The 144179-nt window shown below is 44.3% G+C and overlaps 2 protein-coding genes and 1 long non-coding RNA gene across 3 annotated transcripts; 1 reads left to right on the top strand and 2 right to left on the bottom strand.

Annotated features, from left to right (window-relative positions):
• Positions 1-44431: 44431 nt before the first annotated feature.
• Positions 44432-69908, bottom strand: LOC140460459 (uncharacterized). Its single transcript, XM_072554997.1, has 2 exons — positions 69564-69908; positions 44432-45636 (listed from the first exon to the last, which is right to left on the bottom strand). The coding sequence occupies exon 2, from the start codon at positions 45321-45323 to the stop codon at positions 44559-44561; it is 765 nt and encodes a 254-aa protein (XP_072411098.1). The 5' UTR covers positions 45324-45636; positions 69564-69908; the 3' UTR covers positions 44432-44558.
• Positions 69909-75875: 5967 nt separating this feature from the next.
• Positions 75876-91919, top strand: LOC140460461 (uncharacterized). Its single transcript, XR_011954106.1, has 3 exons — positions 75876-77267; positions 78469-78544; positions 89987-91919. It is a non-coding gene; the product is annotated as an uncharacterized lncRNA (long non-coding RNA).
• Positions 91920-97821: 5902 nt separating this feature from the next.
• Positions 97822-131972, bottom strand: LOC140460460 (uncharacterized). Its single transcript, XM_072554998.1, has 5 exons — positions 131862-131972; positions 128120-131540; positions 122400-122511; positions 108734-109660; positions 97822-98645 (listed from the first exon to the last, which is right to left on the bottom strand). Exons 4-5 carry the CDS (start codon positions 109588-109590, stop codon positions 97946-97948), a joined length of 1557 nt encoding a protein of 518 aa, XP_072411099.1. The 5' UTR covers positions 109591-109660; positions 122400-122511; positions 128120-131540; positions 131862-131972; the 3' UTR covers positions 97822-97945.
• Between the last annotated feature and the right edge of the window lie 12207 nt (positions 131973-144179).

Below are 144179 nucleotides of genomic sequence, written 5' to 3'. Positions count from 1 at the left end.
CTCCTTCAGTTCTGATTGGCATGGACCAGACCCCTCAAAACATTTCAAAATGCTAGCCTAGACCCTAACTTTCCTCGTTGCTTTAACCGGGTGTAAAGTGAACACTCCAGGAGAGATGCTGCTGGTCAAACCCTAACAAAATACAATTTATTTACAAGATTTCAACTACCAAATGAAGCACAAACAAAAGAGAACTGAATACAGAATAACTTAACATTTGTGAACATCCAACCGATTATCTCAACTTAATGGTGCTATTCCAATACTTGCAACAATTCCGTTAAAACCCCCTTGGCTCAAAAGAAAAAAAACACAAACACAAGGTCTTACATGAGGGAAGTTTGGGAAAGAGGAGGATCAGCTTATTTCTTTGGAGTTCAGCAGCTTTTTCAACACTACTACTAACAACCAAATCAAACCAGAGAAAAGAGGAGCTGGGGAAACCGGGCACTCCCCTTTGATTATACATTTTCTAAAATAAACTTGAAAGCCTTTTTGTTGGGACAGTATTTGTTAGCTATATTCAAATTGACCCTGAAACCATTTAACCCCAGACATTTCAGAGTCTGTGTCTTTTACGACCTCTCTGTGAAAAAAACGCCAAAGACAGGGCAGCACGGTAGCTCAATGTTTAGCACCGTTGCCTCACAGCACAAGGGAACCGGCTTCAATTCAAGCCTCGGGCAACTGTCTGTGTGGAGTGTGCCTGGATTTGCTGCGGTTTCCTCCCACAGTCCATGCTAAATTGTCCATAGTGTTTAGGGATGTGTCACCAGGTGCTTTAGTCAAGGGAACTGTAAAGTAATGGGCTAAGTGCAATGGTCTGGTTGTAATACTCTTCGGTGGGCTGGTTTGCACTTGTTGGGCCAAATGGCCTGTTTCCGCACTGTGCAGATTCTATGAAATGACCTTGTTAAAGGAGCACTATTGTCACGGATCCCCCATTAAAGATGAACCAGCGATATACAAAGATGGCTTTATTTTAAAACCGCTTAATCCTAAATTGTTAGTACTCTACACCACATATATGCATTGCATTAACAATAAACATGCAAACATGCACTGCTAAATTCTGTTTTACTCCAACCACCGAATACCTCAATTTCTCATTCAAGTCTTGACAAAACGTTAGTAATTATGTGTTCTTGTGCTGCCATACACACAATTTTCAAATTGAATGGTTGCAACTAGCTGCACCTAAACAGTCTGACATTTTTGTCCACACATTTCTCGATAAACTGCAGTGAGCTATGATCAGTGCATATGATTGTCTCAGATAATCTATTGGTAACATAAGCATAGAAATGTAACGCCAACACCAAGCGTAATGTCTCTTTCTCAGCCGTTGAATATTTATGCTGATGAATGTTCAAATTCCAGGAGAAATACTCGATAGGTCTTTCCATTTTCTCGTCATCTTCTTGCAAGAGGATAGCACCAACACACACATCATTTGCATCAACAGCCCACATCTTTTGTATCGATCACCACCCTGAATGGCTCTGTGTAATTAGGTGTGGGCAATACTGGGGCTATGGTTATTATATCTTTCAGGTTGTCAAATAATTTCTGACATCCCGCTGTTCATTGAAACTTTTTGCCTTTCGTGAGCAATTTAGTGACTGGAGCAACCACACTGCCAAACTTTGGGGCACATTTTCGAAGAAATCCACTCAATCCCAGGAATCATTGGACTGCTCTTTTTGTCCATGGTATGTGAAACTCCCCAATTACCTCTTTTTAGCATCCCATGAGGCGATTTGTCCATGCTCAATATAGTGATCAAGGAAAGTGACATCGGCATTGGTAAATTCACTATTAACCAGATTTATCACCAAGCCTGCCTTCTGAAGTTAATTGAACAAGTTTGATAAATGTTGCAAAGTTCCTTCCATGTGTGACCAAAAGTCACCAAGTCATCAATATATACATTACAGTTGGATAGTCCAGCAATTACCTTCTTGGTTAGTCTCTAAAATGTGACTGGCGCATTTCTCATACCAATGGCATGACTTCAAATTGTTATTGTCCATTCTGTGTTAGAAAAGCCAAAACTGCTTTCGTTCTTTATGACAGAGGTACCTACCAGCATCGTCTGAGCAAGTCCAACTTAGAAATATAAGTTGCTTGTCCCACCTTATCAACACAGTCTTCCAAATACGGAATCGTACGTACATCCGTCTTTGTAACTGCATTGACTTTGCAATAGTCCATACATAATCGTTTGATACCATCTGGCTTTGGCACCATTACTATTGGTGTCAACCAGTCACTGTAATTCACTTCGATTATGTCTTCTTGGAGCATGCGCCCAATGTCCCTGTGAACTTGTGCCAACTTTAGAGGGTTATATCAGAAGGATGTTGCTTAATAAGATCATTTTCTCCCGGATCTGGACTATGCAATATGAGGTTAGTACCTCCCAGACTATTCCCACATATGCCCCCATGTGATAGTTATACTCTTTTAGGGTATTTTTCTCTGGAAGGCAACTCAATAATTCAGCCCAAGTTTTGACACATTTCATATTGTCCAATTTCACTTGAGTAATGTCCAATTCAGAATCCTCTGCACTTGCTTTTTGTTGTGTTGTAAGCAATAACACAGACTCCTTCGGCTTTCCTTCCCTGTCAAAATACTATTTGAGCATATTCACCTGAGATTTGTTCTGGCTGGAGTCCTTATCAAATAGTTCACCTCACTCAATTTCCTTTCGAGTTGATAAGGTCCACTAAAACTTGCTTTTAAAGTTTAACCTTTTACTGGAAGTAACACTAACATCTTGTCCCCAATAGGAAAATTGCGACTTGTTGATTTCCTGTCTGCTTCCTGACTCATAATATGCTGTGAAACGTTTTAAAGCTGTCTAGCCAACTCTCCCATTCTATTTAATCGTTTCCTAATATTTGACACCTAGTCCAAATGTGTGATCTCTGAATTATAACTTACCAATTTCTTCTTTTTCCGTTTTAGCGCTCCTTTCACTTTATATCCTAAATCTAATTGAAATGGATTGAATTTGATCGAGTCATTTCGTGCATCTGTGATCAGAAAAAGCACAAACGGAATTCCCTTATCCCAGTCGTCTGGATAGACTTGACTATAAACCCTCAACATGGTTTTTAATGTCTGTTGTAACGGTTCTAGCACTCCCTGTTACTCGGAATAGTTTATTCCAAAGCTGTCTATAACTTCCGTGAATAATCTTGATGTGAAGTTTGACCATTGATCTGACTGTATCTCTGTCAGTGGTCCATATCTACTGAAAATTTTGAGACATCCTGTACAATTGTTTTAGCTGTGATATTGCGCCTCTGGAAATCTAGCGCACACGTCTATTATTATTAACAAATGGTGATTCCCACATTTTGGTTGAGGTATGCGCGCTCCAAATCAATTAACACTCTTGTAAAATGTTCCTCAAAAGCAGGAATAGATATTAAAAGTACGGGGTTTATTACTGCCCGTGATTTTCCATGTTTGACATGTCAGGCAAAATTCAATTCTATGATTGTGCTGTCCAGGACAGTAAAAATGTTTTTTTTTTGTATTTTAGCATGAGTTTTTCTCACTCCTAAATAAACCGCTAGTGGTAGCTCATGCACTACTCGCAACACCTACTTCCCAAAACCCACTTGGAAAAAGACTTGATGAACGTCGGCCAATTTCTCGGATGCCTGAATATGTGATGGTCTCCATTTCCTCATTAAGATATCATTTTTATGATAATAAATTTCAGGAATACGTTCGGATTATTTTTCTGTGCGTGCCTTTTGATGCAATGGCTTTAAATGTTCATCTTTCTCCTGTACGTCATTTAATTTATCCGAGCTAAAAATGTCTGCATTGCCATCTATCCGCTCCTGGCTTGTCTCAACTTTCTGATCAAATAAGGTCTCTGCTAATTCCACTCCAACTTCCTTATCTGTACGCTTTAATCTCTCCTGTTTCAACTGGCGACTTTCTGGCCTTGTTACCACACAGTCAGGAAAAGTCCCAGGATATGAGTCCTGCAATATTTCAGTTGCTTGAGTTTCGACTGGCATTTCATCCACTGTAGGCAGCACTCCTACTGGTGAATCAGCTAGATCATTAGCAAAGACAATTTGTATTCCTGGAACTGAGAATTTGCCTAGCACTCCTAGTATGACTTCACTACTCTTCATTGGACACTCTGTCCTCACTTTACATAATTGAGCACTCCTTGTCTTGCCGTGAATTCTTGTGGTGCGGCGTCGCCACATAACCCTTCCCTATGTCACAGATAAGTCAACCCACCATTAGTGGAGTGCTGTCAGCTGCCGAGGCCATGAGCTCTGGATTCCCTCCGTAAATCCCCTCTCTAAGATCCTCCTTCAAATCGAGCTCTTCGAATGCAGTTTCTGATTAACTGTGAAACAACTATCGAGGCTTTACTACGTCAAAGTTTCAATATAAATGCAAGTTATTTTTTGTTGTTGCCTTACATTATGGGAACAGGAATTTCACATGAGCATTTTGATTTCTCAGACTATAATGTCCACAGTCATCATCGGACTGTAAACTTGAACATGCCGTTCCACATTCAATCAATAATAGATCCAAGCATGACGTCAATCTCAGATTTGGCAGCACGATTCCAGCATTCCCCATTCTTCTTGATATGGAGAAACCCATTTGTAGAGGATCTGGTGTTCCGTGTTTCTGTAGTGGCCTGTGACTTTAGTTGGCAAACTGACTGCCTGGAGTTTTTAGCAGATTCAAAATGTCTGCAGATGCTTAACAGTTACATATGGCAGATGTTCACAGCCAGATTTGTGACCTCCAGACGGATCACCGGATAAGAAAATAAGAGAGAGAAGACAGGGTTGTGTAGCCTGGCATTCTTCATAAGGGAGGCACAGATGAAAACCATTTCAGCAAATAAATGTAAAAGTTCCATTTAATAGAGAGCAGAAGGGGAAACTGGACCCATTTAACTAAAATGATTTCAGGAAATTGTACATGATAAATAAGTACACACACACGCATTATATACATTCGTACAGTTATAGTGGTGATTTCAGTTTCAGTCTATTAGACATTGGGGAATATAGTTACATTTCTGTACACAGGCAGTTTTAAGCACACAAGTGTTTCTGATAGCAAGTATCCTATATGATGTGTGGTGCCATCTTTGGCAGTGCTGCTTTACAGCACCAGGGTATAGGTTCGATTCAACACTTACGTGACTGTCTATATGGAGTTTGTATATTCCTTTTAGTGCCTGCACGGATTTGTTCTGATTACTTCCCAAAATCCAAGAATATGCAAATTAGATGACTTGGCCATGCTCAATTGCCCATTGTAAGCAGGGATGTGTAGGTTAATTACGATAGTATTGGGAATTGCAGAGATACATGGATTGAGTCTGAGTGGGATTCTCTTCAGTGGCGCCATGTGGACTTAACTGGCCAAATGGCCTGCTTCCATACTGCTTCTATGATGAAATGTCTAGGAAAAACACGCCTAAATTTTATAGTTTAGCAAGAATTAAAATAATTGTTTGATCCCACAATAAACAAGATTCATTGGTTAATTGTGATTGCATACTTTAAAAGCCGACATGAACATTGTAAAATGCAACTTATAAGCATCTAGGAAGGGATTTAATTGAGCTTTTATGAATAGCCAACTGTACACCGAAAAAAGGCCTCCTCGCAGGAAAACGAAGCGACAAATGGGGTCAACAGCCAATCTCTTAGAGAACAGAAGAGATTTTAAAGCATGGAAAATAATGAATTGCAGCTCAAGTGCAGATCACTGAATCCAATGATCAAGGGAAAGATGGCAGAAACTGAATTTCACCCTCATCGATGAAATTCGAATCGTTGTAATCTTATTTAGTAAGAAGTTCTAGTCTAGGATGGAGACAATAAAGTTTATAGACAAATAAATTTTTGCTTCAAAACTAATTTGCAGCATGCAAACAGCAGGGGTCGTAAACTGTAGTTGTAAAACAGAGACTGTGTTTGATCTCCCAGGATTGAGCGAAAGAGAAGCTGTCCTCTATTTGTCAGGCTTGTTAAAGAACAAAAACTCAAAATTATATTACTTTATATTTGAACTGAAATTACAAATTTTGTAGCAATTTGCAGAAATTCACATTCATTTCTATTGTTTGAAATAAAGTGATTAGGGAATTTGGAATAATTCGTCGTGTAAGTTAGTACCGAGTTTATTAGCAATTAACTTGATTCAGCTGGTAACTGTCTGGGGAGGAGAATAATTGTCAAATGCTTAGTAAGATCCGAAGGACTGATTATGGAGCTGTCTGATAGATACCATGAGATAATGCGAAGATAAGGGTTGTCTATGGAGCTGTCCATCATGAATCCTGTGTTTACATGTTTGAATGTATATATTGGGGCGGCGGGGGGGGGGTGACTAATAATAGAATCAATGTTGCGTGGGATTATTTTAATGTGAAATGTACAAAATTGTTGTATTTGTTCGGGGAAACTAGAGTGTTCGAGGGACAGACCTCTCAAATGTTAGGCTGTAAAGGTTGATTTGTTCGACTGCCCGCTGGACGCAAGAGTCCTCTTTGATATTTCTCTCTAAAAGTGTCCAAATTGCTCAGTGACTTAACATAAAATGCTACACCTAATGATCTGTGCCCAATTTATCCTGCCCACATACCTCTGTAATTTCACATTCGTTTACCACCCAAAATGGTAATCCTATAACCCTATAAGAGCACTTGCTGCCCTTAGTACGGTCTCAGCCCAAAAAGGATGCGATGTTAAGTCTGAAGCCGTTTTCGTAGCTGATCTTTACCGCTTGAACCTCTGGGGTGCGCAGTTCGTTAATACTATTACATTTTACTCCACTCCATCTTTTCCTTTGGTTTCCTGTAGGAAGAATGTAATCAGAACAGCCCCAAGTCCAGCTTATTCAAAATATAGAGCTCTGGAAATTATCATCTCATTGGGCTTGGCCTCTGTAAAAGAAACGTATTTTCTGATCTGATTCGAATTTTATTGCCATTTCTTTTCCTTTAATGAGTACATTATTTGCAAGTTCAATTTCTGAAACCCATCGGCAATTCATGCAAATCGGTTGTCAATTCTAATCGTTCATCCCTTCCTATAACCCATGTCAGTTGTGGGGTTAACCACGTCAGTAAAACATCCCGCCAAATTATTCTTTCTATTCTTCTTTTGTTTGTTTTATGACTTCGCAACAGCATTCAATTTCCCGAGGCTTATGGGACTGGTATGTTTAAAAGGGTAATACCTCCACCACCTGGGGTGAGTGCTGATGTACGAATGGGCAATCCAACCCAACATTGCCCAATTCTAGAATAACACCAAGTCCCACTGTTACATGTTCACGATGATAGTTGTCGAGTTTTCATCCAAAGGGGCATCAAACATTTGTTTTGATATCATTAGCGCTTATTTAGGGCTGAAATCGATTTATATACTATGGGGCTCACGTTTTCTATCACCTCATATGGTCCTGCAAATCTCGGGGCCAGGAAAGATGTATTTGGTGCACAGGGAGCTGAACCTTTTTCCCAACCTGCAGTTCCACTGGTTTTGCCTTGGAGTCAAAATATGTGCTTCTTTGCTGCAGATCCCTACCCATGATATTAGCAGCTACGTAGTTCAACACGTTTGCACTCTCTTGAATCCACTTGTCTTTCATTAATCTTTCTACTTCTGCTGGTTTAGGTTTTATTGTAACAGTAGCTCCAGGTCACGCATCTCTCCACTTGTCATTAGCCTATTGGGGCTAAATTTTGTAGAGGAGGCCGCAATACTTGCTGCTATCATCAGGACATGAAGGATAACCATTAGACAAGTGTTCTGACATTGCTGTGCGTTTTGGCTAGCATGCTCTTCAGTGTTCTGGTCATTCTCATCATTATACCACTGGATTACAGCCCAGAATATGCAGAACCTTTGTTTCATCCCTTGCGGTGTCATTGCAGTCTGCATTTAGTGTACCGTAAAATGCTTCTTTCTTGATCTGATTTTATACTCGTCAGTAAACTCTATATATTAAAACAAACCTCTCCAATCATGTTGGCAGAATCTTGGCAGTGTTAGTTCAAGTAGGAAACTCCTCTACCCATTTGGTGATTTTTATCTATTATCACCAGAATATGCTCATGTTCACCCGTGAGAAACGTAGTGGAAACACAAAGTCAATTTGTAGATTGTATGGAGGGCCCCTCGACTGGCCTCGTGGATCTAAAAACTCCTTTCCTAATATTTCTGTTGGTATTACTTTGGGCAATTATTAGACTTTTTATGGAATGTTCCACGCCGCCTTCATTCGTGGCCACCAAAATGCCTCTTTCCACCTCTCCATACTGTTCTTCCACCTTGATATCTTGATATCAAATAAGTCATCTGATTCCTTTCTCCATGTGGTACTACAAATTTCCTTCAACATAGCACCACACCCTCCTCCCATGCATGTTCTTTTCGTCACTCATATTACTCCGATTCTTTCCGTTTCAATACTTTTTTTGCAAATCTTTCTTTTTTCTTGTATCTCTTGCCAAATCATTTAGAACCAGCTCTTTCGCTTGTTTCACTTCTATTCCTTCAATCTGTGGCAGGGATTCCTCTTCAGCTGTTACCTTTTTTTTTGGCTCATCGATCTCATGATAACTGAGAATGAGCATTTGCTTTCATTACTCAATGTTCTCGTTCTTTCACATTTTTGAAAATGTATCGCAGTAAGGGGGGAGGGGGGTGCAGATTTTCGGACATTTCCATCATCTAATACATATCCTTACACGTCCCATACAGAAGGTATTCTTTCAAATTGTTGCACACATGCATAGATAACAGATCCTGTGCGATACTGTTCCGGGTACTGACTATATATGCCACTGTTGCCAACTCAGCTGCTTGAGCACTCTTTGTCAGTTTGAGAGCTATATTACCAACTTCGACTCCATGTTCACCGTCCACATTGATACCATAACCTGTTTTCCGTTCTCCATTCTGTTCTAATAAGGAGTCGACACAAAATGTTTAAGAGGGGGTTTGGCATTTTCTTGCTGCTCTCCTGCTTCTGCCTCTATCTGTTTCCTGTCTTGAATAATCACAGTGTTCTCTTTAACAGTGTACTCTCCTGTTTGTTTTGAAACAAATGGTGCATTGGGATGATTTGCTATCACAACCTGACACTCATGGGGTGGCCCCTGGTAATCAATTTGTCTGCTAATACGGGAGTACTTTTAACCGTCCCTGTCTCAATGTTTCTCCCTTGAAATAGCAACATCCATGTAGCAATTCCTTTTGGCTCATGGTGCCATTTTTAATACATCGATCCAGAAATAGATGGTGGGTGTATGTTCCGTCAAAATTGTCAATACTTCAAGCCTACAATGCAGGTAAAACGTGATACTTTCCAGAACACTGTCGATAAGTGCCTTTTGTGTGCTGTGACCGCCTGCTTCACTGGTGTAATTGTGCCGCGAGGCATAGGCAATTGGTCTTAACTGACCATGAATCTCTTGCAACAAGACCATTGATATTGTGGAATGCATTGCCAAAATTTCCAGGGAGAAAGGGTCAGTCGGTACCATTGTTGCCCATCGCTGATTATGACAAAATAGTTTTAATTTCGAAAAATATCACTGATCGAGGACGGTAAAGGTTCCAGGAGTAGGAACAAGCAATGAAGAGCTAACTGTCATTCTTTCTCCACAGAAGTTTCTCGTCTTCTTTGGATTATCAACATTTTTCAATATATTCCATTCATTGGGGTTAAGTTCACTGTTGATATCTTTATTTCAGAATGGATGTATTAATACTGCCCAATTCTCGCGGTACATGCCCAATTATATTCCAGGCCCATCCAATTCAAGTAGCTTCAATTGCAGGACTGGCAATGAAGATTGAAAAAAAGTTAAATTTGCAAAAATTTGAAATTATGGAATTGCATTTTCAGATATTTATCTGAATATTCAGGTCTTTTCTTTGCAGAAATTTAAATAGCACACATATTAAAGGTCTCTTTAAAACGGTTCATTATATTTTTGCCCATGTTGCGAGCAGGAATGTTTGAGGAGTGGAAGACAGGTGAGGCAGAAGTTATCAACTTGAACACGACAAGTTTCTAAAATTGCACTGAAATAAATGTTGAGAACTTATTTTTCACAATCTGCTGTTCATTGAGAAAAGAATGCTGATGATTCTACGGAATGTTAATTTGCTACTCTACTTATTTCCACAAAAGAGTGAAATGACAACGGGTGTTCAAAAAACGATCGATCGAACAACCGTGCAGACCACCTATTCCCACCTCACTCCCACGCTGGTCACCGTAGAATGACAATTCAATTGCAAAAATATAACGGGACAAGAATTTACATCGCTCTTTTATTCTATTATTAATTTCTGTGAAATTGCACTGAATGAGTGGGGATCAGGAATAACACGTATCAAGAGAGCAGAAACATTTGAACGTCTTGCAGAAGAATGTTCTAAACTTTTTTTTCACAGATTCAGTTGCGTCAGAAAAGCTTGATATTCGTATTTTTATTAATATATCATAGAGTAGCTTGGAGTTACTAATTTGGTTACATACTACAGGAGAAAAGAGACAATGCTGCAATTCATCAAAAAATTAGTTCGATGTCAGCTGGAGTATTTTGTACAGATTTGCTCATTCGATGGAGTATGGGAGTGCATTGGAGGGACTTCCGCAGACAGTTATGAAAATGTATCCAGGGATGAAGAGCTTCAGCTAAAAATTGCGATGTGAGATATTGAGACAATTTCCCTTGGAGATTCGACAGAGATCTTACAACTGGTTGCAAAATCGTGTGAGGTTCAGAGAGAAAGATAGTGATAAACTGGTCCCCGTTATGAAAAGATACAAAATGGGAGTGCAGAGATTAAATAGAACTTGTGAATGAGGCAGATGCTGGAGAATAGAATATGCTTTATTACACACCTAGTGGTCAAGTTCACGAATGGACTTTCTAGAATAGTGGAGCAAGCAAGCTCAATCAAGGCAATAAGACTGCCATAAGATATTTACTCAAATATAGTAATAGCGGAGATACTGGAAATGGTAGGAAAATGGGACTGAGTTAAACGCCAACTTCGAGAGTCAGTGTTTGTGCAATAAGGAGAATGGTATCATTTTGTATCATACAATTTGGCACATGACTTGATTTCACTCTGCAGTGATCGCCAGCGCGACGAACACTCTTAAGAATTGCACCTGTGATCCCACAGTCATGACAGCTTGAAAACAAAATCTCTCAGATTGTACACTGACCGAACTAAGAAAAATATTTCTTGGAAAACGGGCTATTTGCAATCAGGACATTTAGAGGAAACGTTGCGTTGTCACGGTGGCACAGTGGTTAGCACTGCTGCCTCACAGCACCAGAGACCTGGGTTCAATTCCTGCCTCAGGCGACTGACTGTGTGGAGTTTGCATGTTCTCCCCTGGTCTGCATGGGTTTCCTCCGGGTGCTCCGGTTTCCTCCCACAGTCCAAAGATGTGCAGGTCAGGTGAATAGACCATGCTTAATTGCCCATAGTATTAGGCAAGGGGTATGGGTGGGTTGCGTTTCGGCGGGTTGGTGTGGACTTGTTGGGCTGAACGGCCTGTTTCCACACTGTAATGTAATCTAATCTAAACTGTTTGTGCAGAATTTTACGATTGTCACAGGTTGAGGAACTCACGTAATAGCCTCAATGGATATTTCACCCCATTCATTAATTCTGCTCTGAATTTAGCTTGAACTCCAGCGTAAATAAACGGGTTGATGCAGGAACTCAGAAGCTGAAGCATAAATCCATATTCCTCAAGAACGAATGTTGTTTCACCAGAATCCGAACCTGAGAAATAAGTAACTTTGGCAATTCGGACATAGAGGATCGTTATCATGAATAGTAAATAGAGTAGGATGAAATTGCACGAGATGGCAAAAAGTAAAACAATGGACTTTCTCCGCTTCTCGACCTCTGGGTCACTCTGCTTCTGTCTATTGTTCTGACACCGGACTCTTCTGCGGGCTTGATTAGCTGCTAGGACATGTCTGACTGTCAGAGCATTCAGCAATACAATCAGAATGAATGGGAGACAAGGGGTTAGTATGGATCGCATCCAGTCAAATGCAGCCCAGGCAGGTGATGTGTAGTATATAACCTTTAGGCTACAAAACCATGGTATGTTGTCAATTATATACATAGGGTCATATACAAAATATAAGAAGGCGTTTTTAATACAACTCAGGATGGAGACGATGCCTATAACACACGCAGCCACCATCTTAGTACAATATCGTATTTTCAGCTTCTGGCATGAAATGGCCACAAATCGGTCAAACGTAAAAGTGACTGTTAACCAGACGGAACTGTCTATAGATGCATAAATCAAGGCAGAACGTAAACTGCACAATGGAGTGATGGAAAGGAAACTTAATGGAAAATAAATCCCAGCAATCCGGTTTAAGACGACAGCAGTAACGATGACCAGGAGATCTGTCGCTGCCATTGACACCAGGTAATAGGTGATACAGCCAGAGAGGCCACATGGTTTTCGAGACAGGATCATAATAACGACCAGGTTAGCTGTGATAAAAGAGGAAGACAGTGTCAGAGAGCGAAATTATATGTCAGAGAGTGAGAGAGAGGTGAAGGAAGATAGAGATTCCAGTGACATCAAAACGAAAACACTATGTATTCAAAAACACAAGGGAATGCAGTAGGATTGAATAAGCAACAAAAGTTGAATCAAGAAAGAAAATAGAAATAATATTAATCATAAGATGCATAATCATAGACTGGAAAACTGAAACTAACTAATATCATATCTCAGCACGAATCAATATGATTCATTCCAATGTGTTTTGTAAAACTCATGACTGTTGGGGAACATGTAAGTCACCTTCATTAAACTTATTCTTAAACATCAGAAAATGAACATGCAGCCAACATTTTAGCCGACACTGCAGGCAAGAAAAAATGTTAATTGCTGGTCAAGGACACCGATAACACGGAGCCCTTCAGTGTATAATAAAATGAATCTTCTGTTGAACTATTGGAGCTGACAGGTAAAGAGTTCTGATTCAGAGAAATACCTTGATCAGTGCTGCCTACAATCCATGTAATAATTGATTAATCTTATCCTGCAGTTACGACATGAAATAAAAGTATTGCACCACCAAATTCAGGTATGTTGCCAGATATAGTTTCTTCACCAACTTGGAAAAACTCCTGAAGGTGGAAAGGATGTCATGCATTGTCAGATGCTGTGAACATGAGAAAATCTGACTCTCAACACTTGTCAGTTTAGCGCCATTAACAGCGCCACATGTGAAAGTGGAGTACTGGAATCAAACAATGAGTATTAGAGACTGAGAACAAAGCATCATGCTCTGTCATCTACGGACAGTGACAATTTCATAGACAAGTGCAAAGAGCTTACTGGCTTGTATAACTGAAACTAGAGCTGTCCCTAACGATGCCTGCTCAGGAAACTGCTTCATCAAATTCAGCAAGAAAATCTTCAATATTTCAACCTCGCTATCAACTACTTATTTGCAGTAACTTCACTGATACACAAAGTGAATAACGCTGAAATACCTCACTGACACTGTGAGAATATTGTGGTATTATAAACACAGTGTACTGACAATAACACATCACATGCTGAGAACAGTTTGTTAATGGCCCACTTGAATTATGTGAGCCACGCAATAAAACAATATTTAACAGTGATAACAGTAAGATAAATGACATACAGTATCCTCATCAATAATCTCGTGGGATATTAGTTACACTGTGGTAACGGATCAATGATTCATCAACAGCAACACCGCCAATTACTCTATAAATGTATAATATCTTAGTGTTACTTTTCGACAACAGCATTGGCAACAATACAATAGGATTGCATTTGTTCTGTAAATAAGAAGAAAGCTTCATTAAAAGCAGTTTGAAGCAAACTCGAAATTGATATATGCAATGATTTGTTATTGGTAAATGAAGAAAATATGGTACTGTCAGTAGATACTAAAAATCAAAAGGGGTGTGATTACAATGGCATCGTAAGAAACTTACACTGATAAGTGATTATGTAATAATATTAAAGAAGAAAATTAAGCCACTGATACTGAGAAGTCATGTCATCATCTGATAGATTCTTTCATCTACAGATGAATTAGCAGCGTTACGGTGGAAAATTATTTTGTACAGGAGAAGAGATTAGACAAGTTCGAGTAAAGAAAGTACACCTTAAATTAAATTAATACACATCATAGACGGGAAAGGGATAAGCCTTGTTGGTCAAACTGTGCAAATTATGCACTTTAGCGATGATTGACTGAGTTACTAAGACAAATACTTTACCTGGAATCCCGAAAACTGCAATAAAGGGATAGTAAATGGAAACGAGCAGACTCTTTGGTATTCCATGCATCTCTGCTGAAACTCTGAATGGTTTCTATAATTCACTGAAGATTGGTAGTAATTATACCTGATGCCAGGTACCAGGGACCTAATTAGATGGTTGCTGTTTTTTTAAGGTTAATTTAACAATGAAATCAGTGCATCTGCTACCTGCTAGATTTTCTAAAGTGGAATAGAATGCTTTTATTTTCATGAGGTTTGACGTGGCAATAAAGTGAAAATCTTAGAGATTTCATAATCACGAATGTGTGCCTCTTTTCAAATATACAATGACCGTACCATGACTATGGGACAAAACTTCCTTTTGCATTGCACAAAACGCTGAAAAATACCTTCTTTGTCAGAGGTGATAGGATTTGTATATGTCGACGCAAACATCATACTGTTCATCTGTTTACTGCAAAAGATTTTCGAAACATTGAAAGGAAGAGTTAATTGAGTAATGAAAGTAAAGACTTATTGTATGTTATCAAGAAAGAGAAATAACCAGGTAGACGAATTAGCCAAAAACAGCAATGACTAATATAGAATGACTGTTGCAAATTGAATGAAAAGAAGGGCAGGAAAAGAAAAATGCGGCCCAATTGATTTGGCAGGAGATCAAAGAAATTATAAAGAGTTTAAAACAAAAGTGGAAGGCAAGGTATCAGAGGAATTTCAGGGACAAATCACGTCCATGTAGAGGAGGGTGTGGTGTTGTGCAAAGGGAATTTTACAGCCGCAGAGGCAGAAAGGAATCAGATTTTTTTTTGATATGATACTAAATATTGATATCAATGGTGGGAGAGCAGTGTGGAGAGGCAGAAAGAGATATTTCTGTGTCAACGAACGAAAGGAGATATTGAACATTATAAAAAAGTCCAATATGCGCCCAAAGTAGACAGCAGAGAAACGATAAGAAAGGAATTCTTAGGCACACAGTGTCCCTGCACAAATCTACAAATTCATTTTGTGTTTCCTCTCCTCCTTACCAGGGGAGTATATAAACATATCCTGATGATAACAGGTACCTTCACCAAATTGATATAGGCGTTTCCAACTCGAACTAATGCAACAAAGATTGCAGCAAAATATTTTGGCAAAGATTTGTAATCACTGGGGTTAACTGAGGAGTAATAGAATCAGATCGAGGAAGAATCATGTTACGGCTCTTTTAATGCAGAGTGCCATGACACTGGAAGGGATTGAACAAAGGTTTCACGTACCTTGGGCCCCAATCAAGTGGAATAATTGACAGTATGAATAGAACCCTGAAGAACAGGCAAGCCAATATGGCACAGCAATGTCAGAATGCTTGGCTAATGATTATCCCTCATGTTCTGATGATAATAGGAATTTCTGTGTGCTCTTCTACAAGATTTAAGGGCATGGAGTAACATGCAATCGTAATAACGAACGGCACATCCGAGAGGGATAGGCGTGACAGCTCAGCTGTGAAGATGGCTTCAGACTTAACACCTCAGCCTTTTTTGTGGTGAGACCGTAATGACAACGGCGGATTCTCTGTATAGGATAACAGGGTTACCACTTTGAGGTAGAACAGGATCCATGTGAACTAGCAGGGGGATAGAGGCTACAGAAATGGGACACAGGTGACAGCAGTTTGATGCCAAGTCACTGGCCAGTTTGGACACTGCTGGAGGAAATATCAAAGGGGATTCTTGAGTCACATCTTTAGTGGATCAATTCGAACTTTATTCAGAACTCTTTATCATGTGGCATTGGAGAGGACCCTCTCTGGGACCCTCTGATTTGGCCAAAGACGATACAGCATTTTTAAACATTTCCAATTAAACACATGCAACATTGATGCCATTATCAGCCACAGATGTCTATGTATATAATTCAGTAACACATGATCAATAATTCACAGCTCCATGGACAGCCCAAAGTCCTCCTATAATGTCATGGTAATGCCGAGACACTTCCATTATCCATCCTTGGGATCTTACAATTCTTCTGACGGTTGCTGACATTTATGAGCTATCTCATATTAATCCCTAATAACTGGATATCTGCTAACCATGATGAATTCTTCCAACAACTCTCATCACCTTATTACAATCAATAAAAAAGATGATCATTTCTACAACTGTTATAACATTTGCAACATCAGTTCCAGTGTGAAGTTATATACGTACACTTCATGTTATCGTGCAAATGTCCTTCGATTTCTTGCTATAATTCAAGAATGTGCAGCTGAGCCTGCCATGCAGAATTATCCATTGTAACCAGGAATGTATTGGTTAAGTGGATTGGAAAATGCAGAGTTGCTTGAATCGGGAAGAGGTTTGAGTCTGGGTGAGTCCGCGTTAACTCAATAGGCCAAAGGGCCTGCTTCTATTCTGTTTCTATGAAGGGTTGTATCAGAACAATCACCCCGAAGTTTGAAGTTTATCAAGGCTCAAAAGAAATATACGAACCCACAATAATCTAAACTCATTGGTAACTGTTATTAGATATCAAGGAAATGCAGCTCACAGGCATTCTGGCAGGGAGTTAGTTGAAGTTTTATGAGCAGCCAACTGTGGACAGTAAAGAAAGAAAACACTTTGCAGGGAAGATGAAGCAACAGAGGATCTAAACATAATATCTCTAAGAGAGCAGAAGAGTTTGTAAAACATGGAAAATAAACAATTGTAGCTCAATTACAGATCCTTGCAATCAAATAGTGAACGAAATTCACCCTCACCAATGGAATTCGATGCGATATTGTCTTATTTAGTGAAAGGAGCGAGCACAGAAAGAGTAAGATCGATAAAGAATTAATCTTCTGTTTTAAAACCAATTCACAGCATTGAACAGCAGGGGTCATAAACTGCAGTTGCAAAACAGACAGACTTTGGTCTCCCAGATTCTAGTGATACATAAAATGTTCCCTATTTGTTCGCCTTATTAGAGAAGGGTGTGGGGCTGATGTATGCAAAGTTAAAAATCACACCACACCAGGTTATAGTCCAACAGATTTATTTGGAAGCACTAGCTTTCGGAGCGCTGATCCTTCATCAGGTGATTGTCGAGAATATGATTGTAAGATGCAGAATTTATAACAAAAGTTTATAGTGTGATGTAACTGAAATTATATGTTAAAACGGTCTTTTTCAGTATATAATTTCAGTCACATCACACCGTAAGCTTTTGCTATAAACTCTGTGACTTATAATCTTATTCTCCACAACCACCTGATGAAGGAGCAGCGCTCCAAAAACTGGTGCTTCCAAATAAATCTGTTGGACTATAATCTGGTGGTGTGTGGTTTTTTTTACTCACTAGCACCTGGCAGCAGTAGCAATGCTCAGATTAATACTCGCTCATCCTGCCTTCTTGCTTCCAACTTAATCCCCTCTACTCAATTTTCAGTTTCTCCTCGCTTTCCCTGCCGAAATCATTGGGACAGATACGCACTACGACTTCTGGTTGCTCTCCTTCCCCTTTAATAATCCTGTCGATTCGATCCGAGCCATCCCCGATCCTGGACCCGGGAGGTAACACATCGTCGGGAGTCTCGTTCACGAGCTCAAGATCTCCTGTCTGTTCCTGACTGTGGCATTTTTACTGTTGTTTGTGCAAGGAACTGTGTCGGACAGACTGCATCTTTTCTGCTTCTCCCTATGGATGAAACCCCATAAACATTGTTTATAACACTAAAATGTTCCATGCAGAAGTAGGAAAGCAAAGAGGCCAGTGTCATAGATATATGACAAACAAGCTAAATAATGATTTTTTTTTGTTGCCTTCATAGATCATCTCCGAATATGTGGCTCAATGAACCACTGACATGGAGTAAATGAAAGGAAAACTGATTAGCAGTGAGAAATTTGTGCTGAAGAAATTAGTGGAATTGTAGCATGACAAATGGTTGAAATATAATATTCAGCATTCTGTCCCTAATACTCTAAAGGATGTGGGAACTATGAAGGTCCAATAGTGCAGTGATGATGATCTTCCAAAATTGCAGAACTGCGGTCAGAAACTAGCTTCTCTCTCCCATGAAGCATGGCTGTGCATCAATTATTTGTTTGTAGGACGTCACTTCCTGTAATATGAGAGTCGCTCGATGAGTCAGTACTTAATGACCACCTTTGCCACCCTTGAGAAAGTGGTAATGATGATTTGACTTCTTGAACCGCCTCAGCCCAGGTAGTCCTCCAATGCCATTAGGAGATGAGGTCCAGGATAGAACATAGAACATAGAACATAGAACAATACAGCACAGAACAGGCCCTTCGGCCCACGATGTTGTGCCGAACTTCTATCCTAGATTAAGCACCCATCCATGTACCCATCCAAATGCCGCTTAAAGGTCGCCAATGATTCTGACTCTACCACTCCCACGGGCAGCGCATTCCATGCCCCCAACACTCTCTGGGTAAAGAACCCACCCCTGACATCTCCCCTATACCTTCCACCCTTCACCTTAAATTTATGTCCCCTCGTAACACTCTGTTGTACCCGGGGAAAAAGTTTCTGACTGTCTACTCTATCTATTCCTCTGATCATCTTATAAGCCTCTATCAAGTCACCCCTCATCCTTCGCCGTTCCAACGAGAAAAGGCTGAGAACTCTCAACCTATCCTCGTACCACCTATTCTCCATTCCAGGCAACATCCTGGTAAATCTTCTCTGCACCCTCTCCAAAGCTTCCACATCTTTCCTAAAGTGAGGCGACCAGAACTGCACACAGTACTCTAACTGTGGCCTAACCAAAGTCCTGTACAGCTGCAACATCACTTCACGACTCTTGAATTCAATCCCTCTGCTAATGAACGATAATACACCATAGGCCTTCTTACAAACTCTATCCACCTGAGTGGCAACTTTCAAAGATCTATGTACATAGACCCCAAGATCCCTCTGTTCCTCCACCTGACTAAGAACCCTACCATTAACCCTGTATTCCGCATTCTTATTTGTCTAATGATACTGATGGTGCATAAGAAAATGTCAAATTAAAACAATCATAGCATCATGGAAACAGACTATTTCCCTCAACAGGTCCAAACCAACCCTCCGAAGAGTAACCCACTCTGACCAATTTCCCTCATCTATTACTCTACTTTTACCTTTGACTAACAAAACAAGAAACTGCAAATGATTGTGTTCCAATTGATTTTTCGTCCTTGCCCTTCTAGATGGTGACAGTTGTGTGTGTGAAAGATACAGTTTAAGGAGCATTGCTGAACTTCTGCAGGGCGTCATGTATTTGTTATACTCCCGTTAAACATTACTGCTACTGTGCGTCAGTGATGAAGAGAATGGATGTATGTGCATGCAATGCCAATGAAGTGGGCTGCTTTGTCCTTAGTGGTGTCAAGCTTCTTGAGTTTTGCCAGAGCTATGCAACTCGGGAAAATTCCATCACACGCTAAACGTTGCCTTTTAGACAGTGGACAGGGCTTAGAGTGTGAGGGGGTAGATTGTAGCCCATATATGGTCAGTCTATTTTCTGAACAGCAATAACCCCCAGGAAATTAACAGTGAAGGATTCAGTAATTGTAATGTCAATAAATGTGAAGAAACGATGCTTAGTTTCTCTTTCTGTTGGACATACCCGTTGTTTGGATCTTGTATGATACAAATATTTGTTGCACTTTTCAGCCAAAACTGAAGAATGCTCAGCTTGCTGTGCATTTAGACAGGGACCACTGCAGCAGCTGAGGAATCGTCAGTAGTCATGAATTTGTGGAATCTCCTTTGATCATTCCCACGTTTTCTTTTCTTATGATGGAAGGAATTTCACTGATGAAGCCTCTGAAGGTCCTTGGAATGTGAACGATACCCTAAGGAACTCTGACAGAGAAGTGCAGGAGCTGAAATCACTGACCTGCACCAACCATAAATGTGTTCTTTTTGCTCGGTATGAGTACAACCACAGGCCAGTTTTCCCAGATTCCTATTGATTCCAGTTTTGTTCCTGTAACTTGAAATAACAATCGTTGAAATTGGCGTTGGGGACAAGGGTGGCGAATTTCGCCTGAGTGTTTGAATCCAACCTTTTGTGCATGTTTGAATCAAGGCTGCAATTATTTCAGGAGCTGAATAGCCTTGTCCGAGTCCAAATGGACATCACTGAAGCGAGTTTGGGAGAACCACAACAATCACTGAACAGGTTATCGCTGAGCATGAAAATTTGTTGCTGGAAAAGCGCAGCAGGTCAGGCAGCATCCAAGGAGCAGGAGAATCGACGTTTCTGGCATAAGCCCTTCTTCAAGAATCATGTTCATGCCCGAAACTTCGATTCTTCTACTCCTTGGATGCTGCCTGACCTGCTGCGCTTTTCCAGAAACACATTTGCAGCTCTGATCTCCAGCATCTGCAGTCCTCACTTCCTCCTAGTGCTGAGCATGTACTGCTTCATAGCATTATTGGTGAGAACTTCTGTCACTTTGCTGATGCACAAGAGTAGACTGATGAAGTGTTAATTTATTGGGTTGGATTTTGCATTCTATTGTGTGCACGATACACTGCGACGATTGTGTACGTTGTCAAGTAGATGCTACTGTTCTGCCTGTAGTTAGCAGAATGGCGTGCAAGTGAGATATGCAATGGAGGGAATTCCTTGTGCACTGGTTATCAGAATCTATTGAAGTGATATTTTCAGAGACCATAGCATTTGCAGTATCTCTTGTTTCCAATCGTTTCATGATGCCGAGTGGAGTCAATTGATTGACTGAAGGTTGGCATCAATGACGCTGAGTACCACAGTAAGAGGCTGGAATTGATCATCCACTTGACAATTCCGGCTGTACGTTCTTGCAAATGCTTCAATCTTACCTTTTGCACTGATGGTCCGAATTGATGATGAGGATATTTGTAAGCCTCCTCTTGTTCCAGTGTGTTAATTGTCCAGTATCATTTATGACAGTAGGAAAGCATGACAGAACTTCAAATTGATCCATTGATTATGGAATCACTTGACTTTGTCTTTAATTTGCTGCGTATGCTTTTTGGCAGACAAATCATCATTTTGATACGTTTGTCATGTTGGGGCATCAGATTAGTAACTCTCATATTGTTGCTTTTAGACCGTTCTCCACTGTTTCTGGAACATCCCCTGCCTTGATGGCCATGGTGAATTTGTCGGTCTTTGAAATTGCTGATTGCATTGGAGTAAAATTCTGCTGCTGTTGAGTTCTGAGAACACCTCAGTCTCGAGTTGTTGGATCTATTCAAACTTTGTTCCAATTAGCACAGTAATAGTGCCAGAAAGGGGGATAAACAGTTTTCTCAATATCAAAGCGGGACTTTGTCTCCACAAGTACTGTGTGGTACTAATTATGACTGATACTTCCATGGATGGATGCCCCTGTCGCTGGCAGATTGGTGAGGTTGAGGTGAAGCATGTATTTCTCTCTTGTTGCCTCCCTCACCATTGACCTGGACCAGCAACAAAGTGCACTAGGTCTCAGCTAACCTGCCACTAGTGCTGCTCTCGAGACCCTCTTGGTGTTTGTGATTAACGTACTGCACCCAGACAACATTTCATACACTTTCCACCCTCAGTGCTTACTCCAAGTATTGTTTGGCATGTATGAGTTTTGATTCATGTGTTTGTCAAATTGAGCTCAACATGTATGGAACTGCTCTGTCCACTATAGATGTCTTGGGATTGTGCTTTTCAAGTAGAAATTGATTTTAGGGTGATGGATATGATCTGCTTGGTTTGATACTCCAATCAATCTGTATCATATCACATGGATTGGCATAAACCTGAAATTGTACAGGTAGGATATGTCCATTCTGAAAAAGAAAATCTATAGTGAATATAAAAATGTTGCACAGGACCATTTAATGTCCAATCCATCTGTTGAAACTTGATCAGGATTATATAAAAAAATATTTGAGATTCGTTATACTACTTTTCTGGAAACTGGAAATGCAACAATGTTGTTCAAATGAAGAACTGATGAAATTCACACGGAACAACAACACAACTATCTGGTTTGCTACACACAGAACTTAACGCCAAATGCCAACATTAAATTCACAAGTTTAATTAAAGTGGTTTTGCAGTTGCAGAAAAATTGTCCTCCATGGCTCAGCTCTTTTGTGATCATGAATAGAACAATGATCAAGAGCCAGATCAGGGCACCAATTTCTGAAGGAATTAGACAATCATAATTGATCTTCTCAGCGAAATCCATTGTTTTAAACTTAAGTCAATATCCAGGCAGTTCTAATTCTGATAAAGGAATGCAAATGGGATCATAGTGTAGTCTCTAACACGACAATCTATTGGGTCCTAGTAGACACCACGAGTCAGTCATAAACGACAGTGCAGAAACATCTATACTAACCTGTTTGTTAGAGAAAATTTAATTAAACTAAGATATCAAACCAGCCAGCAATTTTCCTGGGGCCCACTCATGCAAAATGGGCAAAGAACTTTTTGGCAGAATTGCATGCAAAACTCAAATGTATGGTGCTTGCCGTTTACTATTACCGTCCTTGCAGCCATTGGAATTCCAGATAAAGTATTGCAGCTAATTTGTAATTAAGTTAAAGTTTCTTCAGAAGACGCATGCCGCCATTTTTCCAGATTTGCTTCTCCATGCTTCAGACATAATTTCTCCAATATACTTGTTCCCTTTACCGCTACAATAACTTCAGTATAACCATTTTCTCCTGTTTTGCAATGCAAACCTATTCTGATTTCCATTTAACGGTATGGGTATTGAAATATGGTTTATTACATTTACTGGCATAATTCTGCAGTATTAAGGTTATAATTCTCCCATTTACAGTTATCATTTTACCAATGTGATAGTTTATTCTTATTCTTCACAATCTAGGCATCTTTTACATTTAACTATCCTTCCTTGAAAGTTAACATTTTTATGTTTAATTTTTAGCATTTCATAATTTCAATGTGGTTCTGCCTTGCTATTATTCTTGATATTAGTTATCAATTGCACTTGCCACTATCCCTTCAACAAATAGGTTTAGAAAGGAATGAGATCCTGCCAGTGCCATAAATGCAGACTTGCAATCATGAAATTGAGCATCAATTTTATTTTGACACTGCATTTATATTTCTATAATCTTCACAAAGTCTGCTTTATTGGTCCGCTTTATTGGTGAGCCCCATTTGTTTTTATTATGTTAAATCAAGTGATTTGGAATCATAGAGTTACACATCACGGAAACAGACCCTGTGCTCCAACCAATCCATACTGACCATAATACAAACGAAACTCGTCTGATCTGGCTGCACTTGGTCCATATCCGTCTAAGCATTCATGTATTCACCTAAATGTATTTTAAACATTGCGACTATATTTCCACTCATCACGTTCTCTGCAATTTCATACCAAATAGAATCAATCTCTGTCTAAAACAGATTGCTTCTCATGTTTCTTTTTATCTTTCCCCTCTCACCGTAGAGATATGCTCCCTAGTGTTGAAAACCCCAATCAAGGGAAAAAAACATTTGCGTTTCATCTTATCTGTGCCCTCGATTTTTTTTTCACTTCTCAAAGGTCACATCTTCATGCCCAATGCTCCAGTGAAAAATGTCCAGCATTATCCAGCCTCTCTTTACAATTCAAACCTTCCATTCCTGGCAACATTCAGGTTTATCTCTTCTGAACCATCTCCAGCTTAATAATATCCTTCTTATAACAGTGCGAACACAACTGGACACAGTACCACAGAAGGGGGCCTCACTAATGTTCTGTACACTCTCAACATGACGGCCTGACTCGAATATTCAATGGTCTGAGTAATGAAGGCAAGCATTCTAAATGCCTTATTAATCATCGTGTCGAGGTGTGATGAAAACTTCAAAGAATTATATATCTGAACCCTTCAGTATCTTAGCTCTGCTCAAGGTCTTACTTTTAAATGTGCAGGCGATGTCTTTGCTTGCTTTCCAAGAAACCATTCATCCCATTTATTCAAACTGAAGTCCATCTGCCACTCTTCAACCTATTGACCCAATTGATCAAGGTCTCTTTGGAATATTCGCGAACCTTCTTTACTGTCCACTGTACCACCAATCTTGTTGTCATGTGTAAACTTCCCAATGCTGCTTTCTACGTTCTCATTTAAAATATTTACATTTATGATGAACTAAAGTGGATCCAGCATTCATCCCTGTGGAACACCGCTGGTCACACAGGTATGTTGGATTAACAGGTTACCCTGTAAGTCGTCAGTAATATTATAAGATTCCTTTATTGTCCCTTCTCTTGATATGTCATCAGACTATCTAACTGCCTCAGCGTTTCTCTGTTAGCTGATTAACCTTTAGAAAGTTCACTTTGTGAACAGTTTTACTCGTTCCACCTCACATTCATCATATCTATCATGTTCCACGTCTCTTATCACTTGACACATTTGGTGCTCCTTATCCTCTACGAAAATAAACCATTTCTGCATATGTGTCTGGCATAACTGAGTCTTTGTCCAAGAACCAGAGGTGGTTATCAGATAATTCACTTCACTAACTATTCAAGCAACTGCGTATGGAGCACTTCAATTCACTTCCACGTATTTCTCTATGAATGACAGTATCAACACTTCATTTTCCATCTGAAGCAAGTCGCTGAGTGTTTATCTGCACATCTTCTGTCAATTACAAGTTTGAATGTTCCTCTGCTGTTGTGCATGCTAATATCAGTCTTTCTAGAAGCATTCACCTGTAACCTAACATTGAGAATTCATCTTTAATATGCAATAACTTTTTCTTTATCAAATTAAGTGGCCCATGATTCTCATGACTAAGAAATAAATTAGAATGATGAACATCCAATAGATTCATTTGGAGACTCTCTGGTAAGAAACTTCTAAAAATTGAATTCTTATCCTTTGGATATTCGGGACATAGGGCCTTACTCATGCCTTTGAGGGTCTGATTGTCCCTCTCCAAGTTCCTATATGTTCCTGAATTATCCAAAGTGATTTCAAACATTTTATACCCAAAATGGTAACGCTTTCAAAGAACAAAGAGCAAAAATAATTACAGCACAGGAACAGGCCCTTCCGCCCTCCAAGCCTGTGCCATTCCAAATCTTCTATCTTCACCTGTCCCCTATTTTCCACTGATCTGTATCCCTCTTCTCCCTGCCCAGTCATCTGACTAGGTACATCTTAAATGGCACTATTATGCTCACCTGGAATATTATTTCCTGGAACTTTATGTCCCTGAACTGATCATATCTGAACAGTAATCTAAACGATTAAAATACTGTACTAATATTTTTAAGTGGTGTGCTAGCCTATTCATCTCGGAAGGAATATCTTTTGGCAACTGAGTTATCACGTCCACAATGGTAAAGTAATATTGATGTCCCACCTTTGTGTCTGACACTCGCCTGAAACAACCGAATCCCACTCAACCAAACTTTTACTCAAAAACTGCAATGGTTCGAACCAGGGTACACTGTTAATAATGTATGTGATAAATACACAAAGGTTTTGTTAATATATTCAATACAATATAGGCAAGCTCCTCTTATCCATGCTGCCATTTTCGCAGTGCAATATTGCATTTTCACTTCGCATAACAAATGGCTGCAATGCTATCGAATATAAAAGCAGTTGTTAACACAAAATAGCTGTCAAGGCCGTCAGAGAGTATGGCAGAACAAATACGATATCGGGCATGAAACAGGATGGATTGCAAATCACAGCAATACAACTTTTGCTCTTCTTGAGCCACCTGATTTAGAGAACTGCAAACACAGACAACTCTTTCGGAACCAAAGATCTGTATTGAAATCTGAAAGAGCTGAAGAAACACAGCCAGAGACGTTGGCAGCATGTATAGAATGAGCAGCAAAGTTTATGTTTTGAGTGCGATTCTGATCTTCGAGTTTGGTAAACTGTTGCCATGCCAAGTAGCCTTTTGTTAGCAACTAGTTGAAATAGATGGCAATTGCGTACAAACGAGAGAAAGTCTTGTTTATCATATCTATCATTGTGATGGATTGCCCTTTCACGGGAGCATATGAGTACAGCAATGTGCATTGTAGTTATTCAGCATGTCAGCTGGTTAGAATGAATCTGTTGACGTATGTTTTTGAGGGAGTTTAATGAAGACGTGGGTGCAGAACATATCATGCTTGAGCAAAAAACAATACTACTAAATTCACACATGCTAATAGAAAAAAGGTGAGCAACAAATTTGAGGGTGCAGTATTTGATATGACAATGCTGAGGGCAACACTGATTATTGCAACTATCCATATCATATATAAGAAAACTGATATGGACCAATATGCAAATCCACATTCACCATTCGAGACAAAATATAAATCTACTTAACTTCGTATGCCTACAGGATATAAACAGTCCCATGTAATAAAATTGATGTACTGTCTCAGAGAGATTAGCATTGACCTTGACTAATCATTGCACTAGTCTGACAGTTATTAAGAGTGTGATTGCGCTGATTGCAATTTTTTTCTGAAAAGCATTACATTTTTGATTGTATTGTGTCATGAACAACGATGTTCTTTCGAGACAATCGTCGTCTGCTCCTTCTATATTTGAAAAGGCATACAAATGTGTTATTATGTCATCCCTTGGTTTTTCACTTTATTACCATGTCAAACTTCCTGAAAGCCAAAAACATTCTGGCCCAACTAACAAAATCGAGCTGGCAGCACTCGTCTTATTGATAAATTAATTTTTTTAAAAAACAACCAACTAATTAGCCCCCTGGTATCTGGCATTGGGTACAATTACCACCAACCTTCAGTGAATTACAGAATTCGCTCAGAGCTTCACCAGAAATGCACGGAATATCAAAGGGTTTACTGTTTTCCATTTATTATCCCATCCTTGCAGTTATTGGGATTCCAGGTAAAGTATTGGCTTTACTCAGTAACTGGTTCAATCATCACTGAACTGCATCATTTGTTCAATTTTATCAATAGTCCTTCTCTTTCTCATGATGTGTATTGTCTTCCTTCACAGTACATTGTCTTTGCTCCAACCCATTTAAGCTATCTTTCGACAGTCATTTCCCACCTGAACGCTATTAATAGAACATAGAACATAGAACAGTACAGCACAGAACAGGCCCTTCAGCTCACGATATTGTGCCGATCATTGATCCTCATATATACACCCTCAAATTTCTGTGACCATATGCATGTCCAGCTGTCTCTTAAATTCATTTTTACGAAACCATCGATCAAATGGCATTATGAGTTCTGAGTATTAGTAGTATCACTTTCTTCTTGACTATTGTTGTGTAACCATATTTATCAGTGTACATTTCTTGTGATACCATTATGATTTCATCCCTTTTCGGTTACCTTATTTTGTGACAATACCATGCCATTGTGTTAATTATATTTTCTTCATTGACCACTAACAACTTACCATGTTTGTAAGTATCGATTTTTACTCTCACTGTTTTGTATGAGGTTTTCTTATTATTATTACAGTACAAAGACATTCTTATTGTATAATTGTCATTGCTATTCTGGTCAGGTAATATAAAGGTATTATTGTGTAAAAGTATGGTTACTGAGACATTGGCACTGTTGTTGATGGCGAATCTTCGATCCGCTATCACAGTGTAACTGGAGTCCCACTACATTATTGGTTATGTTACTGTATGCGGTTTATCTTACGGTTATCACTGTAAAAATCTTGCTTTCTTGTGTGGCTGACACAATTTAAGTGGGAGATGACAAACTGTTCTCAGTGTGTGATATGTTATTGTCAGCGTTTTGCTATTCACTTTTGAATTAATGGTTTTATGAAAAATGATAACTTGACAGTGAGGTTGAAATCTTGGAGTACTCTTTGCTCAAATTGATGTATCAGTTTCCTGAACTGAAACGATTAGGCAATGCCATGATTTCAACAATAATTGCCAAGAAGATCTCGTCATGTAACTAAGAGATTGATACCCTTCATAGATATCAGACCACGATGCTAAATCCTCATTCTCTAAAACTGTTGTTTTAATCCAATTCTTCTCTTTCACATGATGCACTGGTGATTGTGCTGAACTGACAACTTTGAGAGTCAGAATTTTTCCTGCTTCCAGCATCTGCCAATGTGTTCCACCTTCATTCTACCTTCAGCACTTTCTTTCCCCAAATTCAGTGAGAAACCATAACTGGTAGCAAATCTTAAATGTAATACGTAGCACTTGTTTAAAATTTCGATTATCAACCATTGGATAAAGTTAATGAATTGTTACATGGATCGCAGGCAAGCACGAATGAAGTGATGTCATGGCTGAATTCAGTAGGAAGGTCTTTCTCCGAATCAGACCTCTTCATCTACTAGTTCCAATGGTCATGGAAAAACTACAATTCACTGTACCCTTAAGATATCTGAAATATCAGTGCCCATGACCAGTGTCAAACTTATCCCTGCAATGTTGACTGGAATTTTGCTTTCATGTTCACTTTCCTCTCTTTCAGAATACTTGTATTCAAGTTGACTTACGAATTCACTAACAGTGCTTAGTCATGCACTAACACATTGGAATGAATCACACTGACTCACAGTGAGATATGATATTTGTCCATTTTAGCTTCCCAGTCTGTTATGACATACCTTCCTATTTTCTTTAATTCTTCTGAATTAGATTTTTCTTGCTTATTCAATCTGACTGCATTGTCATTTGGTGTTTTCAAATCCATAGTGTTTTCCTTCTGATCTAATTCGAATCTTTCTCTCCTCATCTGCCACTCTCTATGACAACTGATTTCACTCTTTCTCTCCCTCTTATATTACAGCAAACTTGGTTGTGATTGTAATACTGTCTCGAAGAGCCTGTGGTCTCTCTGGCTGTGTCACCATTTACCTTGTGTCAATGGCAGCAACAGATCTCCTGGTCATAGTTACTGCTGTCTTATTAAACCGGATTGCTGGGATTTATTTTCCAACAAGTTTCCTTTCCATCACCCCATTGTGCAGTTTACGTTCTGCCTTGATTTATGCATCTATAGACAATTCTGTCTGGTTAACAGTCACTTTTACCTTTGACAGGTTTGTGGCTATTTCGTGCCAAAAGCTGAAAGTACGATATTGCACTGAAAGGGTGGCAGCATGGATTATAGGAATCGTGTCCACCCTGAGTTGTATTAAAAATGTTTTTGTATATTTTGGATATGAGCCTGTGTACGTAATTAAGAATATACCGTGGTTCTGCAGAACAAAATTAGTATATTACACGTCACCTGCGTGGATTGCATATGACTGGATGTGGATCATTGTAACTCCCTGTCTCCCATTCATTTTAATTGCACTGCTCAACGCTCTGACTGTCAGACATGTTTTAGCAGCCAATAGAGCCCGCAGGAGAGTTTCAACTCAGAACAGTGGAGAGAACCAGAGAGACCCAGAGGTGGAGAAGAGGCGAAAGTCTATTGTTTTACTTTTTGCCATCTCGTGCAATTTCATCCTGCTCTATTTACTATTCATGATAACGATCCTCTATGTTCGAATTGCCAATGTAACTTATTTCTCAGGTTCTGCTTCCAGCAAATCAACGTTCGTTCTTGAGGAATATGGGTTTATGCTTCAGCTTCTGAGTTCCTGCATCAATGCATTCATTTATGTCGGAGTGCAGGCTAAATTCAGAGCAGAATTAATAAATGGGGTGAAATATCCATTTCAGTTATTATGTATGTCGCTCAAAAAGTGATAATAGAACACACATCCAAGGTGCTAATGGAAGGAAAAACAACTTATTTATCAACACATTTAGAAAATTCTGCATCAGTAGTTTGTGATATCTTGATATTTCCTCTCCATGTCCAGATTACAAGTGACCCCTTTTCATTTTAGTTTCCCAGTCTGTTCTGGCATACAATTGGAAGATTCTAAATTCGATCAACAACTAATCTCAGGCACTTTATTTTCAATTCTCTTTGATGTGGCGTTACATGTGTCTGCTTTAGAGTTTTGACTGCGCTGACGGTCACTGTGGAGTGATATCAAATAATAAGCCAAGTAGTATTGCGCAAGATTCTGCCCATTTTAACTGGGACTGACGCTCTGCATAGCTGTTATGACTGAGTGCTGTTTTCCTACCATTTCCCGTAAACACACTATTGCTCCATTTAAATAAGCCACCAATGCCTACCTCATTCCTTTGATTGATGTTTCCTTGTCCGCTATTCCAGAAACTGCATTTCAGAACTTGACCACTGGCTGTGTAATGAATCTTTTTATTTTTATCGACAGTTTTTGCCTCAGCTGCACGTTCCCCTAAATCTTTGTTCCCTACATTCTCTTTTGTTTTACGAGTGGGAAGAGTTTCTCCCAATTTTTATACCTGAACCACACATGATTTTGTAATCGCCTACTACATCTCTTTTCAACTTTGTGCTCTCCAAGGGAAATTATCCCTAATTCTCCAGACAGACTTTTCCACTGAAGGTGTGGAAACATTTTCAGAAATGTCTGCAGAATTCTCTCCAATGTGTTCCCACTCTCACTCTACTGTCCACAACAGTAAAAGTAAACTTTAGCTGAGGTCTGAGTAATGCCTTGATAAGATGCAACATTATCTCTTTTCTCTTGTAATCTGTGATCAATTTAATAACTTCTGGAATACTCTGTGCTTTCTTCATAAAATATGAATATCAAGCCATTTTCCAATCCATTGAATCCATGAAGAAAACGTTTAAAAATATTTTCCCTAAGACAATCGTGTGTTTCTGTGCTCTTGTCACTTGCTTTTCCTGATTCTCAATCATTCAGTGCAATCCCACAGGAAGTAATAACAGAACGAAGGAGGCTGTAAATTCTTGTCTCTTTGCGTTATTACAATTGAATTTTCATTCTGCGCTGACCAGGGTGAGTGTGGGGTAAAAATGTAAGGCCTGGTGACGACCAATGTGTGTTGACAACTTGTCGCTGGATTTTAATAGTTGTCAGATAAATCTTTGAGTGAAAATCTTTGTCGTTTCACTCATTTGTGCAAGGAAGTAGCGATTTCTGGGATGGGTACTGTCCACGATCAGTCATACTGTTCCAAAATAAAGGCATTTTGTCATATTCAGTCCTCATGCACGATCACACCGCTGAAGTCTGAGTACACAGCATGCAAAGGAGCTTATTGGCAGTATTCTGGGCAATACAACATTCTACCTGCATTGGTGGCTTGAAAACATTGGCAATTTTGATGGAACATCCAACAATCCTGATACGCCCCATGGACAAATGTATTAAAGATGGCAGCATGTGTTGCGTAACTGTTTAGTCATTTCTAGTGGCCTAGCAGAGGCTGTTAGCCAAGTTTGGAATCCATGACGAAGGTCTCAACCGGGATCTTTGGTTCATGTCACATTACAGGTGACCCCACTACACTAGATACACTCTCTCACACGCACACACACACAAGCACACTTACATTCTCATGCAGACCCTCTCTCATACACACGGTCACTCTCGGATACAAGTACATGCATCCACCCCCCATATCCACACACGCACACACACACTCAAAGGCTTATTCTCCATCACACTCATGTACACATTTTACACACATACATGTGTGAAAACTCACAAACACACACACACTCTCATGCACTTACACATGCACACGCATGCACGCACATGTGCACACACACACACACAAGTCTATGGGGTGAATTTGCATTTGCAAAATTATATTTGCAGATACATTTTATTTTGCTCAAAAAGTACACAAACTGCAGGCAGTCAGTCCATGTAATATTTTTTAAAAATCCTACTTGGGAAACAGAACCAGTCTGACTCAATATTGGGACACAGGCAGACTCTAACCTAACGTTTTTCATGCATTGTCTGAGCTGAGATGTAATTTTTTTAAACAAAATCTTAAGTTATGTTGAGAATGTAACTTAAAATAAGTCCTTGGATTTACAAATTAATGAACCGAAACCTGCAACCCCTTTGAAAAGATTAAATATTTAACAGTAAGTTAGGTTTGTTCAATATATCATTTCACTTATATAACACTGTAATCTTTTGCTATAAGTTCTGTGTCTTATGATCCTGTACTACATCTACACAATGAAAGAACAGTGCTTGGTAAGCTAGTACTTCCAAATGAACCTGTTGGACTACAACCTGTTGTTGTGTGAATTGTTTCTAGTGTACACAGCCCACACCTCCCTCTGCTGCCAGTAAACTTTACAATGCTCATGAAACAATGCAGTACCTGCAGTCCTAAAAATTAAGAATTTCTAACGATACTAGCATTTCATTCGCTGCTCCTTCTGATACACGACATTGGAAACATAGTGTTGGAGACTGAAAGAAATGAGCAGCTTTAAAACAAAAAATATCAAGGCCAAGCCACCTTGTCTTTATAATGCAAAACCTACATTCCTGGAAACATCCTGGTAAATCGTATCTGAACCATCACTAGCTGAATAATATCCTTCTTATAACAGAAAGAGCAGAACTGGAGACAGTATTCCAGAAGAGGCCTCACTAACCTATACATCCTTAACTCCTATATTCAAAACTCGGATTTACAAAGGCAAGCGTACTAAATGTCTTCTGACCATTGTGTCTATATGTGATACTAACTTCGACGAATTATGTTCCTGAAACCCTAGGTCAGTCTGTTCTACAACACTGCCCAAGGTCGCGCCTGTACTTGAATAGGTCTTGTCTTTGTTTTTCAAAATGTAGTACATCACATTTATCCAAATTTAGCTCCATCTACCACGCTTCAGCCCATTGACCGAATTGATCAAGATCTCTTCGTCATCTTAGATCATCTTCACTGTCCACCACCAATCTTGATGTTATTCTCGAAACGAATCCTGTGGAACACCCCACTGATCACAGTTCTCCAGTTCGAAAAACAACACTCCACCATCAAGTCTATTGCTCCCCACTCATCAATGTTATTGGTTACTTCCCCGTATACTGAAATTGTATTTTCACCTGCGTTTGTATTTCTGGCCTCAACCAATAATGATGATTGTTTAATTAATTCTGAGAATGCTACATCCACAAAACATTTAGCTAATATAATATATGCAGCTGTACATCGACAGATTACCTTATATATTCTCAGTAATCTTAAACACACCCCTTATTGTCCTTTCTCTAGATAGGGGGCCACACTATTTAACTGCCCTCGAATTATTGTAGCAAGTTCACTCTGAGACCAGTCTAGCTCATTCTACATCACTCACATAATTTCTATCATTTTTCACGACTGTTACCACCTGACATACTTGGTTCTTGTCATTCTTTTCCATGTGAAAACAAAATGTTTTCTGCCCATTTGTGTAACATAACTGACTTTTCCCCGATGATCAGAGGTACCTATTAAATAAGTCACGTCACTAACTGTTCTACCAACTGTATACAAACCACGTACATTCACTTTGATGGGTTTACGTAATGATGACGACAGTATTAGCACTTCATTTTCTATCGCAAAACTAGGGCTGAATCGTTATCTGCACACTTTTGTCGTGTCAATGAGATTTTTGAATGTTCCTCTGCGTTTGTGCATGCTAAGATCAATCTTCCCAGAAGCATGGACTCTTCACCTAACATTGAGGATGCATTTTTATCATTCAGTAATTTCTTCCTTACCAAATTAAGTGGGCCACTACTCACAAGACTTAAAATCTAATTGAATGGATAAATTTGGAGAATTTCTGGTAACGAATGAAAAGAAAATCTAATCCTTGTCCTGATTCTTTGGGTGTTCGTCACATTGTGCCTTAATCGAGACTCTGATGGTTCCTCTCCAAAGTTCTCTGTATTTGTCTCTGAGCCACAGTGATTACTTTCTTACAGTGTGGAAACAGGCCCTTCGGCCCAACAAGTCCACACCGACCCGCCGAAGCGCAACCCACCCAGACCCATTCCCCTACATTTACCCCTGCACCTAACACTACGGGCAATTTAGCATGGCCAATTCACCTAACCTGCACATTTTTGGACTCTGGGAGGAAACCGGAGCACCCGGAGGAAACCCACACAGACACGGGGAGAATGTCCAAACTCCACATTGTCAGTCACCTTAGGCGGGAATTGAACCCGGGTCTCTGGCGCTGTGAGTTTGCAGTGCTTACCACCGTGCCGCCCACTGGATTTCAAACATTTTATGCCCACAATGGTAATAATTTCCAGGAACATTATGTCGCTGATCTGAACACATTTCATTTGCAGTTTATGTAAGTAAAAACCAGTGCTGATGTTTCCAATACTGTGCTAACCTTTGAAGGGATATCTGGCAATTGGGTTATTATGTCCATAACTGAAAGGTAATATTGATGCCCTGCATTTGTTTCTGACAATCGCCTGAAACAATCCACTAACGCGCTAATAAACAGTAATTCAAAAACAGCAATGGGTAGAACCAGGGTAAACTGTTAATTATGTATATGGGTCCATATAAGAAATACACAAAGTTTTCCTTCATACATACAGTACAATAGCGGCAAGGTCCTATTACACACATAGCCATATTTTTAGTGCAATTTTAAATTTGCACAGCAGATGGCAACAAAGCAAATAAACATGACAGCATTGTAATCAAAAACGGCATAGATTACGGTAGAACAAATGCTATGCCAGACAAGAAACTGAATGGGAAGTAAATTACCACAATACTACGTTTGCACTTAATGAACCATCTCAGTTGGAGAATTCCACAGCTTCACAACTCTCTCGTTAAACCAAACATCTGAACTGAAATCTCAAAGAGCCAACAAAACGCAGCCAAAAACTTTTGTCAACATGTATGGAGGCATGAGAAGTAAAGTTCATGTTTCAAAATTGATTCTGTACTTCTAAGTTTGCTAAATGGAAACCATGTCAGATAGCTTTCTGTTAACCACGATCTGAAACAGATGAGAAATGTCTATTTTTTAAACGTTGTAACTGCATCTGCATCCATCACTTCCCCGGAAGTCCATTCCATGCAAGAACCAGGCTCTGTGTCAAACAATTGCCTCTGATATCTTTTAAAAGTCTTTCTCCTCTTTGCTCAAAGATATGACCCCTAGTCTTGATATTCCCCACCCTAAGGAAAAGACACTCAACATTCACCTTATCTGTGCCCTTCATTTCTTTATAAATCTCAGAGGTCAACTTTCAACTTCCTATGCTCCAATGAAAAATATCACAATCTATTCATCCTATCTTTATAACTCAAATCCTACATTCCCGGAAACATTCTAGTAAATCACATCTGAACTCTCACTAACTTAATAATATCCTTCTTATAACAGGGAGGCCAGAACTGGTTACAGTGTTCCAGAAGAGGCTACCCTAACATCCTGTATATCCTTAACATAACGTCCTGACTCCTATATTCAAAACTCTGAGTAACAAAGGCAAGCATGCTAAATGTCTTCTTACTATTGTGTCTATACGTGATACTAACGTCAACGAATTACGTGCCTGAAACTCTCGGTCACTGTGTTCAACAACACTGGCCAAGATTGCACCTTTACTTGTACATGTCTTATCTTTGTTTTCCAAAATGTAGTGCATCACATTTATCCAAATTAAAGTCCGTCTGCCACTCTTCAGCCCATTGACCTAATTGATCAAGATCTCTTTGTGATCTTAGATAAACTTATGTTGCAACACGGTGGTGGACCCTTCCGTTAATTAAACCAAACACCCATAAAAGCTCACCTCACCTCATAATCTGCTAAAGTATGAGTGACAGAGAACTGCCAACTGCAGTATTTCAAGAAAACATATTCCATAACTCTAAAAGTGAACATTAAACAACTATTTGCAACTCTAACCCTCTTAAATGTTTGTTTCCTACCTTCAACTCTATAATTATGTACTGTTCCAATAAAAACCCATATTAAATCACATCAAATTAATTTCAAAACCAGACAGTGGCTTTTATCTCCAGCGTCCTACCTTATTTGGCTACAGATCTCCCTGGGTCGTCCTCTGTTGTTTACTGAAAAAATGTTGCATATGAAAGAAAGGGTACCTTTGATAGAGTGTTTTTTTTTCTGAATGACAGTCTCTCTCGATGGCAGTTTGCTCTCTGTCGATGGCAGTTACTCTCTGTCTAAGTTTCAAAATGCCTGCCTCTCTTATCCCCCCATATCAGATTGTTTCATTGGTTTGATATTGGCAAAACAATAAATTTGAAATCGATTGGGTTTTATTATCCTGGGGAATAATTTAAAATGATTGGTTAAATCCAAATTGTCGTCACAATAGTAACCAAAGCACAAGTATCCATTTCACAGTCAAATGCTACACATTTTCAATTTTACTGTACACCCTGAGACTGCTAGCTAGGTGCTTGTAACCCCTTAAAGCAAAACAGCATTCATTCTCTCACAAACGTACAATAAATGCCTTTAACGTCATAACAAGAGAGGCATTTTACTTCAAGAGATGAGGTTTGCCATAGGAAATAAGGAAACGGCCCTATGTGGGTAAGAAGCATGGTTGATGCAGTATCAGGTCCAGTGATGTATAAAGTTCAGGCAGGTGGAATGGTTCAGAATAAACTGCAAATGAAAGCTACAAATTCGCATATGGTTCGAGAGCAAACTGTGCCCGGCTCCTCGACAGCCTTTCTGACTCTTCTGGAGCCCTTTGGTACTCCCTCTCCATCTGGCATCTAAGATAGCTCAGAATCTGCGTTGGACATGGTGGATATCACTGCCTTCATGCCTTTGACACCCGAAAAAGAAAATGAGTTTGTTTTGGAATGGTTGGGGGCACAGAAGGCAAGGGATCTTGAATTACATGCTACCCATATCGGAGGCGGAGGTGAAGTAACCTGAGCCGGTGCTAAAATGCCCAGGAGAAGATATTTTAAAAAATCCATATATGTCCTCTGACTCAGAGATGGAGGAATGTTGTGACTGTAATGAGGTTACCCAAGTGGACCTCATGGAATATAAGTTCCCTGTTTGGGTGGCACAGTGGCTCAGTGGTTACCACTTCTACCTCATAGTGCCAGGGACTTCGGTTCAATTCCTGCCTTGGGTGACTGTGTGGAGTTTTCATATTCTCCCCGTGTCTGCATGAATTTGCTCTTGTTCCCTCCCACAATCCAAAGACGTTCAGGCCAGGTGAATTGGCCATGCCATATTGCCCAAAGTGTTAAGATGCATTAGTCAGAGGGAAATGGGTCTGGTTTGGTTACTCTTTGAAGAGTCAGTGTGGAATTGTTGGGCCAAATGGCCTGTTTCTACACTGTAGAGCACGTAATCTGGTCCAGTCAGGGAGCCCTGACTGACAGGTAAACGGGAATATCAGACGTGTTCATTCTGTGAGCTGGCTCTGAAGGGGCTGGATCAGTGTCAAGGTTTGTCCTCTTGTGAACAGACAATAAACAATGGGTGCAGGAGTAGGCCATTCTGTCCTTCAAGCCTGCACCACCATTCAATATGATCATGGCTGATCATCCTCAATCAGTATCCTGTTCCTGTCTTATCTCCATAACCCTTGATTCCACTATCCTTGAGAGCTCTATCCAACTCTTTCTTAAATGAATCCAGAGACTGGGCCTCCACTGCCCTCTGGGGCAGAGCATTCCACACAGCCACCACTCTCTGGGTGAATAAGTTTCTCCTCATCTCTGTCCTAAATGGTCTACCCCGTATTTTTAAGCTGTGTCCTCTGGTTCGGCACTCACCCATCAGTGGAAACATGTTTCCTGCCTCCAGAGTGTACAATCCTTTAATAATCTTATATGTCTCAATCAGATCCCCTCTCAGTCTTCTAAGCTCAAGGGTATACAAGCCCAGTTATTCCAGTCTTTCAGCGTGTGACTTGGTGACAGGAAACCAGAGTCATTATTTCACACCCCTGCCCTCCACTTCCTGTTCTGGTTTATCCTCCATATAATTGCTGCAACCCATTCTCCCTTCTTCATTCAGTACAGATGAGGATTGTCAACAAAAGTTTTTGGAAGTAATTTGGCAATCTCCTCCTGTTCAATTTAGCATCATAGAATCCCGACAGCATGGATGCAGGGCATTTGGCTCATCGTGAATAGTGAGGAAGGTTATCAGAAATTGCAGCAGGACCTTGACCAGCTGGGGGAGTGGGCCGAGAAATGGCAAATGGAGTTAAACATATTAGAGTGCGAGGTCTTCAATTTTGGAAAGTCAAATCAAGGTCGGAGTTTCATGGTGAATGGTAGGGCCTTAAGGAATGTAGTGGAACAAAGAGATCTTGGAGTTCAGGTGCACGGATCTCTGAAAATGGAGTCAAAGGTCGACAGGGCAGTGAAGAAGGCTTTTGGCACACCGGCCTTCATCAGTTAGGGCACTGAGTTTAGAAGTTGGGAAGTTATGTGGAGTTTGAAAAGGACATTGGTGAGGCCGCACTTGGAGTATTGTGTCCGATTCTGGTCACCATGTTTTTTTTAGATTAGATTAGATTACTTACAGAGTGGAAACAGGCCCTTCGGCCCAACAAGTCCACACCGCCCCGCCGAAGCGCAACCCACCCATACCCCTACATTTACCCCTTACCTAACACTACGGGCAATTTAGATTGGCCAATTCACCTGACCTGCACATCTTAGGAAGGATGTTATTAAACTGGAAAGGGTACAGAAGAAATTTACAAGGACATTGCCAGGCCTCAACAGTCTGAGTTACAGGGAGAGGTTGGACAAGCCAGGAGCTTTATCTTTAAAGTGCAGGTGCCTGGGGTGGGCGGGGGGGGGGGGGGGTGAGATTATAGAAGAGTATAAGATCATGAGAGGCATGGGAAAGGTGAATGCACTCAGTCTTTTTTCCCAGGGTTGACAAATCAAGGATCAGACAGCATCAGTTTAAGGTTGGGGGAGAGAATGAAAGGGAACCTGGGGGGGGTGACTGTTTTACATAGAAGGTGGTACGCTTATGGCATAAGCTGCCAGCAGAAGTGTTTGAGGTTTAAAAAGGCATTTGGACAAATACATGAATTAGGAAAAGATTAGAATGCCATGAGCCAAGTGAAGGGAAATGGAGTTCGCGTGGATGGACATTTCAGTCAGCGTGAACCAGTTTGGGCCAAAGGGCCTGTCTCCATGCTCTGTAGGACTCCATGACTCTACAAGATCACATCACAAACAATTGCTACTTAGACATCCCTGGCATTTGCCAGACCATCCAATTTACCGGAGCAAGGCACAGTCTGACTCTAGCCTTACAATCACTTCCCAAGATATGCTCTTCATTCATTGAGAGTTCGACTAATACCAAGGGATGCATAATCTCTGCCTTCCCTATTTGCATATTTAAAGGGCTAGTCAATTGTTCTGTTTGGGAACGCCCCAGAAATTCACTTAAGATTATCTTCTTTTCTACTTTCCAATCTACAGGATTGACGATGAACGTGTTCAGAATAGGCTGGGATCTGCCAGAGTCTCATAGGAAAATGATACAGCGGCCTCCTACCCTCCTGCCCACTAAAGGTCACCCTGTCCCATTGCATTTTGCATCACACACCCATATTAGAGAGGCCTCAGATTATCACCGCAGGTTTACTTTGGGATATCATCACATTTTGGCCTCAATTGGCTTCACATGGTTCTGTGGAGCAGGCATTGTTCTTCTAGGGCTAGGCCTGGGCTTGCATTTGAAATCTCTGGGGTTTCCAGCAATCTCTAGCATAATGGCCTTCCCCATCCCAGTTAAAGCACGTCCAGGAGCCTCCAGAGCCCTCCCAATCCCTTGGGCCACAAGTGGAGTTGTTCATACTCACCTTAACAGTTTGACAGAGCTCTGCTTGCAACTGGTCTCCTTCCTTCAATTCTCCTGGCTAACCCTTTACCTCTGCTGCACCAGTCGTCTTCCCAGTGCCTTCAGTCTCCCTGTGCCTCTTTATTACCTTCCAACCATTTTTCTCAATTGTAGGCCTCATTGTAGGTATTATTGGAGGGGTCCAACATATCACACACTGTTTGCCTGTTCAGTCCAACGGGACACCAATCATTGATTATGCACTTGGTCACCCAAGTCTAATGTTCCAGCCACAGGTGCTTAGGGAAACTGACCACAGCCTTGCAGTGAATGCACTTTGCTGGCTCTCCCATTTCTTTGGTTACATTAAATCAATTCCTCCACTCGGTCCCCTGTATTGGCTCCCATTCTAGCACTCCCTTTCGTTCCTCTAACATTCCTCTTCCTGTAGTCTGTGGCTCAGATGAAGTGGAGTTTATATTGGGGTGGACACGCATTAACTTCTTCCCTTCCCTATCAACTAACGCACGTTATTCTCGGCTGATGTATAGCTTGGAAAAACTCCCTGGAGCCATCACCCAGGACACAGTTGCCTACACAGTTAGTGACATCTCACCTGTTGTGTCCTGGGATGGTGTATGTGACAGCAGGGTGTGCCCACTCCCTTGCTCCCACATACCCCCTCCTGCTGCCTTTTTGTTACCATGGGAGTGGGGCCAGCAGGGCTGAGCAAGAGACCCCGTTTTCAGCGGCTGCCTTCACTCATACTCCTCCTCCCCACACCAGGCGGTCCTATCAGCCAATGGCCCACTGCCCCAGGCGACACAAGCGGCCTCGTCCCATCCTTCCTCAAATGGATGGCAGGGTGCCAAACACACGCATTATTCTTCTTTGTGGTGATATCTGACTCTTTCATGAGTCTGTCTGACATATACACTTACACGGATTGCCCCAGGCACCCTTTCACTCCTGCGCTGACTTACGCACGACAGTAATAGCCATTTTGAAATCACTGCACTGTTTCCTCAGTCTTCTGTCTGCACGTTAGCCCCTTTTAGTTTTCACTTCTCTCCAGTTCTTTCATCTGCTTTTCACACCACATTGATATTAGTTCATACACCTCTCTGATTTTGTAAAATGTCGACCTTCTCCATCAGTCATTTTCTCTCGAAACCAGTTTGCCTCCTTTTGTTGCTGCTGGCTGCCTGTCTAATCTTCCAACAGATATCCCATTGCTACTAATTTCTGCATTTCCTAGCGAGCCCACCTAGGGGCGTCAAACTCTGTTGTCCATCTCTGAAAGACAACACTTGGTGCACAAAGAACAACTGAGTCTCTTAGAGCTCTTTAACAAGTATAACTTTATTTATGATTACTACTTTATATAAATACATAACGCAATTTCCAAATATCCTAACCATTTCCCTCCCTGAATCTATGATAGCACAGGACAGCCTCAGCTGGCCAGGTTTGTACTGGTCTCGGTGTCTTGGCGACATCTCCAACCTGGGCTTCCCTCACTTCTTCACGATGGCTGGTTTCCAGAATTGTCGCTGATCACGGGGTCTCCTCAGGCTACTTGTGTTTTGGACTCTGTCCAATGTACGACTTCATCCACCTTCCATGTTTGGGAACGGTTTGTTCTTTTACCCTATCTTAGCCCAAACACTTTGACCGTATAATAGTCTGATCACCCCACTCCAGCCACGGACCTTATTTGATAATCAGTTTCCCCAGGGTCACTCCACCTGAACGGCTGAGTTCAGTTCAGCCCAAATGGAAAGTTTGGTCTCAGTTCTGGTATCTTCAGCCTCACTCCATAGAAGCAAAGCAGTCACTTTGGTTTCAATCAACATTCACAAGATAAGAATTCAACACAGGTTTAACATGGTAATAAGCAGCAAAGTATAAATGTACATTAAATAAAACAAAATTGCAGAAGACCGCGATTGCCTGCTGTGAGCTTACAATTCCAACCCTGTCAAATAAACGAGCTCACAACACATCAGCTTTCATTACTTTGGATCACGGTGTCAGAGGGTTGAAGAGTCAGCTGTTCCCTTCATGTGGAGAAGGGAAACTCTTCAGGTTAGTTCAGAGCTTCCTCTCCCCAGGTCTATTCTAACAAGCTGTGTCTACCTGAGGTAGATGTGTACAGACTCACTCATGAAACACTGAGCTGATCACCCCTCCCAAAATCACTGCACTCCTTCCCCACCCTAACTCCCTTAAAAAACAGCAGAGGGCACACATTCCTGGGCAGCGATCATCCCTGGGGCTACTGTGCTTTTCAGGCACTTGCCCAACTCTGACAGGCCCCTTGAGGGGTCACAGCTCCATCTTCCTGCCTTTGCCCCAGTAATCTGGGATTTCCCCTTCCTATTTAAAATCTGCCTCTCTCATCTTGGAATACCCACATGCCTCCTCCCCTGTCCTTGCCATCTTTCTGTAGTAAAGACTTGCACTCACTGACTGAGCAATTCACCTCCACCCCCAATGTGATGTTATTCATTGTCTAGCAATGCACACAAGGGTCAATGCACGAGCAACTCCACATTTAAAAGCAAAGCAACTTTCAGGGAAAAAAATCAAATAGTAAAAGAAACTACGGTCAGAACAATTGCTGGAAATATGACTTACACAAATAAAAAGGTCTTTGGGAACACTGCTTATGACTTGACGGTCTGTAAATCCAATTCGAACAAATAATGCATCTCAGACACAATAAATCGCCTTTAGTTACTAATATCAAATGTGCGGGAAGAATTATCTTCTCATTCTTTTGGGGAGCAGGATGTCCAGTGGTGAGTTCAGAACTTCACCTACCCAGGTCTGTTCGAACAAATGGTGTCCGAGTGACATTTCTACAGACTCCACTCGCTCAGGGATCAGCTTTGACTAAACGGCACAACTTACATTTCTACAGAGATCTTCACGTAGTAAAGTGGTTCCACAGGGGTTCCACAGATTCTAGAGGATATATCAAGCCAGGTTACCAAAATCTTAAATAAGGAATGCAAAAAAGGAGGAAAGTGAATAAAAAAGGTGGAAATCCCAGAACTTGGGCTCCAGGCAGCTGACAGTATCGCTATGAATGGTGGAGTACTTAAAATTGGGATGAAAAGCATTCGATCATGGCCCTCCATCTATGTGGCCCTTGCAGTTGATGTTCAAGGTCCAAATTGGAATGTTAGGACCAGTTTGACCTGGTCCCAGAGAAACACTATTCCGTGGACAAATATTCTGTCAGATGGGTGTTTATTGGTATGAGAAAAAGGTGAGGACCAGGTGCTTCTGAGTCCTTGGTGCTCATAACAACGAAAACCCAGTACAGAACAGCAACAGGCCATTCCACCCACCAAACCTGTGCTGACTCATGATGCCTTCCAAAGGTACAAACTGGTTGCCTCTCCGTAGTTTGTATCCCTCTAATCCCTGCCTTTTTAAGATATTGCTCAAAATGTCAATCATGGAAACTGACCTGTAAAAAAATTCAAGTACTCCAGGTAGTCCAAGTGAGAATGTGTTTCAGCGTATTTTTTTTTTAAAAGAAAAAGAGAAATCATGAATCTGCTGATCTGCAGAACAGCCTTTTCCAAGGAGGCTGTATTTTCTCCTGGTCCTTATCTGATGAGCTCTGGCAAGACGCAGTCCATGCGAGTGACTTTCACCTCCCTGCATCATGCAGTGGTCTGCACCTTCACCGTTATTGTGCTTTCCTCATCTCAAGGCCTCATCGCACCTTGTTCTCATTCTTTCCACTGACGTCTCGGTATGAGTCTCCATTAACTCTGACCTGCAGGAAGTTTTTGAAGACTTGACAAACTCCCAGGATGCCTGAACTTCATACTGTTCCTGTGCAGTTCCTTATTTTGTAAGTTTTCCCACTCGAAGATACAAAGGTGCATTGCTGATGAAGTTAAGTGGAAACAGCCAAGCATCACGTTAAATAGTGATTTCCATCCTTTTAGTGACCTCATAATCGTCCAGCAAGCCAAAAGGCTCTGGTGGTGCAGAGGAACTGTCCCTCCCTTGGAACCAAAAGATTAGAGTTGAAATTCTGCCTGTGCTGAGGTGTGTTAGGATGTGCCCAAACGGGTTGAGCAAAAAAGGAAATACCAATTTTACAGCAGGAAACCAGTGAAAGAGTGAGCAGGGCCCCAGAACGTGAAAATGGACAACTGCAGCGATGACCTCCAATCCAACCCCTGCAGAGTGTGAACTGACTGGTGCTAGTGAGTTCAGATTAGCATTTGACGCCAGTCTCACAGCGAGAACACTTGGATGGTTCCTTCTCAATGCAAAAACATTGATGCGACATCAGGAACAGGACATTTTAAAGCATTTCCCACAGACTAGGCATTTCAACCATCTCTCGTCAGTGTGAACTCGCTGGTGTCTCAGCAAAGTCTGCTTGCTTTTAAAACTCCTCTCACATTGAGAACATTTATAAAGTGTCTCACACCAAATCGGGAAGGTTCTTGTGTGACCGCAGGTTGCACGGACAAGAAAAGTCCTCAGAGCAGCTAAACGGTCATTCCCCAGTGTGAAGTTGCTGGTGTTTGCGCAGGTGATCGGATCTCTTATAACCAATCCCACAGCGAGAGCACCTGAATGGTTTCTCCTCAGTGTGAATTTGTTGATGGGACATGAGGACACCAGCACTTTTATAGCACTTCCCACAGTCTGGGCATTTGAAAGGTCTCTCGTCACTGTGAACCCGCTGGTGCGTGAGCAGGTGGGTGGACTGAGTAAACCCCTTCCCACACACTGAGCAGATGAATGGTCTCTTCTTGGCATGAGTCAGCTTATGTAGCTCAAGCCCGTTGTTGGTTTTGAAGCTCTTCTTACAACTTGAACATGTAAAAGGTCTCTGCTTGGTGTGAACTTGCTGGTGTTTCAGCAGGTGAGATGACCGAGGGAATCCTATCCCGCACGTGCTGCAGGTGAATGGCCTCTCCCCAGTGTGAACCCGCCGGTGTCTGCTCAGGTTCGATGAGCACTTGAACCGCATCTCACAGTCAGAGCAGCTGAATGGTCTCTCGCTGGTGTGGACAGTTTTATGACACACCAGTAACCTTGCACTTTTAAAATGCTTCCCACACTCGGTGCATTTGAATGGTCTCTCGTCAGAGTGAACTTGCTGATGTATCCCAAGTTTGTATGAGGCAGTGAACCCCTTTCCACACACTGAGCAGGTGAATGGTTTCTCCCCGGTGTGGTTGCGTTGATGAACTTGCAGTTCAGACTGGCATCTGAATCTCTTCCCACAGTCCTCACATTCCAATGGTTTCTCCATGACGTGGCCTCTATTGTGATTCCAAAGGTTGGATGATTGGTTGGAGACTCACACACAGAAACCACACGTACAGTTTATCCCTGCTGTGATCAGTGTGATTTCTTATTTCAGTCTGTGTAACCATTTCAAACTTTTACCTTGGTCAATTCATCGGAAAATACTGTGTCGATAGTGTGTGTGTCTCTGCGTTTCCAGTTAAATCGATGCTTGACATCTTTCTGGCAGATGGAATATACAAACATTTCTCCTTTCACACCCAAAGGCCAATGAGATTCAAATCCTTCTCTGATGGAAATCCTTCCCATCAAATATCCTGGAAAAGGAAATGACAAATTTCATCACTGTTAGAAATGGATAGAAATTCAGAGAATTTCAGTTTCTATAGATCACCATTCTTTCCCATGTCATCCCAAAGCCATAAATCCCTAGGCCCACACTCCCTCCCTTTTCCTCCTCCCTGTGCTGAAATCCCAGTGAAGTGCTGAATAGATCCTTGATCACTGGAAGGATCAAGTGCTGTGGGAAAAATGCAGGGAAGTGGATAAGAGGATTGTCATCTCAGCCCTGATTCTATTTAATGGCAGAGAAGTCTTGAGGGGTCAAACTGCAGTTTGAATCTGTTACCATGTGATATTGTCGAATGTTTTCCAAATCCTTTTGACGAACTCATAACAGCCAGAGATAGTGAAATAATTCACTTCAGTCATGATTTATGGTGAAATATTAATCTAAAAGACCCTGACTAACCACAGAACAGCAGATGTCACCCTGTTCTCCAGAGCTGACTGCGAAGAGAGTTTATGAACAAATGTGAAAGGAGTTTCACCAAACCTCCCGGTTTAGTTTCGGGTTCCCTACCTTCTGATTGCAATGGTGACTTCATGGTGTACTGAGATGGAAGCTAAAAATATCCATAAATTATTGAAGGAGACTGGACTCATTCAGAGAATGGCTAATAAAGCAGGTACCATTCTGGGCATTTTAAGTTGAGATGCAAAGTTCAGGTGCACCAACATGACGTGAAACCGCAAAGAAACACTGGTTCAGCTACAGCGAAAGTATCCAAATCTGGTAATTTCTCTTTGTGAAAGACACAGGAAACAAGAAACGCTGCAGGTCACAGTGGTTCAGACTCCATCCTTAGCAACCTAACATTTCAAACCTAGACAACGCTGCATATTGATTGTTCACATGAAGTACTATTCTCCTCAGCATACCAAGTGGCCACTTCCACCCGCAGCCACCCTGCACCCCCACTGTTGCACAAACGCTGCTCCCTTCCACACTTCATGTCAGCTCTAATGAAGAACCTTCTCATCGCGAAGTGTTAACTTACATAGAACATAGAACACAGATGAATACAGCACAGTACAGGCCCTTTGGCCCTCGATGTTGCGCCGATCCAAGCCCACCTAACCTACACTAGCCCACTATCCTCCATATGCCTATCCAATGTCCGTTTAAATACCCATAAAGAACCTACCCCTAACATCTGTCCTATACCTACCACCCCTTAATTTAAAGCTATGCCCCCTTGTAATAGCTGACTCCATATGTGGAAAAAGGTTCTCACGGTCAAACCTATCTAAACCCCAAATCATCTTGTACACCTCTATCAAGTCACCCCTAAACCTTCTTTTCTCCAATGAAAACAACTCCAAGTGCCTCAGCCCTTCCTCATATGATCTTCCTACCATACCAGGCAACATCCTGGTAAACCTCCTCTGCACCCGTTCCAGTGCCTCCACATCCTTCCTATAGTATGGCGACCAAAACTGCACACAATACTCCAGATGCGGCCGCACCAGAGTCTTAGACAACTGCAACATGACCTCAGGACTCCGGAACTCAATTCCTCTACCAATAAAAGCCAGTACGCCATATGCCTTCTTCACTGCACTATTTACCTGGGTGGCAACTTTCAAAGATCTGTGTACATGGACACCAAGATCCCTCTGCTCATTGACACTACCAAGTATCCGACCATTAGCCCAGTACCCCATCTTTTTATTACTCTTACCAAAGTGAATCACCTCACACTTAGCTACATTGAACTCCATTTGCCACCTTTCTGCCCAGCTCTGCAGCTTATCTATATCCCGCTGTAACCTGCCACATCCTTCCTCACTGTCAACAACTCCTCCGACTTTTGCATCATCCGCAAACTTGCTCACCCAACCTTCTAGCCTCTCCTCCAGGTCATTTATAAAAATGACAAACAGCAATGGTCCCAAAACAGATCCTTGTGGAACACCGCTAGTTACGACACTCCAAGATGAACCTTTACCATCAACTACTACACTCTGTCTTCTTCCAGCCAGCCAATTCCTAATCCAAACCCCCAACTCACCCTCAATGCCATACCTTCATATTTTTTGCAGTAGCCTACCATGGGTAACCTTATCAAATGCCTTACTAAAATCCATATACACCACATCTACCGCTTTACCCTTGTCCACCTCCTTAGTCACCTTCTCAAAGAATTCAATAAGGTTTGTGAGGCACAACCTGCCCTTCACAAAACCATGCTGACTATCCTTGATCACATTATTCCTATCCAGATGTTCATAAATCCTATCCCTTACAATTCTCTGTAAGACTTTGCCCACAACAGAAGTGAGACTCACCGGCCTATAATTACTGGGGTTATCCCTACTCCCCTTCTTGAACAAGGGAACCACATTTGCTAGCCTCCAGTCTTCTGGCACTATTCCTGTAGACAACGAGGACATAAAAATCAAGGCCAATGACTCTGCAATCTCCTCTGTTGCTTCCTAGAGAATCCTTGGATAAATGCCATTAGGCCCAGGGGACTTATCTATTTTCACCCTTTCCAGAATTTCCAACACTTCTTCCCTACATACCTCAAAGCTGTCCATTCTACTTAATTGTGACTCAGTATTCACATCGGCAACAATGTCCTGTTCCTGAGTGAATACTGACGAAAAGTATTCATTCAGTGTCTCCCCAATCTCTTCAGCCTCCACACGCAACTTCCCACTACTATCCTTGACTGGACCTATTCCTACCCTAGTCATTCTTTTATTCCTGACATACCTATAGAAAGCCTTAGGATTTTCCCTAACCCTACCAACTAAGGACCTTTCATGTCCCCTCCTTGCTGCTCTTAGCTCACTCTTCAGGTCCTTCCTGGCTATCTTTTAACTCTCAATCGCCCCAATTGAACCTTCACGCCTCATCTTTCCATAGGCCGCCCTCTGCCATTTAACAAGGGATTCCAATTCCGTATTAAACCACGGCTCCCTCACACGACCCTTTCCTCCCTGCCCGACTTGCTTTTCCTCAGTGGATGCTGCCTAACAGCTGTGATCTCCAGCACTTTTTTTTGATTCCAATACAGATTCCAGCAACTGTTCAGGTACCGCAGGCATGATTCATGAGAACGGAGAAGAGAGGAACTTCAGTTTTGTAGATACACGTCCGGGCTACTCTCCCGCGCAATTGGCAGATTTGACCAAGATTTTCAAAATCATATGGCGGCTGCACACAACAGATTGGGCAAAACCGTTGCAATTGTTGGAAAGATAATAGCTTATTGTTTTCATTACCAGTGACAGAGGGAATTGTCAGTTTTCACGCAGCAAGGTCTGTTTCTGTGCTGTACATCTCTATGACTCTGTGAGCAAGATAATCTTCCAAATCTTCACTTTCTCTGCTCTCTGTTGCACAATGGTGCTCGGCTGATTGACGGCAGGTCTGGCCCAATAGGGAGAGTGGGTAGGTCCGGAGGACCATGTGTGGGCGCATGGTCCTCCAACCAATCGGGGTGAAAGGGACGGGGGGGGGGGGGGGGTCTGGATGGGGAGCACTGGATCTGGAACACACTGCCTATGAAGTGTGACAGAGGCAGATGTAATTGCAGGTTCCAAGAGCGAATTGGATTATGATCCACCACAGAAATCTTTCATGAGGTTCAGGGAAAAAAATGGGAGCTTGACGCCAGTTGGATTATCCTTGCAAGTCGCCAACACAGACATAACTGGATGAATGGCCTCCATCTGTGTGGTAAACAATTGCAATGACATCAGACTCAATTGCACAAGATTTGAGTGCCTGTGGGATTTTATAAACTGATAAAGTTACTACATACTCAACATCCTACAGGTTTAGAAGGTGAAGTCTTTCTTTCAGCCAAAATTACAAACCTCTCTGCTTTCACATTCAGAAGCCAATGAGATTCAAATCCTTCTGTGATGGAAATCTAACCCTTCAAACATCCTGGAAGGAAATGCAAGATTCAAGCTGAACTCCAATCCTGTTACTGACCAAGTTTAAGACTCCAGGATCAGTAATTCAAACACCTTATTCAGAACTAGAAGCCGAGCAGATTCTCTGTCCTCGGCAGTACATTGGACTGATGAAGGGCTTTTGCCCGAAACGTCGATTTCAAAGCTCCTTGCATTCTGCCTGAACTGCTGTGCTCTTCCAGCACCACTAATCTGGTGCTGGACTGCACCTAATCTAATCTGGACTGCACCACTGCAGTCATTGTTTTTACCTAGTACATTGGACTGACCCATCAATCGCAATAAACATGCAACTCCTGTGGGTCCCCAGTCATTTACACAAGGTCAGCTGATGGATAGATCCTTGGCTATCCTCAGCTTGATCTCCGGGGTCTCCAGTCCCAACCCTCCCTTTATATCAGTATTCCCTCACTTTTCTACACGGTAGTGATCCAGCTCTAGCTGCTGGCTGTCCTATCGTTAGGGAAAAACAACGACTGCAGATGCTGGAAACCAGATTCTGGATTAGTGGTGCTGGAAGAGCACAGCAATTCAGGCAGTATCCAAGTAGCTTCAAAATATCTCTGCGAGGTGTTGGCAGGAAGTAAGGAAAACGTTGCTAGAATTTCTCTAATCTGCGACTTACACGGACAGAACTATCTGCTTCCCAGCAGTTCCTTTACTTCAGTCGTGTTCTCATTGAAGCTGTCTCCTGTCTGCTGTCAGTTCTGTTATTTCTGACTGTTTCACAATTATAGATCTAAACATCAGATCAGAATCTAATCTATTCATTCATTCAGTCGGATTGAAGTTTCTCTTGTGGCGAATGATCAGTTTCGCATTTCCAATGAGACGAGTCTGTGCAATGGAATGTCTTATCAGTGTTGCCACGGCAACGTGTCTGCAGGGAAGAGCCTGTTTTGAGTTTCAAACTCAGAATAAACTTCTCCTTCCAGTAGCACTCATCCTGTCAGAACAGTTCACCTCAATGTCTCTCAGCCACATGAGAGAGACAATTTTATTTTAAAAACACACGAGTGGTTTGTGTGAGGGACGGACTTCCAAAGAAAGTGGTGGACCCGGTTACAGTTACAATGTCTAAAAGACATTTCAATAAGTACATGAATAAGAAATGTTTGGAGGGATATGGGCCAAGAGCAGGCTGGTGGGATGCTTAGTCTGGGATTATGGTCGACATGGACTGGTTAGGCCGAAGGGTCTATTTCCGTGTTGTATGATTCCACAAAACCTTTTAATTGAAAGGACAAGTTTAAACTTATGAGCCTGTTCTTCCTTTTAAATGAACTTGTTAATCATTAGTGGGACTGTCCTCAGAATACTGAGCCAGGGTTTTAACATTTTACAACAGCAATGATGTCAGGGCCTTGCAGTGGGTGAAGCCAAGACTCACTCAGCGATCACCTCTGATCACAGGCCACAACACAACACAAGGAATACCTTCACCACACCAACTACAGCAGTTCAGGAAGGCAAAACCTTCTCCACAGCTAGGGTTGCAGTGCGATGAGATTTCAATTTTCCAAACATGGACTGCGAGTACCATTTTGTCAATGGCTTGAATTTGTTAAGTGCGGACAAGAAAATTTTCTTATTCAGTGCATGGATGTACCTCCGAATCAAGTACAGACGGAAACAGACCCTTCGGTCCAACTTGTCCATTCTGACCAGATATCCCAAATAAATCTAGTCCCATTAGCCAGCAATTGGCCCATATCCCTTTCAGGTAAAAACAATGACTGCAGAAGCTGGAAATCAGATTGTGGATTAGTGGTGCTGGAAGAGCACAGCAGTTCAGGCAGCATCCAACAAGCAGCGAAATCGACGTTTCGGGCAAAAGCCCTTCATCAGGAATATCTATTCATATACTCATCCAGATGCCTTTTAACTGTTGTAATTGTACCAGCCTCCACCACTTCCTTGAATATGGACATTTTGTAAGGCGTCACCATCTATTTCCCGACATTCTATAACTTCCAGATCCTTTCCAACAGTAAACATTGATGCAAAATACTTGTTTAGTATCTGCCTCATTTCTGCAGCTCCGCACAAAAGTCGCCTGGCTGATCTTAGAGGGGCCCTATTCTCTCCCTAGTTACTCTTTTGTCCTTCATATATTTGTAAATGTATTTGGGCACGGTGGCACAGAGGTTAGCAATGCTGCCTTACAGCGCCAGAGATTGGGGTTCAATTCCCACCTCAGGCGACTCTCTGTGTGGAGTTTTCACCTGTGTCTGTGTGGGTTTCCTCCAGGAGCTCTGGTTTCCTCCCACAGTCCAAAGATGTGCAGGTTAGGGTGAATTGGCCAAGTTAAGTTGCCCATAGTGTTAGTTGTAGGGGAATGGGTCTGGGTGGGTTGCGCTTCGGCTGGTCGGTGTAGACTTGTTGGGCCGAAGGGCCTGTTTCCACATTGTAAGTAATCTAAAAACCCTTTGGATTCTCCTTAATTCTATTTGCCAAAGTTATCTCATGTCGCCATTTTGCCTTCCTGATTTCCCTCTTAAGTACACTCCTACTGCTTTTATACTCTAAGGATTCACTCAATCTACCCTGTCTATACTTGAAATATGCTTCCTTCTTTTTCTTAACCAAACCCTCAATTTCTTTAGTCATCCAGAATTCCTTATACTTACCGGCCTTTCCTTTCACCCTAACAGGAATATACTTTCTCGGGATTCTCGTTATCTCATTTCTGAAGGCTTATTTACTGTGGAAAATGATATGGAAGATATATACTGTAGGGAAATAGATGGTGACATCTTGCAAAATGTCCAGATTACAGAGGAGAAAGTGCTGGACACCTTGAAACACAAAGGTGGATAAATCCCCAGGACCTGATCAGGTGTAATACAGGGAGAACTAGCCATTTGGATACAGAACTGGCTCAGAAGTAGAAGACAGAGGGTGGTGGTGGAGGGTTGTTTTTCAGACTGGAGGTCTGTGACCAGTGGAGTGCGACAGGGATCGGTGCTGGGCCCTCTACGTTTTGTCATTTACATAAATAGACAATAGACAATAGACAATAGATGCAGGAGTAGGCCATTCTGCCCTTCGAGCCTGCACCGCCATTCAATATGATCATGGCTGATCATTCCTAATTAGTATCCTGTTCCAGCCTTATCTCCATACCCCTTGACTCCACTATCTTTAAGAGCTCTATCCAATTCTTTCTTAAAAGAATCCAGAGACTGGGCCTCCACTGCCCTCTGGGGCAGAGCATTCCACACAGCCACCACTCTCTGGGTGAAGTAGTTTCTCCTCATCTCTGTCCTAAATGGTCTACCCCGTATTTTTAAGTTGTGTCCTCTGGTTCGGCACTCCCCCATCAACGGAAATATGTTCCCTCCTGCCAGAGTGTCCAGTCCTTTCATAAGCCGATACGTTTCAATCAGATCCCCTCTCAGTCTTCTAAACTCAAGGGTATACAAGCCCAGTCGCTTCAGTCTTTCCGTGTAAGGCAATCCTGCCATTCCAGGAATTGACCTCGTGAACCTACGCTGCACTCCCTCAATAGCCAGAATGTCTTTCCTCAAATTTGGAGACCAGAACTGCACACAGTACTCCAGGTGTGGTCTCACCAGGGCCCTGTACAGCTGCAGAAGCACCTCTTTGCTTCTATACTCAATCCCTCTTGTTATGAAGGCCAGCATGCTATTAGCCTTCTTCACGACCTGCTGTACCTGCATGCTTGCCTTCATTGACTGGTGGACAAGAACACCCAGATCTCTCTGAACAGCCCCTTTACCTAATTTGATACCATTGAGGTAGTAATCTGCCTTCCTGTTCTTGCCACCAAAGTGGATAACCAGACATTTATCCACATTAAACTGCATCTGCCATGCATCTGCCCACTCACCTAACTTGTCCAGGTCACCCTGTAATCCCCTAACATCCTCATCACATTTCACCCTACCACCTAGCTTTGTGTCATCAGCAAATTTGCTAATGTTATTGCTGATACCATCTTCTATATCATTTACATATATTGTAAAAAGCTGCGGTCCCAGCACGGATCCCTGCGGTACCCCACTGGTCACTGCCTGCCATTTCGAAATGGAGCCGTTAATCACTACCCTTTGTTTCCTATTAGCCAACCAATTCTCTATCCAATCTAGTACTTTGCCCCCAATCCCGTGCGCCCTAATTTTACTCACTAACCTCTTGTGTGGGACTTTATCAAAAGCTTTCTGAAAGTCCAGGTACAGTACATCCACTGGATCTCCCTCGTCCATCTTACGAGTTACATCCTCAAAAAATTCAAGAAGATTAGTCAAGCATGATTTCCCCTTCATAAATCCATGCTGACTCTGTCCTATCCTTTTACTATTATCCAGATGTGCCGTAATTTCATCCTTTATAATAGACTCCAGCATCTTTCCCACCACTGAGGTCAGACTAACTGGTCTATAATTTCCTGCTTTCTCCCGCCCACCCTTCTTACAAAGTGGCACAACATTAGTCACCCTCCAATCCTCAGGAACCAACCCCGATTCTATTGAACTCTGGAAAATAATCACCAGCGCATCCACGATTTCCCGAGCCACCTCCTTCAGTACCCTGGGATGCAGGCCATCAGGTCCCGGAGACTTATCAACCTTCAGACCTAACAGTCTCTCCAACACCAAATCCTGGCAAATAGAAATTCCCTTAAATTCAGGTCCTTCAGCCACTGTTACCTCAGGGAGATTGCTTGTGTCTTCCCCAGTGAACACAGATCTGAAGTACCCATTTAATTCCTGTGCCATTTCTTCGTTCCCAGTAATATATTCCCCTGCTTCTGTCTTCAAGGGCCCAATTTTTGTCCTAACCATTTTTTTGCCTTGGACATACCTAAAAAAGCTTTTACTATCCTCCTTTATATTCTTGGCTAGTTTACCTTCGTACCTCATTTTTTCTCTGCGTATTTCCTTCTTACTAATCCTCTGTTGTTCTTTAAAAGCTTCCCAGTCCTCCGTTTTCCCGCTTATCTTCGCTAAGTTATACATTTTCTCTTTTAACCTTATATGTTTCTTTACTTCCCTTGTCAGCCACGGCCGCCCATGTCTCCTCCTGGGATCTTTCTTCCTTTTAGGAATGAACTGATCCTGCATCTTCTGCATTATACACAGAAATATCTGCCATTGTTCCTCCACGGTCTTCCCTGTTAAGGTATTAAACCATTGAACTTTGGCCAGTTGCTCCCTCATAGCTCCATATTTCCCTTTATTCAACTGAAATATTGTCACTTCAGATTGTACCCACTCCCTCTCAAATTGCAGATTGAAGCTTATTGTATTATGGTCACTACTTCCCAATGGCTCCTTCACTTCGAGGTCACTGACCAATTCTGGTTCGTTACACAATACCAGATCCAGAATCGCCTTATCCCTGGTCGGCTCCAGCACCAGCTGCTCTAAAAATCCATCTCTGAGGCACTCCACAAAGTCTCTTTCTTGAGGCCCGATACCATCCTGATTCTCCCAGTCTACCTGCATGTTAAAATCCCCCATAACAACTGTAGTAACATCTTTGCGACAAGCCAATTTCAGCTCCTGATTCAACTTACCTCCAACATCCAGACTACTGTTTGGGGGCCTGTAGATGACTCCCATGAGGGTCTTTTTACCCTTAGTGTTTTGAAGCTCTATCCACACTGACTCTACATCCCCTGACTCTAGGTCCGCCCGCGCAAGGGACTGAATATCCTCCCTTACCAACAAGGCCACCCCACCCCCTCTGCCCGTCAGTCTATCCTTACGATAACACATGTAGCCTTGAATATTCATTTCCCAGGCCCTGTCCCCATGAAGCCACGTCTCAGTTATCCCCACAATATCGTATCTGCCAATTTCCAAAAGAGCCTCAAGCTCATCCACCTTGTGTCTAATGCTTCGTGCATTCATATATAGAATTTTTAATTTGTTACTGCTCTCACCCTTCCCCTCAACCCTTATTTCACTCAACTTTACAGCATGATGCCTTTTCCAGTTTTCTGCCTCCTTGATACAGTTGTCTTTCTTGACTTCTCTTGTTCTAACTACCCCTTCAATTTCCTTTTTAAACATCCAGCTTGTCCCCTCCCCCCCGCTACTTAGTTTAAATGATTTGGATGCAAGCATAAGAGGTACAGTTAGTAAGTTTGCAGATGGCACCAAAATTGGAGGTGTAGTGGACAGCGAAGGTTACCTCAGATTACTCTGGGATCTTGATCAGATGAGCCAATGGGCTGAGAAGTGGCAGATGGAGTTTAATTCAGACAAGCAGTGAGTTGAGGGGTGCGTAGGTTAAGTTACTATATTTTACATAAGGATTAAATCTCGGCACAACATCGTGGGCCTAAGGGCCTGTTCTGTGCAGTACTTTTCTATGTTCTATGTTCTAAATGTGAGGCACTGCATTTTGGGAAAGCAACTCTTAACAGGACTTATACACTTAATGGTAAGGCCCTCCGGAGTCTTGCTGAACAAAGAGACCTTGGAGTGCAGGTTCATAGCTCCTTGAAAGTTGAGTCGCAGATAGATAGGATAGTGAAGATGGCGTTACGTATGCTTGCTTTAATTGGTCAGAGTATTGAGTACAGGAGTTGGGAGGTCATGTTGCAACTGTACAGGACATTGGTTACGCCACTGTTGGAATATTGTGTGCAATTCTGGTCTCCTTCCTATCGGAAAGATGTTGTGAAACTTGAAAGGGTTCAGAAAAGATTTACAAGGATTTTGCCAGGGTTGGAGGATTTGAACTATAGAAAGAGGCTGAACAGGCTGGGGCTGTTTTCCCTGGAGCGTCGGAGGCTGAGGGGTGACCTTATAGAGGTTTACAAAACTATGAGGGGCATGGATAGGATAAATAGATAAGGTCTTTTCCCTGGGGTCAGGGAGTCCAGAACTCGAGGGCGTAGGATTCGGGTGAGAAGGGAAAGAAATAAAAGAGACCTAAGGGGTAACCTTTTCACACAGAGGGTGGTACATGTATGGAATGAGCTGCCAGAGGAAGGGGTGGAGGCTGGTACAATTGCAACATTTAAGAGGCATTTGGATGGGTATATGAATGGGAAGGGTTTGGAGGGATATGGGCCGGGTGCTGGCAGGTGGGATTAGATTGGGTTGGGATATCTGGTTGGCATGGACGGGTTGGACCTAAGGGTCTGTTTGCATGTTGTACATCTCCAAGACTCTATGACTTCCTCTGGCAGCTAATTTCATACACATGCCACCTTTTGCATGATAAAGCCACCTCTTAGGACACTTAATTCTCTCCCCTGTATCCGGAAACCAACACCCTCTAGTTTGAACTCCCCCACTCTGGGGAAATGACCTTGTCTAATTATTCTATCCATGACCCTCATGACTGTATAAACCTCTATGAGGTCACCCCTCAGCCTTTGATGCTCCAGGGAAAACAGCCCCAGCCTATTCAGCCTCTCCCTCGAGCTCAAATTCCTTCAACTCTGGCAATATCCTTATAAATTGTTTCTGAACACTTGCGAGTTTCACAACTTCCTTCCTAATGCAGGGAGACCAGAATTGCACACAATGTTCTAAAAGTGGTCTAACCAATATCCTGTACAGCTGCAACATGACCTCCCAACACCTATAGTCAATGCACTGACCAAAGAAAAGCACACCAAATGCCTTCTTCACTATCCTATCGACTTGCAACTCCACTTTCAAGGAATTATGAACCTTCCATGCGAGGTCTCTTGGTCCAGCGACATTCCCCAGGACCTTAATAATAAGTGTATAAGTCCTGGCCTGACTTGCTTTTCCAAAATGCAGCACCTCACAGTTATCTAAATTAAGCTCCATCTGCCACTCCTCAGTCCATTTGTCCATCTGATCAGAACCTGTTGTACTCGGAAGTAAAATTTGTTTGCTGTCCATTACACCTCCAATTTTGGTGTCAGCTGCAAACTTACTAACTATACCTCATTTTGTTCACATCCAATTCATTTATATGAAATGACAAAAGGCAGTGAACCCAGCACCGATCCTTGTGTAACTCCACTGGGCACAGGCTTCCAGTCTGAAAAACAACCCTCCACCACCACCACCACCACCACCACCCTCTGTCTTCAACCTCTGAGCCAGTTCTGAATCCAAATGTCTTGTTCTCCCTGTACTCCATGTGATCCAACCTTCCTAAGCAGTCTCCCATGATGAACCTTGTCAAACGCCTTACTGACATCCATAGAGATCACATCTACTGCTCTGCCCTCATCAATCTTGTTTGCTACTCTTCAAAAACCTCCATCAAATTATTGAGACATGACCTCCCATGCACAATTCCATGCTAACTATCCGTAATCAACCCTTGGCTTTACAAATACATGTATATCCTGTCCCTCAGGATTCCCTCCAACAACTTGCCCATCGCCGAGGTCAGGCTCACTGGTCTATAGTTCCCTGGCTTGTCCTTACCACCCTTCTTAACAGTAGCACCATGTAAGCCAACCTCCAATCTTTCGGCACCTCACCTGTGACTATCGATGATACAAATATCTCAGCAGGGGTCCCAGCAATCACTTCCCTAGCTTCCCACAGAGTTCTGGAGTACACCTGATCAGTTCCTGGGGATTTATCCACCTTTATGCATTTTAAGATGTCCAGCACCTCCTCCTCAGTAATATGGACGTTTTTTCAAAATGTTGCTCTTTATTTCTCCACTTTCTCTATCTTCCATACCCTTCTCCACAAGAAACACTAATACAAAATACTAATTTAGTATCCTACCCCTATCTCCTGCTGTTCCACACATAGGCGGCCTTTGGTTTTTTTAGATTAGATTAGATTACTTACAGTGTGGAAACAGGCCCTTCGGCCCAACAAGTCCACACCGCCCCGCCGAAGCGCAACCCACCCACTTTGGTGATCTTTAAGGGGCCTTATACTATCCCTAGTTACCCTTTTGTCCTTAATCTAACTGCAGCATCACTTACAATGTTAAGGTGACCTCTTGAACTACGTTTCAGTTACAAATAAAATGTCCCAGCCTATCAAGCCTCTCCTAATAAACACAAACCCTCCAATTCCAGCAACATCCTGGGAAATCTCTTCCGAAACTTCCTCAGCTTAATAACACCCTTCCTTTAAAAGGGAGACCAGAACTGGACACAGTACTCCTGTAGAAGGAATCTAAAAGGGAACATAAAAGTGTGCAGCTATGCAAGTGGACAAGTTATGTGCTAACCGCACACGGTTCCAGTTAAGGGAGAACACAGAAAATTCTTAACTACACACAACTGATGTTCCAAGACCTTAAGGCCTATTAAAGGGAATAAATGTTGCTAAAGCTTAAAATCGAGATGTTAGAATCAGAATGCCTCCTGTGTGGAAAGAGGCCCTTCGGCCCAACAAGTCCACACCGACCCTCCTAACAATAACCCATCCAGACCCATTTCCCTACATTTACCCCTGACTAATGCACTTACCCTACACATCCCTGATCACTATTGAGAAAGTCTATAGCCTTAAAAGTTGTCCTTAAATATTTAGACTAAATGTAAAGCTGAATTATAGAACACATTTGCTGCACACGAGGCCAGGCAAGGAGGGGTCAGGCCACAAAAGAGGGAGCCCAGGATGTGCAGAAGGTAAAAACATCTGTTCTCACCAAGTGATAACAGGATGGTCTAAGGCAATGAAGGACATTCACCTTAACATCAATGAATCTGAGTAAACAGGACACCGAGTGATAACATTCACGGTTGTTCATTTGTTAAACAAATGAGTGTTTGATCACCTTGCAAGTATGTCAAAAGCATTGTAATTATTGGTCAGGTCCTATCAATTATAATTGATTCTTATTACCCTTGCAAGCTCGGCAGATGCAGAGGGAAAAAACATTTTTCTGTTACAATCCCTGACCTGAGAGTTCAACAGGATATGAGAGAGCGGGCGAAAGCGAGAGGGAGCACGTGAGACAGAGAAAGAGAGAGAGAGAGTGCGCGAGTTTACAAAAGCACTGCATGTTCTTAACAAGACAGATAACAGTGAAGGACAATAATTCGGGAGAGAAGTTAATTGATACTGATTCTACGTCAGAATCAAACACTCTTTCTAATTTCACAAGGGAATAGCCATGAATGTTATCACTTGGTCTCCTGTTTACACAGATTCACTGATGTTAAGGCAAATTTTTTAATTGCCTTACCCTCCCCGTCTATTTTCTAGCGCGCAACTGTGTTCTATAATTCAATATTACATTTTTGTCTAAATGCTTAAAGACTCATTTTAAGGCTATAGACTTTCACAGATGAAGCTTTAACTTACAGGCCATGACTGGCTTATTTGAATTTGAATCACAACCCTGAAAAGAAAGCACGTTGAGTTTGAGACTAATGAGTAATTTACAATATAACGTTACCATAATGTTTCAGCGAGAGGTACAGAATGATTCTGTTCTGGAGATAAAAAGCAGGAGTCTGCTCCGAGCTTAAAGTTATTCTAAACCTAACATTGAAGAGTTTCTGACACAATCTGTCAGGAAGCCATTTTATGATCAAAGTTTGCCCTCCTCGCTAAGAAGCCATTTTGTAAAACAATGGTATCTGACATGCGAACTGTGCAAGGTGACCTTACGACCTCTCCCATGTAGCTTAGACTGGTACCTCATTATGATAGGGACTTATCTCGCCAACAGGCGCTTGACTTGGCTGGATCTGTTCTTCCCATCTAATGGATGGCTAAGGGCCTGTAGGAGTATTCAGTTAAGCACACAGAGATCTGTCAATTAACTTCTCTCCCTTACAAATTATTGCCTTTCCACTGTTGTTTGTCTAATTGAGAACATGCAGTGTTTTTCTAAAATTCAGGACAAAGGAAGCCTGTTTGTGACAGAAGGGGCAGCCTGTGAGAGCTCTTAAAGGAAAAGCTGGTACCCTACTCTCCTCGGGTTCTTGAACCTCAGCTAGTCTGACTTATATGTGTCAGTATTATGTTGTAACAGTAATGCTATTGCTAAATAAAATTAAACTAAACTGTCCATCAGTTTTTTATTCCAGATGACCAAAGAGTACGATCTCCGGGACAAACCAAGAGAGGCTTACAGGTCAAGTCCATTAGGGATTCCCTGGCCCATCTATAATAGTATGGGCAATTTAGCGCGGCCAATTCAGCCTAACCTGCACACCTTTGAACTGTGGGAGGAAACCGGAGCACCCGGAGGAAACCCACGCAGACACGGGAGAACGTTCGAACTCAACACAGAGTTGCCCGAGGATGGAATCGCAGGAGGGTTCCTGGCACTGTGAGGCAGCAGTGCTAACCACTGAGGCATCATGCCGCCCTCATTTCTGAGATAGAGTCATAGAGATGGACAGCATGGAAACAGACCCTTCGGTCCAACCCATCCATGCTGACCAGATATCCCAACCCAATCTAGTCCCACCTGCCAGCACCCAGCCCATATCCCTCCAAACCCTTCCTATTCATATACCCATCCAAATGCCACTTAAATGTTGCAATTGTACCAGCCTCCACCACTTCCTCTGGCAGCTCATTCCATACACATACTACCCTCTGCGTGAAAAAGTTGCCCCTTAGGTCTCTTTTATATCTTTTCCCTCTCACCCTAAACCTATGCCTTTTAGTTCTGGATACCCCGACCCCAGGGAAAAGACTGTCTATTTATCCTATCCATGCCCCTCATAATTTTGTAAACGTCTATAAGGTCACCCCTCAGCCTCCGACGTTCCAGGGAAAACAGCCCCAGCCTATTCTGTCTCTCCCTGTAGCTCAGATCCTCCAACCTTGCCAACATCCTTGTAAATCTTTTCTGAACCCTTTCAAGTTTCACAACATCTTTCCGGTAGGAAGGAGACCAGAATTGCATGCAATATTCCAAAAGTGGTCTAACCAATGTCCTGTACAGCTGCAACATGACCTCCCAACTCCTGTACTTAATACTCTGACCAATAAAGGAAAGCATACCAAACGCCTTCCTCACTATCCTATCTACCTGCGACTCCACTTTCAAGGAGCTATGAACCTGCACTCCAAGGTCTCTTTGTTCAGCGACACACCCTAGGACCTTACCATTAAGTGTATAAATCCTGCTAAGATTTGCTTTCCCAAAATGCAGCCCCTCGCATTTATCTGAATTAAACTCCATCTGCCACTTCTCAGCCCATTGGCCCATCTGGTCCAGGTGCTGTTGTAATCTGAGGTAACCCTCTTCGTTGTCCACTACACCTCCAATTTTGGTGTCATCTGCAAACTTACTAACTGTACCTCTCATGCTCGCATCAAAATCATTTATGTAAATTGCAAAATGTAGAAGGCCCAGCACCGATCCTTGTGGCACTCCACTGGTCACAGGCCTCCAGTCTGAAAAACTATCCTCCACCACTACCCTCTGTCTTCTACCTTTGAGCCAGTTCTGTATCCAAATGGCTAGTTCACCCTGTATTCCATGAGATCTAACCTTGCTAATCAGTCTCCCATGGGGAACCTTGTCGAATGCCTTACTGAAGTCCACATAGATCACATCTACTGCTCTGCCCTCATCAATCTTCTTTGTTACTTCTTCAAAAAACCCAATCAAGTTTGTGAGACATGATTTCCCACGCACAAAGCCATGTTGACTATCCCAAATCAATCCTTGCCTTTCCGAATACATGTACATCCTATCCCTCAGGATTCCCTCCAACAACTTGCCCACCACCGATGTCAGGCTCACTGGTCTATAGTTCCCTGGCTTGTCTTTACCGCCCTTCTTAAACAGTAGCACCGAGTTAGCCAACCTCCAGTCTTCCGGCACCTCACCTGTGACTATCGATGATACAAATATCTCAGCAAGAGGCCCAGAAATCACTTCTCTAGCTTCCCACAGGGTTCTAGGTTACACCTGATCAGGTCCTGGGGATTTATCAACCTTTAACCGTTTCAAGACATCCAGCACTTCCTCCTCTGTAATCTGGACATTTTGCAAGATGTCACCATCTATTACCTTACAGTCTATATCTTCCATATCCTTTTCCACAGTAAATTCTGATGCAAAATATTCATTTAGTATTCCCCCATTTTCTGTGGCTCCACACAAAGGCCACCTTGCTGATCTTTGAGGGGCCCTATTCTCTCCCTAGTCACCCTTTTGTCCTTAATATATTTGTAAAACCCCTTTGGATTCTCCTTAATTCTATTTGCCAAAGCTATCCCATGTCCCCGTTTTACCCTCCTGATTTCCCTCTTAAGTATACTCCTACATTCTTTATACTTGCCTAAGGATTCACTCGATCTGTCCTGTCTATACCTGACACATGCTTCCTTCTTTTTCTTAACCAAACCCTCAATTTCTTTAGTCATCCAGCATTCCCTATAGATACCACCCTTCCCTTTCACCCTGACAGGAATATACATTCTCTGGATTCTTGTTATCTCATTTCTGAAGGCTTCCCATTTTCCAGCCGACCCTTTACCTGCGAACATCTGCCTCCAATCAGCTTTTGAAAGTTCTTTCCTAATACCGTCAAAATTGGCCTTTCTCTAGTTTAGAACTTCAACTTTTAGATCTGGTCTATCCTTTTCCATCACTATTTTAAAACAAATAGAATTATGGTCGCTGGCCCCAACGTGCTCCCCCACTGAATACCTCAGTCACCTGCCCTGCCTTATTTCCCAAGAGTAGGTCAAGTTTTGCACCTTCTCTAGTAGGTACATCCACATACTGAATCAGAAAATTGTCTTGTACACACTTAATAAATTCCTCTCCATCTAAACCTGTGGAAGTTGAGTAAAAATGGACTTTGTCCCGGAGCATTTTGGATATTAGACAAAATGGCTCCTATAAGTTCTTATCAACGAGGTAAAAACAATGACTGCAGATGCTGGAAACCAGATTCTGGATTAGTGGTGCTGGAAGAGCACAGCAGTTCAGGCAGCATCCAAGTAGCTTCGAAACTTGGATGCTGCCTGAACTGCTGTGCTCTTCCAGCACCACTAATCCAGAATCCTATAAGTTCTTGACATGTTTGTGCTAAAGTTGTAAAATAGTATCTGCTATGTGTAATACTGAAATTTGCTTACAGTTAAAAGATCACTGCTGACAGTTAGCACTTGGAAAGAGATAACTGAAACGACAGTTGACAGCATCTGAAATGTCCCAAGTCCTGTTTTAACCTGATAAGATACCTCGACCGCAGAATGTTAAAAACTCCAGCACATCCAGGGATGCAGCAGTTTGTGTGTCAATGAAATAATGTTATCGGATTGGACATTCCAAAGACCAACAAACTGTTGTAAATCTTGTGATTGCGTAAATTAGAATCACCCGAGTAGATGTACTTGCAGTTTTAGAGAATATAGGGTAACTCTTCGTTCACTTTGGAGAGCGACTGGCCGGCGTGAAGTTGACTCTGGAGAGCCTTTGCAATGCTATAGAGCAGATCGTTGTCTTTGTATGCATAGTGTAAACTGTCTCCACGGATCCGAATAAATCTCTTATGTTTAATGCTTTAACAGTGCCTGATTGTTTCATTGAAGGAGATAACTGACCAGTGCCAGCAAGGGCACTCAGGACCGAAGAGTCCAACTCGTCAAACCTTTAACACTATGGCAGTCCCAGTCGATGTTTGGAAAGTTAAAATCCTCTACCATAAATACCCTATTATTCTTACAGATAGCTGAGATCTCCTTACAAGTTTGTTTCTCAATTTCCCTCTGACTATTGCGGGGTCTATAATACAATCCCAATAAGGGGATCATCCCTTTCTTATTTCTCAGTTCCACCCAAATAACTTCCCTGGATGTATTTCCGGGAATATCCTCCCTTAGCACAGCTGTAATGCTGTCCCTTATCAAAAATGCCGCTCCCCCTCCTCTTTTGCCTCCCTTTCTATCCTTCCTGTAGAATTTGTATCCTGGAACATTCAGCTGATCTCTATGTATTTTCTTTATGCAGAGAGTGGTGGGTGCATGGAATGCACTGCCAGCTGTGGTAGTAGATTCAGATACATTAGGAACATTTGAGCGACTCTTGGATAGGTACATGGAAGATAGTACAATCAAGGGTATGTAGATTAGTCTGATCTTAAGAGTAGGATAAAAGGCCAGCACAACAAAGCTTGTTCTATGTTCCTCAAATTTCCCTCTGACTATTGGGAGGTCTACAGTGCAATCCCATCAGGTTGATTGGCCGTCATTGTCACAATGATCATTCAGTTATTTGTATCTAATTTCAACGCATCCATTTTCACTGGACAGTTTGTCAGAAATGTTTTCTCTCGTTGCAACTGTGATGCTTTCCTTAATAAAAAATGCCACTTTCCCTTCTCTTTTGCCTCTCTTTCTACCCTTCCTGTAGAATCTGAAACCTGGAACACTGAGCTGCCAGTCCCATCCATCCCTCAGCCAAGTTTTTGTAATAGCTATGATATCCCAATCCCACGATCCCAAACATCCCGAGTTCATCAGCCTTACCTATAAGACTGCTTGCATTGAAATAAATGCAGTTTAATTCTTCAGTTACTTCATTCTCTGACTAGCTCTTGGCTATCTTCTCTAATTATCGTCTTCTTTTCATATTCAAAACCATCCTCACCTGTCTTTCTATGTACTCTGCTACTTAGGATCCCTCCACCCCTCTCTCCAATAGTTTACAGTCTTCTTTCTGAGAGACAGCGAGAGAAAGAGAGAGAGACAGAGAGACCATTTTCGAGCTGAGATTACCAAAGCCAGTAGAAAATTAACTCTTTGTGCTTACTTGCTACAGACCGAATGTTTTGAAATGAATTGCAATTTGGGCAATATGATGATTTTGAATAGCCATTGCTGATTATGAAATGCAAACACTGTAAAAGGTTGATGTTTTAAATTACAGATTTGAGACAGCCCAGGGAAACCCTCGTGGACTCAGACCTGTAATATTCTGTTGGTTCATCCCGGAGATCATACTCTTTGATAGTCTGGAATAAAAATCTCTTTCAGACAGTTTAGTTTAATTTTAGTCATCCCCTTTATTTAGCGATCGCATCACTGCTACAACATAACACTGACACCCATAAGACAAGCTAACTAGGTTCGAATAACCCTGGAAAGTAGGACATCAGCCCTTCAAGAGCCCTAGCACGCTATGCTGTTATACTATCACAAACAAGCTTCCTTTATACAAAAGGCTTACAAAAGCTGTACTGTCAAAAACAGGCTTTATTTATACAAAAAGTTGGCAAAAGCACTGCATGTTCTGAACTAGGCAGATAATAGTGAAGGACAATAATTCGGGAGAGACGTTAATTGATACCGGGTTTTGTTTTGAAGTCTGAATCAAGCACTGTTAATAATTTCATAAAGGAACAGCTGTGAATGTTATCACTCAGTGTCCTGTTTAAGGCAAATGTTCTTAATTGCCTTCGAGCAACCTGTTATCACTTGGTGAGAACAGATATTTTTAATCTTCTGCATAACATAGGTTCCCTTTTTTTTAAAGCCTGCCTCCCTCCTCACTGATTTTCTAGTGCGCAGCAAACGTGTCCTATAATTCAGTATTACGCTTTAGTCTAAATGTTTAAGGACAGGGTTTAAGTTCATAAACTTTCTCATCATTCTTTTTGAACAGGTCTTGTCTGCCCCAGAAGATCTAGGAACCTGAATCCCTGAACATGACACTCCAACCTGTGCAGCCACTGATTTAATGTCCGTTAATCTTTTATTCTTTCCCTCATTTGAATTGGGCACTGGAAGTAAACCAGCAAATACTACTTTTGAGGTTCTCTTTTTTTGAAAAAAATCTTCTACTTCATCTCTTATATTCTCTCTGTAAAGCTTGAATCTTTTCCTTAACTAGGTCATTCCTACCAATGTGTACAACAAAAACTCCAACCTTGTGTACGAATAACTCCTGGTTTCTCACTTGCCCTTTTAACAATATTTTCAAAGGTTTTGAGCCACCCTTAACCCTGGCACTAGGAAAGCAACATACTGTCCTAGATTCACACTCACTGCCACACAGTCTCCTGTCTGTGCTCTTGACGGGAGAGTCCCCTATAACAATTATTCTTCTAAATTTTGTCAAAACCTGCCAAACATAAGATTCATTTGAGGTGCCCAAGATCTGACTGTCTCTTCTGTTTTGTTCTGAGAGACTACCCTTTTAAACAGTACCCTGAACGGAATATGTGTTTGAGAGAGGAATAGCCACAGGAGACTTCTGAACTACCTACTTATCTTCCTGACAATCAACCATCGATCTGACTGACTGTGCTGTGAAATAACTTCGTTAACTCTACTAGCCATCAAACTCTGTCTCTTATGTGTCCTTAATGTCATTCAGACTAAAAACAAGCAGCTTACAACCGCACCTTTTATGTAAAATAAAACTGCATTTCTTTACCTGAAAAAAAGAGCTCAAGCATGCAAAAAATTAAATAAAATACTGCACACACAAATATGAAACAAAATCAACCACATAGCTGGACAGTCAAATTAAAAACAAAAGACTGCTGAACTGGTCCAGCAGACAGCTTTCAATCTTTGATTGAAAATAACTCATTCCCGAGCCATCTGCGTCAGGCCGATCCAAAAGCTCCATAAATACAGCTCTGTTGATTTAAAACAAAACTCTCCTGTGATTTAAAAACCACATTAATCATGTTTAAACACAAAACTCTCTGCTGTGATTTTTAAAAAATTCATAACGTTTAAAAATAAAACTATCCTCTTAGCATATAACTGCTGAGAAAAAGAAATAAGCTATTTATAGCTAAGGCTCTCCAAAAGGTCTATTAACGGTGGCACAGTGGTTAGCACTGCTGCCTCACAGCACCAGAGACCCGGGTTCAATTCCCGCCTCAGGTGACTGACTGTGTGGAGTTTGCACATTCTCCCCATGTCTGCGTGGGTTTCCTCCGGGTGCCCCGGTTTCCTCCCACAGTCCAAAGATGTGCAGGTTAGGTGAATTGGCCATGCTAAATTGCCCATAGTGTTAAGTAAAGGGGCAAATATAGGGGAATGGGTGGGTTGCGGGTCAGTGTGGACTTGTTGGGCCAAAGGGCCTGTTTCCACACTGTAAGTAATCTTAACGTGAGGACTCGTTTGAATCAAAAAGATCTCTTAGAGGAACTCATTTGAAAAAACAACTTTTTTTGCATTTGTGTCCATAAAATAACTAAAAGTGAATCAAAATAAAAATATTACGCAACTGAAATGTAATAGCTCATCCAAATAAATGCTTTGGACTATTTTGGTTCCACCAAGTATAATTCCAAATTAGTGTCATTGGGTTGAATATAGCAAAAATAAGCCAGTATTGAGACAGAGAAAGTTGGACAATGACAGAGAGGTGATCAGGGAGTGCAGAGGTGAGACAAATGGTCATAAATTTGGGTTCACTGTAAAGGTGTAACACCAGCTCTCTAAGCAGGAACCTCTCAGCAAGAGCACTGAAACCTTCAACTTGCAGATGAACGGTGGAAATTACTCACCTGTGAAACAATTTCAACTTTTAACTTGAAGATCTTCTGCCAGAGCCTACAGCTAGACAGACATCAGAAGTATTGAAGGCAGATTGAACTCTGAAGAAGATATCAGGGACAGAAAGCATCCAAGTCTGTGCAGACCAGAGATCACCATACACTGAGAAGGACGGGAGAGTCCCCGAGAAGGGGCAGAGGAGATTTTTCACAATAGTTTGAGTGAGAGATTTGATGGAGTTGTGTGATTGGTTTAGATATGTTTTGGAGATGCCGGTGTTGGACTGGAGTTTACAAAGTTAAAAATCACACAACCCCAGGTTATAGTCCAACAGGTTTAATTGGAAGCACACTAGCTTTCGGAGCGATGCTCCTTCATCAGGTGATAGTGGAGGGCTCGATCGTAACACAGAATTTATAGCAAAAATTTACAGTGTGATGTAACTGAAATTATACATTGAAAGTTATATTTTTCAATGTATAATTTCAGTTACATCACACTGTAAATTTTTGCGATAAATTCTGTGTTACGATCGAGCCCTCCACTATCACCTGATGAAGGAGCGTCGCTCCGAAAGCTAGTGTGCTTCCAATTAAACCTGTTGGACTATAACCTGGGGTTGTGTGATTTTTAACTTGGTTTAGACATGGTAGTTAAAAAATGAAGTTCCTATTGGCTGATAACAAAACGTTTAAATAACAGGTGATTTTTGGGCAAGTGGTCAGCAGCAGAAGTGGCTTGTGACAGTTTAAGGGCGTGCTGGGAATTTCAGTCAAGCTAGTTTGAACTCTGACCTCAATTAAGCTGCAGCAGGATGTGTTGTGATCTTCTGTTTCCTGTGTTGACCAAATCAAGTAAGGGTCATAAGGACTCTGGACTATTGCTACCTGACATGACACATAGAATGTCACTGTTCATGGCCCAGTGTAAATATTTGTAAAAAGTTAAAAATCACATGACACCAGGTTATAATCCAGCAGGTTTATTTGGACTATACTCTGGTGTTGTGTAATTTTAAACTTTGTTCACCCCAGTCCAGCACAGGCTCTTCCAAATCATAAGCATTTTCATTGGAAATATGTGATTAGGTTTTTATCAATTCCTTGGCTGGTTGCCCGAGGCCTATTTGACAGCAGCACATTTGCACACAAGTCAACACAATAAGGAAACACTCCCTCAGAAGGAGAAGTTTCCAGATCCACACTGGAAAAGCAATGCCATGAAGTCCTCTTCGTAAGACAAAAAACTGTGAGGCGTGATCGACATTGGCCACTTCGCTTGAATTTGATTCAAGCCAAATTTAGCCACTCAAAGTAAGAGTTAGGGTGATAAGTGAGTTAAAGTTAAAGCTAAGATAAAGTGAAGTTCAATGAAGGGAGTTAACGTTGGATGAAATAAGTAACTGGCGCAATGGGTGTTTAATATTGAGTATTAGTACCGAATAAATGTGTTGAGTGAGTTTTCTGCCTTTAATCTGGTACACAAGGGAAGAATACCTGCAGAAAAAGGTTTGAGGTCTCCTTTTCGGGCAACAGACAGATTCTGCAGGTAAGAGGTTATGCAGTGAATATAGTGGCCAGAACCTTAGTACTTACATTCAAAGGCCGATAATATCCGTGATTTTGATGAAATCCAGTGATGTGTGATGCTTTGGTCGGAGTTTCCAGTCTGCGATCCCCTCACAAACAAGTTTGTCACATCCACGATTTGCAGAAAGCCTTTCTCACGCGCTGCGCTGCCCAGGTTCCTGGTCCCGGGAGATCCTTGCCCCGAATAAAGATGGCGGCCGCGCCTGCGCGCGGGTTCATTGCTGGTGGTACCGCCGAACTTTGCCTCCAATAAAGATGGCGGAGGTAGCTTCCTTGTTCTCCCCTTCCTCACTCGTCAAGCGCCCACAGCCAGGGACAAAATCCCTATCTATTGCCAGGGTGCAGCTCCAGCTTCAGTTGCTCCCTGTGATAGAGAAGCAATAGTTAAAAGTTTTTTCTTGGTTGCTGAAATAACGATGCACAGTAAATTTTGAAATGAATGTCCTCTCTGACCTATCTCCTCCATCCCCACCCCCATTCACTTATTGTACTCTTTGCTACTTTCTCCCCACCCCCACCCCTCTCTCATTTATCTCTCCACTCTGCAGGCACCCTGCCTCTGTTCCTGATGAAGGGCTTTTGCCTGAAATGTCGACTTTCCAGCTCCTGGGATGCTGCCTGACCTGCTGTGCTTTTCCAGCACCACTCTGATCTCGACTCTAGTTTCCAGCATCTGCTGTCCTTGTTTTTACCTTGCTGAAACACCCCTCCACCCATGACTTAGGTGCTTCCTCTATTGCAATGCCTTGTCAACCGCATTCCTTATCTGCTTATGACTCATGTGAAAAGCGTGGATGTGTCAGATCCTGATGTTCTGTTCCTTTGGATTTCTGAAATTGTTGGGTCTTTTGACTGGGAGTTTCAAGTATTTTAGTGCTGTGCCCTGCTACACTGTGAGGGGTTCTGTGGATGTTCTTTTATGGTGGAACTGAACCCATTTCCATACATAGCTTTTCATTACTGTCTGTGATAAATTGTCTGTTTTGTGCTCAGAGTCATTGTAATGTACAGCATAGAAACAGACCCTTTGGTCCAATTCGCCCATGCTGACCGGATATCCCAACCTAATTTAGTCCTACCTGCCAGTTTCTTTAGCTGACTGTCCAGATGAGGTTTCTGCCACTGACCATACCCTGACTGGACGCTCTACCTTTAGAAGCTTTAACTTGCCGAAGTATCATTCCGAGTTCTTGCTGCTTTTCTTGTCTGCTTTTGATATTATTTCAACCATCAAATTCTGCACCGTGATTATTATCTGGCACCAATTCTTCATAGCGTGACACATTTAACACTGCTTCTCTCTCACTACAGATATCAGCAAATATTACCCATCCATCATTAGTTGTGAATAAAATGACATTTCACCTTCCTGAATCGCTGCAGTCCATAATGTAGAGGTGCTCCACAATGTGGTTCAGTAAGTACTTATCAAGTAAGTTGGGACAAAGGAACAGTGATATTTGTCCCAAAAACAGTTTGTGTTGTTCATATTTTTAACATAACAGAACATAACATGACAGCGCAGTACAGGCCCTCGACATGTGGAACCAATTGGAAGCCCATCTATTCTACACTATTCCATTTTCATCCATAGACCATTTAAATGCTGTTAAAGTTGGCAAGTCTACTACTGTTGCAGGCAGTGTGTGCCATGCCCCGACTATGCTGAGTAAAGAAACTACCTCTGACATCTGTCCTATATATAGGAAGTTAAAATGCCACAGAGGGGCCAGTTCCATACTTTGCTTCAGGAGACTCAAGGGTTAAACATTCCCCTGCCAAAGGATTTACTGCAATATCAACTGAAGGCCTGCATTCTTACAATACAGGCAGAATACCTCAGTAGGGGAGTGGATACCCCGTAACCCCAGACAGATGAATTTGCCCTGTCCAGACAAGACTGATAGCCCTGGCCACAACCCCATTAAACTGTCTCCCGCTCCCACTGTCTTACTTCCCCTCCATATTAGCATACGTAAGTGAATCCCCCATTTATTGAAGGAAAATCCCTTCTGCCTTAAGCTCTTCCCATCAACACCTAACCATGATCAATACGATAATCAGTTTCTGTAATCCATTCACACGTTATCACAGGATATTGACATTCATCAAGCTTTGTAACTTCATAATCACCTACTTTAAATTATGTAATGACAATCGCCCATATGACTGATATGCCTTTGTCTAATTCGTATAAAATATACTGTCCCTATGTGTACGGCAGAGATGAGTGAAAAAGACTCACTACAAGTAGACACTCTGATTCTCTTGCTAGCTGTCCGATAACAAAACTACTGCTGTTGTCCAGAAAACTTGTGTCGTCCGAATTTGTGGAACAAAATAAACGTCAACAATATCTACCACCCCTCAATTTAAAGCTATGGCCTCTCCTGCTACCCACCACCATCTGAGGAAAAAGGCACTCACTAGCGACCTATCTAACCCTCTTATCTTATATGACTCAATTAAGTTACCTCTCAGCTTCCCCCCCTAACGGAAACCTCAACCTTTCCTCATAAGACCTTCCCTCCATACCAGGCAATATCCTAGTAAATCTTCTCTCATAGAGTCATAGAGATGGACAGCATGGAAACAGCCTCTGCACCCTTTCCAAAGATTCCACATCCTTCTTATAATGCACTGACCAGAACTGTATGTAATACTCTTAAGTGCAGTTGCACCAGTGTTTTGTACAGCTGCAGCATGACTTTGTGGCTCAGAAACTCAATCCCTCTACCACTAAAACCTAACACACTGTATGCCTTCTTCATCCTATCAACCTAGGTGGCAACTTTCAGGGATCTATGTACGTGGACACCGAGATCTCTCTGCTCACCTACATTACCAAGAATCTTATTAGTCCAGTACTCTTTATTCCTGTTGCTCCTTCCAAAGTGAATCACCTCATCCTTTTCCACATTCAATTCCATTTGCCAGCTTTCAGCCCAGCTCTGCAACTTATCTATGTCCCTCTGTAACCTGCAACGTCCTTCAGCACAATCCACAACTCCACCAACTTTAGTGTCATCTGCAAATTTACTAACCCAACCTTCTACCCCCCCCTCATCTTTTATGAAAATGACAATCAGCAGTGGCCCCATCACTAGTAACTGAACTGCAGGATGAACATTTCCCATCAACCACCTCTGTCTTACTTCCACTAGCCAATTTCTGATCCAAACCGCTAAATCGCCCTCAATCCATGCCTTTGTATTTTGTGCAATAGCCTACCATGGAGTACCTTATCAAACGTCTTATTGAAATCCATGTACACCACATTAACTGCTTTACCTTCATCCACCTTTTTGGTCACCATCTCAAAGAACTCAATAAGGTTTGTGAGACACGACCTACCTTTCACAACACTGGGTTGACTATCCCTCATCAAGTTATTCCTCTCTGGGTGATTATAAATCCTATCGCTTCTCACTTTTCCAACACTTTACCGACAACCAAAGTAAGGCTCACAGGTCTATAACTACCTAGGTTGTCTCTACTCCCCTGGAGCAAGGAGACAAATGTTCCAGGTGTGCTTTCCTTCCCCTGCATTGCAGCTACCTTCAACAGTGTGTCCTGCCTTTCTGAGTTTGCCTCGGCTCTCGTGGCCCAGTTTTAAATTTGGTTATAATTATCTCCTGCTGAATGTCCTATATTTCAAATTTAAAGTCAAAAGGGATCTGCATGCCATTTTTAAAAAAGTCTTCAAAAATATTTCATCATCACAACTGGGGTTTATTAATCCCCCGTGGTCCCTTTGGAAGCCTCAAATATTCTCTCTAAAATAATTCTTTTTTTTTTTCCCCTTAGGTCCCTGAGTCATCAAGTTTATTTTCATGCAACTGGCTTATCCCCTACCTTGTGCATCCATGCAATTATTTTCAAATACCTGGTGCCACTAATCAGCAGGAGAATCGATGTTTCGGGCATGAGCCCTTCTTCAGGAATGAGGAAAGTGTGCCAAGCAGGCTAAGATAAAAGGTAGGGAGGAGGGACTTGGGGGAGGGGCATTGGAAATGGAGGTTAAGGTGAGGATGATAGGCCGGAGTGGGGGTGGGGGCGGAGAGGTCAGGAAGAAGATTGCAGGTTAGGAAGGTGGTGCTGAGTTCGAGGGTTGGGACTGAGACAAGGTGGGGGGAGGGGAAATGAGGATACTGGAGAAATCCGAGTTCATCCCTTGTGGTTGGAGGGTTCCTAGGCAGAAGATAAGGCGTTTTTCCTCCAGCCGTCGTGTTGCTATGGTCTGGCGATGGAGGAGTCCAAGGACCTGCATGTCCTTGGTGGAGTGGGAGGGGGAGTTGAAGTGGAGGGACTCCTCCATCGCCAACACTTCAACTCCCCCTCCCATTCCACCAAGGACATGCAGGTCCTTGGACTCCTCCTTCGCCAGACCATAGCAACACGACGGCTGGAGGAAGAGCGCCTCATCTTCTGCCTAGGAACCCTCCAACCACAAGGGATGAACTCAGATTTCTCCAGTTTCCTCATTTCCCCTCCCCCCATCTTGTCTCAGTCCCAACCCTCGAACTCAGCACCACCTTCCTAACCTGCAATCTTCTTCCTGACCTCTCCGCCCCCACCCCCACTCCGGCCTATCACCCTCACCTTAACCTCCTTCCACCTATCGCATTCCCAACGCACCTCCCCCAAGTCCCTCATCCCTACCTTTTATCTTAGCCTGCTTGGCACACTTTCCTCATTCCTGAAGAAGGGCTCATGCCCGAAACGTCGATTCTCCTGCTCCTTGGATGCTGCCAGACCTGCTGCGCTTTTCCAGCAACACATTTTCAGCTCTGATCTTCAGCATCTGCAGTCCTCACTTTCCCCTTGCCACTAATCAGCAGTCAATTCATGTAATCATAGAATCCCTGCAGTGTGGAAATAGGCCCTTCAGCCCAACAAGTCCACACCGAACCTCTGAAGAGGAACCCACCCAGACTCATTCCCCTACACTATTATGCTATATTTACCCCTGACTAATGCCGCTAACCTATGTATCCCTGAAAAATGTGGGCAATTTTAGCATGGCCAATTCATCTTGGGATTGTGGGGGTAAACCGGAGCATCCGGAGGAAACCCACACAGACACGGGGAGAATGTGCAAACACCACACAGACAATCGCCCAAGGTTGGAATCGAACCCAGGTCCTTGTCGATGTGAGGAAACAGTGTGAACCGCTGAGCTACTGTGCCACCCTTAGGAGAACCGAGATGGTCCTCGTTTCATTGAAGCTGGCAGATTTTGCCATACACTTTTGATCTCTGTAATATCATCATTCGTGATCGCGTGTTCATGTACGTAGATCCCTGAAAGTTGCCACCCAGTTGGATAGGGTTAAGAAGACTTACAGTGTGTTAGATTTATTGGTAGAGGGATTGAGTTTCAGAGCCACGAGATAATGCTGCAGCTGTACAAAACTCTGGTGTGGCTATACTTGGAGTACTGTGTACAGTTCTGAAGTTCTGGTCACTGCATTATAGGAAGTATATGGAAGCTTTGGAAAGGATGCAGAGGAGATTTACTAGGATGTTGCCAGGTATGGAGGGACGGTTGTATCAGGAAAGGCTGAGGGACTTGAGGCTGCTTTTGTTGCAGAGGAGTCAGTTGAGAGGTGACTTAATTGAGACATATAAGATAAATAGAGGGTTAGATAGGGTGGACAATGAGAGCCATTTTCCTTTGATGGTGATGGCTAGCATGAGGGAACATAGCTTTAAATTGGGGGGTGTAATATCGAGGACAGATATTAGAAGTAGTTTCCTTAGTCAGTAGTAGTGGTGTGGCACGCCCTGCCTGCAACATTAGTAGACTCGTCAACTTTAAGGGCATTTAAATGGGCATTGACTAAACAAGGGAGGAAAAAAGAATATCATCTTGGGATTGTGGGGGTACACCGGAGCATCCGGAGGAAACCCACACAGACACGGGGAGAATGTGCAAACACCACACAGACAGTCGCCCAAGGTTGGAATCGAACCCAGGTCCTTGTCGATGTGAGGAAACAGTGTGAACCGCTGAGCTACTGTGCCACCCTTAGGAAAAGCGAGATGGTCCTCATTTCATTGAAGCTGGCAGATTTTGCCATACACTTTTGGATAATGTAGGATAGATGGGCTTCAGATTGGTTCCACAGATCAGTGCAAATTCAAAGTGTGAAGGGGCCTGTACTGCGCTGTCATGTTCTATGTTCTATTATGTTAAAAATGTGAAAATTACAAATATTTTTTGGGACAAATATCACTTTTCATCCCAACTTACTTGCTAAGTACTTTCTGCACAGCATTATGGGAGCACCTTTACCACGTGGACTGCAGCGCCACAGGAAGGTGAAATGTCATTTTATTCACAACTAATGATGGATCTTTGCTGATATCTGTAGTGGGAGAGAGGCAGTGTTAAATGTTTCACAATATGAAGAATTGCTTTCAGAGAAATAAACATGGTGCAGAATTTGATGGATCAAATAATATCAAAAGCAGACAAGAAAAGCAGCAAGAACAATTCCCGACTCGGAATGATACTTCGGCGAGTTAAAGTTTCTAAAGGTAGAGCGTCCAGTCAGGGATGGTCAGTGGCAGTTACCTCATCTGGACAGTCAGCTAAAGACGCTAGAAGGTGGGACTAGATTGGGTTGGGATATCCGGTCAGCATGGACAAGTTGGACCGAAGGGTCTGTTTCGGTATTGTACATTACTATGATTCTAAAGTACCAATTTATCGCAGAGGGAGGACAGTAGTGAAAGAGTGCTGTGTGGAAATGGGTTCAAATCCACCATAAAAAGGAGATACCTGTTTTAGATCCACAGAACCCTTCACAGGGTAGCAGGGCAGAACACTAAAAGACTCGAAATTCCCATTGTTTTCAACTTCAGAATCCCATACGAACAGAGCATCAGGATCTGAGCAATACTCTGAGAGTGACGGGGCAGCAGAGATCTGCTGGAATAGTTCAGGAATAAGGGATTTTAGCTGTGAGATAAACTGATGTCGACTTCCGGAGCACACAAGAGTTTCGTTAAACTATTTATTTTAGCTTAGCCTGCGAGATGTCCAGACTCAGCACCAGCGTGTATGGAATAAAAAAAAACATTACAATTTATTGCCTTGAGGTGCGCGACTAATATACACCTCTCTCAACCCCACATGACAAAGTGTTGCCACATCCCATAGTTTTCACATGAGTCATGAGCAGATGAGCAATGCGGTTAACAAGGCTCCACTGAATAGAGGAAGCAGCCGAAGGCATGAGTGAAGGGGCGTTTCAGCAAGAACAGCAAAAGGCATCGTTATTTCAGCAACAGCAACAGCAAAAGAACAATTTTTAACTATTGCTTCCCCAACACACTATCACAGGAAGCAACTGAGGCTGGAGCTGCACCCTGGCAATGGACAGAGAGTTTGTCCCTTGGCTCTGGACAGTTGACAAGTCAGGAGTGGGGGAGAATAAGGAAACTGCCTTCGCCATCTTTGTTAGGGGCAAGTTTCCGCGGCGCCGCCAGCAATGATCGCGATGCACAGGCGCGGCCGCCATCCTTATTCGGGGCAAGGATCCCGCGGACCAGGAACCTGGGCAGCGCAGCGCGTGAGAAAGCCTTTCTGCAAATCGTGGATGTGACAAACTTGTTTGTGAGGGGATCGCAGACTGGAAACTCCGACCAAAGCATCACATCACTGGATTTCATCAAAATCACGGATATTATCGGCCTTTGAATGTAAGTATTAAGTTTCAGGTCACTGTATTCACTGCATAACCTCGGACCTGCAGATTCTGTCTGTTGCTCGAAAAGGAGACCTCAAACCTTTTTCTGCAGGTATTCTTCCCTTGTGTACCAGATTAAAGGCAGGGAACTCACTCAACACATTTATTCGGTGCTAATACTCAATATTAAACACTCATTGCGCCAGTTACTGATTTCATCTAACTTATTTCATTGAACTTCACTTTATCTTAGCTTTAACTTTAATTCACCTATCATCCTAACTCTTACTTTGAGTGGATAAATTTGGCTTGAATCAAATTCAAGCAAAGTGGCCAATGTTGGTCTCACCTCACCTTTCCTTGTCTTACGAAGAGGACTTCATGGCATTGCTTTTCCAGTGTGGATCTGGAAACTTCTCCTTCTGAGGGAGTGTTTCCTTATTGTGTTGACTTGTGTGCTGCTGTCAGATAGGCCTCGGGCACTCAGCCAAAGAATTGATAAAAGCCTAATCACCAATTTTTCAAACCCATCCCGAGAAATTTACTGGGAAAGAACTTGCAAATGTTTATGAGTTTGAAGGAGCTGGTGTTGGGCTGGGCTGGACAAAAAAAAAACAAACATTACCAGGTTAAAGTTGGATTATGACCTGGCGTTGTGTGATTTTTAACTTTTTACAATTATTTACACTGAGCCATAAACAGTGACATTCTATCCGGCATGTCAGGTAACAGTAGGTCCAGAGACCTTATGACCCTTACTTGATTTGGTCAACACAGGAAACTGAAGATCACAATACATCCTGTTGCAGCTTAATTGAGGTCAGAGTTCAATCTAGCCTGACTGAAATTCCCAGCACGCTCTTAAACTGTCACAAGCCATTTCTGCTGCTGACCACATGCCAAAGAAACCTGTTAGTTCAACATTTTATTATCAGCCAATAGGAACTTCAATTTTTTTTTAAACTGCCATATCTAAACCAATCACACAACTCCATCAAATCTCTCACTCAAACCATTGTGGTAAATCTCCTCTGCCCCTTCTCAGGGACTCTCCCATCCTTGTCAATGTGTGGGTGTCTCTGGTTTGCACAGATCCAGATGCCCTGTGTCCCTGGTATCTTCTTCAGAGTTAAATCTGTCTTCAGTCCTTCTGATATCTTTCTAGCAACAGGCTCTAGGAGATCTTCAAGTTAAAAGTTGAAATTGTTTTCCAGATGAGTAATTCCCACCGTTTATCGACAAGTTGAAGGTTTCAGTGCTCTTGCTGAGGGGGTCCTGCCTATGGAGCTGGTATGTAACACCTGAATCCATGTCTATTTGTCTCACCTCTGCACTCCCTGATCACCTCTCTGTCATTGTCCAACTTTCTCTGTCTCAATACTGCCTTATTTTTGCTATAATTAGCACAATGAAACTAATTTAGATTAGATTCAATTCCTTACAATGTGGAAACAGGCCCTTAGGCCCAACAAATCCACACTGCCGCTCTGAAGAGCAAACTACCAATTCCACTACCCTATATTTAAACCCTGACTAATGCACCTAACACTGTGGGTTATTTAGCATAGCCAATTCACTTGACCTACACATCTTTTCGATTGTGGGTGGAAACCGGAGCACCCGGAGGAAACCCACACAGATACAGGAAGAGTGTGCAAACTCCACACAGACAATTACCCAAGGCAGGAATTGAACCCGGGTCCCTGGTGCTGTGAGGCAGCAGTGCTAACCACTGAGCCACTGTACCACGGTAATTATACTTGGTGGAACAAAATAATCTAAAACATTTTTTGGATGAGAATACAATGGATCTTGCAGCTGCTCCTGAGATCAGGCTTATTTCTAGATTTCTTACAGCTATTAGGGTCATAGAGATGTACAGCATGGAAACAGACCCTTCGGTCCAACCCGTCCATGCCGACCAGATATCCCAACCCAATCTAGTCCCACCTGCCAGCACCCGGCCCATATCCCTCCAAACCCTTCCTATTCATATACCCATCCAAATGGCTCTTAAATGTTGCAATTGAACCAGCCTCCACCACTTCCTCTGGCAGCTCATTCCATACATGTACCACCCTCTGTGTGAAAATGTTGCCCCGTAGGTCTCTTTTATATCTTTCCCCTCTCACCCTAAACCAATGCCCTCTAGTTTTGGATCCCCAGACCCCAATTGCTATTTACCCATGCCCCTCATAACTTTGTAAACCTCTATAAGGTCACACCTCAGCCTCTGTCGCTCCAAGGAAAACAGCCCCAGCCTATTCAGCCTCTCTCTATTGCTCAAATCCTCCAACCCTGGCAACATCCTTGTAAATCTTTTCTGAACCCTTGCAAGTTCCACAACATCCTTCTGATGGGAAGGAGACCAGAATTGCACGCAATATTCCAAAAGTGGCCTAACCAATGTCTTGTACAGCCGCAACATGTCCTCCCAACTCCTGTACTCAATACTCTGACCAATAAAGGAAAGCATACCAATTGCCATCTTCACTATCCTATTTACCTGTGACTCCACTTTCAAGGAGCTATGAACCTGCACTCCCAAGGGTCTCTTTGTTCAGCAACACTCCCTGGGACCTTACATTTTAGTAGTATAATATTTTTATTCTGATTCATTGTTAGTTCTTTTATAGTCAAAAAAAGCAAAAAAAAACTTTTTTTCCAAATGAGTTTCGTCGGTACCTTTCGATTGAAATACGTTACGGTAACAGTCCTTTTGGAGAGGCACAGTTATGGATAAGCTTTTTTGCTAAAAAGTTATATGTGTAGAAAACCCTGTACAGTATCGAGAGGATAAATGGACAAAGTCCTTTCCCTGGGGTGGGGGAGTCCAGAACTAGAGGGCATAGGTTTAGGGTGAGAGGGGAAAGATATAAAAGAGACCTAAGGGGCAACTTTTTCACGAAGAGGGTGGTGTGTGTATGGAATGAGCTGCCAGCGGAAGTGGTGGAGGCTGGTACAATGCAGCATTTAAGAGGCATTTGGATGGGTATATGAATAAGAAGGGTTTGGAGAGATATGGGCTGGGTGCTGGCAGGTGGGAGCAGATGAGGTTGGGATATCTGGTTGGCATGGACGAGTTGGACCGAAGGGTCTGTTTCCGTGCTGTACATCTCAAAGACTCTACGATACTTGGAAGATTATTACTGGATGATCTCTGTAACTAAAATCATTAATGTTTGTTTTAAATCGCAAAGGAGAGTTTTGTTTTAAATTAACAGAGTTGTATTTATGGAGCTTTTGGAGAGGCCTGAATGTGGATGGTTCAGAAGTAAGGTATTTTTAATCAAAGATTGAAAGCTGTCTGCTGGACCCCTTGAGCAGTCTTTTTTTTACTTTGACTGTCCGTTTATGTGGTTGATTTTGTTTCAGATTTGAATGTGCAATATTTTATTTAATTTTTTGCATGCTTGGACTTTTTTTTCAGGTAAAGAAATGTAGTTTTGTTTTACATAGAAGGTGGGGTTGCAAGCTGCTTCTTTTTAGTCTTAATGACATTGAGGAGACATAAGAGACAGTTAGATGGCTAGTAGATTTAGCTAAGTAATTTAACAGCACAGTCAGTCAGATAGATGGTTGACTGTCAGGAAAAGTAAGAAGGTAGTTCAGAAGTCTCCTGTGCTATTCCTGTCTCAAACAGGCTCGAAGGGCTGAATGGCCTACTCCTGCATCTATTGTCTATTGTCTAAACACATACTCTGTTCGGGGTACTGTTGAAAAGGGTACTCTCTCAGAACAAAACAGAAGAGACAGTCAGATCTTGGGCACCTCGAATTAATCTTATGTTTGGCAGGGTTTGACAAAATTTAGAAGAATAATTGTTATAGGGGACTGTCCTGTCAACAGCACAGACAGGAGACTGTGTGGCAGTGAGTGTGCATCTTGGACAGTATGTTGCTTTCCTAGTGCCAGGGTTACAGACATCTCAAAATCTTTGAAAGTATTGTTAGAAGAGAGAGTGAGAAACCAGGAGTTATTGTTCACAAGGTTTGAGTTTTTATTATACACATTGGTAGGAATGACGAAGTTAAGGAAAAGATTTAGGCTTCACAGAACGAATATAATGTTCATCTTGGTGTTCAAGTGCATAGATCCCTCTAAGTTGCCACCCACTTGGATAGGGTTGCTAAGAAAGCATATGATATTTTGGCTTTCATTAACAGGGGGATCGAGTTTAAGAGCTGCGAGGTTTTACTGCAGTTCTACAAGTCTCTGGTGAGACCACACTTGGAATATTGTGTCCAGTTTTGGTCGTCCTAATATAGGAAAGATACAGAGGCTTTGGAGAGGGTGCAAAGAAAGTTTATCAGAATGCTGCCTGGACTGGAGCGCTTGTCTTATAAGCTCGGACATTTCTCTCCGGACTGAAGGAGGAAGAGAGGAGACCTGATCAAGGTATACAAGGTAATGAGAGGCATGGATAGAGTCAAAAGCCAGAGACTTTTCCCCAGGGCAGGACTGATTGGCACAAGGGGTCATAGTTTGGAAAAAGGTATAGAGGAGAGTCAGAGGTAGGTTCTTTATGCAGAGAGTTGTGAATGCATGGAATGAATTGCCAGTGGTAGTGGTGGAAGCAGAGTCATTGGAGACATTTAAGCGACTGCCTGACATACACATGGATAGCAGCGAATTGAGGAGTGCGTAGGTTAGGTTATTTTATTTTATATTAGGATTAATCCTCGGCACAACATCGCGGGCCAAGGGTCTGTTCTCTGCTGCACTTTTTCTATGGTCGATAAGAGGTTAAGTAGAAGATTTTAAAAAAAGAGAACCTCAAAAGTAGTAATTGCTGGTTTACTTCCAATGCCAAATTCAAATGAGGCAAAGAATAAAAGATTAAAGGAGATTAAATCAGTGGCTGCAGAGGTGGAGGTGTCATGTTCAGGGATTCCGATTCTTAGATCATTGGGCACTTTTCTGGGGTAGACAAGACCTGTTCAAAATGGATGGGTTTCACTGGTACTGGAAAGGGACAATGTTTGGAACAAGAACATTAGCTAATTCTATGAAGGGAGATTGCAAACTCTGAGAGAGAAGGGTTGGAGGGATCGTAAGGAGCAGAGTATATAGAAAGACAGGTGAAGATGGTTTTGAGTATGAAAAGAACACTGGTAATTACAGAAGGAAGCTAAGGCCTAGTCAGAGAATGAAGTAACTCTGTAGAATTAAACTCTAAGTGCAAGCGGTCTTACAGGTAAAGCTGATGAACTACGCATGTTTGGGATCATGGGATTGGGTAATTATAGCTATTAGAAAAACTTGGCTGAGGGATGGATGAGACTGGCAGCTCAGTGTTCCGGGTTTCAGTTTCTATAGGAAGGGTAGAAAGAGAGGCAAAAGAGAAGGGAAAGTGGCATTTTTCATTAAGGAAAACATCACAGCTGCAACTAGAGAAGATATTTCCAAAAAAATGTCCAGTGAAAATGTATGGATTGAAATTTAGATATGAAAAAAACGAATGATCATTGTGACAATGAAGGCCATTCAACCTGATGGGATTGTACTATAGACCTCTCAATAGTCAGAGGGAAATTGAGGAACATAGAACACTACAGGCCCTTCAGCCCTCTATGTTGTGCTGGCTTCTTATGCTACTGTAAGATCCTTCATTGTACTATCTTCCATGTGCCGAGACAAGAATTGCATAAATGTCCCTAATGTCTCTGACTCTACTATCATCGCTGGCAGTGCAACTCATGCACCCACCACTCTCTGCGTAAAGAAAATACATAGAGATGTCAGATATGAGGATGGCATGTGACTCAGTGGTTAGCACTGCTGCCTCACAGCGCCAGGGTCCCAGGTTCGATTCCAGCCTCAGGCGACTGTCTGTGTGGAGTTTGCACATTATCCCCGTGTCTGCATGGGTTTCCACCGGGTGCTCCGGTTTCCTCCCACAGTCCAAAGATGTGCAGGTTAGGGTGAATTGGCTGCACTAAATTGCCCATAGTGTTAAAGTACAGATTTGAGATGGCCAAAGGAATCCCAAATGGACTCGACCTGTAAGCCTCACTTGGTTCGTCCCGGAGATCGTACTCTTTGGTCGTCTGGAATAAAAAACTCTGACAGACCGTTTAGTTTAATTTTAGTCTTTCCCTTCATTTACTAATGGCATCACCATTACAACATAAGCCAGGCTAGCTAAGGTTCTAAAACCTGAGGAGAGTAGGGTACTATCTCTTCCTTTTAAGAGCTCTCACAGGCTGCCCCCTCTTCGATCAGAATCAGGCTTCTTTTGTGCAGAATTTTACAAAAATACTGCATGTTCTTAATTAGACAGACAGTGGAAAGGCAATAATTTGTAAGGAAGATAAATTAATTGACAGGTCTATGTGCACTTAACTGATCACTCCTGCAGGCCCTTAGCCATCCCTCAGGTGGGAAAAACAAATCCAGCCGAGTCCGGCACCTGTTAGTGAGGTAAGTCCCTATCATAAAGTGGTACCAGCCTAAGCTACATGGGAGAGGTCGTAAGGTCATCTTGCACAGGAAACATGTCAGAATCCGTTGTTTTACAAAATGGCTTCTTAGTGAAGAGGGCAAACTTTGACCATAACATGGCTTCCTGACAGATTGTGTCAGAATCTCTTTAATGTTCGGTTTAGAATTTTTTTTAGCTCGGAGAAGACTCCTGCTTTTTATGTTCAGAACAGAATCATTAAGTACCTGAGGGTGAAACGTTACCGTAAGGTTGTATTTTAAATAACTCCTTAGTCTCAAATTCAACATACTTTCCTTTCAGGGTTCTGATTCAAATTCAATTAAGCCATAAGATCTGACAAGTTAGAGTTAACAGTGGGGCAGTCATGGTCTGTGAGAACAACAAGTAAGTTAAAGCTTCATCAATATTTCCTTCTACAGAGTTTGCACTTCATAATCAGCGATGGCCACTCAAAATCATTATCAAGTCCCAAAATGCAATTAAATTCAAAACATTCAATCCATAGCAAGTAAGCACAAAGAGCTAGGGGCGCATGGTTAGCACTGCTGCCTCAGAATCCCAGGTTCAATTTCAGCCTTTGGTGACTGCCTGTGTGGAGTTTGCACATTCTCCCCGTATCTGCGTGGGTTTTCTCCTGGTGCTCCAGTTTCCTCCCACAGTCCAAAGATGTGCAGCTCAGGTGAATTGGCCATGCTAAATTGCCCATAGTGTTAGGTGCATTCATCAGAGGGAAATGGGTCTGGGTGGATTGCTCTTCGGAGGGTCGGTGTACACTGGCTGGTCGAAAGGGCCTGTTTCCACACTGAATTGTGGATTCCTACTGATTCCTACAGTGAATCTAATCTAATTATCAACTGGCTGAAGAAGAATCCATTATAATTGCTAGCACATGGCCGTTAATTACAAAGCTTTTGACATGCTTACAAGGTGATCAAACACTGTCATTAGTTTCACAAGTGAACATACATGAATGTTATCACTCGGTGTCCTGTTTACTCAGATTCATTGATGTTAAGGTGAATGTCCTTCACTGCCTTAGAGCATCCTGTTATCACTTGGTGAGAACAGATGTTTTTATCTTCTGCACATCCTGGGCTCCCTCTTTTGTGGCCTGACCTCTCCTTGCCTGGCCTCGTGTGCAGCAAATGTGTTCTATAATTCAGCTTTACATTTAGTCTAAATATTTAAGGACAACTTTTAAGGCTATAGACTTTCTCAATAGTGATCAGGGATGTGTAGGGTAAGTGCATTAGTCAGGGGTAAATGTAGGGGAATGGGTGAGGGTGGGTTACTCTTCGGGGAGTCGGTGTGGACTTGTTGGGCCGAAGGACCTGTTTCCACACGGGAGGCATTCTGATTCTAACATCTCGATTTTAAGCCTTAGCAACATTTATTCCCTTTAATAGGCCTTAAGATCTTGGAACATCAGTTGTGTGTGGTTAAGAATATTCTATGTTCTCCCTTAACTGGAACCGTGTGCGGTTAGCACATAACTTGTCCACTTGCTTAGCTGCACACTTTTATGTTCCCTTTTAGATTCCTTCTACAGGAGTGCTGTGTCCAGTTCTGGTCTCCCTGTTATAGGAAGGGTGTTATTAAGCTGAGGAGGGTTCAGAAGAGATTTCCCAGGATGTTGCTGGAATTGGAGGGTTTGTGTTTATTAGGAGAGGCTGGGACTTTTTATTTGTAACTGAAACGTAGTTTGAGAGGTCACCTTAACATCATCAGTGATGATACAGTCAGATTAAGGAGAAAAGGGTGGCTCGGGAGAGTCTAAGGCCCCTTAAAGATCACCAAAGACTTCCTATGTGTGGAACAGCAGGAGATGGGGGAAGATACTAAATTAGTATCTTGCAGTAGTGTTTCTTGTGGAAACGTGTATAGACGATAAAGAATGTGGGGAATTAATTAGCAACATTTTGAAAAATGTCCTTATTACAGAGAAGGAGTTGCTGGATGTCTGCAAACACATAAAGGTGGATAAGTCCCTGGGACATGATCAAGTGTATCCTGGAACTCTGTGGGAAGTTAGAGAAGTGATTGCTGAGCCCCTTGCTGAGATATTTATATCATCGGTAGTCTCAGGTGAGGTGCCGGAAGACTGGAGGTTGGCTAATATGGTGTCACTGTTTAAGAAGGGCGGTAAGGAAGAGCCAGGGAACTATAGACCGGTGGGCCTGATATCGGTGGTGGGCAAGTTGTTGGATGGAATCCTGAGAGACAGGATTGACATGTATTTGGAAAGGCAAGGACTGATTAGGGATAGTCAACATGGCTTTGTGTATGGGAGGTCATGTCTCACTAATTTGATTGAGTTTTCTAAAGAGTAATAAAGAGGATTGATGAGGGCAGAGCAGTAGATGTGATCTATATGGATGTCATTAAGGCGTTCGACAAGGTTCCTCGTGGGAGACTGGTTAGCAAGGTTAGACCACTTGGAATACAGGGAGAACTAGCCATTTGGATACAGAACTAGCTCTGTAGAAGATAGAGGGTGGTGGTGGAGGGTTGCTTATCAGACAGGAGGCCTGTGACCAGTGGTATGCTGGTCACAGGATTGGTGCTGGGTTCACTGCTTTTCATCATTTTATAAAAATGATTTGGATGTGAACATAGGAGGTACAGTTAATAGGTTTGCAGGAGACACCAAAATTGGAGGTGTAGTGAACAGCAAAATATGTCCTGAGTATGTCCTGAGTACAACAGGTTCTGATCGGGTGGGCCAGTAGGCCAAGGAGTAGCTGATGGTGTTTAATTTAGATAAATTTGAGGTGCTGCATTTTGGAAAGGCAAATCACGCCAGGATTTAGACACTTAATGATAAGGTCCTGGGGAGTGTTGCTGAACCAAGAGACCTTGGAGCGTAGATTCATAGTTCATTGAAAGCGGAGTTGCAGGTAAATAGGATAGTGAAGAATGTGTTTGGTATGCTTTCCTTTGGTCAGTGCATTTGAGTCAAGGAGTAGGGTGAGAGGGGAACGAATTAAAAAGGTCCTGAGGGGCGGCTTTTTCGCGCAGTGGGTGGTACGTATATGGAATGAGCGGCCAGAGGAAGTAGTGGAGGCTGGTACAATTACAACATGTCAAAGACATCTGGATGGGTGCGTGAATAGGGAGGGGTGAGAGGGATATGGGCCAAGTGCTGGCAAATGGTACTAGATATATTTGGGATATCTGGTCAGAATGAACAAATTGGACTGAAGCGATTCTGGATTAGTGGTGCTGGAAGAGCACAGCAGAAGGAGGCCCAGGACCTCCATGTCCTCGGAAGAGTGGGAGGGGGAGTCTGCCGAGGACATGGAGATCCTGGGCCTCCTTCACCACTGCTCCCTCACCACCAGACGCCTGGAGGAAGAACACCTCATCTTCCACCTCGGAACACTTCAACCCCAGGGTATCAATGTGGACTTCAACAGTTTCCTCATTTCCCCTTCCCCCACCTCACCCTAGTTCTAAACTTCCAGCTCAGTAACTGTCCCCATGACTTGTCCGGACTTGTCCTACCTGCCTATCTCCTTTTCCACCTATCCATTCCACCCTCTCCTCCTTGAGCTATCACCTTCATCCCCTCCCCCACTCACCCATTGTACTCTATGCTACTTTCTCCCCACCCCCACCCTCCTCTAGCTTATCTCTCCACGCTTCAGGCTCACTGCCTTTATTCCTGATGAAGGGCTTTTGCCCGAAACGTCGATTTCGAAGTTACCTGGATGCTGTCTGAACTGCTGTGCTCTTCCAGCACCACTAATCCAGAATCTGGATTCCAGCATCTGCAGTCATTGTTTTTACCAAATTGGACTGAAGGGTCTGTTTCTGTTTGTACTTGATTCTGATGTACATCCACATATCGAATAAGAAAATGTTCTTGTCCATACTTAACAGATTTCTTTCCATCCAAGCCATTGACAAAATGGCATTCCCAGTCCATGTTTGGAAAGTTGAAATCTCATCGCACTGCAACCCTAGCTGTGGAGAAGATTTTGCCTTCCTGAACTGCTGTAGTCGGTGTGGTGAAGGTATTCCTTGTGTTGTGTTGTGGCCTGTGATCAGAGGTGATCGCTGAGTGAGTCTTGGCTTCACCCACTGCAAGGCCCTGACATCATTGCTGTTGTAAAATGTTAAAACCCTGGCTCAGTATTCTGAGGACAGCCTCACTAACGATTAACAAGTTCATTTAAAAGGAAGAACAGGCTCACAAGTTTAAACTTGTCCTTTTTAATTAAAAGGTTTTGTGGAATCATACAACACGGAAATAGACCCTTCGGCCTAACCAGTCCATGTCGACCATAATCCCAGACTAAGCATCCCACCCGCCTGCTCTTGGCCCATATCCCTCCAAACATTTCTTATTCATGTACTTATTGAAATGTCTTTTAGACATTGTAACTGTAACCGGGTCCACCACTTTCCTTGTAAGTTCGTCCCTCACACAAACCACTCGTGTGTTTTTAAAATAAAATTGTCTCTCTCATGTGGCTGAGAGACATTGAGGTGAACTGTTCTGACAGGATGAGTACTACTGGAAGGAGAGGTTTATTCTGAGTTTGAAACTCAAAACGGGCTCTTCCCTGCAGACAGGTTGCCGTGGCAACACTGATAAGACATTCCATTGCACAGACTCGTCTCATTGGAAATGTGAAACTGATCATTCGCCACAAGAGAAACTTTAATCTGACTGAATGAATGAATGAATAGATTAGATTCTGATCTGTTTAGATCTATAATTGTGAAACAGTCAGAAATAACAGAACTGACAGCAGACAGGAGACAGCTTCAATGAGAACACGACTGAAGTAAAGGAACTGCTGGGAAGCAGATAGTTCTGTCCGTGTAAGTCGCAGATTAGAGAAATTCTAGCAACCTTTTCCTTACTTCCTGTCAACACCTCGCAGAGATAACAATAGGACAGCCAGCAGCTAGAGCTGGATCACTACCGTGTAGAAAAGTGAGGGAATACTGATATAAAGGCAGGGTTGGGACTGGAGACCCCGGTGATCAAGCTGAGGATAGCCAAGGATCTATCCATCAGCTGACCTTGTGTAAGTGACTGGGGACCCACAGGAGTTGCATGTTTATTGCGATTGATGGGTCAGTCCAATGTACTGTCGAGGACAGAGAGTCAGCTCGGCTTCTAGTACTGAATAAGGTGTTTGAATTACTGATCCTGGAGTCTCAAACTTGGTAAGTAACAGGATTGGAGTTCAGCTTGAAACTTGCATTTCTTTCCAGGATATTTGAAGGGACAGATTTCCATCACGGAAGGATTTGAATCTCATTGGCCTCGAGAAGACTCTTCATCAGAGCTGACGTGAAGTGTGGAAAGAGGCAGCGTTTATGCAACACTGGGGGTGCGGGGTGGCAGCGGGTGGGGGTGGTCAGTTGGTGTGCTGAGGAGAAAGGTACTTCATGTAACAATCAAAATAGAGTTATCTCGATTTGAAACGTTAGCTTGCTAAGGATGAAATCTGACCCAATGTGACCTGCAGCGTTTCTTGTTTTCAGTGTCTCCAGTATTGGCCTATCTCTCATAAAGGGAAGTGCCCAAATTTGGCTACTCTCGCTGTAACTGAACGAGTGTTTGTTTATGAGGTTTCACGTCACATCGATGCACCTGAACTTTGTATCTCAACTTATAAGGCCCAGAATGGTACCTGCTTTATTAGCCATTCTCTGAATGAGTCCAGTCTCCTTCAATAATTTATGAATATTTTTAGCTTCCATCTCAGTAAACCATGAAGTCACCATTGCAATCAGAAGGTAGGGAACCCGAAACTAAACAGGGAGGTTTGGTGAAATTCCTTTCACATTTGTTCATAAATTCTCTTTGCAGTCAGTTTTGGCGAACAGGGTGACATCTGCTGTTCTGTGGTTCGTCAGTGACTTTTAGATTAATGTTTCATCATCAATCATGACTGAAGTGAATTATTTCACTATCTCTGGCTGTTATGAATTGGTCAAAAGGATTGGGAAAACATTCGACAATATCAGATGGTAACAGGTTGGAACTGCTGTTTGACCCCTCAAGACTCCTCTGCCATTCAAATAGAATCAGGGCTGAGATGACAATCCTGTTATCTACTTCCCTGCATTTTTACCACAAACCTGATCCCTCCAGTGATCAAGGATCTATTCAGCACTTCACTGGGATTTCAGCACAGGGAGGAGAAAAAGGGAGGGATTTATGGCTTTGGGATGACATGGGAACGAATGGTGATCTATAGAAACTGGAATTCTCTGAATTTCTATCCATTTCTTACAGTGATGAAATTTGTCATTTCCTTTTCCAGGATATTTGATGGGAAGGATTTCTGTCAGAGAATGATTTGAATCTCATTGGCCTTTGAATGTGAAAGGAGAAATGTTTGTATATTCCATCTGCCAGAGAGATGTCAAGCATCGGTTTAACTGGAAGCGCACAGAGACACACACACTATCGACACAGTATGTTCCGATGAACTGACCAAGGTAAAAGTTTGAAACGGTTACACAGACTGAAATAAGAAATCACACTGATCACAGCAGGGATAAACTGTACGTGTGTTTTCTGTGTGTGAGTCTCCAACCAATCATCCAACCTTTGGAATCACAATAGAGGCCACATCATGGAGAAACCATTGGAATGTGAGGACTGTGGGAAGAGATTCAGATGCCAGTCTGAACTGCAAGTTCATCAACGCAACCACACCGGGGAGAAACCATTCACCTGCTCAGTGTGTGGAAAGGGGTTCACTGCCTCATACAAACTTGGGATACATCAGCAAGTTCACTCTGATGAGAGACCATTCAAATGCACCGAGTGTGGGAAGCATTTTAAAAGTGCAAGGTTACTGGTGTGTCATAAAACTGTCCACACCAGCGAGAGACCATTCAGCTGCTCTGACTGTGAGATGCGGTTCAAGTGCTCATCGAACCTGAGCAGACACCGGCGGGTTCACACTGGGGAGAGGCCATTCACCTGCAGCACGTGCGGGATAGGATTCCCTCGGTCATCTCACCTGCTGAAACACCAGCAAGTTCACACCAAGCAGAGACCTTTTACATGTTCAAGTTGTAAGAAGAGCTTCAAAACCAACAACGGGCTTGAGCTACATAAGCTGACTCATGCCAAGAAGAGACCATTCATCTGCTCAGTGTGTGGGAAGGGGTTTACTCAGTCCACCCACCTGCTCACGCACCAGCGGGTTCACACTGAAGAGAGACCTTTTAAATGCCCAGACTGTGGGAAGTGCTATAAAAGTGCCGGAGACCTTATGTGCCATCAACGCATTCACACTGAGGAGAAACCATTCAGGTGCTCTCGCTGTGGGATTGGGTACAAGAGATCAGGTCACCTGCACAAACACCAGCAACTTCACACTGGGGTATGACCGCTTAGCTGCTCCAAGGACTTTTCTTGTCCATCCAACTTGCGGTCACACAAGAACCTTCCCGACTTGGTGTGAGACACTTTATAAATGTTCTCAATGTGAGAGGAGTTTTAAAAGCAAGCAGACTTTGCTGAGACACCTGCGAGTTCACACTGACGAGAGACCCTTGAAATGCCTAGTCTGTGGGAAATGCTTTAAAATGTCCTGTGACCTGATGCCGCATCAATGTTTTTGCATTGAGAAAGAACCAGCCAAGTGTTCTCGCTGTGAGACTGGCTTCAAACGCTAATCTGACTGAATGAGGCACCAGCGAGTTGACACTCCGCAGGGCTTGGATTGGGGGTCATTGCTGCAGTTAATTAAATTCAGGACTGAATGTGTGGGTTCTGGTCCTAACCTTCCGATTTGGGCCACATAGATGGAGAGCCATTATCGAATGCCTTTCATCCCAATTTTAAGTACTCCACCATTCATAGCGATACTGTCAGCTGCATGGAGCCCAAGATCTGGGATGTCCACCTTTTCTATTCACTTTCCTCCTTTTTTGCATTCCTTGTTACCCACGTCCTTATCTAAGATTTTAGTAACCTGCCCTGATATGTCCTCTAGAATCTGTGGAACCCCTGGGAAACTTCATTATGTGAAGATCTCCCTCGAAAGGTAAGTTGTGCCGTTCAGTCAAAGCTGATCCCTGAGCGCGTGGAGTCTGTAGAAATGTCACTCGGACACCACTTGTTCGAACAGACCTGGGGAGGAGAAGTTCAGAACTCACCACTGGACATCCTGTTCCCCAGAAGAGTGAGATGATTCTTCCCGCACATTTGGTATTACTAAGTAAAGTAACTAAAGGCGATTTATTGTGTCTGAGATGCATTATTTGTTTGAATTGGAATTATAGGCTGACAAGTGATAAGCAGTTTTCCCAAATATCTTTATTTGTAAATGTCATATTTCTTGCAGTTGTTCTGACTGTGATTTTGTTTTCCCTTTTGATTTTTTTTCCCTTAAAGTTCTTTTGCTTTTAAGTGTAGAGTCCCTACCGCATTGACCCTTTGGTACATTCCTTGACAATGAATAACATCACATGGTGGGTGGGTGGGGGGGGGGGGTGAATCACTGAGTCAGTGAGTGAAAGTCTTTACCGCAGAAAGCTGGTAAGGACAGGGGAGGGGGGGGGGGTTGCAGGTATTCCAGGACAGATTTTAATCAGTAAGGGGAAATCCGAGATTACTGGGGTAAAGGCAGGAAGGTGGAGCTGAGACCCCTCAAGGGGCCTGTCAGAGTTGGGCAAGTGCCTGAAGAGCACAGTCGCCCCAGGGATGATCGCTGCCCAGAAGTGCGTGCACTCGCTGGTTTTTAAGGGAGTTTGGGTGGGGAGGGGGTGCAGTGGTTTTGTGGGGGGCTGGCGGGGGAGGTCAGCTCAGTGTTTGGTGAGTCCGTATAAATGTAGCTCAGGTCGACACAGCTTGTTAGAATAGACCTGGGGAAGAGGAAGCTCTGAACTAACCTGAAGGGTCTCCCTTCTCCACATGAAGGGAACAGCTGACTCTTTTTCAACCCTCTGACACCGTGATCCAAAGTAATGAAAGCTGATGTGTTGTTGTGAGCTCGTTTATTTGACAGGGTTGGAATTGTAAGCTCACAGCAGGCAATCGCGGTCTTCTGCAATTTTGTTTTATTTAATGTCCATTTATATTTTGCTGCTTATTTCCATGTGAAACCTGTGTTGAACACTAATCTTGTGAATGTTGATTGAAAACAAAGTGACTGTGCATTGCTTCTGTGGAGTAAAGCTGAAGATACCAGAACTCAGACCAAACTTTCCACTTGGGCTGAACTGAACTCAGCCGTTCAGGTGGAGTGACCCTGGGGAAACTGATTATCAAATAAGGTCCGTGGCTGGAGTGGGGTGATCAGACTATTATATGGTCAAACTGTTTGGGTTAAGATCGGGTAAAAGAACAAACCGTTCCCAAACATGGAAGGTGGATGAAGTTGTACACTGGACAGAGTCCAAAACACAAGTAGCCTGAGGAGACTCTGTGATCAGCAGCAATTCTGGAAACCAGCCATCGTGAAGACGTGAGGGAAGCCCAGGTCAGGAGATGTGGCTAGTACAAACCTGGCTAGCTGAGGCTGTCCTGTGTTGTCATAGATTCAGTGAATCCAGAGGGAAACTGTTCGGATATCTCAAAATTACGTTATGATACTTATTCATGATTACTAGTTTATATAAAGTTATACTTGTTAAAGAGCTCTAAGAGACTCAGTTGTTCTCTGTGCACGAAGTGTTGTCATTCAGAGATGGACAACAGAGTTTGGTGCCCCTAATGGGCTCGATAGGAAATGCAGAAATCGGATGTATGTTGGAAGATTAAACAGGCAGCCAGAAGCAAAAAAAAGGAGGCAGACTGGCATAGAGATAAAATGACTGATGGAGAAGGTCAACGATTTACAAAATCAGAGAGGTGTGGATCTCACGTGTATGAACTAATATCAGTGCAGTGTGAAAAGTAGATGAGAGAAATGGAGAAAAGTGAAAACTAAAAGGGGCGAAGGCACAGACAGAAGACTGAGGAAGCAGTGCTGTGAGACCCGGTCTCTCAGTGGTTAGCACTGCTGACTCACAGCACCAGGGTCCCAGGTTCGATTCCAGCCTCGGGTGACTGTGTGGACTTTGCACATTCTCCCTCTGCCTGTGTGGGTTTCCTCTGGACTGCTCCAGTCCAAAGATGTGCGGGTCAGGGTGAATTGGCCATGCTAAATTGCCCATAATGTTAGGTGCATTAGTCAGAGGGGAATGAGTCTGGGTGGGTAACCCTTCGGAGGGTCGGTGTGGACTGGTTGGGCTGAAGAGCCTGTTTCCACACTGTAGGGAACCTAATCTAATTTGAAAATGGCTATCACTGTAGTGCGTAAGTCAGTGCAGGAGTGAAAGGGTGCCGGGGGTGATCGGAGTAAGTGTATGAGGCAGACACAGAGTCAGATATCACCACAAAGAAGAATAATGTGTGTGTTTGGCTCCCTGACATCCATTTGAGGAAGGATGGGACGAGACTGATGCTGTAGACTGGGGCAGGGGCCCAGTCAAGACCATCCGATATGGGGAGGATTACAATGACTGAAGGCCATTGCTGATAGGCCCTCTAGCTCAGCCCCGCAGGCCTGATGCCCCATCCCCCCGCCCCCCCCCCCCCACCAGGTAACAGTGTACATGGACAGCTTTGCCTCAAGAATTTCTGAATTCATTAACATTTCGTCAGCGGTTGAGCACTGGGTTATGAGGTTTCTCTCGGCCAGACTTTCTGATACAGTATTTAGGAGAAAGTGAGGACTGCAGATGCTGGAGATCAAGAGTCGAGAGTGGGGTGCTAAAAAAGCACAGCAGGTCAGGCAGCATCTGAGGAGCAGGAGAATCGATGTTTCAGGCAACAGCCCTTCATCTTGATTCCTGATGAAGGGCTTATGCTCGGAACGTCAATTCCCCTGTCCCTCGAATGCTGCCTGACCTGCTGTCAATTCTGATACAATCTGTAAATGATCTGCTTTTGCAAACAAGAACTACACAGGAGCAGTACCAGCTCCTGAAAGAGTTGTCGCGACTACTAAAGGAATTTGAATTGAAAGTGAACACAATAAAGGCTGACATAATGAGGGAAGAAGTGAATGACATTGGGGTGGTGCTGAAGAAGGAGACAGACAGGCAACAAATTGAAACTGCAGCTCGACTTCCTGTCCCCTTAGATGTGAAGGCATTATGGTCATTTTTCGGCCTGATTGGACATTGTAGAGATGATATTGATGCTTTTGTCACAAAGGTGGCACGAATCATGCTACTGAAGAGAAGTGCACCGTGGGGATGGAAGCCAGAACACACACGAGCAACAACTTTGAACCAGGGATCGGTACGTGCTTCTGCTCACAAATCCCTGAACCCACTCCGACCATTCCCCTGGAAGTGGCTGCAGTACATTGCACAATTTCAGCAGTCTTGTTGCAAGAGGAGCATGGTCAGTCAATGTGACTCGCTCGTGCTCATACCAATGGAGCAGGGCTACGTGGCGTGCGAAAGGCACTCGTTGGCATTGTTCTGGGTGGTACAACATTTTAGCTACATTGTAGGCTTGAACACGTTGATGGAACATGCACCTATCCAGCGACTGCGAGATGGCATGGTGAGCCAAAACAGAATTGCTAGATGGATGCTGCGATTGTAAGGCAGAAACATAGAGGTAAAAAAAAAATGTTTAGAAGTACTACCATATTAGCAGATAACTTAATTTCCCAGCAGAGACCCCCATGAGTGTCAGGTGATGACAGCAAATGTCATCCACTCAACCATTTGTATGACAACAAAAAGGAGGTATCACTGTTAAAGAGAATACAGAGAATATTCACGACAGGGGATAGATAGAGACTGAAGGAGGAGATGTGCAGGTTAGATGGATTGGCCGTGCTAAATTGACTGTGGTATCCAGGGATATGCAGACGATGTGGATTATCCGTAGGAAATGCAGGGTTACAAGGGTCAGGTTAAGGGGCGGGACTGGTGAGATGCTGTTCAGAGGGTCAATGTGGATTCGTAGAATTCTACAGCATGGAGACAGGCCCCCTCATCCCAAACTGGTCCACGCCGACCAAAATGTCCATCAACGCTAACCCTGTTTCCCTGCACCTGTCCCATATCAGGCGACTGACTGTGTGGAGTTTGCACGTTCTCCCCGTGTCTGCGTGGGTTTCCTCCGGGTGCTCCGGTTTCCTCCCACAGTCCAAAGATGTGCAGGCCAGGTGAATTGGCCATGCTAAATTGCCCATAGTGTTAGGTAAGGGGTAAATGTCGATGTAGGGGTATGGGTGGGTTACGCTTCGGCGGGGCGGTGTGGACTTGTTGGGCCGAAGGGCCTCTTTCCACACCGTAAGTAATCTAATCTAATCTAATCCTTATAAACATTTCCTATCCATGTATTTGTCCAAATGTCCTTTAAATGTTATTGTTGTTAATGCACCATCTCAACCACTTCTGCTGGCAGCTCATTCCATATGTGTCCCATTCTCTGTCAAAAAAAGTTGCCCCTCAGGTTCCCTTTTATTCATTCCCCTCTAACCTTAAACTGATGCCCTCTTGTCCTTTATTCCCCAAACTTGGAAAAGAGACTGAGTGCATTCATTCTATCCATGCTTCTCATGATCTTATACACTTCTATAAGATACCCCCCCACCCCCCTCCCCAGTCTCCTATGCTCTTAAAAAAAAAAGTCCTAACTTGTCCAACCTCGCTATAGCTCAGACCATTGAGTCCTGGTGTCTATCCAATGACCATTTAAATGTCCTTAACATTGGCGAGTCCACTACTGTTGCAGGCAGGGTGTTCCAGGCCCACACTGCTCTCTGCAGCTGAGGGTAGTCCAGTCAACCAGTGAAGACCATGCGATAAAGGGACATTAACAGAGTGACTGATCAGAGAGAACTCCATTTGTGAGGGTTTTACAAAACTGAGGATATGAACACCAAAAGTCCTTTGTCCCACAGACTGAGTCACCACTTTAAGGAATGGGAGAGAGAAAATCTGGAGAGCGTAATTGGACACTGACCAGAACAAACACCTGAGTCAGAAATTTATCTTGAGTTTAAACATGACACAAAGGTGCAAAATGTCTCGTTCAGTCTCAGACAGGGAGAGGGATACAGCTGGGAGTGTGGGCATGAAAACAATGATTTCAGTCTTCCTAATATTGAATTGGAGAGTTCTACACATCCAGCACTGGATATCAGAGAAATAGACTGATCATTGAACAACAGTGGAGAGGATGAAAGGATCAGTGGAGAGATAGAGCTGGGAGCTATCATTCCACATGAGAGAACAGGGACTGCTTTCAGATGATGTTGTTATTGTGGGGGCATGTTGTTGAGAAATAAGAGGAGGCCAAAGCTGGACCCTTTGGGTTCACCAGAGGTAACTGTGGGATTGTGAAGGATATACATTACCAGTGACACCCTGATCAAACAGAGAAGAGTGGAAGCAGGAGAGAGCAATCCCACTCAGCTGGACGACTAGTGGGATTTTGGACCAGAATGGTGTAGTGATCCTTGTCCAAAGTTGCAGACAGGTCAACAAGGATGAGAAGAGACACAGTCAGTCATAAAGGATGTGGCTTTAATAAGAGCAGTTTCATTGTTACAGTACAAAAACCTAAGGGGAGCATTAAACACCTGGAGTTGAGGGAAAGATGTGCACGGATCTGGGATATGGCAAAATGTTCAAGACGTTGAGAGAGGAAAGGAATGTTGGAGATAAAGCAGTAGTTTGCAAATAACAGTGTGGTCATGGTTTGTTTACAGAAAAAGTGATGGCAGTAGAGTTAAAGGAGAGTAAGACAATACCTAAAGAGGTAGAACATGTTAACAACTTCAGCGAAGACAGGGGAGTTGTGTGAGAATAATTTATTGAGAATAGGGTTGATGGGTCAGGAAGTGGGTCTCATGGACGTGTTAAGGTCTGAGAGGGCTTGAGGGGAGATGGAAGAGAAAGTGAAGACAGACATCAGTTCAGGGCTCAGGCAAGGTGGGACATTAGGGACAATTGGATCCAGTGGGCTAAGGGGAGGGAAGCAGCAAAGGCTCAGTCTCAGTGACAAAGAAGCTCCATTGGCTCCTTGTATTTCTTGTTGGAGGTGATGATAGAGGGGATGAGAGCGAGCCCTTCACAAGGAAGTAACTTGTGTTGGAGACATTAGAAAGAATCAGCACACTGTGTGTTTCAAAGAAAGCTGGTTTGACTTTATTCAGAATACTAACACCTCTGTTAACCAACACCAGCAGAAACGGACCCCAATGAATACGATTCAGTCAGAGGTGTGCTTCAATAGCAAGATCCAGCCACTACCATTGCTTGTGAACTCGCTGGTGCTTCAGCAGGTGGGATGACTGACTGAATCCCTTGCCACACTCAGAGCAGATGAATGGCCGCTCCCCTGTGTGCAGTCGCTGGTGTTTCAGAAGGTCAGATGACTGAGTGAATCCACTCCCACACACAGAGCAGGTGAATGGCCTCTCCCCGGTGTGAATTCGCTGGTGGACAGTAAGTTGCGATGAATGCTTGAACCCAGTCCCACAGTGAGAGCACCTGAACGGTCTCTCGTCAGTGTGAACGCGTTGATGTTCTATCAGGTTCCAGGAGCTCTTAAAGCATTTTCCGCAGTTCGAACACTTAAAAGGTCGCTCGACAGTGTGAACTCGCTGATGTGCCATCAGGTTACCAGGACTTTTAAAGCACTTCCCGCAGTCTGCGCATTTAAAAGGTCTTTCGTCAGTGTGAACTCGCTGATGGGACATCAGTTCGCCAGAACTTCTGAAGCACTTCCCACAGTCCGTACAACTAAAGGGTCTCTCATCGCTGTGAATACGTTGGTGCGTCATCAACTCCCCAGCACTTTTAAAGCATTTCCCACAGTTCGGACATTTGAAAGGTCTGTCCTCAGAGTGAACTTGCTGGTGTTCCTGCAGGGTGGACAATTGGGTGAATCCTTTCCCACATTCAGAGCAGATAAATGGCCTCTCCCCAGTGTGAATACGACAATGCCTTTCCAGTTCAGATGGGCACCTAAACCCTTTCCCACAGTCGCCGCACTTCCGTGGTTTCTCCCCACTGTGAGTTTGTTTGTGTCGCGACAGGCCAGACGATCGGCTGAAGCCTCGTCCACACTCGGAACACGTGTACAACTTCTCCCCACAGCGAACAGTGCTGTCTCCCTCCATGTCCCAGATCCGATGAAATTCAGGTTATGCTAACATTGAACGACTCTGTCAGAATCCTGATGTGAGGATTGGTTTCAATTTCCTGACTGCAGGTCTTCCCTTTCAAGCACCCTAATTCATCAAGTGAAAAGAGCAGTGAGTGAGTGAGAGATGCAGAAAAGCTGTGAAATAGAGTGACTACATTAGTGGAGGATCATCACAGAAAACAGGCACTGTCTGAGGGTTAGTGTTAAGGGAGAGTGGGCGCTATCAGAAGTGCTGTCAAAATTTTTGTTTTCTCTTTGAACGGCATGGTGGCTCAGTGGCTGGCACCGCTGCCTCACAGTACCAGGGACCCAAGTTCAATTCCAGCCTCAGGACAACTGTATGCTCTGGGTGCTCCGGTTTCCTCCCACAGTCCAAACATGTGCATGTGAGGGTGAACTGACTGTGCTAAATTGCCTATAGTGTTTGGGGGATGTGTAGGTCAGGTGAATTAGTCAGGGGTAAATGTAGAGTAATAGGAAATGGGTCCTGGGTGAGATACTCTCCGCACTGTTGGTGTCAACTTGTTGGGCCTTAGGGTCTGTTTCCACACTTCAACGATTCTCGTTCTTGTTTTTTTAGATTACTTAGTGTGGAAACAGGCCCTTCGGCCCAACACGTCCATACCGGCCCGCCGAAGCGCAACCCACCCATACCCCTACATCTACCCCTTACCTAACACTACGGGCAATTTAGCATGGCTAATTCACCTGACCTGCACATCTTTGGACTGTGGGAGGAAACCGGAGCACCCGGAGGAAACCCACGCAGACACGGGGAGAATGTGCAAACTCCACACAGTCAGTCGCCTGAGGCAGGAATTGAACCCAGGTCTCTGGCGCTGTGAGGCAGCAGTGCTAACCACTGTGCCACCGTGCCACCCTTGTTGTAACTCTTGTTAACTTGTGGGATCATCAGGAAAACCTGAGGAAATGGAATTTGCAAAACAGGATTGCTCTTCCTTTTCTGGCTGTGGCTCATGGAAAAAACACTGGGTGTGAGAGGCCAATGGACAAGGTTGAATGGACAATGCCTCCATTTGGGTCAATGGGCAGCAAGCTCCGCCCAGTCAATGCAAACCTTGCCCCTAACAAAGATGGCACACACGCAGCCTTCCTCCGCTGCGCAGTGCCCCTAACAAAGATGGCCGCTGTCTCCACCGGGAGGAAGTCTGGCGCCTTTTTTCCGTTTGGTGCAAAGGAGGGAGGGAGGCTGGGTTTGGCGGGCTCTTTACAGGGTTTGCGGCTGACCCAAGGCGATTGCCCAATCCTCTCCGCCCACCCGCTGCCTGTCTACCGCTCCACCTTCTCACCCCGACTCTCACCTTTTGCGATCCATCAAAAAACGACCCCGATGACCGTCAGCCTTCGGAGAAATGGCAACCGCGCATGCGCTTTGCCGAACGGAGCGACACGGCGCATGCCCACGCCTACGGGGCGGTACAGGCTGATTGACGGCTAGGCCTGACCAATAGGAGGTGCGCTCCGTGCGGGAGGGCCAAATTCAGCAGTTGGTCCTCCATCCAATGGGAGTGAATGAAGGGCGGGACTGAATCCAAAAGCTCCCTCATTGGCTGAGAGACTGCCCTATTGAGAAGTTATTGTATTGCTGATCATGGAAACTGGGCAATGGACAATGGTTCTCCTCACCTTCACCCCATTCTCTTAAAGCTAGCTTGTGCATGCAACAACTATCGTGACAATCCAATCCATTTCTCCCCGGGTGGGGTAATGCTCTTGCAAATATTTGAACCTACTTTTCAATCATTGCTCCACCTTCCCTGTCTGAGCAGAGGAATCGCAGTCTCTCCACTAAAACTGAAAGCCCTTGTCTCTGGTGATGTTCTGGGAAGTTGTCCATACGAGGCCCAAATATCACTCCAAGACACTGGGCCACAAGAGTTGTGCACAATGTTTCAGCTGAGAATCAGTCGGGTGATTTTTCAAGATTAATTATGTCTTAAGAGGCATGGAAACAAACCCTTTGGTTCAACGCGTCCATGCCAACCAGACATCCTAAATTAATCTCGTCCCATTTGCCAGCGCTTGGCTTATATCCCTCCAAACCCATCCTATTCATATACCCATCCAGATGCCTTTTAAATATTGTAATTTTTTCCAACCTCCGCCACCTCCCCTAGCAGCTCATTCCATACATGCACCACCATCTGCGTGAAAAAGTTGCCCCTTTTAAATCTTTCCCCTTTCACCGTAAACTTATGTCCTTTGGTTCTGGATTCCCGCACCCCAGGGAAAAGGACTTGTCTATTTAGCCTTTCCATGCCACTTTTGATTTTATAAAACTCTATAAGGTCACCCCTCATCCTCTTATGCTCCAGGGAAAACAGTCCCAACCTATTCAGCTTTTCCCTATAGCTCAAATCCTCCAACCCTGACAACACCGTTGTCAATCTTTTCTGAACCCTTTCAAGTTTCACAACATCCTTCCTGTAGGAGGGAGATCAGAATTGCACTCAATTTTCTTTGATTTTGTAATCAATGCCTCAATTAATAAATTGGAGGACCCTGTGCATTTAATTTTTTTTTTCCAAGCAGTTTGACTAACTTGTTCTATCACTTTCAAAGATTGTGACCATACATTCTTCAGTCACTGTTCTCAACTGTTCCATTTAGTTTAATTTGCCTCTTCACATTTTTTTCTTTTGAAACTTTAACATTATCTGTGAATTCTGAAGTATGGCATCAAGGAGCAAAACTGAAATCAATGGGTATCGGGGGCAAATTGGTTTGAGTCATACCTGGTATACAGGAAGATGTTTGTGTTTGTTGAAGTTCAGTCATCTCAGCTACAGGACATCCCTACACTAGATTGTCACAGCAGAGTCTTAGGCACAACCATCTTCAGCTGCTTCATCAATGACCTTTTCTCCAAATATAAAGTTGGAAGTGGGGATTTGCGCCAATAGTTCCGCACCATTCACAACTGCTCAGATATTGAAGCAGTCCATGTTCAAATCCAACAAGATCTCGACAATATCCAAAAACAAAAACATAAGTTGAAGGAAAAGCTCAGCAGGTCTGGCAGCATCTGTGAAGAAAAATCAGAGTTAACATTTTGAGTCTGGTGACCCTTCCTCAGAACTGACAACATCCAAGCTTTGACTGACAAGTAACTTTCATGTCACACAATTGCCAGACTGTTGCCATCACTGAGAAACTATCTAATCACCGCCCCTTGACATTCAATGGTATTTCCATCACTGAAACCCCTACTAACAACAGCCCGATAGGGTAACATTGATGAGAAACTTACTGGGAGAAAGTGAGGGCTGCAGATGCTGGAGATCAGAGATGAAAAGTGTGGTGCTGGAAAAGCACAGCAGTTCAGCCGGTGTCCAAGAAGCTGGAGAATAGATGTTTTGGGCATAAGCCCTTCAGGAATGTTGGGGGGGGGGGGCAGCGAGAGGGCTGAGAGACAAATAGGAAAGTGAGGGTTGGGCTGGAAGAAGGTAGCTGGGAGGGCGATGAGTAGAGGTGGAGGGGAGGGTGGAGCGGATAGGTGGGAAGGAAGATGGACAGGGAGCACAGTTCTTGAGTGCAGTGCCGAGTTGGATGGTTGGATCTGGGATGAATTGGGGGGGGGGGGGGTGTAGATGAGGAAGCTGGTGAAATTGATGTTGATGCCATGTGGTTGGAGAGTGCCAAGGTGAAAGATGAGCCATTCTTCCTCCAGGCTTCAGGTAGCTTGGATTTGAAGGGGGCTCAGGACGTGTTGGCAGATTGGGAGGGGGAGGTGAAGTGTTCAGCCATGGGGTGTTGGGGTTGTTTGGCGCGTGTCCCACAGAGATGTTCCTTGAAACGTTCTGCAAGTTGGCGTCCTGTCTCTCCAATGCAGAAGAGACCACAGTGAGAACAACAGACACGGTAGATGAGGTGTTTGGATGTGCGGAGAAATCTCTGCCAGACATGGAAAGATCCTTTGGGGCCTTGGGTGGAGGGGAGGGGGGAGGTGTGGGCACAGGTTTTTCACCTCTTGCAGTGGCAAGTGAAGATGCCAGGAGGGGAGGGTGGGTTGGTGGGGAGGCGTGGACCTATCAAGGGAGTCAAGGATGGATTGATCTCTGCGAAATGCTGATAGGGTTGGGGAGAGAAATGTATCTCTGGTCGTGGGGTCTGATTGTAGGTGGTGGAAATAGCAGAGGATAATGCACTGTCTCTTCCTAGCATCAAAGTAGATTTCACCAGTTTCCTCATCTCCTCTCCTGCCATCACATCCCAGATCCAACCCTCCAACTCAGCACCCACCCTCTTGAACTTTTCTACCTGTCCATCTTCCTTCTCACCTGTCCACTCCACCCTATCACCATCACCTCTCCACCTCCATTGATCTATCACCTTCCCAGCCACCGTCCCCCGTCCGACCACCAACCTTCGATTTAAATCTCAGCCTCCTTCCCCCCCAACCCCCACATTCCTGATGAAGGGCTTATGCCCGAAATGTCGATTCTCCTGCTTCTCAGATGCTGCTTGACCTGACGTGCTTTTCCAGCGCCACACGTTTTGACCAGAAACTCACTAGACTTGCCAAATAAGCACAGTAGCTACAAGAGCAGGTCAGAGATTAGGAATTATGTGATGAGTTACCCATCTCCCAACTCCCCAAAGCCTATCCACAACCTGCAAGGCACAAGTCAGGAGTGTGATGAATATTCCCCATTTGGCTGGATGGGTGTAGCTCGAACAATAACGAAGAAGCTTGACACCATTCAGGACAAAGCATCACACTTGACTGGCACCAATCCCACAAGCACCCATTCTCTTCATCACCAATGTGCAGTAGCAGCAGGATGCACTGCAAAAATTCACCCAGGATTTCACCACCTCATAACCTCTACTGAGAAGTTGATGCAAAGGTCCACCCCCACCTTCAGGTTCCTCGCCAAGGCTGTAACCATCCTGACTTGCTATTCCTGAGTTAAAATCCTGAAATTCCCTTCCTCAGGATGTAGTGGGTCACTGTGACAGCACGGTGGCTCACTGGTTAGTGCTGCTGCCTCACGGGACCAGGGTTCGATTCCAGCCTCAGGAAGACTGTCTGTGTGGAGTTTGCACGTTCTTCCCGTGTCGCTGTGGGTTTCCTTTGGGTGTTCCGGATTCCTCCCACAATCCAAAGACATGCAGGTTAGGTGAACTGGGCATGCTAAATTGTCCACAAGTGTTAGGTGCATTTGGCTGGGGGTGGGAATATAGGGTAGGGGGGAATATGGGTCTGCTTGTGTTGCTCTTCGGAGGGTCAGTGAGGACCTGTTCGACCAAATGGCCTGTTTCGATACTGTAGGGAATCTGATCTAATCTTTTAAAAACCCGACAGCATGTAGAGCGCAGTGGTTCAAGAGGCAGTTCATCACCATCTTCTCACAAGCAATTAGGAATGAGGAATAAAACACTGACCCCCCCCCCCACTCACTGGCCAGTGACCCCCACGAGTGAACAACCTTTTTTGAAAATAATCATTTTGTGATGTTATGAGGGTGAGATAGGTACAAAATGAGCACAAAAAAAAAACTCTCTCTTCCAGAATTCATTTAATTTTGCAACTTTTTCTCCAGTTACTACATTGAGATTGATATTCATTGAAAATCATTTAGTGCAGAAACCACTTCAAATAGGAATCAGTGAAACACAAGTGTTCAAAAAAAAAAAACGAGGGGTCAGGAGTTTGCCATTGAGCCCTTCCAGCCTGCTCCAGTATTCAACAACTGTTCATACGAATACCCTGTTCCTCCTTGGCCGACAAAAGAGGAAAAGATCCCAGACTCCAGTTCTTCAAAGGTAACTGCAGATCCGACAGTTCAGAAGACCACAACAGTGACAAACACGGTCCACACGGGAGTTCTTTTGCTGCAGACTGACCAACAATCATGCTTTAACCAACGCCACCAAGGGAACTGATACACCAGCCATCCATCTGATCGCTGTTTGTGGAATTTTGCTGCCAACAAACCAATGTTGTCAAACACTAACAGTTTGTCTTTATGCAACACGCCGAATGTGATAAAAGGCAGCAAGGCCTTGCAGAGAGGTTTCATGAAGCAGCACGTGACTAGAGTCTGAGCGGGCATGGCTAGGAGAGACACTTCACCGTAAAGACCGCTTTGTCCGGGACAGAGGCGGAGAGGTTCAGTAATCGAATATCAGAGTTTTACTTTCAGGCACAGCCACCACTGACAGCGTGAAACAAGGAGACTCAAAAGGGCTGATATCTCGGAGGGTTATGCAAGTCGAGATCACAGAAATAAGCAAGGCCTCAGTGGAATTTGAAAACAAGGGTGCACATTTTACAATTTCAGACTTCTTTGGCCTCACTGTGGCCAAATGGGTGGACAGGATTAGCACACGGACAACTAGAGTTTTGGATGATTGTGTGTTTCTGGCTGTGTGAACCTGAAGCTAGTTAGGAATTCATCGGAATTGTCGAGTCTAAAGTTAACACAGGCACATATGAGGGTCAAAGCAGCAGATGGGACATTGCCAAGATTAAAATAGCTGCAGTCAGTGACTGTGTGAATATATAGTTAGAAATACATCTCGAGTCATATGTGCCACAGAGATTGAGAGCTGTGGGGTTCAGCCTCAGTCAGATCCCCGAGGGAGGGGTAGACATGGAACTGAATGTGCTGTGGCAAATAAACAACTGGTTTGATCATCCCAATTTGTCAATGGAGTAAATGTCTGCTCAAGACCTGCACTGGATGCGGCGTTAGGAGGTTAGATAATTTACTAACAGTTAGAGGAATGGAGAGAAGGACGGTGGGGAGATGGAACTAGGAATTGCCAGTGTACATGGGAAAAATAACAGTGCCTTTGGACAATGTCACCTCATGTAGCATGGAGATGAGAAAGAGCAGGAATGAAGGATAAATCCTACACTATTTAAGCCCACCCACCCAAAAGCCATCCAGTTATCCCCATTCTCGGCTTCTTGCTCTCAAACTAATTTGGTTTCCATATTAATGTTGATTCAAACAGTGCACCATCTCATTGGTTTGATTAGATGAGATTCCCTACAGCGTGGAAACAGGCCCTTCGGCCCAACCAGTCCACACCGACCCTCCGAAGAGTAACCCACCCAGACCCATTTGCCTCTGACTAATACACCTGACACTATGGGCAATTTCGCATGGGCAACTCACCTGACCTGCATATCTTTGGACTGTGGGAGGAAACCCATGCAGATGCGGGGAGAATGCGCAAACTCCACACAGACAGTCGCCAGAGGATGGATTCGAACCTGGTGCTGTGAGGCAGCAGTGCTAACCACCGAGCCACCGCATTTTGAATGTCAAGCTCAAGTCACTGTAGTTTTACTGGACCACAAGGCTGCTCTCTCATTAGCGCGAGACGACAGGCAGTGGTTTAACCTGAGGTTCACCATTTCACAGGTGAGGGGAGAAATTGAGACAGAAAATCCTTCATAGGAACCACAGCTGGGGCAGGAATTGAACCCATTTGTTGGCATCGCTCCGAGTTGCAAACCAGCCATCCAGCCAACTCAGCTAGACAACGCACCACAAAGACCGATTCAACATTTCCTTGTTATCCATTATTTAATTCTTCGGGCTGACTTAGTAGTGGATCAACTATCATTTTCCTCACTTTTCCTTTTCAAAATCTGCAGAAACTCTTAGTGTTTTCATATTTCTAGCTACATTCTCCACTAATTCTCATGGTCATCCAGCACAGAAACAGACCCAGATCAAACTCATCCATGTCGGCCAAGTTTCCCCGAAACTAAACTAGTCCGTATCACTAAACCTTTTAAATGTTGTAACCGCACCCACAACCACCACTTCAGCTGGCAGTTGATTCCACATAAGAACCCATCCTGTGTGGAAGACGTTGCCCCTCAGGTCCCTTTTAAATCTTTCTCCACTCACCTTGGAAAGAAAATGCCTTCTAGTTTTTAAACTGTTCCCACCCTTGGGAAATGACCTTTGCTACCTACCTTACCTGTGCCTCTCAGGAGTTCATAAACTTCCATACGGTCACCCTCAACCTCATACACTCCGGTTAAAAAAGTTCTCGTTTCTCCAGCCTCTCTTTTTAACTCAAACCGGAGATGTGCTCTGAAGCGCTCTGCGAGTAGGCACCCGCAGAGTTGTAGAGATGTATAGCACGGAAACAGACCCTTCAGTCCAACCCCCCCCGCCCCCATGCCGACAAGATATCCCAACCCAATCTAATCCCACCTGCCAGCACCCGGTCCATATCCCTCCAAACCCTTCCTATTCATATACCCATCCAAATGCCTCTTTAATGTTGTAATTGTACCAGCCTCTACCACTTCCTCTGGCAGCTCATTCCATACACGTACCATCCTCTGTGTGAAAAAGTTGCCCCTTAGGTCTCTTTTAGATCTCTCCCCTCTCACCCTAAACCTATGCCCTCTAGTTCTGGACTCCCTGACCCCAGGGAAAAGATTTTGTCTATTTATCCTATCCATGCCCCTCATGATTTTGTAAACCTCTATCAGGTCACCCCTCAGCCTCCGACGCTCCAGGGAAAACAGCCCCAGTCTGTTCAGCCTCTCCCTGTAGCTCAAATCCTCCAACCCTGGCAACATCCTTGGAAATGTTTTCTGAACCCTTTCAAGTTTGACAACATCTTTCCGATAGGAAGGTGACCAGAATTGCACAGAATATTCCAACAGTGGCCTAACCAAGTCCAGTTTCCCCAATGTAGAGGAGACCCCATTGGGAGCAATGGATACGTTTGGAAGTGCAGGTGAAACTTTGATGGATGTGGAAGGCTCTTTTGGGACCTTGGACAGCGGTGAGGGAGGAGGTGTGGGCACAGGTTCTGCAATTCCTGCGGTGGCAGGGGAAGTTTCCGGGAAGGTAGGGTGGGCTGTTAGGTACTTGGTCAGGTCCACGCCCCCTTCAGACAACATCTCCAGGACACCCGCACCAAACAACGCCTCTGCCCCATGGCCAAACATTTCAACTCCCCCTCCCACTCTGCCGAGGACATGCAGGTCCTGGACCTCCTCCACTACCACTCCCTCACCACCCGACACCTTGAGGAATAACACCTCATCTTCTGCCTCGGGACCCTCCAAACCCAGGGCATCAATGTGGACTTCACCAGTTTCCTCATTTCCCCTATCCCCCCACCTTACCCCAGTTCCAACCTTCCAGCTCAGCACCGCCCTCATGACCTGTCCATCTTCCTTCCCACCTACTTGCTCCACCCTCCTCTCCAACCTATCACCCTTAACCCCACACCTCCATCCACCTATTGCACACTCAGCTACCTTTCCCCCCCAAACCCAGCCCCACCCCACCCCTCCCATTAATCTCTCCACCTCGGAGGCTCCCAGCCTCATTCCTGATGAAGGGCTTTTGCCCAAAAAGTCAATTTCCCTGCTCCTCGGATGCTGCTTGACCTGCTGTGCTTTTCCAGTACCACTCCGACCTTAGGTAAAAACAATGACTGCAGTTGCTGGAAACCAGATTCTGGATTAGTGGTGCTGGAAGAGCATAGCAGTTCAGGCAGCATTCAAGCAGTAAAAATCGACGTTTCGGGCAAAAGCCCTTCGTCAGGAATGTATTCCTGATGAAGGGCTTTTGCCCGAAACGTCGATTTTTACTGCTCCTTGGATGCTGCCTGAACTGCTGTGCTCTTCCAGCACCACTAATCCACTCTGACCTTAACCTATCTTAACTTGATTTCCATTTCTTTTGGCCACCCCCTTGTTCGAACAAGTTTGAATCTCTAGTGCGAGACCCAAGCCCCTCTCCCTCACGGGGGAAAGGGACGTGCAATTTGGCTTTGATCATTTCTACGACGTGGCTGTGTCATCGATTCAGTTCCGTTTTGGACGCGATTAACAGCAAAATCCAATCTCTGCCGTTATTTGTGAACTTGCTGGTGTCTCAGCAGGTGCGATGACCGAGTGTATCCCTTGCCACATTCAAAGCAGATGAACGGCCTCTCCCCGGTGTGGACGCGGTGGTGCGACTGGAGGGTGGCTAACTCAGTAAACCCTTTGCCACACTCCGGGCAGGTGAACGGCTTCTCACCGGTGTGAACCCGCTGGTGCGTCAACAGATTGGACGACCGTCTAAATCCCTTCCCGCACTCTGAGCAGGTGAACAGCTTCTCTCCCACGTGAGCGTGCTGGTGTCGGAGCAGGATCGATAACTCCGGGAAACCCTTCCCGCACTCCGGGCAGGTGAACCGCTTCTCCCTCGTGTGAAACTGCTGGTGCTTCAGCAGGTTGGACGGCCGAGTGAACGCTCTCCCGCACTCCGAGCACGCGAACGTTTCCCCGGTGTGGACACGCTGGTGCACGGTGAGGTGAGAGGACCGCCTGAAGCCAGAGCCGCAGCGAGAACACCGGAACGGTCTCTCATCGGAGTGAACGCGTTGGTGGCGTATCAGGTCGCCGGAGCACTTAAAGCACTTGCTGCAGTCCAGGCAGTTGAACGGTCTCTCGTCGGTGTGGACCCGCTGGTGCTTCAGCAGGTCAGAGGACCGAGCAAATCCCTTATCGCAGATGGAACACATGAACGGCCTCTCCCCTGTGTGAGTCCGTCGATGCGTTTCCAGCTGGGAGGGATACCTGAACCCCTCTTGGCAGTCCCCACATTTCCATCGTTTCTCCCCGTCGCGACTGCATTTATGTTTCGAGAGGCCGGATGACCGGCTGAAAGCGCGTCCACATGCGGAGCACGTGTACGGTTTCTCTGCGCCGTGAACAGTGCTCGTTACCTCTGTGTTCATGATCCAAAGACATTCGGCGAATCAGAGCCCGACGGGACGTTTGGCTCGGGCCTCCGGGCGGCAAACGCTCCTTTGCCAATAGAAAACAGGGAAAAGAAAACAGAGTGAAAAAGAATCCCCCCAAAAATAAAACACAGGAAGTCAGTTTAGAGAGACCAAGGAGGGGGGAGGGGGGGTTGGGAGAGGGAGAGAAGGTGGAAGAGAAGGATTTTATGCAGCTACTCAGAGAGGCTCTCCTAAACCTTCTATCCACACAACACAGAAGGAACAGGGGAGCTGATCTTGGTGACTGCTGTCATTGCTGGATGTCAGGGATCCAGCAGAGACCTCACGCCTGTTAACGTGCATAGATCGCGGACAGTGGAAAGGCCGCATTGAGTTTGCGACACAAAGATATTTTGGCCTGGTAAAGTGAGGCATTGAGTGGAAAAGCAGAGAGCGGGCTGCACAGTGACCCACTCGTTAGCATTGCTGCCTCACAGCGCCAGGGACCCGGGTTCGATTCCAGCCTCAGGGTGACTGTCTGTGTGGAGTTTGCACATTCTCCCCGTGTCTGCGTGGGTTTCCTCCGGGTGCTCCGGTTTCCTCCCACAGTCCAAAGATGTGCAGATTGGGGTGAATTAGCCGTGCTAAATTGCCCATTGTGTCAGACATTAGTCAGAAGTAAACATAGGGAAACGAGTCTGGGTGGGTTACTCTTCGGAGGGTCGGTGTGGACTTGTTGGGCCGAAGGGCCCGTTTCCACACTGGAGGGAATCTAATCCAAATGCTGCCCATTCTGAACACTCCCCCACTGAGCCAGAGTGGGACACATGGAGAAAGCGAGGATTGCAGATGCTGGAGATCAGTCAAGAGCTTGGTGCTGGAAAAGCACAGCAGGTCGGGCAGCATCTGAGGAGGAGAATTGCTGTTTTGGACAAACGTCGTTGCTGACGAAACTCCTGATTCTCCTGAGGAGCAGGAGAATCAATCTTTTGGGTAAAAACCCTTCATCGGGAATGGCTTTTGTCCGAAACGGCGATTCTGCTGCTCCTCGGATGCTGCCTGACCTGTTGTGCTTAACCAGCATCACACTCTCAACAGAGTTGGACACAACCAAGTGAGTATACACAGAGGAACCTTAATTATCTGAGCGACACAGCGGGGGTGGGGGGGTGCCATTTTGTTCGGTCATCGCACCTGCCAGATTACACAGTTTAGCCATGCATCAGGACCTTGAGATCTTGCTGGATAATCTGACATTCGGATAATCGAATGCCGGACAATTGAGGTTCCCCTGTAGCTTGGGGACTTGAGTAGCAAGGTGGGAAGTCAGTAAAGAGGGGAAGAGATTTGTTTTTTTTAGCTCTCAGCTTGTAAGGTTTCTTAACGGGATAAGCTGAAGCCCAGGATCAGGGGTCCAGCACAAAAGTGTGACATCACAGCTGTCCCTCACGTACATTGGCTGGTGACAGCTACTTACTTGACTCGGCATTACATGTCATTGCAGACTGATGGCAAACAGGGGAAAGATTTACAGATCAAGTACAAAACGTTTAAGAAACAAAGTAAGCAATCAAGAAATGATGCAGAGCCAGGCAACGTATTGTACCTGTCTGATGTGGGAGCTGGTGAACCCCACTGAGATTAGATTAGCTTCCCTACAGTGTGGAAACCGGCCCTTCGGCCCAACAAGTCCATACCAACCCTCTGAAGAGTAACTCACCCAAAGTCATTTCCCTAAATTTACTCCTGACTACTGCTCCTAACACGATGGGTAACTTAGCACGGCCAATTCATCTGACATGCAACTCTTTTGGACCGTGAGAGGAAACCGGAGTATACCCGGCAGAAACCCACACAGACACGGGGGGGAATGCGCAAACTCCACACAGATAGTACCCGAGGGTGGAGTCGAACCCTGGTCCCGAGAGACAGCAGTGCTAACCACTGAGCCACTGTGGGGTCCATGAGAGATGTCTAGTGACCACATCAGGAGCAAGTGGTGGTTGTTTGAGGAACCCCAGCTCAGAGTTGACGAGTTGAAATCTGAGCTTCGAGCACCATGACACATCAGAGAAGGAGAGAGTTATTTGGATGCTGTATCTCAGGAAGCAATCATAGCCCTTTGATTAACTGCCCTAAATATTTTGCATCGGTGTTTACTGTGGAGAAGGATATGGAAGACGTAGAACGTGGGGAAATAGACAGTGGCACCTTGGAAAATACCCAAATTACAGAGGTGGTGGTGCTGGATGTCTGAAATCACAAAGGTGGATAAATTCCCAGGACGTGATCAGGTGTACCCAAGAACTCAGTGGGAAGCTAGGGAAGTGACTGCTGGGCCTCTTGCTGAAATATTTGTATCATCGATGCAGTGAGATGCCGGAAGACTGGAGGTTGGCTAACGTGGTGCCACTATTTAAGAAAGGCGGTAAGGACAAGCCAGGGAACTATAGACCGGTGAGCCTGACGTCGGTGGTGGACAAGTTGCTGGAGGAAATCCGGTATTTGGAAAGGCAAGGACTGATTAGGGATAGTCAGCATGGCTTTTTGTGTGGGAAATCGCGTCTCACAAACTTGATGGAGCTTTTTGAAGTAACAAAGATTGATAAGGGCAGAGTGGTGGACATGATCTATGGTCTTCAGTCAGGTGTTCGACAAGGTTCCTCATTGTAGATTGGTTAGCAAGGTTAGATCACTTGGAACACAAGAGGACAACTACCATTTGGATACAGAACTGGCTCGAAGGTAGAAGACAGAAGGTGGTGGTGGAGGGTTGCTTTTCAGACTGAAGGACCTTGAACAGTGGTGTGCCACAAGGATCGGTGCTGGGTCCACTTCTTTTCATCATTTATATAAATGATTTGGATCTGAACATAGGACATACAGTTAGTAAGTTTGCAGATGGCACCAAAATTGGAGGTGTAGTGGACAGTGAAGGATACACAGAGAAAAGCGAGATCAATATCAGATGGGTCAATGGGCCGAATAGCGGCAAATGGAGTTTAGATTAGATTACTTACAGTGTGGAAACAGGCCCTTCGGCCCAACAAGTCCACACCGCCCCGCCGAAGCGCAACCCACCCATACCCCTACATTTACCCCTTACCTAACACTACGGGCAATTTAGCATGGCCAATTCACCTGACCTGCACATCTTTGGACTGTGGGAGGAAACCGGAGCACCCAGAGGAAACCCACGCAGACACGGGGAGGACGTGCAAACTCCACACAGTTCGTCACCTGAGGCGGGAATTGAACCCGGGTCTCTGGCGCTGTGAGGCAGCAGTGCTAACCACTGTGCCACCGTGCCGCCCATAATTCAGATAAATGTGAGGTGCTGCATTTTGGAAAGGCAAATCAGGGCAGGAATATGCTAAGGTCATCGGGAGTGTTGCTGAAGAAAGAGACCTTGGAGTGCAGGTTCATAGCTCCTTGAAAGTGGAGTCACTGGTAGACAGGATAGTGAAGGTGTTTGGTATGCTTTCCTTTATTGTTCAGGAGTATGGAGTACAGGAGTTGGGAGGTCATGTTGCGGCTGGATAGGACATTGGTTAGGATACTTTTGGAATATTGCATGCAGATCCGTTCACTCGGCTACAGGATGGACGTTGTGAAACTTGAAAGGGTTCAGAAAAGATCTACAAGGATGTTGCCAGGATTAAAGGGCTTGAGCTATAGCGAGAGGCTGAACAGGATGGGGCTGTTTTCCTTGGAGCGTTGGAGGCTGAGGGGTGACCTTATAGACGTTATTAAAATCATGAGGGGCATGGATATGGTAAATAGACAAAGTTTTTTCCCTGCGATGGGGGAGTCGAAAACGAGGAGGCAAAGGTTTAGGGTGAGACATTTAAATTTAAAAAGGGACTCAAGTGGCAACTTTTTCTCACAGAAGGTGGTGTGTGTATGGAATGAGCTGCCAGAGGAAGTGGTACACTTTCAGCATCTAAAAGGCATCTGGATGGGTATATGAATCGGAAGGGTTCAGAGGGATATGGGCCAAATGCTGGCAAACGGGACTAGCTTGGGTTAGGATTTTCTGGTCGGCATGGATGACTTGGACCGAAGGGTCTGCTTCTGTGCTGTACAGCTCACTGACTCTAATTCGGTCAGTGGTCAGGAACAGGAGAGTGTGACCATGAGCGAGGCTGGTGGAAGGATCCAGGAGCGGGTGCTTGGAGGAGTCGGAGGCCTTGAGCTTGTCCAACAGATTGGAGATTCTCGGTGAGTGTATAGCCCAGAGCAGGGGCAGTCGAGAGGATGAGCAAAACGACCGCAGTGCCGTGGTACAAGGAGCTACTCAAGGCGGGGGAAGAAAACAGAGTCGTTGCTGTAATCGGAGATTGTACAGTCAGGGGAGTAGACACCGGTTGTCTGGGGCCAGGATCCCGAGTCCAGAAGGCAGCATTGCTGGTGTGTGGCCCGGGTCCGGATGTCTCACGTGGGCTGCAGAGGAACTCAGCGTGGGGAGGGGAAAGAACTAGTTGCCGTGGTCCACGTAGGTACTGGTGTGACAGGCGGAAAGAACAAAGAGGTTCTGCTGAGGGAATATGAGCAACTGGCAGCTAAAAGACGGAGTAGAACCAAAAAGGTAATAATCTGCTCTTTGCATTTGTGTGTGTAAAGGTTGCCCCAGCCTACTCAGCCACTCCCTTCAATCCCGGCAACATCCTTGTAAATCTTTTCCGAACCTGTTCATGTTTCACAACATCCATCCTGTAGCAGGCAGACCAGAGTTGCACGCAATATTCCAGTGGCCTAACCAATGTCCTGTACAGCCGCAACATGACCTCCCAACTCCTGTACTCAATACTCTGACCAAGAAAGGAAAGCAAACCAAATGCCTTCTTCACTATCCTATCTACCTATGACTCCACTTTCAAGGAGCTATGAACCTGCACTCCAAGGTCTCTTTGTTCAGCAACACTCCCCAGGACCTTACCGTTAAGGTGTACAAGTCCAGCCCTGAATTCCCTTTCCAAAATGCAGCACCTCACATTTACCTAAATGCTGCGTCGTGAGCGCAGGGTCAACAGGATGGAAGATGTTCATGACCACACTGTACAAGGTACCTGGAGAAATTTAAGATTCCACTACTGCAAAATTTTTGAAATTAAATTCAGTGAACCAGCTAACCCTCTGGACTAAAATTAGCAGGGAAACGGCCAAGGAAGTTGCCAAATTGTCAACAAAAGTATAACTGGTTTACTGATCCCAGACTGATCTATTGCACTCCAATCCATAACTGTATAGGTGATTCTTTTTTGTTGAAGTTATGTTGTTTACTTGGAGAATGCAAATCAGAGAATAGAATCCCTACAGTGTGGAAGCAGGGAATTTGGCCCATCGAGTTCACACAGAACTTCCGAAGAGCATCCCAACCAGTAGCACGGCCAATCCTCCAAACCTGCACATCACCGGACTGGAATAAACTGCAGCACGCCCGAAGGAAACCCACGCAGACACAGGGAGACCGGGCAAACTCCGCACAGATAGTTGCTAGAGACTGGCATCGAACCAGAGGCAGCAGTGCTAACCACTGAGCCCAGAAGCTAAACGATACATGTCTCATATACACAGTTTAAGATGATCAGTTTGCCACCTATTTGTAAAGGGACACTGCAGCATTGTTTGCGCTTCTCTGCAAATCCACAAGGAGCTTGTACTGAAGTCCCAGTGATGCAGATTGGCTGTACCTCACTTGTCCTGAACGTGGTTTGCGAGGACTACTTTCATCCTTACAGCAGCAAGCCTGTCATTTAGATTAGATTAGATTCCCCACAGTGTGGAAACAGGCTCATCGGCCCAACAAGTCCACACCGACCCCTCTCGAACAGAAACCCACCCAAACCTATTCCCCTACCCAATATTTACCCCTGACTAATGCACCTAACACGGTGGGCAATTCACCACAGCCAATTCACCCTGACCTGCACATCTTTGGATCGTGGGAGGAAACCGGAGCACCCGGAGGAAACCCACGCCGATACGGGGAGAATGTGCAAACTCCGCACAGACAGGCGGGAATCGAACCCAGGACCCTGGCGCTGTGAGGCAACAGTGCTAACCCCTGAGCCACAACGTAAAACATTCCAGCGCAGTACAGGTCCTTCGGTCCTCGATGGTTCCACAGGTCAGCGCAACAATCTGAAGCCCATCTATCCTACACTATTCCATATTCATCCAGATGCCTATCCAATGACCATCTAAATGCCCTAAAAAGTTGGCGAGTGTACGACCGTTGCAGGCAGGGCATTCCACACCCTACTGCTCTGAGGAAAGAAACTATCTCTGACATCTGCCCTATATCTATCACCCCTCAATTTAAAGCTACATCCCCTTGTGCTAGCCATCACCATCCGAGGAAAAAGGCTCTCACTGTCCACCCTATCTAACCCTCTGATTACTTAATTGAACCATACAAGGTAATCACTCAACCTTCTTCTCTCCAATGAAAACCGCCTCAAGTCCCTCAGCCTTTCCTCATTAGGCCTTCCCTCCAGACCAACCAACATCCTGGCAAATCTCTGAACCCTTTCCAATGCTTCCACATCCTTCCTATAATGCGGTGACCAGAACTGTACACAATACTCCAAGTGCGACTGCACCAGTTTTGTACAACTGCAGCATGACCTCGTGGCTCTGAAACTCAATCCCTCGACCAATAAAAGTTAACACACCGTACGCCTTCTTAATAACCCTGTCAACCTGGGGAGCAACTTTCAGGGATCTACGGACATTGCATCTGTCAATTAGATTAGATTAGATTACTTAGTGTGGAAACAGGCCCTTCGGCCCAACAAGTCCACACTGACCTGCCGGAGCACAACCCACCCATTCCCCTACATTCACCCCTTCACCAAACACTACAGGCAATTTAGCATGGCCAATTCACCCTGACCTGCACATCTTTGGACTGTGGGAGGAAACCGGAGCACCCGGAGGAAACCCACGCACACACGGGGAGAATGTGCAAACTCCACACAGTCTGAGGAGGGAATTGAACCCGCGTCTCTGGCGCTGTGAGACAACCACGCTCACCACTGTGTGACCGTGCCACCCACAAATTTGTCACAAGGAATTTGTTAGTGACTTTCTTTCATTTCCATTCCTTGAGTCAAAGGGTGTCTGCTATTATGTCTTGCTTAGGAAGATTGACCAAATGGGCTGTTGACCATCTTACTGACCTTCACCAAACAGGTGCACAGTAATGACTACTGAGAATGATGGGACTAGGCCTGACGTCTACAATGTTGTAGTAGCAGCATCCCACATGGATCCAGCAAGCTGACTCAAGAGCTTGCTTCTGATTTTGAGTTTTCTCCCTTCAGATGTTTCGAGATCTTATCTAGATTGACTCTCAAGTGGGCTGGGTTGGGATCACAGTTTAGTCTCTGATCATATGTGTAGATAGTGAGAAGATTTCTCCCTCAGGTTGAGGTTCTAGACGCAAGTTTGCTCGCTGAGCTGGAAGGCTTGTTTTCAGACATTTTGTCACCATACTAGGTAACATCATCAGTGAGCCACCGGTGAAGCGCTGGTGGTATGTCCTGCTTTTGATTTGAGTGTTCAGGTTTCCTTGGGTTGGTGACATCATTGCCCCTGGTGATGTAATTTCCTGTTCTTTTTCTCAGAGGGTGGCAAATGGGGTCCAAGTCAATGTGTTTGTTGATAGAGCTTATTTACCACACTGAGAAGAGGAGGAGGAAATGACATCACCACAGGAAATTACGTCAGCAACCCAAGGAAAAGTAAACACACAAAGAGAGCGCGGTTCACTAACACCAGCGCATCACCAAAGGCTCACTGATGATATTACCTAGTATGGTGACGAAACGTCTGAAAATGAACCTTCCAGCTCAGTAAGCAAACCTACATTCACAAATTAGATATGCAACTTTCTTCTGTCATTGGCATTTCTCAGATTTGTTCACGTGATGTGGCTACTGCTGGGCCAGCACTTAATTCCCAGTCCTCATGGCCCTTGAACTGAGTGCCTTGCCATGTTACTTCAGAGGACAGTCCAAAGTCAACCACGTTGTGGATCTGGAATCACATGTGCAGAAGACAAGGACGACAGATATCCTTAGTTTCAGGACATCAACGAACCAAGAACTAAAGGAACTGCGGGTGCCGGGAATCAGAAACAAAACCAGAAAATCACTGGAAGATCCCAGCAGGTCTGGCAAACCTGATCTCTCTCCACGGTTGTTAACGTTTCGGGTCCGGTGACCTTTCTTCAGAACTGATGGTAGCTAGGAGAAAGTTGTTTTTTGTACAGAAGACTGCAGGGGGGGGGGGGGGGGGGGGGTGGGGTTCTGTGTGTGTACCAGACAAAGGTGCAAAACCTGTCCTACTCTTGGGAAATAACGCCGCTCAGGTGACTGAGGTGTCAGTGGGGGAGCACTTTGGGGCCAGCGACCATAATTCCATTCATTTTAAAATACTGATGGAAAAGGATAGACCAGATCTAAAAGCTGAAGTTCTAAATTGGAGGAAGGCTAATTTTGACAGTACTAGGCAAGAACTTTCAAAAGCTGATTGGGGACAGCATGTTCACAGGTAAAGGGACGGCTGGAAAATGCGAAGCCTTCAGAAATGACGTAACAGGAATATACTATCTCTGGACTCCTGTTAGAGTGAAAGGAAAGACTTGTAGGTATAGAGAATGCTGGATGACTAGAGAAATTGAGGATTTGGTTAAGAGAAAGAAAGCAGCATGTCAGGTAGAGACAGGACAGATTGAATGAATTGTTAGAAGATGATAAAGGCAGTGGGAGTATACTTGAGAGAAATCAGGAGGGCAAAAAGGGGACATGAGATAGCTTTGGCAAACAGGGTTAAGGGGAATCCAAAGGGTTTTTACAAATACATTAAGGACAAAAGGGTAAGTAGGGAGAGGATAGGGCTCCTCAAAGATCAGCAAGGTGGCCTTTTTGGTGGAGCTGCAGGAGATACTAAACAAATATTTTGCATCACTGTTTACAGTGCAGAATGACATAGGAGATACAGAATGTAGGGAAATAGATGGTGATAGAACTTGAAGTTCTAAATTGGGGGCAGGCTGATTTTGGATGTGTTGGCGTGGGTTTCCTCGGGGTGCTCCGGTTTCCTCCCACAGTTCAAAGATGTGCAGTTTAGGTGAATTGGCCATGCTAAATTAATCAGGGGTAAATGTAAGGCAATGGGTTTGGGTGGGTTGCTCTTCGGAGGGTCGGTGTGGACTTGTTGGGCTGAAGGGCCTGTTTCCACACTGTAAGTAATCCAATCTAATCTAAAAGTGGGAAGCCTTCAAAAATGAGATAAGGAGGGTCCACAGACAGTATATTCCTGTTCGGGTGAAAGGCAAGGCTGGTTGGCTGGTCAGTGCACTGAGTGCAGGGGTTGGGAGTCATGTTGTGGCTGTACAGGACATTGGTTAGGCCACTGTTGGAATATTGTGTGCAGTTCTGGTCTCCTTCCTACCGGAAAGAGATTGTGAAACTTGAAAGGGTTCAGAAAAGATTCACAAGAATGTTGCTAGGGTTGGAGGATTTGGGCGATAGGGAGAGGCTGAACAGGCTGGAGCTGTTTTCCCTGCAGAATTGGAGGCTGAGGGGTGACCTTTCTGAGGGTCAAGGATAGGGTAACGAGACAAAGGGGGGACGGTGGCGCACGGGGTCAGGAGGCGGGGGGAGGTGTTGCACAGCGTTGGGGGGGGGGCAGGGGATTGTGTCGCACGCTGTCTGCTGCTGTAGTCTCCTGAACGGGGAGCAGACCTTTAGAAACTCTGAGTCCCAGAGGAAAGGCATTTAAATTGATTAACCGAATAAACAATTATCCGAACGTGTCCGCCCATCATGTTCAAATCATCGTAGTTCCCCTGTGTATGGACTTCAGTAAGGCGTTTCACAAAGGTCCCCATGGGAGATTGGTGAGCAAGGTTTCTCTCATGGAATACAGGGAGAACTAGCCATTTGGATACAGAACCTGCTCAAAGTTAGAAGACAGAGGGTGGTGGTGGAGGGTTGTTTTTCAGATTGGAGGCCTGAGACCAGTGGAGTGTCACAGGATCGGTGCTTGGTCCTCTACATTTCATCATTTATATAAATGATTGGAATGTAAACATAGTTTGTAATTAGTAAGTTTGCCGATGACACCAAAATTGGATGTGTCGTGGACAGCAAAGAAGTTTTCCTCAGATCACAACGAGATGTTGATCAGATGGGCCAATGGGCTGAGGAGTGGCAGATGGAGTTTAATTTAGATAAATGTTAAGTGGGTATGGGTGGGTTACTCTTTGCAGGGATCAGTGTGGACTTGTTGGGCCACAGGGCCTGTTTTCACACTGTAGGGATTCTATTATCCTCAGTCTTTGTCCTGGTCAGGAGGTACGCTCCAATAGATTGGTGCTGCTAGCAGGGTGACCTGCCTGAAGCCAGCACACCTTGGGCCACGATTTGGGGGGTATGTTTATTTACCACCCTTTTAGTTCACGTGACATTTGGTGGCGGGGGTTTCTATAAGCCACAGCACAAAACAAACTTAAATTGGAGCAAGGAGGAGGGGTCCGGTCACAGGAATAGTGAAAGGGGTTGTGAATAGGAGGCACGAAAATAACAAAAGAGGTTGTGGGTCCAGGTGCTAAGAAGCGCGAGAAGGAGGAGAAAAGTGGGTGGGAGCCAGAAGTCTCTTGGCGTGAGAGAAGTGGGATGTTAAAAAGAACGAGAGTCTGGGAAAATGGCAGGGAAGGACTGTGGGCAAGCGACGTGGTGTTCAGACTAGTCCATTCTGCTAACTGAGTGTTTTTAAAAAAAGACACAGAAACAAGCTGCAGCGTGCAGAAGTGCGTGTGAGAGAGAGAGAAAGAGCGAGAGAGAGAAAGAAAGAGCTAGAGAGAGCGAGAAAAGAGAGAGAGAGAGAGAGAGAGAGAGAGAGAGTGAAAGAGCGCGCGCGCGCGAGAGAGAGAGAGAGAGCAAGTGAGAGAGAGAGAGAAAGAGCGACTCCGATTCTCTGCTCATTCACTGAACTTTGTTCACTCTTTGTGGTCTGGTTTGAATGCACCTTGGTTTGTTGGTTCCTAAATGTTGTCCTGTGCAATGTGTGTGTTTTTTATTCCCTGGAGCTAGAGATCTGGCGAATGCTTTGAAGTTCATTTGCATTTTGGGAACATATGGTGATTTAAACATGTATTCTACCTGTTTAAGTCTGGGACATGTATGGTTAATGTAATGCCTGTTCAAGAAACTATCAGTGATTGTGCAAAGCAGAAGTCAGCAATGAAATGTTGATTTTAAAAGTTTATTCGGAAAGCTTGGTAAAAAATTGGCTCTGTGTTGTGTTTGCACTTGGGTAAAGTTTAGTTTCAGAAATTACCGTGTTTGGAATTTCATCTTCTGGCCAGAATTAACTTCCAAATACTGTTTTAACACATGAGATTTGCTCATTGGAAAGATACTTTGATGTGAAAGAATGCCAATAATAGGAAATTTGGTATCTTGGAAACGCAATTCTCTGAACACAATTCTGATGGTATGGTCTAAAATCTGAGGAAATGCATGGAGGAATTGGAAAAGGCAAATTTAACACAGCTGGTGGGTTTTTTTTCTGTCAAAGTGTAACATTTATGTTTTTGCAGGAGGAGCAGTGATGGATGATGTAATTAAGAGTTTACACCCCCTTTGGAATCTTTAGTAAATCAATATTAACTAACCCATTCTGTGTAGCGTGGAATGGATGGATATTTTCTTCAGAAATTTTGGGTCGACATGTGATGCTATTTCAATGCTACTGTGTAAAGCAATTGTGGAGAGAGAACTGGAGGATGAAAAAAACATACAAAAATTAAGGAAGTATTCAATTGGGCAATGATGCAGGAAATTAAAATCTTAAGAAATCAGCAGTGGTTGGTAAAGGGAGCCGGTGGGTCACAGAAAAAAAAAGGGGAGTGAGTTTTGTGTGCATTAGCGACAGGCATTTCACCAAGAACTGTCCCAATAAGAAATCAGAAAACATTTGGTTCCTACATCAAGGTATGCAAGGACAAGGATTTCAACAGGCACACAGTAAGCTCCAGCCAGTTGCCAATAGCAACGGATAGTAATATGGGGCAACATTAGCATTCCACCAGAAATGAAAAGTTACTGTTAAAGGCGCAATTTAAAAACTGCAGTAGCTGTGTAAAGAATTATAGCGGGCTAGCCGGACTCCTGCATGTCCTTACCAAAGGAGGGGCAGGCTAGCTCAGAGAAGGTTGAGTGGGGAGCTGAGAACGAGGGGTCAACATCAAACAGACACTGGCCTCCACATCAGCATGAGCACCGAAAAGGCACTTTCACCTCTTTCGCAGTGAAAGCGACGGCAATCAATCTAGAGATAGTGTCACAGAGACAAGGTGGGACACTACTCAGGTAAAATGGATCCAGTCACCCGGGGACAACATTCGAGCCATCCAAATATACTCCCCCAAAACAGTACAGTCCAGTTACCGGAGGCTGGCAAACCGCCAGCTATTACCGTTCAGGAAGCCGCGCTGTTGCCCGAAAACAAGCACGCGGAAGTGGTCAAAGACAACGGGGAGCAAGCTACTTCTCAGCCCATTGGCCCATCTGATCAAGATTCTGTTGTAATCTGAGGTAATATTTTAGCCATTTAATAACTATGGCTCACATTTGCAACCATATCTCATAATCTAACCCCGGGAGTCAAGGCATCACTTTAGTAAACCTGCTCTGTGCTTCCTCTCAAGCCAATACAGACTATTCTTCCTCAGGAGTACCACCAGAACTCCTGGTGTGGTCCAACGAAGGATATGGAAGATCTTGGCACTTGTTCAGTTACACCCATACCTGAATTTTTAAGGCCTTTTCTCTTCCTGATAGAAGACGAGCCACACTGTCAGATCTTGATGTAGTTTTTGATTCGACTTTCCTGTGTGCAAATCCTCCTCATTCCAATATCCTGTAAAAGGTGTTTACAAAAACAATCCCATCATTGCCAGTCCAGGGTAGAAATTGTACAAAAAAACCCATACATTTCTCTTGGTTTGAGTTTGCTGTGTGTAAACATTCCTCTATCAGTCAAAATACACCCTGCTGCAACTTGCCCCCTTGAAAGATGGCCGCCACCCACCATAATCAGTACAACATTGCCCCCGACAAATATGGCGGCGGCAACCGCGGGGCCCGTCGCCTCTTCGGGGCCCGCAGCTTTTTTCCCTTCACCTGCAAACCAGGGACCGGGAGCTTCCAGTCCGAGTCGGGGACCTCCACCGAGTGTTGGCGAAGCCTCCCGGTCTGCACTCTCTCCGTTTCTTTCCTTCCCGACCTTGCAACATTACCCTCCTCCAGCGCTCAGCCCGGACCACAGGCGCAGCGGCAGGGCGCTTGCGCGGACGCACGGTGATGGCGGGAAGGTCACGTGACGACACCTCAGTACACGTGATATGAACCAAGCCCCGCCTTCCATTCACTGCGATTGGCGGGAGGACGTCCCCCGCCCCTTCACCCTCTATAGGCTACAATGTGCTGTCAATCAGCCAAGGCTCTCCTCTGTCAGTTGGCTCAATGCTGCTGGAAAGTCAGGGCTGGACGTGGTCAAGGTTTGCAGTGTCATGAAAGGCAATATTAAACAAATTTAGCTTAAGTCTTTCATCTTTTAGAATGCTTTGGAGATGCTGGTGTTGGACTGGGGTGGACAAAGTTAAAAATCACACACTGTAGGGAATCTAATCTGAAAAAAAAGGTTCATTTGGATGCAGTAGCTTTTGGAGCACTGTCCCTTCATGAGATGGTTGTGGAGCAGGACACAGAATTTATTTTTTTTTTTTTTTTTTTTTTTTTTTTTCTTTTTCTTTTTTTTTTTTTTTTTTTTTTTTTTCTCTTTTTTTTTTTTTTTTTTTTTATTTTTTTTTTTCCCCAGCACCCATGGTGTGTGTGTGCAGGTGTGAGACACAGTGAAAGACACAAAGTGCACAAATCTTTATTCAATTTCCACCACCAGGAAGATATGAAAAACACCCCTGGACACAGAATTTATAGCAAAAGGTTACAGCTGAAATATATTAAACAAAATTAGATGAAGTCTTTCATCTTTTGGAATGGGTGTGCCAGCTTCGGTTCGTGAATATCTAAGTCACAGAACTCCTTTTAAGTCACTCTCAAATAACTTCTGGATTTCTAACAAAAAGGTGTCATCTCAGCTCAAACAATGCTTTAAAGATGTGAGGTTAAAGTCTGAATCCCAATTTTGAGTCAGACTGGTTCTATTTCTAAAGTGGGATTTACAGAATCTTGCGTGGAATAATGGTAGGTTATGCATTTTTGGGCAAAAATAGACAATAGACAATAGATGCAGGAGTAGGCCATTCAGCCCTTCGAGCCTGCACCGCCATTCAATATGATCATGGCTGATCATTCCCAATCAGTATCCTGTTCCAGCCTTTCCGCAAATACAGATCCTGCCAATGCTGGACCGACAGATGGATGTGGCCAAGCTTTGACATAATATCATAGGACCTCGACAGTGTGGAAAGAGTCCATTTGGCCCACAAGCCGACATCGATGATCATCCCACCCAACTAGAGAGATAAGGCTTTTCTCATTGGTGCAAAGAAGGGTGACAGGCGATTTGCTAGAGGTGTACAAAATGATGAGAGGCATAGCTAGAGTGAACAGATCGGGCGGAAATGTCTATCATGGGGGTGGCATAACTTTAAGGTGATTGGAGGTAGGTTTGGTGGAGATGTCAAGGGCTGGTTCTTTACACAGAGAGTGGTGGGTGTGTGGAATGCACTTCCATTGATAGTAGTAGAGTCAGGTACATTCGTGACATTTAAGCAACTCTTTGGTAGGCACATGGAGCATAGTAAAACAAAGGGTATATTGGATAGTTTGGATCTTAGAGTAAGGTAAAAGATCAGCTGAACATCAAGGGCAGAAGGGGGCTGTACTGTTCTATGTTCTAACTCACCCCACCCCCCCACCAACCCTGTAAACCTGCATTTCCCAAGGCTAATCCACCGTGTTTACACATCCCAGGACACTATGGGTAATTTAGCATGCCCAATCCACCCAAACCTGCACATTTTTGGAGTGTGGGAGGAATCCAGAGCAGGCAGGCAAAAACACACACACACACACACACACAGGGGGCATGTGCAGACATCCACGCAGACAGTCTGAAGCTCGAATTGAACCCATGTCTCTGGCACCAAGAGGCAATACTGCGAACTACTGCGTCACCCCAATAGGGTTAGGAAGTACAGGAGTTACAGTCGGGAACAGCAACATCAAAGTCTATCGGAATCATTGAACTCATTAGGAAATTGACACTAGCTCTTTGAGTGTGGTAGGACTTTTAATCACATTCAGCCAATCACTATTTCACACGGGGATGAACTCCTCTTATCTCCTCATCCGAAATACAATCAGACAGAGCCAGCGTGACTTCTTGAAGGGGAAATCATATTTATGAATTTACGAGAATTCTTTGAGGAGGTACTAAGCATAATAGCGAAAGATAATAAGCATAATATATTTGGATTTAGGAAAGGTGTTTGATAAGGGCCAAATATCAGGTGATTCTGTTAAAAAGGATACATGGCAGTTGGATGGACCATATTAGCATAGTCAGTGAATTAATTGATCAATAGAAGATAGAGATATGGGAGAAGGATGGCATTTGCAATATGGTAACTTGTAATCCATGGTGTGCCTTACAGTTCAGCGTCAGGGCCACAGTTATTTACTGTATATTCATGATTTTGGTGAAGAAAATATATGTTCTGCAACCACTTTTGTGGATGACACAAAAATAGGTGGGAAAAGAAGTGCTAAGGTTGACAGAGAGTCTGCAAAAGTGTATACAGTAGACAGGTTAAATAAGTTTGTAACAACTATGCAGATGTGGGCGGCACGGTGGCACAGTGGTTAGCACTGCTGCCTCGCAGCGCCGGAGACCCGGGTTCAATTCCCGCCTCAGGCGACTGACTGCGTGGAGTTTGCACGTTCTCCCCGTGTCTGCGTGGGTTTCCTCCGGGTGCTCCGGTTTCCTCCCACAGTCCAAAGATGTGCAGGTCAGGTGAATTGGCCATGCTAAATTGCCCGTAGTGTTAGGTAAGGGGTAGATGTAGATGTAGGGGTATGGGTGGGTTACGCTTCGGCGGGGCGGTGTGGACTTGTTGGGCCGGAGGGCCTGTTTCCACACTGTAAGTAATCTAAAAAAAGATGGAATATACAAAACTGTGAGTTTACACGCTTTGGGAGAATAGAGGGGCTAAATATTATTTAAGTGGGAAAGGAATACAGAAAGCTGAAGTTCAGAGGGATTTAGGGGTGATTCCGTATAAATCACAGCAAGTTAATACATATTTAACAGAAAATAGAGAAGACAAAGGAAATGACATTATCTAGAGATCGCGGATGCACCAGTAATAATCTTCCAAGTATCATAGAGTCATAGAGATGGACAGCACGGAAACAAACCCTTCATCCAACTTGTCCGTGCCGACCAGATATCCTAAACTAATCTAGTACCATTAGCCAGCACTTGGCCAATATCCCTCTGAACTCTTTCCTATTCATATGCCCATCCAGATGCCTTTTAAATGCTGCAATTGTACCAGCCTCCACCACTTCCTCTGGCAGCTCATCCCATACACCAACCACCCTCTGCGTGAAAATGTTGCCCCTTAGGTCTCTTTCCACCCCTCACACTAAACATTTGCCCTCTAGTTCTGGACTCCCCGACCCCAGGGAGAAGACATTGCCTATTTATCCTATCAATGCCCCTCAATTTTGTAAACCTCTATAAGGTCACCCCTCAGCCTCCAACGCTCCAGGGTAAACAGCCCCAGCCTGTTCAGCTTCTCCCTGTAGCTCAAATCCTCCAACGCTGGCAATATCCTTGTAAATCTTTTCCAAACCGTTTCAAGTTTCACAACATTTTTCTGATAGGAAGGAGACCAGAATTGCCTTAGACTCAGGAAAAACCCCAGAGAATTAGAATGAAGTATAAAATAGGAAAGCTAGATAACAGTAACAAAGCACAAATTATACCACAGTTTGAATACCATGAAGAGTTCTTGCCCAGTTATCTAAGGAAAGATATTTTGGCATTGGAGACTGTTCAGAGACAAATCACTAGTTAAGTAGGATATTCTGTTTTGAACTGTCTTCCACTATTCAATGAGATCATGGCTGATCTGATAATCCTCAACTCCACGATCCTGGTTTTTTGTCAAAACATCTGATTCCCTTTCTGATTAAATCAGTCAATCGCAGCCTTCAATATTCTCAATGACCCAGCTTCCACCCCCCTCTGCAGTAAACATGTTTATAGATTCACAATTCTCTGAGAGAAGAGATTCCTCCTCATCTTGGTCCTAATTCAGATATGCTGCAATAATGCCCTCTCACCCACAAGGGAATCAACCTGTCCACATCTACCCTTTGTCATTCATAACTGGTGGCACAATGGTTCAGTGGTTAGCACTGCTGCCTAACAGCACCACGGATGCAGGTTCAATTCCAGTCCTTGGGCACCTGTCTGTTTGGAGTTTGCACATTCTCCCCGTATTGGTGTGGGTTTCTTCAGGTGTTCTGATGTCTTCCCACAACTCAAAATGTGCAGGTTAGGTGGATTGGCCATGAGATATTGCTTGTATTGCCAGACTTGGGGAATACAGGGTTATAGGGTATGGGTGAGTTGCTCTTCAGAAGGTCAGTGTGCACTTGATGGGCTGAATGGCCTGCTTCCACACTGTAGGGATTCTATGATTAATCTCATGATGAATCACCCACCTTTTTACATGCCTTAACAATTACACAATCAAGGGTGTAAAATCTGGAATTAAGGGCATAATGATGACCATGAATCCATTGTAGATTGTTGGGGGAAAAAAAAACATCTGGCTCATTAATGTCCTTTAGAGGAGGAAACTGCCATCCTTACCTTGTCTGGCCTACATGTGACTCCAGACTCACAACCATGTAGTTGGCTCCTAACTGCCCTCTGGGCAATTAGGGATGGGCAATAAATGCTGGGCATGGCCAGCGATACCTTCTTCCCATGAATAAATAAAAAAAACCTCATTTTATCTTGACTTGTTCTCTGTCCTACAATATAGCTATTTAATTACACGCATAGGGTGCTTTCTAAGAGTCTTAATTTTGTTTGTCGACATTCTTAAAATGCTCCAAATAGTAAAGTCACAGCCACTTGGTTGAAAGAGGGTCATCTAAGGGGAAACCCGAGGACTGGGACAATTCACCAATCGTGCTGTTCTTCAAAACAAAGGAAATGTACAGCCAGGCAGTTCCATTCTGGTTAGTTAATCCAAGGAAATCCACTACAACTGATGTGCTCTTTGTTGCAACTATATTACAACACCACTTATGCTCTCTTGTAATAAAATACCCATGATCTCATACCTTAATGGTAGCTTATTCACCGCCTTTACACAAAAACATTTTGATTGATTTTATATGCTTGATATGGTTTTTAAAATTTTAGAAGGTTGAGAAAATTTCTCTCATCACCATTTTCTTACCATATATCAGCACCTCACCTTGTCTCCTTCAGATTGGCATCAGACATCCTCAGCCTCAGCTGGGCGAGTTGTAAAGTGTTCTGAGGAAAGGTCACTGGACCTGAAAAGTTAACTCCTTATTTCTCTCCACACAGGCTGCCAGCCCCTGCTCAGCTTCTCCATCAATTTCTCTTTTCGTTTCTGATTTCCAGCATCCGCAGTGACTTCAGGTTCTCAAGTCAGGATATCTGTTGCTAAAGATTTGTAGTGGTTCCAGTGACGGGCATATTGCGGGTCTTCATATGTCCTGGGCGAAGGACTTCTACCTTTGATGCCCCACGAAATGAACGAGGCCGCTGTTCTGTTAGAAACACTTTCCTCTTGTTCCCATTACAAATTCAAAGTTAAAAATCACACAACACCCGGTTATTAGCCCAACAGGTTTATTCGGAAGCACTAGCTTTCGGAGCGCTGCTCCTTCATCAGGCGGCTGTGGACCGTAAGATCATAAAGCATAGAAATTATTGCCAAAGATTACAGTGCGATGCAACTGAAATGATATATCGAACAAACCTAACAACAATGTTTTCCTATGTACAGGGTGAAAGCCAGTGTGAATTCCCAACCTCAGTGTGGACTCCGACTCCTGTCCTCAAAGTAAAGCCCAGAGCAGTCTAGTTTGGAAAGACTTATTCCGAACTCATATTTCTCTATTTTTCTAAATTATTGCTGGACGTTTTTAAAAAAATTTCTTTTTTTCCTGAAGCCTTTATACTTAAGTATCTGTACTGAGATACCTTGGTACCCAAGATGGCGCCGTAAGTGACCACTAGTAAACTTTTCACTTTACTGCCGTGGGTAAAGGTGACAACAAAGTTAATTCAATTAAATTCGTCCTCTCTGGCCCGGCTGCACTCTTGCGATCGATCTCTTTGAGGCTGGTCTTAACCTCTTCCTCCTTGATGGGTCGCACCAACTCCCTGTCATCCACTTTTACAGAACGTTCCTTGAATATTTCGCGATCAGCTTTGTGATGGACAGTTTTGCGGTAAATTCGTTTTCCAAGTCCTCTAATGAGAGAGGGAAGAGAGTAAGTAGCAGAGCCCCCATCATTTGTCGGGCTGATTGCTGTCTGTTGTGTGGAGTAATTGCGTTTCACAGAACTGGGCCTTTTTGGTTGCCCATCACTTCTTCGCACTATTATTCTTCATTGATCCACATCCTCTTCTTTCCTTCTGTTCCTCGGACCTTTTCTTCCTTTGTTCTTCTGGTCTTGTTTTCTTCCTTCCATCCGAGGCGTGGGTAAAACCAAGTTACAGCATGCAGATAGCAGGGCTTGGAAACTGCAGCTGCAAGACAGACAGGGTTGATCTCCCAGGGTTGCGTGAAAGAGAAGCTGCCTCCAATTAGAATCATAGTACCCCTACAGTGTGGAAACAGGCCTTTTGGCCCATTGAGTCCACACTGACCCTCTGAAAAGCAGACCATTCCCCCCTCCAGTCTCTCCCTGTAACCTGGTAAAAACAATGACTGCAGATGCTGGAAACCAGATTCTGGATTAGTGGTGCTGGAAGAGCATAGCAGTTCAGGCAGCATCCAAGTAGCTTTGAAACCTCCCCACCCCTTTCCGCCTTCTGCAAAGACCGTTTCCTCCGCGACTACCTGGTCAGGTCCACGCCCCCAAACAACCCACCTTCCAATCCTGGCACTTTCCCCTGCCACTGCAGGAACTGTAAAACCTGCGCCCACACCTCCTCCCTCACCTCTATCCAAGGCCCTAAAGGAGCCTTCCACATCCATCAAAGTTTTACTTGCACATCCACTAAAATCATTTATTGTATCCGTTGCACCCGATGCGGTCTCCTCTACATTGGGGAGACTGGACGCCTCCTAGCAGAGCGCTTGAGGGAACATCTCTGGGACACCCGCACCAATCAACCATACCGCCCCGTGGCCCAACATTTCAACTCCCCCTCCCACTCTGCCGAGGACATGGACGTCCTGGGCATCCTTCACCGCCACTCCCTCACTACCAGATGCCTGGAGGAAGAACGCCTCATCTTCCGCCTCAACCCCAGGGCATCAATGTGGACTTCAACAGTTTCCTCATTTCCCCTTCCCCCACCTCACCCTAGTTCTAAACTTCCAGCTCAGTAACTGTCCCCATAACTTGTCCGGACTTGTCCTACCTCCCTATCTTCTTTTCCACCTATCCACTCCACCATCTCCTCCTTGACCCATCACCTTCATCCCTCCCCCACTCACCCATTGTACTCTATGCTACTTTCTCCCCACCCCTACCCTCCTCTAGCTTATCTCTCCATGCTTCAGGCTCACTGCCTTTATTCCTGATGAAGGGCTTTTGCCCGAAACGTTGATTTCGAAGCTACTTGGATGCTGCCTGAACTGCTGTGCTCTTCCAGCACCACTAATCCAGAATCTCCCTGTAACCTTACAATTCCTATGACTAATCCATCCAGCCTGCATATCCCTGGACAGTGTGGGCAATTTAGCAATACCCGATGAAGGGCTCTTGCCCAAAACATTGATTCTCCTGCTCCTCGGATGTTGCCTGACCTGCTGTGCTTTGCCAGCACAACACTCTCGATGGCAATTTAGCATGGCTAATCCACCCTGACCTGTATATCTTTGGACTGTGGGAGGAAACTGGAGTGCCCAGAGGAAACCCACACAGACATGGGGAGAATGTGCAAACTCCACACAGACAGTCACCCAACGGTGGAATTGAACCCGGGTCCCTGCTGCTGTGAGGCAGCATTGCTAGCCACTGAGTGGCCGAATTAATTAGTTACCCTTGTTAAAGAACTGTAACATGCAGTGTGACTATATAACTTTATAAGGCAAAAGTGAGGACTGCAGCTGCTGGAGATTCAGGTCGAGCTGTGGTGCTGGAAAAGCACAGCAAGTCAGGCAGTATCAGAGGAGCAGGAAAATCAACATTTCAGGCAGGAGCCCTTCATCAGGAATCATGAAGGGCTCCTACCCGAAACATCGATTTTTCTGCTCCTCGGATACTGCCTGGCCTGCTGTGCTTTTCCAGCACCACTCTAATCTTGAAAGAAACAGACTGGATTGTTATCCAGAGAGGCAAGTCAGTTTCAATGGCCCTTCCGGCACATTTGTTTAATTCTGATAAATTAACCCCTGGAATCAAGATGCCAGTTTGGTAAATCTCTTCTAGGTTTCCTCAGAGGCCAACATAATTTCTTCTTTTCCCCCTTTTCTCAGGTGTAGGGCACAGAATTGAGCAGGGGTGGCCGAAGGCAGGAATTTTAACTTCTTGCTGCTTTTCAACTTAGAGCCATTTCTGAGGCTCACAGGCAGAACACACCAACCTTGTTCCTCCCCAAGTCAAATACCAAGGACTTCCAGATCCCAGATGACTCCAAAGGCTCAGTCGGATCCTGACTGGCTGTTTGATTGCTCTGATTTTTAAATCCTGCAAAAGGAGATCAGAAAAGAAAAAAAAATGCATCACTTTCAGCGCACAGAAGAAATTCAGAAGAGACTAAGTTTCCTCTTGGATTGAGTTGACAAGGTGCAAGTCCTCCCCTTTTCTACAACCTGGTGGAAGGACGACTGCGCATGCGCCCTGCAGCATCTCGCTTCCAGGAAAGATGGCGGCGACAACCCGGGCCCGCTGCCGCCTGGCTCCGCTGCCACTCGCCCGTTTGCTGCCAACGAGGGACTCAGAGTCTTCTGGCTCTTCGTTCCGGTCTGCCAGCCTGTGTACCGGGTAGATCTGAAACCTCCCGTTTACCTGCTCTCCGATGTTTCTCCTCTTCCGCCGTTAACGTTTCCCGCTCGCTCCGGTCCCCGAGGCCGCGCGCCTGCGCGGTCTGGCGGCACCAGCGCGCTGAGCCCGCCCCACTCGCCGTTCACTCTGATTGGTCGGAGGCCCAGAGGCCGCTCTCCGCTATTGGCTAGGCGGTGCCATCAATCAGCGTGGCCCCATTGTGAGGTGAGTGGCCGTTCAGCCCTGTGTGGCCTGTACTGTCTCCCTCTCTGCTGCACGAGGATGGGCATCATTCACAGACAATGGACATTGTCACAGACCACGGGGGAAAGTGGCCACTCAGCCCTTTGTGGCCTGTACTGTCTCCTGTCCTCCTGCCCTGGGAAGGGCATCATAGAGAGGCAAAAGTGCAATGTCTTCGAGGAGAAAGTGAGGACGGCAGATGCTGGAGATCAGAGCTGAAAATGTATTGCTGGAAAAGCGCAGCATCCGAAAGTGCAATGTCACAAGGGATGGTAGCCATTCAGCCCTGTGTGGCCTGTGCGCTCTCCCTCTCTGCTGCCCTGGGATGGGCATCATTCACAGACAATGGTACAGTGTCACAGAGGACAGGGGAACGTGCCATTCAGTCCTGTGTGGCCTGTGATCTCTCCCTTTCTGCTGCCCTGGGATGGGCATCATTCACAGACAATGTTACAGTGCATCAGAGCACAGGGGAAGGTGGCCATTCAGCCCTTTGTAGCCTGTACGCTCTTCCATTCTGTTGCGCTGGGAATGGGTATCGTTCATAGACAATGGTACAATGTCACAGAGCTCAGGGGAAGGTGGCCATTCAGCCCATTGTGGCCTGTACTGTCTCCCTCTCTGCTGCTGTGCTGGGATAGGCATCATTCACAGACAATAGTACAATATCACAGAGCACAGGGGAAGGTGGCCATTCAGTTCTTTGTGACCTGTTCTGTCCCTCTCTGCTGTGCTGGGAATGGGTATCCTTCATAGACAATGGTACAATGTCACAGAGCTCAGGGGAAAGTGGGCACTCAGCCCTTTGTGTCCTATATTCTCTCCTGTTCTGCCCTGGGAAGGGCATCATTGAGAGGCAAAAAGTACAATATCACAGAGCACAGGGGAAGGTGGCCATTCAGCCCATTGTGGCCTGTACTGTCTCCCTCTCTGCTGCACTCGGTTGTGCATCATTCACAGACAATAGTACAATATCACAGAGCACAGGGGAAGGTGGCCATTCAGTTCTTTGTGACCTGTTCTCTCCCTCTCTGCTGCCCTGCCAAGTGCACCAGTCACAGGCAATGGTACGATGTACATTGTCACAGAGCACAGGTGAAAGTGGCCACTCAGCCCTTTGTGATCTGTACTTTCTTCGTATCTTCTGTTCTGGGAAGGGCATCATTCACAGACAATGTTGCAGTGACACAGAGCACAGGGGAAGGTGGCCGCTCAGCCCCGTGTGGCCCATTCTCTCTCTGTATCTGCTGTACTGAGATGGATATAGTTCACAGAGAATGTTACAGTGTGCAGTGACACAGAGCACAGGGATAGGTGGCCATTCAGCCCTTGGTGGCTGTACTGTCTCCCTATCTGCTGCACTGGGATGGGCATCATTCACAGGCAATGGTGCAATATCACCGAGCACAGGGGAAGGTGGCCATTTAGCCATTTATGGCCTGTATTCTCTCCCTCTCTGTTGCCAAGGGAAGGATGTCATTCACAGACAATGATGCAATGTGCAGTGTCGCAGAGCACATGGGAAGGTGGTCATTCAGCCCTTTGTGGCCAGTACTCTCTCCATCTCTGCTGTACTGGGATGGGCATCATGCACAGAAAATGTTGCAGTATCACAGCGCACAGGGAAAGGTGGCCATTCAGCCCTTTGTGGCCTGTACTCTGTCCCTCTCTGCTGCCCTGGGAAGGGCATCAGTCACAGGCAATGGTGCCATGGACATTGTCACAGAGCACAGGTGAAGGTGGCCATTCAGCCCTTTGTGATCTGTACTTTCTCCGTATCTTCTGTTCTGGGAAGGGCATCATTCACAGACAATGTTGCAGTGACACAGAGCAGGAGGAAGATGGCCATTCAGCCCTTCGTGACCTGTACTCTCTATTTGCTGCCTTCCGAACGGCATCATTCACAGACAATTTGCAATGTCACAGAGCACAATGGATGGTATCCATTCAACCTGTGTGGCCCGTACTCTGTCCTTCTCCGCTGCCCTGGGATGGGCATCATTCACAGTCAATAGTACAGTGTGCAGTGTCACAGAGCACAGGGGAAGGTGGCCATTCAGCCCTGTGTGACCCATCTTCTCTCTCTGTGTCCGCTGCACTGGGATAGGAATCATTTCAGCAACAAATTCCACCCCAAACTTAAATTCACCTGGACCATCTCTGACACCTCCCTCCCCTTCCTGGACCTCTCCTCTCCATTAATGATGACCGACTTGACACTGACGTTTTTTACCAACCCACCGACTCCCATAGCTACCTGGACTACATCTCTTCCCACCCTACCTCCTGCAAAAATGCCATCCGGTATTCCCAATTCCTCTGCCTCCACCGTTTCTGCTCCCAGGAGGTCCAGTTCCACCACAGAACACACCAGATGGCCTCCTTGAGAGATCACAGTTTTCCTTCTCACGTGGTTGAAGATGCCCTCCAGCGCACCTGATCTACATCCCACACCTCCGCCCTCAAACTCCACCCCTCCAACTGTAACAAGGACAGAACCCCCCCTGTCCACCCTACCAACCTTCGCATAAACCACATCGTCCGCCGACATTTCCACCACCTCCAAACGGACCCCACCACCAGAGATATATTTCCCTCCCCACCCCTTTCTGCTTTCTGCAAAGACCGTTCCCTCTGTGACTACCTGGTCAGGTCCTCATCCCCCAACAAACCACCCTCCTGACCTGGCACCCTCCTCTGCCACCACAGGAATTGCAAAACCTGCGCCCACACCTCCTTCCTCCCCACCATCCAAGGTCCCAAAGGAGCCTTCCACATCCATTAAAGTTTCACCTGCACATCCACCAATGTCATTTATTGTATCCGTTATTCCCGATGCGGTCTCCTCTACATTGGGGAGACTGGACGCCTCCTAGCAGAGCGCTTCAGGGAACATCTCCAGGACATCTGCACCAATCAACCTCATCGCCCCATGGCCAAACATTTCAACTCATCCTCCCAGTCTGCCGAAGACATGCAGGTCCTGGGCCTCCCTCACCACCCGACACCTGGAGGAAGAATGCCACATCTTCCGCCTCGGAACACTTCAACCCCAGGACATCAATGTGGACTTCCTCATTTCCCCTCCCCCCACCTCACTCCAGCTCCAACCTTCCAGCTCAGCACCACCCTCATGAATTGTCCTACCTGCCTATCTCCCTTCCCACCTATCCACTCCACCCTCCCCTCTGACCTATCACCTCCATCCCCACCCCCATCCACCTATTGTACTCTTTGGTACCTTCTACCCAGCCCCACACCCCCCATTTATCTCTTCCACCCTGGAGGCTTCCTGCCTCTATTCCAGATGAAGGGCTTTTGCCCGAAAGGTCGATTTTCCTGCTCCTCGGATGCTGCCTGACGTGCTGTGCTTTTCCAGCACCACTCTGATCTAGACTCTGGGAATTATTCCCAGACAATGGTATAATGTGCAATGTCTCAGAGCACAGGGGAAGGTACCAATCAGCCGTTTATGATTTGTATTCTCCCCGTCTCTACTACCGAGATGAGCATCATTCACAGACAGTGGTGCAATGTGCATTGTCACAGAGCGCAGGGGAAGTAGCCATTCAGCCCAGTGTGGTTCGCACTGTCTCCATCTCTGCTACCCTGAGATGGCCATCTTTCGTGGACAGTGTCACAGAACACAGGGGTAAGTGGCCATTCAGCTATTTGAGACCTGTACTGTCTCCCTCTCTGCTGCACGAGGATTAGGCATCATTCACAGGCAATGGTGCAATATCACAGAGTGCAGGGGAAGGTGGCTATTCAGCCCTTTGTGGCTTGTATTCTCTCCCTCTCTGCTGCTCTGGGAACAGCATCATTCACAGGCAATATTGTAATGTACAATGTCACAGAGCACAGTGGAAGTGGCCATTCAGCCCTGTGGGTCCCATTGTGATCCCCTATCTGCTACACTACAATGGACATCATTTTTGACATTGTGCATTGTGACAGAGCACAGGGGAAAGTGGCCACTCAGCCCTTTGTGGCCTGTACTGTCTCTGTCTCTGCTGCGCTGGGACGGGAATCATTCACAGACAATTTGCATTGTCACAGAGCACAGGAGAAAGTGGCTGCTCAGCCCTTTGTGGCCTGTACCCTATCCCATTCTGCTGCCCTGGGAAGAGCATCATTGAGAGGCAAATGTGCAATGTCACAGAACATGAGGAAGATGGCCATTCAGCCCTTTGTGGCCTGTACTGTCTTCCTATCTGTTGCTCTCGGGATGGCATCATTCACAGACAATTTGCAGTGTCACAGAGCACAAGGGATGGTAGCCATTCAGCCCTGTGTGGCCTGTGATCTCTCGTTTTCTGCTGCCCTGGATGAGCATTATTCACAGTCAGTGGTACAGTGTGCAGTGTGACAGAGCACCAGGGAAAGTGGCTATTCAGCCCTTTGTGGTCTGTAGTCTCTCCCTCTGCTGCTCTGGGAAGGGCTTCATTCACGGACAATGTTGTATTGACACAGAACACAGGGGAAGATGGTCATTCAGCCCTTTGTGACCCGTTCTCTCTCTCTGTATCTGCTGCCCTGGTTGGGTATCATTCATAAGGAATGGTACAGTGTGCAGTGTCACAGAGCACAAGGGAAGTGGCCGTTCGGCCGTTTATGGCCTGTATTCTTCCCGTCTCTACTGCCCTGAGATGAGCATCATTCGCAGACAGTGGTGCAGTGTCACAGAGCACAGAGAAGTGGCCGTTCAGCCGTTTGTGACCTCTACTCTCTCCGTCTCTGCAGCACGAGGAAGGGCATCATTCACGGGTGATGTGCAATGTCACACAGCACAGGAGAAAATGGCCGTTCAGCGCTTTGTGGCCTGGACTCTTTTTCTCTCTGCTGGACTAGGATGGGCATCATTCACAGTCAGTGTTGCAGTGTCACAGAGCACAGGGGAAGGTGGACATTCAGCCCTTTGTGGCCTGTACTGTCTCCCTCTCTGCTGCGCTGGGATGGGCATCATTGAGAGGCAATAGTGCAATGTCACAGAGCACAGGGGAAGGTAGCCATTGAGCCTTTTGTGGGTTATACTGTCTCCCTCTCTGCTGCGCTGGGATAGGCATCATTCACAGATAATGGTGCAATGTCACATAGCACAGGGGAAAGTGGCCACTCAGCCCATTGTGGCCTGTACTGTCTCCCTCTCTCCTTCCCGGGGATGAGCATCATCATTCACTTAAAGGAAAGTAAACACAAAAACTGTAGATTCTGCAAATGCGAAACAAAAAATCGAAATTGCACGGTTGGTCTGGTAGCATCTGTGGAGAGAAAGAAAAGTTAACATTCTGGGCTGTAGGATCTTTAAGCAAGATGGAGGAGGTTGTAAAGAGAGTGGTGGTGTAGCAGTATTAATTTCGGAGTTAATTTCTGCAAAAAGGTGAAATGATATCTTGGAAGTATGCACAGACGAGGCTTTATGGGTCGAACTTTAGAATGTTAGTGGGACAGCCCCTTTATTAGGAGTGTATTATAGGTCTCCAAAGAGTCAGTTGGAAGGGATGAATCAGCCAGGACCGAACCTGTAGACAGTTCACAGAGGTGTCTAAGAGTAATAATAGGGTAATTATGCTGGGGATTTCAAATTTCTCATCAGAAATTGGGATAAGTCAGAGTGTTAAGGGTTTGGAAGGGGCGTATTCCTTGAAGTGCATCCAGGCGTGAATTTTTGTATCATTGCGTAATCGGCCCATCAAAGGACAGCACATTACTGGATCTGAGTCTGGGAAAAGAAGCTAAATAGGTGTTCAATGTGGCAGTGGTGGAACATTTCAGCGATAGCAATCACAATATGGCTCAAAGTTGTTCTGGGCAAGGAAAGAGATGGACTGCAAAAGATGGCGTTGGATTGGGGAAAGGCAAATAAAGCAGGGTCTGTCTACGGTAGACTGGGAACAGCTCCTTGCAGGTAAGTTTACTGCAGAGCAGTGGCAGGCGTTCAAAAAGGAAGTGGGGAAGAGTTCAGGTCTGATGGCTACCCTTTATGAGAGAAATGTAGGAGCAAGAAGTTCAGAGAACCCTGGTTGTCGACAATTCAGGACTGGTTGAGGAAGAAGAAAAAGGCTTTCAGCAAGTCCAAAGGGAGCAATTCAGCTGTGGTCCTGGAGGAATACAGGAAGTGCTGAAGGGAACTTAAAAGAAAGCAATTAGATGAACAGAAAGAGGGCATGAAAAAGGACTTGTGAACAGGTTTAGGGAGAATGCATTAAAAGGAAGAGGTTAACCAGGGGAATGAGTAGGGCCCATTAGCGACCAAGGGGCAACCTTTCTGTGAAACTGCAGGATATCAGAAGGGTGTTGAGTGAACATTTCTCTTCAGTCTTCACTTTGGAGATGTAGGTTCGGAATTCAGGAAAAGGGATTGTGAGCAGCTTGCACACTTTGACAGAGGAAATGTTGAAGCTCTGTCAGACTTAAAAACGACAAAGCCCTGGCCCGCATGATTTGCACTCCAGGCTGCTGTGAGAGGCAAGGCAGGAAATTACAGGGGCTCGGCGACAAATTTTTAATTCCTCTGTTGGTACAGGGGAAGTGCCAGAGGACGAAAGGACAGTAAGAACAGTGATAGAGTTGAACCAGGAAGTTACAGATTAGTGAGTCTCACATTAGTGGTAGGGTAACTATCAGAGAAAAGCTGAAGGAGCGAATAATATCCACTTGGAAAAGCACGGGTTAACTTGGGATAGTCAGCATGGCTTTGTCAGATGGAGGTTATGCCTAACTAATTTGTTAGAAATTTTTTGAAAATGTGATAAAGTGTGTGGATGAGGGATGTTCAGTTCACGTAGTTTAAATGGATTTTAGCACAACATTTCTGACATTTAGCAAAGCTTTTGACAAGGTCCCTCATGGGAGACTGTTTGAGAAGGTGAAAGCACATGCAATTGAGGGAAACTTGGCGAGATGGATCAGAAACTGGCTTAGTTACGAGACACAAAGGATAGTGGTAGAAGGCTGTTTCAATGACTGGAGGCCAGTGTCCAGTGGTGTATCAAAAAGATCATTAATGGACCGTAAATGTTTGTTATGTGCATGAATAGTGCTGATGAAAATGTGGGCGAAATGTTATGCAAATTTGCAGATGACATGAATATTGGCACAGTGATTTACAGTGAAGCTGATGGTTGCAGGTAACAGGAAGATATACATGGGTTTGTCAGATGGGCAGACCAGTGGCAGATGGTATTTAACCCGGATACATGCGAGGCGATGCACTTTAGAAGAAGAAACGAGATGAGAGAGTATCTAATGAATGGCAAGTGTCACATTGCTGGTCTTTTTACAAGGCTACTGAGCCCTTGTGTTTCTTTTTCGGAGAAGTGGGTAATTGGCCGAGCTCCAAACAGACCGAATTTAAGTGATTCATTGGGCCCTTTTTGATTACCCCAAACAGGTAATGCCTCCAGTCTTAGCTTTCAAGTCTTAAAAGAAGGTATACTCAAGGGGGAGTGGCCAGCTCTCAGTTTAGGACTTAGTTGAGTCAGAGCCACAGTTGAAACTGGAAGCTCTTCCCCTCCTCCTGACTTTGTGACCTGCAAGCTTTTTGTGTCATTTTTAATCTGTGCGCGCAGTGGTCTCTTTCTGGGGATTATTGCAAGTATTGTTGGGACAGCAGCATTAAGTCGGGATTGTCTGTCAGGTTTTTCGATAGGATAAGTTATCTGGTATTCTATTTTGTTTTCTTTGTGTTTCATTCCGTAATTTTGTAAATAAATTCTGTTTGTTTAAAATTCGACAGTCGGACCAGCTAATTCACTCTGGCAGGGTCCAATGTGCACTTACCTGAAACAAAGTTACAGTCTGGGCTACCTTGTTAAAATAGTTTGAGGAGTCTGACTTGGTCCATAAGGCAGGAGACTGGGTAGCTTAGAGGAACAGATGGATCTTGGGATAATTATTCACAGATCCCTGAATGTCAGCAGAGCTCATGAATCAGATAGTTAAGAATGCATATGGGACACTTGCTTTCATCAGTTGTGGCATGGAGTATAAAAGCAAGGGAACAATGGTGGAGTTGTTTAGAGTGTTGGTCAGACCACAGCTGGAGTATTGTGTGCAGTTCTGGTCACCTCACCACAGGAAAGATGTGACAACATTAGTTGGGGTACAGAGGAGATTCACCACAATGTTGCCTGGGATGGAGAAAGTAAACGATAAGGAGAGACGAGAGAGGCCTGGATTATTTTCTTTAGAGCAGACAGGACCTGATTGAGGTGTAAAAGATTGTGACAGGGTGAATAGAGAGCAGTTGTTCCCCTTGATTGAGGGATTTATCATGAGAGGGCATAGTTTTAGGGTGAAGAGCTGGAAATTCATGGGGGGGCGCGGTCTAGGAAAACACTTTTTCACTCAGCAGATGGTGGGAATCTGGAATGCATTCTCTGGGAAGGTAGTAGAGGCAGGAGGCCTTACAAACTTTAAAAAATATTTGGATGAGCACTTCAAGTATCATTAACGTTCAGGGATAGGGGACAGGTGCAGGAAATTTGGATTAGCTCACCTTTAATGGTAATTATGTCAGTGCATACTCAATGGGCCGAAGGGCTTTTCTGCACTGTATCAATCTTAACATGGGCGGCATGGTGAATTGGCCATACTACATTGCCTCTAGTGTACAGGGATGTGTAGATTAGGTGCTTCAGTCAGGGGACATGTACAGTAATAGGGTAGGGGAATGGGTCTGGGTGCTTGCTCTTCAGAGGGTTGGTGTGGACTTGTTGGGCTGAATGGCCTGTTTCTGTGCAGTGGGGTTCCTTTGATTCAAATCTGTGATTCAATGATTAACATTTCAGGTCCAGTGCCCCTTTATTTCAACTATTGTAGCTCGGAAAATGTTGGCTTATGTGTTGAAGTTTACGTGGAGGTCAGGGAGTGAGCAGTAAATGATTGGAGGAGATGATTGAGGGGAGAGAGAGAGAACAGTTAGATAGACAAAGAAAGGGGTCAAGGTCAGCCTGGGGGTAAACAAAAGATACTTAAGGGGATGGTTAGTAGATAACAATAGCATGAATGTGGTAGCAGTCAATGTGAGGACAGAACACAGTCGTTGGGACAAGAAGACGCTCAGGCCCCAAAATTATTGAACTCGATCATGAGAATGCCCAAGGAGAAAATGAGATGCTGTTCTTCCAGCCTGCACTGAGCTCTGCTGGAACACTGAAGCAAGCCCGGCACAGAGATGTTGGCCAAGGAACACAGTGGTGTGTTGAAGCAGTGTGAGAGACCATGCCTGTGTGTGTCCATCTGAGTTTACAGTTCGATTGTCAATGATCCCATGATGTAACTCCTAACTCTTTCTCTCCGTCTTGCAACACGCAGTCTCACACTGGTTCTCACGCACTTTCACATGCACTCACACTCACTCTCGTGCAAACACTGATGTGGATACACACACATGCTTACACAATCTCACGCCCGTACATTAATCACTTACACTCTCATTCTTGCCTCTCAGTCTCTCTCTCCCACTCACTCTCGCACATAGTTATGTTCTCACTCACTCTTCCGCTCTCATGACACACACACTCACAAAATCACTCACAATTACATGCACTGATACTGACGCACGCAGACCGTCTCCTGTGTTATGGACCAAGTCAGACTTCCACAGTCATACACACTAAAACATTCAAGTTTCAGATACACTCACATTCATACACTCAAACTCTCATGCACATTTTCTCTGACATGTCCACTCACACTTATACAACCACGCAAGTGCACAATCTAACAAAAACACGCTTACACACTCACATGCTCTCATTCTCAACCCTACACATATATACTGATACTCACTTTCACTTTGTTACTTCACGTACTCATGTCTCACGCAGTCTCAACCTGTCGTAGATACACTTTCACACATACCATTCTCACTCATATACTCTCACACTACACTTGTACACTTACACAGACACTCTTATTAAAGTGTACACTAATGCACATGCTAACACCCATACTCTCACACTCTCATAATCTCTCACTCTCATCTCTCGCATTATCCACACACACTCGCATACTCTCTCTCATACTATCTCACCCACATACACTTTCACAGATTCATCCCACTCGCTCTCAACTTCGGACACAAAGATACTCATACTTCGCCCACTCACAGCTCTCAACCTCTCACACACACTCTTACACACCCAATCACAATAATACACATGCACACTTACACATTTACATTCCCTCACTCTTTCACACTCGTTCTCACTCATTCTTCTATTCACATTTTTACATTCTCACTCACTGTTCCTCTCACACTCATGCTTACACTCAGAAAATCACTCAAACTTATGATCGCACTCACTGAGGCTGACACTCAAACTCTCACTCAATCTCACACTCATCCACACTCACTCAAACATACACTGTCACACATAAACAGACTTTCACACACTCAGGTGCATTCACGCATATGCACACTCATTTGTGCAAACACACACTGTCACACTCTCACATGCACACTCACTTATACAATATTAGCGACACACATACACAAACTAACATACATTCATACTCGCATGCTGTCAAACTCATGTTGTCACTCTCAGATACACTAATTCTCAACATGACACAATCACAGACACATTCATTGCCTCACACGTAAACACTCACACGTACATTCTCATTCAATCAATCTCACTCAGTCACTTCGCGCACTCATCTGTCTCTCTCGCACTCATCTCACACTCCCACTTTCAACCTCTATCAGATACACTCTCCCACATACCAGTCTCACTGATACTTACATATTGACGTAGACACTTTCACATGTACGCACTAACACTAGTACTCTCACACTCATCTCACGAATTCAGTCTCAACCTGTCACACTCAAACACTCTCTTGGTTTACTTATTCGTTTCACACTCATCTCACACACTAAACTCTCAAACTCTCACACAAAATAACACACACCCTCTCACACAACCACACATACAGACTAATACCCACGCTTAGAAACACTCTCCCCTTCACATATTCATCTCCCACACATACACTCTAACTTACACACACACTTGCATTCTCACACACATGCACTCAAACACTTGCACTCACTTAGCCTCACACTCACATACGCTCACTTTCTCACACCGTCAAACACAACACACACTCACTCACATACACATGCTTACACATGTTCTCACCCTCGCATGCACATGCGCTCACACTTACACACACTGAAGCAATCACACACGCACAATCTAACACACATCCACTAATATTTACATACTCTTGCACACTTTTGCACTCTTGCACTCAGAGACTTTACATATATGCTTGAACACTCCTACTTCACTAATTTCACAAGCTCTCTTGCACAGATTCCCTTGCACACACAGATGCTTTTAGAACATAGAACATAAAAACGTACAGCACAGAACAGGCCCTTTGGCCGACGATGTTGTGCCGAGATTTAATCCTAATGTAAAATATAGGAACTTAACCGACCCACCCCTCAACTCAGTGCTATCCATGTGCATGTCCAGCAGTCGCTTAAATGCCCCCAATGACTCCGCTTCCACCACCACAGCTAGCAACGCATTCCGTGCATTTACAACTCTTTGTGTAAGAACCTACCTCTAATGTCTCCTTTATACTTTTCTCCTAATATTTTGAAACTATGACTTCTCCTACCAGTCAATCCTGCCCTTGGGAAAAGTCTCTGGCTATTGACATTGTCAGTTCCTCTCATTATTTTGTACACCTCGATCAGGTATCCTCTCTCCCTCCTCATCTCCAGAGAGAAAAGTCCGAGCTTATTCAACCTTTCTTCATAAGGCAAGCCCTCCTGTCCAGGCAGCACCCTGGTAAACCTTCTTTGTACCCTCTCCAAAGCCTCTGCATCTTTCCTAAAGTAGGGCGACCAGAACTGTACACAATATTCCAAGTGTGGTTTCACCAGGGACTTGTAGAGCTGCAGCAAAACCTCGTGGCTCTTAAACTCGATCCCTGTGTTAATGAAAGCCAAAATACCATATGCTTTCTGAACAACCCTATCCACTTGGGTAGCAACTTTGAGGCATCTATGCGCTTGTTCCTCCACACTGCCAAGAATCATGTCTTTAATCCAATATTCAGCATTCGAGTTCG

The sequence above is a fragment of the Chiloscyllium punctatum genome, chromosome 36 (genome assembly GCF_047496795.1).
Source record: "Chiloscyllium punctatum isolate Juve2018m chromosome 36, sChiPun1.3, whole genome shotgun sequence".
NCBI classification, from domain to species: domain Eukaryota; kingdom Metazoa; phylum Chordata; class Chondrichthyes; order Orectolobiformes; family Hemiscylliidae; genus Chiloscyllium; species Chiloscyllium punctatum.
This window is presented reverse-complemented; position numbering and strand designations above follow the sequence as displayed.

Coding starts and splice junctions, on each gene's coding strand:
- LOC140460459 (XM_072554997.1), bottom strand. CDS start 45,323: ATGGAGAAACCATTGGAATGTGAGGACTGTGGGAAGAGATTCAGATGC.
- LOC140460460 (XM_072554998.1), bottom strand. CDS start 109,590: ATGAACACAGAGGTAACGAGCACTGTTCACGGCGCAGAGAAACCGTAC. Junction 98,646..108,733: donor TCGCACCTGCTGAGACACCA/GCAAGTTCACAA, acceptor TGAACTGGAAAG/GCATTGTCGTATTCACACTG.